Below are 118,912 nucleotides of genomic sequence, written 5' to 3' on the forward strand. Positions count from 1 at the left end.
ACTATGGTTGATGCACTTTAATTCTTGTCGATTTGATCGCTAAAACAAGCTGTGGCTTACGTGACACTCCATTGAAAGTTGAGTGAAGATCTAGAGTGTTTATTTTCCATTAGAAATGTTTTTTTTATTTTTATTTTATAAACAGTAAATAATCCTGATGTAATTTATAAATAACGTTAGAATTACTTGTTGTTGATAAAATAAAAATGTTATGCATATCTAGCTATCATAATCTCATGAAATAAGCATTCATTCTGAAGAACATTCTAGGAACCATTTCAATGAACCATTTTTTACATGGGTTATTCAATATTAAATTTTTTTTTCAATATGAGAATAATAACCATTCTTCAGAGCACTCAGTTGCGATTATAGATCTATTCCAATAACTTCTCTTTAAGCTGAAAAGTTAAAAAAAAAAACTTTTGTTAATTTTCATGTTTCATTGCGATATTTTACTAAATTTTTCCTTTCAGGATAAATAAAATGTGCTAAGCCACGTATAGTGACTTGAATATCGTATTTATCCAAACATATTTACCATCTAAAGCATACTTGCATTGAATAAAGAAATTGAGGTTTACATTTAACAAGCTTAGCAAGAGCACATAGCACTATATTATTGTCCACACCGTGAAGTCTAGTTCCACAACTGTTGGGTCGAAAATCCTCATTGAACTTTCGTAGAAAAATATTTCGAAAGAAATTGAGTGAAAAATCGAATGCTTCACACCTCTTCTATATTTTTTTCGCTCTGATCCGATCAAATCCTTGGATAATCTTGGATATTTAGGATACTTTGATACATAAAGTTTATGATGAAAAAACATGTCCACTTTTTTGCTTCACATAATGTCTTTTATACTTCATTCAACTAATGAATAATTCAATTGAACATTTATTCACTCCCTAGTTGATACATTTAACGGGAATACGTTTAGGTAATTGATACATTTTAGTTATTTTCTGATTTTCCCACAGTCATTATCATTGTTTCTCATTGAAGAAATTAGTATTCTGTATTTGTCGTGAAAATATAATATTACCAATGATGGAATTTAGCTCTTAATCCACATGAATGAAATTCTAGTAGTTTACACCCTTTTTATTGAGTGTGGGTGCACGTCTACATACGGTTAGTATCAACAGGAACATCAGCTAATGGATAGCGCGCGTGCAAACCCCTATTGTCACGGTTGTAGGCTGCGAAGTAGAGATTCTAGGGTGAGGGTGGGAAAATTATTGAGTGCTGAGGTTCCTCAATCTCGTTGGTAGGGTGATTGTAGGCGTTATTATACCCACGTGCCTTTTGATACTGAATTAGCTTGTTGGCTTTGAGTTATTGATGCTATCTAACCAAAAATTCATAACATGATTCATTATGGTAGATTGATATACTGTCATTTTGTTCATTCATGATCCTTATTTAAACCTTGACTCAATCATTTTTACAGTTAGTCCAGGACATTATTTTGTATTTATTCAGTTCACTAATAAAACTGAATTATTGTTATTTTTTTCCCATAAGAAGAAAAAGTAGACATAGCTTTTAGTTTAGCTCTGATTATTTTTTAGCCAGTAATAATTCTTTCACTTATTTAAGTAAGTATTCATTATTTTTTTAATCATGCATTTTGAATGAAAAAAAACAACAAATGATCTAGTTTTCAATGAATATTGTTTTTTTTTTTAGAATATTATTTGAATAACAAATTATGATATTGGAATATTTATCAACGTCAGAGCTTTGGTTCCATCATTGGATTATTGCACATTTTTTTCATCAGATTGGAAAAAAGGACGAATACTGGAAAAAAAATAAAAATGTGCAAAAAAATATAAAAAAGATAAAATGAAAGGGGAAATGAAAAACGAATTAGTTTTCCGTTTGAGACTTTATCGATTAAGCAATCTTAATACATCGCTGAGCCGCAACGTACCATAAAGCAAACGGAACCGGAAACGATCTATTCTTACCGAGGAATATGGTCTCGACGGTAGTGGTTGCCCGTTGAATTTCACTTTGATTAATAACCAAGTTACTTTTTCTCCTTCTCCTAGTTCAGAATACCTCCCAAACCTCTGAAGTTTCCGTATCACATATGTATCCTCTTTTTATTCTTTCTTGTTCTTTTACCAAAACTATTATATTTGTTGGAATTCTACCAACAAGTTAATTTTTTCAATTACCTACTTCTATTTTCCACCAATATGAGTAGCAGTAAGAAGATACTTTCATACATACAGACGAGTGTATTTCAGTGAAAAAATAAAAAAGCCATTCTCGATCGATATCAATTAGGATGCTCTTTCCGGTCGCGTGACTGGATCACACCCTAGTGTAACGATGCCACGTGGCTCGCACTCTTGCCTTCAAAAACCTTTACTTCCGGTTGCTTCAATCGACGACTAAAACATAATAGAGTGAACTTTTACCATGTATCATCGTTACACATCACACTAGTCCATCAACCAACCAGGTGAGGTCCTTCTAATTAACTTGACTTGCTCATGGCATTTAATAACTGAGAAATCATATATTTCCTTGTTCTCAAGACCTCTCGGGTCAATTTTTTATCTTATCGATCATCTTAGCAACAATTATCTTTAAAAATAATCATTTATTCTCTCATTCTAATTTAGATTTCAATACAGTCATTGTTATTATTATTTTTATAGTGAAATGTTAATTACCATCATCAACTAACTATTTTTGTTCCAATTAAATATTACTCATTGATGTTATTATCTTGCTTCTTTTATTAAAATTTAAACGATTATTCCAAGAACTTGATCTAAAGTTTTTTGAGGAATTGTCGATATTAGCTAGAAATATTTAATCTTTTAATGTTCATCAGGATTAATAAGGATTAGAGACTTCTATAACGAACAAGCAATTTTGTAGTTTTAGCAAATAGATTTCCTTGAAAAGTTTTGAAGCAATACATAGATGGTCGACCAAGCAAACACCTCTTCATCCCCTTAGAACTTTCGTTACTACGAGGATTTCTACCCCATGCGGAAACCAGCCAATAAAACATCCCCGGACGTTACTGCATTGTCGAACTTTTTTTTCATTTTTTTCTTTTTTTATTTTATTCTTTCACTCCAGAGCTTTTTAAGTATAGATATACTTTCTCGTGTCCATTCGGTCCATCGTTGTAGGACACTACACCCCTTCGATTACATTCGGAAATATTAGGGGACGTCCCGTCGTTCGACAAACTATCAATTTGTTTTCTTTTTATATTGATTTAGGTTAAACTGCACAAGACACAAGTAATTTTTTTTATTTTTTAAGGATTTGTTTTACATTACACATTTAAAAGTTTCTCTAGATATTGAACTTTTCAAATGATAGTTTGAAAAATTTAATAAACGTCTAAATGAGAAGCGTAGCAACATCATGTGAATGATAAAATAAATGAAAGTAAACTAAAATAAGTTTATATTGATGAGAAAAAATATTAAGGCTGAAATCGTGATTAGAAAGGGTCACATATAAATCATATAATATCATCATATGTTGGTCGAGGCCTCGTGAATGTTATCAGTCGCTTCTGGTCCATTGCACAGACATTCCAAACTATTACTATATAACATGACCATCGAATATTCTCTGCTACTTCTTATACATACTGAAATGAATATCCATATAGATATTACAATAGACACTTTCTCATTTTCTCAACGTGGGCATATGTTAGCCGTTGTCCACTCCATTTACTTTGCTGCGTCATGTCCCTATCATTGAGATTATATAGATTGGCTGAATTAAGTTATGTATACAAGTTAAAGGATAAAAGGGGAGTCAGTTTGAAAAAAATATTACCCAGCAATTGATACTAGTTTTAGCTTTTTTTATGGTATTTTATTTGAATCGATTGTTGGAATAAACCAAATAAATTAATTTATTTTTTATTGAATGTTCCAAATAAAGTGCTAATCAATTCTAGATTTCAACATTGAATGTCTTAGTCCAAATATTCGGTAATAATAGTTGGTGGATTGGAATAAGATCAGCAAAAAAATTATGTTGTTATTATGAAACATCTTCAATACTTATTCAACTAATTGAATAATGAATAATTTGATTGCATTTGATAGAATAAAAATCAAACTTTTTATCTAAAAGAAGCCAAAGAAAAAGAAGATAGTGATGTTGTTGGTGGTATATTGGCTAAAAATAAGAACAACATGAATAAGAATTGTTTGTTATGTATTTTTGTAAGAAAAACAAAAGGCAGAAATAAAAAATGAACGATGACTGTTTGACTTTTGACATCATCGCAAAGGGATTGGAGACAACGGGAAATCTAAACGGGTAACAAGATGGAAACGGAAACCGGAAGCGTGTCACTCGAGCTACGGTTTGCTTCCGGCATGTCGTGCAAAAAGGAAACGTGGGTTATAGAATAGAATAAGTTGCAGAGAGGGATGAGATACACACTCTTCAGTGTAGTTAGAAATCAAAAAGTAAAAAAAGGGGTCAGATACAGTATTAAATGATTAATACTTTAGGTTTACTAGGAAAAAAATAAATAAATCTAATAGACAATATGAATTTACATTTATGTACGCTTTGATGCGATTATATATTATATTTTATACTATTATCATACACAATTTACATATATACAATCAGCTACAATAAATATTATTTTTATAGAATGATAAATTGAATGTCGTTTAAAGTGAAAATCTGATCGAGAATTTTTTTTCTATTTTTCAATGAAAAGTTTAACTTTTCCTTTGTTTCTTTTCCTTTTAGATCAGCTTCTCTACAACAATGACATCTTAAATTTATCTTAAATATTCACTTGATTTTAAAAATCACTTCATTTTATTTTTATACGCCTCTATTCGGTCTACTATATAAGACGTCTGCCCAAAGAAAAACCATCATCACTTAAGATTTAGTTTCCAAGATATTTGTTATTTTAAAATAAATAAAATAATTTTTTTCTGTCAAATTATTATTAGTATGGAATGTTCATTTGCACTGGTATACAAAGACAATTATAGATGTCTTCAGGTATGAAAAAAAGTGAATAACAATTTTTTATTCACCACCAATATTTCATGTAAGAAGTCATAGGTACTTGACCATTAGCTCCAGTAGGATACGTGGATTCGACTAATTTTGATTGACAAGGTTTTCCATCTCTCACTAGAACTGGTACAGCAACTCTTCTTGGAGAACATCCAGAAGCTCCAGCTTCAACTCGTTCATTTTGAGCTCTCTTTGTCTTATACCTATGATTTTGGAACCAGATTTTGACTTGGGTAGGAGTTAGGCAGATAATCGACGCCAAATGTTCACGTTCTGGTGCACTCAAGTATCTCTGTTGTCTAAATCGTCGTTCAAGTTCATAAGTTTGAGCTTTGGAGAATAAAACCCTTCGTTTTCTTTGTTTCTTTCCACAATGGCTGTTATCATTAATTTCCCGAGATCTGTCTTTGTCATCATTGCGTTCATCAGAGTGATGCTCTTCAGTTTCTTCAAAGTCTTGCTCTTCATCTTTGGAGGATTCATTGCCAGTGTCCTGATGCGATGGAAAAGAGAGATCCGAAATGGTTGGACTTGTAGAGTCTGGTTGTTGTTGTTGTTGATGTACTGAAAGAAGATGAATTTGGTTAGAGATGTGATATTTAAAAAAATAATGTTGATCTCCACGGGACATAAAGTCTGCATAAACTGCCTATGAACACGCTATCGGTTATAAAGGGTGGAGGAAAGTTTGGGTTGAGGTGATCTTATAAGTATACAATATGCTATTGTATTCGGGGTAAAAGAGAGAGGGTGCGAAAGCGATATAAAGCCTATTGAATTCTCGTATGTGTTCTCTCTTCGTGGCACCCCACGAGATCAACCATATCATTTTCATGGGAGATTAGCCCTTGATATTCGCCCTCTGTGATTTCAATTAAGACGACACCTAAAGACTTGTGATTCGATATCAAATCCTACTCTTATTATACATAATTATTTTCATTGTGATATATCATCTGATTTGCTAGATATCATACATTACTACATCTTCATTATATCAACAAAATTTTTATTTCTTTCATTTTTTAAAACAGAGAATTTTTATTCCAACTCCAATATCCTGAGTTTTTGATTTAAATTCAAAATTAGCATAAAAAAAAAAGAAATCATCTTTTAACATGAAAAATTATTTTTTTTTATTTATCAATAATGTTACGTTATTTAATAGTCATTTCAAGTCCTAAAAAAATCACTTGGGATGGGGGAATAAGCGAGTTTAATGGTTGACACTATCGAGAAGTTGAATAATATAAAATGGAGAAGAGGGTATCCATCTCTGATCTAAAGCACCAAGCCCCCTATTACTCTTGAAAAATAAGCAGTGGTAAAGTACAACTATACAACACGAGTCTTCAGTAACCGCGACAATGCGAATTTTGGGCGTGACGATTTTGATTCATCGAGCTGTTTCCGAGAGAGAGTGAGGTGGGGAATGACTAAAAATTCGTTTGTGTTGGACCTATGCTCATGATTGTAGCCGTTTGCATCTGTCTCCACGGTGACATCTGTCACCCTAACTTGGCCAATCACATCCAGGGGAACCAAAAGGACCTTTTATAGGACCATTAGATCCTGCTTAGCCGACGCGAACCAATTGTAGGGTGTTAAATAAATAAGGGTTGTCACGACTAGCTGTCTAAGAATAAAGGATGCTACATTTACAGCTTCTATGAAGAAGTAATTCATTGGAAATATAAAAAACATTTAAATTCTTGGAAAAGATGGGATCTTTCTATCATTGAGGATCTTCCTATAATCTATTTTTCGTCCTAATTGGTTCATAATGACAATTTTCAAGTGGTTTAGGTAAAATAGGATTATAATTACTATTTACAACTTACCAGTCATGTCAGCTAGGGATTGTGGCATTGAAACAGGTAAAATTGGAGCTGTTGGCCACCCTAAGAGACCAGGAGGAGGTAGAGCTGCTGATGGCGGTGGTGGTGGTGGAGGTAATGAACTTCTAGTCAAATTACCATGTAATCCAGGCTGTAACATGGCTGTAGTGTGTTCCAAAAGTTGTTGATACGCTGAAGGAACATCAGTAGTACCAGGAAGAATTGTTGTTCCTGTAAACCATATTTTTTGCACAGCTGTTAATAAATCTGTTTATTTAGGCAAGTATGCTTTATGCTAGTATCTTCTGGTGAAGTTTTATAAATGTTTGAGTCTATTATAATGAAAAGTAAAACGGATTTGCTTACCAGGACTATCTTCTTGAGCCGTCGGTTTGGCCTCATTCAGCTCTAGAATGTCACTTATGTGAAATCCTGAACTCGTTCTTGATGCTACGGGCATTTTGATGCTTTCCAATAGCCTGTAAAATAAACAAGGAATGGATGAAGATTAATTAAAGTGCTCCTGATGATTAGTAAATGTAAATAGTTCAGAGGACTCAATTGACCACTAGCTTTTACTTAAAACCGATTAAAACCAGTCGAGTTTTGTCGTCTTTTAGGATCAAACTACCATCAGCCGACCGACCTCCCGTAGATTTCCTACTACATAAGAATAAACCTGCGGAAATCGAGAAACATAAAGAACTTGAACGACTTTGAAGAATTTGTAATCCGGTGAATTGTTTAGACTTCGTACTACTGCTGGTCTTAAATTGTAAGCTAGTTCAACTATTATCACAGCACGTACCATATGACAGGTCGCATCGAAATCTCCATTTCCATAAACATTTTTTATTCCCACTTCAACTATTTCTATTGCTCAATATATTGTCCGATTATTATCCTACTTATTCAAATGATGCTTGAAAAAATTTTTTTCTGATTAAAAGTAAATTTCAAGAAACAACATTGATTTATTGATGACTTTATTTCGGCTTCTCTTTGATAGGATTTTATTCAATTCTTTAAGTACAACATCTTTATTTATTATTCTAATTCATGATTCATGTTAAATATGAATCTGAAAAAAAAAATTTTATTTAAACAGAATGGTTTTTTACCTTGTGTTTAGAGCTAGTTGACTGTACCAAACATGATTGAGTAAACTAGCTGGATAAGGAAACAAAGACCACGGTAGAATTTTGTTTTTATCACCCATTTTGGTTGATTTTTTTCACAAACTAGTAAAAGTCTGGACTACTTAAACTCTAACAAAAATTGGAGCTATTTTATTTCACTTTTTTAAATTTTATTAAACTTAATATCAAGAAAAATGTTCTGTCAGTTTAATATAAAATATGTATTGCATTTAATTGCAAAGTTGTTCACCAAATATTCAAAATTGATTCACTCAAAACATAAATTGTCAAACTAAACAATTTGTTATTTCACTTTATCACTGAATACTTCCATTGAAACAATTTCCAGGAGATATCTTCAATATTCGGCAACTCAAGATTATAAAACAGACTTTTAAAAAACTGGCGTTACAAACACTGAGATCAGAAAAAAAAATATTTTTATTTATGTTCTTGTACTGTCATCGAAAACCGGTCGTGTACTTTTTCGAGTGTCCTCGACGAACACTTGACGGCTAGTGTGTCTCTACTTTTATGCAGCTTTCAACCTCGAGTGTCCTCGAGTTTCCAGAAGGCGTGTCTTCTAACAGGGGCGGGTTTTTCATCCCCAATCAGAAGTAAATTCCACGGTAATTTAACACCACAACTACCCTTACTGCAGCATTGAGTCTCATTCGAGGGTAAATTTCCGTGGTAATTTACCAGAGGGTGGAGTTGAATGTAGAGCAAAGGGGCGCGGCTAATCTAGGGGTGGTGATTATGTTGAGCTTGGTAATATACTAGATTTTCCGCCAATCCAAAATCAACATCGATCAAAAACCATTTACCGGTTCTCCACGACACACTTAATGTCGAGTGTTGATGTGAAAAACCATTAACTTTTGTTATCTGTTTCTCCTTTGTTGTAAATTGCGATTATATTTATTTGCATGTTGATTATCATGTGAATGACTTGGTATAAAACAAAAGAAAGTTATTATATCATACTAGACCACTATATACAGCATAAATACTTTCTCTGAATCATATACCATTTTCCTATATGATTATTATATTTTTTCTGCTTGACTCAATATGCATAATTAAATATATTAATATATCGATAATATTAAAATCAATTGGTAATTCATTCAATAATATCACATTTGTATAACAACACTAATAAAATTAAAAAAATTCCAGATAAAATATTATTGGCACCTATCAATAATAGTTTTTTTCAAACATTTTCTTTTATGTCCTTGATATAGTATGTTATTGTAGGAACCTTTTTTTCCTAAAATGCGATTCTAATTTTTTCAATTGCATCCCGCCTATTTTCAACATCTTATGTATATGCGGTGAAAAGTTTTCTCGTATTTCCGGTTCTCTCGGTATTCCATTGTGTCTATATAGCTTCCTCTCTTCCCCATCCTCGTTCAGTAAAGTCAAAAAGTGCGGAAGGGGGCGGATAAGGGTCCTTTTGTAATATGCCATATTAAACATAGTCTATAGTCGTTTTTCTCATCCTTACAGTATATGTATATATCTTGACCTTTGAATGCCATCAAGCACACATATTTTATACATCGTAAATATTCTTCGATCAAAGGAGAACTTGCACACAATGCATTATTGAATTAGTCATCTTAAAGTTTTAAAGCAAACATGAGATTTTTTTTCTCGTTGCTCATCACTCATCGTCAGCCTTCAATAATAATAGACCAAATATCTCTAGTTCCGGTGTAAATGACAAATCTATAAATATATAATGAAATGGAATTCAACAAAATAAAGGTAAAAAATTTTTCTCTTCAAAACTAATATAACTTTAAAATCAGAATAAAATTTACTTACTCAGGAAGTGAAAACAACTCCCTGTTTTACTGTAAATTGAATAATGTAATAATAATACACTTACATGAAATAATATGCAATTTTATATGTTAAATAAATGATCATTATTATATTTATAGTATATTACACTACTAGTGCAGAAAGTTGAATTTCCTGCCCTGCACGACATAATGGCCGAAAGTGCGTTTATTCAGCACGCAGCCTGTTACATGATCATGTTTTATTTAACAAAACTCGCTTCTTTTCTGTTTTTTTCTTTTTCATTTACTTTTCTAGGTTATAAATGTTGTGATGTGATCGGGGTGGGGGAGGGGGGCAGGCATCAACAACATATGACAAGTCAAATATAACAACATTTGTTTATATTAAATAAACTCTTTATTATTTTACTTTCTTCCGAGCTTGACAGCAAATTGTTATGGTCCGTCTGCCATTTTTTGTAGGCCTCATAGACTAAGTTGTATCTGTTTACTGATTTCTTTGGCAACGTTTCTGTTTCGATTATCAATTTTGCCTCTGCGTCAAAATCTCTTAACACTTCTTCTTCATCCGTAGCTTCGCTAGAAATACTCACACGTCATCTACAACAACGGAACGAAAGAGTTTTCTCGTACACACTGATACGCAAAACTGCCGCCAGTCAATATGTCGGACTGAGAAGAAAGTTCCTCATGTGCCCTTGTACGCTTGCGCAGTAGCGAAAAACGTGGTAGAAGGGGTAAGAAATCAGTGGTGGGGAGCCCGAAATTGAAGCAACTGAGAAACTCTTTTCTCAGTTTAACAATAGTAGTTAACAAACTATGATTGTATATAACCTCAAAAGTTATCAGTCTTTTTTTTAATGAAGTTGTAGTTGTTATTTAATGATAACAAAAATGAATGACAAATTATCATCATCTGAGAAATCTATGAACGAAGATGAGATTTTAAGAGACTTTAATGCAGAGGCTCAATTAATTATTGAGTCAGACATGTTACCAATTGTGCTCATCATGAAAACTGTAAAAAAGAAAATATGCAATGAGAAAGAGGGCTTTGCCTCGGGCTTCATGGCGCGCAGTGCAAGAACTTCAACTTTCTGCCCTTGTAGTATAATATACTATTGCTCCCACTGTTGTAGAGGGCGCATAGATAGTTTCACCAATGCACAAAACGTACGCTTTCTGCTTTGAAATTGATGCTGGAAATACCACATTCCTAAGTGCCCATACTCATATAGAGGTTACGTCATATTGACTGAAAAACTGTATTATCATTCGATAGGTAAGTGCAGATTTACCAAAAACATCACGTGACCTCCATACGATTCCTTGTGAAGGAATAGATTTGAAGAAAGCTCATAAATATTTAGTAAATGTATAATTATTTTATACTTTTATAAATTAAATTTTAGGTTAAGATTTTGTTTGTGTGATATTAAAACAATAATTGATCAATGTACTTTAAAGTTAAGATTCAACCTGCAGTACTAGAAGCAAATAAGATACGATAGTGACAAGGAGTCAACGTCACGCAAGCAATGGATCGAGTATCCGAGCTCGCGCTTGGAACAAGAGAATGAGAGTCAGAACACGACATCTAATCGGGTTAGAATCGAGTTTACGGTCTTAACGGTATATCTTAAGATTTTTTCTTTATTTTGTTTTGTTTTCTCTAGTGAGAGACATAGTTGAGCTGTTTAACGATAAAGAATAGTCAAGTAAATGAGTGCGAGTAAGCTAAAGAAGATGGTTGGAAGGGGTGAAAGCTCCAAGGGTGGTACCAAGTAGGGAGAGAAGCAATCGAGCAACATTTGTCCAAGTCCCACGACTGTTTGGCGATAGCTGTGCCAACTCATTTCGAACACGCAACCCAATTTGTCTATGTCTCATTGTTTTAATCCCGCAGGCGACATCTGATCAAGTCTTTTCACTTTTTTTCGTCGTAAAATTCCTACTTAGACTCTTGTATGTTATTCAGCAATGTTTTGCCTTAATTGCAAACTTACTTTATCAAGTAAATTTTCTTTTTACTTTGTTAGAAAAACTATGCATGAGACATTTTATATTAAAATCAAATAATAATTAGTTTACGCTAATTTGTCAGAATGGATTAATTTTTATTCTAAAAATATACTGAATATTGTTACAGAAGTGGACAACTTTTGTTCATTTTGTTCATCAGGTAGAAAAGCATGCTTACTAGTAGTTGGTACTGAAACAAGTAGTTTTAAAAAAACCAAAGGTTGCCCATTTCTAAATTACTGAATTTTTTGTTCAATAGATAATAAATCTGAAGAACTAACCGAAGCAGGCAAGGGTAAAATTAGTTTTATCTCTTAAAACCACCAGAATCTATAAAACCATGCTAAAAGAAGTAAAGGGTTTTACACCTCTGTGATGCTTAGGTAAGGTTTCATGCATTTAAAAAATCTTCAAATAAAAGTTACCGTCATTTTGTAGATAAACTAGAGACAAATCAGAAGTGTAATAAAACATGATTTTATTTGAGATAAAAATCTTTCAAAATTATCCAACTGGGAATGTTTTGTATCTGAGGTAAAACAATAACACATTTCTAGCTTGTTAAAGCGAATCGACTTGAGAGAATTAATTTTTATTTTACAAATTTATACTTCAAGTTAAAAAATGTTTGCCACACTTCTAAATAGTCTCAAGTATATTTATAAACTTGTAATAATTTTTACATATTATTAGTATTAATTTCTTCAACATGTGTTAAATATAAAATAGAAGGTAAAGTCACCCCTATTAATGAAGCTATTGTTGCAGTGCTGGTAAGTCGTAAACGATGACTGCTGGAGATGCAGGCCATGTGTATTATATTAGTTGAAAAATCGACGTTGTCCAAGTGACTGCACTTGAAAATTTTCCCAAGAGTCTTTGACGACTTTGTATATGGTTACTTAGTTCTTCAGGTGCAGTGAAGCTCGTAAGAAAACGTGCTTAACATCAATGGATGTTCATCCATTTATAAGAGGAGTTATTTCGTCGACTGTTTGGTTATTATCATAATAATACAAGTACCTGTTGGTAGGAGAATACTTGGGACTAGTTGAGTGAAGTGTAAGGAAATATTGAACAGAATAAAGACTAAACGGCCACCACCTGAGACCTTTAGCTTAACCATAGCAATAGCAGGTCTTCCTATTTATTACCAAAACGTGTCCCTGCAAGATTTTATTTTAGCTTCTTAGAATTTACGAGTCCTCAAGTGGATTTCCATTCAAGTATAACTTGTACTTCCGGAATAAGTCAAATGCTAGTACCAGAGTATCTTTTTTAGAATGTGTTCGGAACCTTTATTGTCACTCTCACAAGTACTCAGGTTAGTTTTGTCACCAGCATCAAATTATTACTTTATATAATTTATAATACTCTTAAGTATTCTTACTGGTGTGGCTAATTTTATCTACGTGAAACATTTGAATAGAGTAACATTTGATTGATAAAAATATTTATTAATTGATTTATTTAAAAAAAATTTTTTTTTATTATTTTATAAAATCAGTTAGGTTTTTATAAAAGGTTCTATATATAACTGTAAAGAATTTATATAGTGACACGTGTCTAATCGCTCACTTTTTTATCATCTTATATAGATACGATATCGTAAACTGGACAATCGATCGACCGCGAAAAATAAAAAAAACTGATGGACATTAGGAGCAGAAGATAGTTGAAAAAGAAAAATGATTAATACAAGTGGATATGAAGTATTTTAAAAAAATCATCTTGAAGAGAAAAAAATCAGTAATGTATACAATATTTTTATTTTGATGTTCTCTAAGTGAAAAAACCAATAACATGAGAAAGAAAAAAAATACAGGTATATAAAAGGAAAATTTGAAAGGTCAAAAGCGGAGAAGAAAAAAAAGAATGAATGAGAAAAAGTAAAAGTGGACACATAAGAGCATGTGAAAAACCAGATAGTATATGTGAGAATAAGAAAACTCGTGGGTTCATTCATAAAGTCTGGACAATAGATAAAACCGGGTGGGCCCTTAGATATCTCCGTCAATGAACGTAAAATTCGTAGTACTACGAGAGCACAAGAAAACCCCACGGGACGTCTTCAAGAGTCTTTTTAGCCGACTACTATGCTACGTACCCCTCCTGTTTCCTTATACTTTTCAAATTCAAACGTGACCTAAACTAACTTTGCCAAATTTAACTTGACTGTGAATGTCAATGCCGATGGATTTTCCAGTCTTTTTAAGAAGCATTTAAGATGAATCAAATAGTCCGATGCTCTTTAGTTCGTCACCGGAAGGTTAAATTTCCTTTATTTAATAACAATGCTTTTAAAAAAATGTCTCCGATGTTTACCTTGCTTTTGTCACCTACATCAATGAGAATACGAGACACCATGTGCACTCAATGTACTTGTACGAGGTTGGTGAAACTGCCGATTCCAATTGCCAACGATAAAACGAAAATTTAAACGTGGAAACCGACAGGTGTGAATGGAATATATACAAGAGTATGAGTTCTTGTTCAATATGCCAATGAATCGGCTAAATGTATCACCACGTACCACCTTCTGAATGTCCTGGACGAATTACGTTTTATTTCATCCTTTAAATTGATCTTCATCATGTCATGATAAAAATAAATTTCAATATTTATTTTATATTAAACTATGCAGAAAAAAATTATATTATACCTACTTAAGTTATGTTTATTTATAAAGTTAGTGTCGACCATTTTCACCCAGGATTGATTTTAAATCTTGGAAGAAGCTTATTAAGCTGTATATATATTTGGAAACAACACCATTTAAATTTTAAATACACAGATTTTGAAGTAACTGTAAAAGCGATGGAAGAAAATTTCAAACTTTTAAATCGCATTATTTTGGAAGCTTTGAAACGAGGCTACAAGCTACAATAGTTTGGCTTAGCTATGGAACCTGCTATTCTACACGTAAGTAACTTCATCATTTGAAAAATTAAAAAACATTTAGAAAGTGACTTTGCTGAATTATTTTCGTAAAATAAATCTCCAACTTCTATTAAATATTAATATACTGTTATTTCAACTAAATTTATAGACTTGTGAGTGTATTTATAAATTTTTCAAGAAAGTCATCTGAAGATCAATCTTTGATGAATGTAATCTTTTTTTAGACTAAATTAAATTATTGTTAAAACATTGAAGGATAATCAATTAAATTTTTTTATAAACTTACCTATAATCATCCTCATTACAAACATAATCAGGTGGAATGAGATGCCAAGAAGCATCATAGCCATCATCAAACCCGGCAGTCTGCATACTTTGAACTTTCGATTGATTTTCACCGAAAAATTCAAAGTGGAAGCCGCCAATCATTAATAATAGCTAGAATTTTAACTTAATTCTAGAATGAGGTAATTAAAGATTGATTTTTTTTTAACTTGAACTGTTTATAATTCACAAGATGATAAATTTAATTTAAAAATAGAACTATCATAACAATTTTTTATGAAAAAGTTGAAGATTTCAATCGAATTTACACACAATTTACGTATATAATACTAACAGCCTTTACATATTGATGGATTATATATAATATTCTATACAGAATTTATAGATAGGAGCTCTGGCAACGTTATCTCCCTTTGATAAAACCCTATAATAGATTAGTTTCGACTACTGATCATTGATTTCTAAGTCTTTAGTGTAAATAATAATTTATAATTTTAATACAATTCTTATAAAAATTTTTTTTTTTCTCTTATACATTTTTTTTATCGAAAGTATCTTTTTGTTATTAAGTAAATAATTTATTCATTTAAAATGAATATTTTATTAATTCATATTTCTGATCATAGAATAAAATTAACTCTGATAAAAATACACTAGACATTTATGTACATTAATTCATATTCAATTCGGTCTTAGAATATTTGTACAAATAGATAGTTTATAATTATATTTACGTACTACAGATAATTTCAACTACACTTGATAGTTGTCATCATAATGTTCAAGACCCTTGAAGTCAAGTATAGGAGCTTAAGATCCAAGAGTATTTTAATATTTGGTGAAGAAAGTTTTCACTGCTTTCTTTTTTTTACTTCTAAAGAATAAAATAAAATTTTTCTAAATTTATTACTTTTGATATTAAAATTTTTTTTTTTAACTAAAGGAAAACTCAGCTATAATTACTCTAGAGTTTTTGGAAGAAGATCTAATGACTGGACATCACTGCTACCTAATATTAGACAGGTGAGACTACTCATTCGATAGATTGCTCATTTTCTATTTCAAGAGATGAGAGAAAATATTAACTAAGATTGAATTAAAAATATTCAATGTAAATTTAGAATTAATTAATTAGATAAAACGATTACTAGATGAGTGACAGTTAAGATTAAATAATTGAATCATTATTTTATCAACATTAAAATAAGATGCTCACAGTTGAACATACAAGGTGAAAGAGTTGTAGATGTACTAAAAGATATATAAAAATCAATTTCCAGACATATCACGATGGCCCAGTTTTACAAAGCTCTAATATATTAACGATTTTTGCGATATATCATCATTGAATTTCAATGTATAAAGAATAATGATAATACTAGTGTTTTTTGAATCAATAATCAAGCGTGACTTGTCAGTTTATCAGGAAATAATTGTTATAAAGAAATATAAACAATTATTGTATATGAAAAAAATATCTATTCAAGTTGAAAAATACGCATTTGTTTACTAGTATGACGTATACTTGTGTAACAATAATCGAAGAATTTCATATGTAGTTATATATAAATATATAAATTAACGTTTTAGATGACTGTTAATCTTTAGTTATCAAAGATTATCAGAAATCAGAATTATTGATAACGACTTCATATAACTCGACATTTTGATTTTTTTCATCTAAAATTATTTTTGGAATTTATTGAAATCAGTTCTCAGTATTTTTAATATTTTTCTTTTTTATTATTAAGATAAGAATTTAAAAGAATACATTGATAATCTCAATTTATGTATTTTTTTTATATTAAAAAAGACAAAATTACCGACGAAAAAAATCATACAAGTATTGTCATCTAGCGTTCGAATTATTTTTTTCTATTGTCGATACAATAGATTTCCATTTAATTATCATTCGTTTGAATTTTGAGACATAAGAAATTGATATTACCAACTTATGGTGAGAGAAATAAATAGTAAAAACAAATCCAATGTGACATTTAGGTTTTAAAAATTAATTGTTTAAAAATCAGTGTTGATACTTAAATAATGATTAAATTTCTCTTAAATTATTAATGAAAGTATTTAATTTGTAATACGTATAATTGTAAGTATTAAATTATGTTTAATTTACCAATTTATATTCTACAAAAATTCTGTAATAATTTTCTAGGTTAGTTTCTAACAACGTGACACCATGGATGAGTTCGATGAATTTTATACAAAGTTACAAGCATTTTTAATGAGTAAAAACTCAGAATGCGGGGAATTGAAGTTAATATCATCAAAAATAACCGAAGAAAATGCTCGGCATGTCGAAGGAATTTGTAATGGAATCAAAAAAATTTTTGAATCTTTTGGAATTTTTTTCAACAAAGATGCATCAACAATAAACGAAAAATGTGTAAGAGCATATGAATATTTAATTTTTAATACATGTTTTACATGTCAAGAACAATTAGCTGAAGATATTGTTAAAGGTCATCTAGTAGATATGTGTCCACCACTATCTCCTTTTCTTTTATTAACGATTCTGTATGATCTTCATTTCGATGATATTTTAGCTGAATCTATTCTTCATTTTCCACTAGAATTATGTACTGAAATCAATTCAACTGTCTATAGATATCTAAATTTGATGAGTCTTCATCGTGCTAAAAAATTAACTACTAATTTAATTTTAAATTCCTGTCAAAAATTAATGCTTATGAAAAACAATAATGTACAATGTTTAGAAATGGGTCTTGGTTTACATTATTTTTGTACAAGTATTGAAGAACTTATAACTATTTTTAAAGAGAAAAAAATAATGCAGTTACATGTAGATGATGAAACGCCAAAACTAAAGAAAACAGAAGAATTGGGATGGTTTATTAAAGATTTAATCAAGCTTTGTGAATGTTGCCATGAATATGGAGAAAAAAGCATAACTGTTAACGAAGAGAATGAAAAATTGTATAAGTTAACATTTGGTAGAAATTCTGAAGAAAAATGTGATTCAGAAATTTTAAAAAACCAAATAACATTAATTAATACACAATTATTAAATTTGTTAGCACTTAATCTCGAAGAGATTGATGTCAATTCTTATCTAGATTGGGCTTCCTATGAGACATCTTCATCATTATCTCTTCAACAATCAATTGGAATTGATTGTTACAATCTTTTGAATATATTAAATAAAAATGACAACGCAAACTGCAGTGAAATGCTTATAAATTGTCTGAGACAGTTATCGAGTAAACCGAAAGACGTAGTAGACTCAACTCTAACGGACTTGTGTCAAGGAATCGAAGCTGGTAAACGTGAGTGTATGAAGCAATTAATGACACATAAAGACGAATGGAATAGTACAATTTTTGAATGCATTAAACAACATTATTCAATGTTAGATAAAAATGATCTCTGTACTATTTTAGACTATCTTGTCACAATAATTGCTGATCCAAATCTAGAAGCATACATTCAAGAAGTTTACACTACAGTTACTAGAGTTTTTATGAGTTTGAATATTGCAGATGTTTATGATGTAACTTTAGGATTTATTTTAAAATACGACGCTAAAAATATTCTTGAGTCGGTTCATACTGAAGAAATGTTCAATAATTTTATCATACGTAATGCAAATTTGAAAAATATGACTAATTTGAAAATGGTATTACTTTTCTTGATGAAAAATCCAAATAAATTTCTTAGTTTACTCGTCAAGATGTGTATTGGTCATCCTGACTATAAAAACGTTATGATACCTCCGGAAGATATATTTTTATTATCTTCAATTATGAAAATCCAATGTGATGAAAACGGTGTTAAATTTATTTTAAGAGTATTAAAAGAAATAGGACTAGAAGTAACGTCGTGGGAGTTTAAAAAGTTTCATAAACTTATTATGACGATGATTGAAGAAAATTTGTTCACTGCTGATGAAATTTTAAATATCGTTTTTATTCCTATGTTAAACGAAACATATATTCCACTATCATCTGTTAAATCAGCACTGTATGCTATTATTAAATTATTTCCACAACTTTCTGATGAACTTGAAGAAGATGCTTTTATGATGGCTTTAGCTAAAAGAATAACTAATCAAAGAAAAAATTGTCAATTTCCTAAACATTTAAATGATGAGCTATTGATGATGGCTACTAAAATTGTGAAATCATATTTACATCATCACACAGAGTGGATAGAAAAACGAGAAAGTGAAACAACTATTTTAGAAATTTTAAAAATAATTTATCCTATTGATCAAATTTATTTTTCACAGTTGCTTAATTTCAATCGACCTCCTAACATCATAGACATAATGAGTGATTACCTCAGGCGAACTACAGGAGCCTTATTGCTAATTAATGATGTGAAAGAGCCTCTAATTGATCCAAACATTCTTTCTGATGATTTTAAACTTCATTTAATCCTAAATTGTAGTAGTAAAGAGTATATACGAATTGCTAAAGAAATGACTGTCGTTCATTGGGATCATTTTATGGAAAATCCTTCAGAAACTGATGAAAATGATGCATTTATTAAATTTATAAAACTTACAACAGTAGCTTTTCAATATTGTCTAGAATCATCCGAACTAATTGCTCCACAGTCATTTTCTTGTTTAATAAAATCATTTGTTGATTTTATGAAGGATGTATTACAATTGAAAAATAAATGGAATTATGAAAAAATAATGAAATGTTGTAAGGAAAGTTTTCAGAGCCTAAGTTCTAGTATCAAAGAGACTGATTATGAGAATTACTACAAAGAGTTAATAGACTTTATGAACACCATTACCAGTGAACAAACAGATTTAGAATCTTTACTCAATGTTATCGCGGCTGTAGATAATTTTGGAAACCTGTGCTTACAAATATCAACAGAATTAAAATCAAGAAAAATCAATGACGAAATAACAAAGCATTTAATGCATCAAGAAATAATTAGTATCTCTCTAAATTATTCCATAGAACAAGCGCATACTATTGTAACGATAATCAATAAATTACAGTCAAAAAATTAAAATTATTGTATTTTTTAATGATTAAAGTTCATATTAATGAATCATATTTGTTAATGAATGTGATAAGTATATGAAAAATAGCTATCACATTATTTGTTAGTTCAGCCTTATCTTTTTTAGCTCATTCATTAACTCTTCTTTTGTCATGAGTCACAGCCATTAAAATGTACTTAAGTTAGTTTGATAATTTAAATATTTTTTTTATCCATTTTCATCTGTCATTGATATTATTTTTGATAAAAAGAAAAAATAATGGAAGAAAATTAAAAAAAAAAATATATATATATATATATGGTTAAATATTTATATTTATGTAATATTGCCAAAATACCATTACATGATATTAATTATAAAAAAATAGTTAATAATAAAAATCATAATAACATTGATATAGTAAAAAAAAAAAAATACACATGAGCCAGTCTAATTGAACTTATTAGTATAATCAATGAATTGACCTTTTTAAGGTAATTATATTTTTAATAAATGGATTATCATTGTTTAATAGTACATTAACTGAGAGAAGCCAAATCATTTCGATAATTGATTTAGATAAATTGTAATTACGATTTTTACCTTTTTTGTTGACTAGATTATCTTAACATGCTAACATGAATCGAAGAATCAATATTTTTAATTGCTACTAAAACCACAAGAATTTAGTTTAATTATGATAAATCAGAATGTACACAAAAAAATATAATAAAATAATAAAAAAGCTGTTCTGTGTCAAAATTAATGATTATAGTTAATGATTATTATCAATGATTTTATTATATATAACTTGATACTGTGATATTTACAATTATTTTTCACATTGTAAAAAATATAACATATTTCATACTCAATACCATACGCAGGTAGCACTGAAAGGCCGATATACATTCTAATCATGGTGTTGTTACACACTTTCTTTTAATCATTTTTGTTTTTAAATTCATTTTTTTTTTTATTTTCTCTATTTATCAAACGCATTGTTATTTTATTTTTTTATATTTTTTCGCTATTTTTTTGATACTAATATGTGGGTTTTATGTTGTTAATTGGAAATTTTTCATTCGCACACGTTCAATCGATAAATATCGATATTTTTCTAATAAAAAATTGGCAGGTAGGAAAATCGTAATCACTAGGGACAAATCATCGTCCTTTGCCGCGTGATATGCTAAAGTAAAATTTTATGTTTCGTTTTCTTTTTTTTTCTTCTTCATCTTAAATTAATTTTACAATCAGACACAGTTTTTTTTGCAATAATTTACGATGTATGTATCTAGAAAAATATTATGCAATTTTATGAAATCGGATAATAAAATGTGAATGATAATTGAATGAATTACTTTACAATCTAAGAGTTTCATGTAGAAATATATAAACCATTCCTATTTCCCTTGATTTGAGTATTCTATAAGTCTGTTTATGTGTTTCATTAATATTTGTGTTTAATTTGAATGCATTCTTTTGAGTGACACATTCAGATAAAGAAATGTGATTCAAATAACCGGATATCAAGTATTTCCTGCTATTTATACATGTACCATGTATTTAACATTTTGAATTTTTTCCTTATGCGTGAGAGTAAGTAATGACAAACGAAATTAAATGAATTAATAAAAACTGATTTATTTAATAGTTTTTCGTTATCTTATTGTTATTAAAAAAATTTTTTTTTCTTCATTTTAGAAACGTAGATTATGCGGACTTTATAACGATGACTCATTGGCTTTACAAGTATATAGTTTTATACAACATGCAAGAGGCACGTAGATAATTTTATATCTGACCCCTGTTGTTATAAGTATAGTTAATGACAAAGTAAAAAATAAAAAAAAAATTAATACACAATATTTACTTGTATTAAATGATCTTAAAACAATCTTATAAAGAAGATGAGTTATTAATTGTCGACAATCGTTATAAAACTACAGACTTGATATTTTTTTTCTTTTTCAGTAATAAAATTTATTAAATCTTATCTTCTAAGTGACATTTTATAGACAAAAAAATTCTATTGACTGTAGTTACGATAAGTGGAAATTTTGTAAATGATTATAAAATGAATTTTCTTCTAAAAAATTGATCTTAAGACAATGGACAATTGATTAATGGAGCACTTATTTACATTTTTTATTTTTTTTTTTTCTTCCAAACTACGCTTTATTACTTTATCTAATCAGCACCTTATTCGTATATTCTATTAAAAATTCATGTTAATTTGTGAAAAGTAATGAATGTGCATTATTCATTTGGACATTGAACACGAGCCTCCTAGCACAATTTATTTTAATATTGGATTTTCTCATTTTTCACTCTAATAAGTGTAATGAATTTAAATTGTATAATAACTGTAATAATCTCCCACTCTACTCCTATATATAATTATTAATTACACTTCTATTTTATTTCGGTTGATTTAATTTTTGTATTTCTTTTCTCCTCTATTGTAAATAACTGTGCATTGGTCCTTGTTGTCCCTTGATTAATTTTCTTTGTCTTTCTTTTGTTTTTTTTTTGTTTTAATTGTTTCATTTTTTAGTACTGTTATGTTATCGTCTTATATTTAAATTCGCACTTATAATAATATTTTACACTTTTACAGCAATAATTACATATATAATATATAATACTATGATTTTTTTTTGTTTTTATATTAAAATATTTGGCCGTGGCTCACAATTATCATCATCCTCATCATTACTATTATTATTAACAACCACGTTTTTTTTTTTAATAGAAAATTGCATGGAATTTTGTTTATCCTTAAATTTTAATTTTTTTTAGTTTTTTTTTTTCATTTATTTATTTGTTTACGCGAATCCATTTCGTCGTCATAACGATAAACATTAGTAAGTCATTTATATAAATATTCTAATATCATTGTTAATTAATTAATTATTTAATTAATTAATATATTTATATATAATCGGTATTAAATTTAAAAATTTTTTAGTTGTTTTGCTTTTTGTTTTGTTCACAGCACACTTCCTAGTGGAGCATATATGTTTTATTTATTAGTGTTTTGTTGTATATTCCGATTGATTGATTGTTTTTTGAATTTTGTATTAAACAACTCCACATTTGCCTCGGAAAATTTCATCAGTCTCACCACTAGAGCTTTTGATTAAGTATTAAACGACACTGCAACAACAATAACTTTTCTTTTCTTTCTCGGGACTAAAGTTCATTTCTCGTACAATTTCGGCAAATACTTCATTGACATTAGTACGATTTTTAGCTGATGCCTCAATGAAAGGACAGCCCCAGAGTTCTGCAAGAGCATTCCCCTCAGCTGTGTCGACCTCCCGCTGATGCTCGAGATCAAGTTTATTTGCAACCAAAAGTACAGGAACTCGTTCCGTTCCCTTAACTCTTGTAATAAGTTCTTTCATTGTTTTAATATCCTGAAAGGTTTGATGATTTGTAAGGCTGTAAACGACAACAAATCCTTGACCATTTTTAATATATAAATCTCTCATGCTGGCAAATTGTTCAGTACCAGCAGTGTCAAGTATCTCCAGCACACACGGAGAATTATCAACTTCTATTTCTTTCCTATAAAAATCTTCAATAGTCGGATCATACTTCTCCATGAAGCAGCCGGATACAAATTGAACGGTAAGGGCACTCTTGCCTACCCCACCCGAGCCAAGTACAACAACTTTGAACTCACGCATTATTTATTATTATTATTATTATTTACTAATCAACTTTATTTAGTATCAACTCCACAACAGAATAAGCACACAAGTATGCTTTGTTATGTTTTATCAAATTTCTTTGGTAAAATTTATTGTAAAGATACTTTTAAAGTATTTTTCAAGTATCTTTTAAAATTATTATAACAATTATAACAATGTAAAAATAGATAATGTCTTATAATGATGTTAATTATCACGAATAGTCTTTTATTTCCTATTTTCAGGTGTTAAAAAAAACAAAGAATCCACACTGGTTTACAACTTGATAAAGACATGACACTTGAAAATGAGTTTTATGCTCATAAGCATTTGTCTTTTTACGACAGCCACTATCAACACTTGTTCTTAAACTTTCAATTGAATATCATATGATACAATTGATGAAATATATTTTATCTTGACACTTTTCCCCTTTCATTTGTTCCACGACGTCCACGACGTGTTGCATGATGTTGACGCCATTTTATCGCACTTCCTTTCGATTTTTCACGCATGTATTTTCAGCATCTTTTTCCACATATACTCCAAGATAAATATTTTACTTTATTACAGTTACACTGTACACACACCTTTTTATCAAGTTCACTATTTTATAACAAAAATTATTTTATTAAAAATTTAATGAAAAATAACAGCCAAGTGAGAGAAAGAATACGATGATTAATATATCAAGATTACCAAAATGTAATATGATGTATAGTTGAAAAGCCACGGGACCACGGGATAACTAGAGAATGTGAACTGATACAGACTTGCTTGCAATGACTGCCATAGAATAGTCTGAGTACTTGTGGCAGTACAATAACCAGCGACTAACCTAAAGGCCGTATGTCCATTAATGAATTGTTGCCAGAGAGAGGAATGTATATACACGTTGAAGAGAGAGCTAACGGTCAATGAATCATCATGATTCCACTTTCCATCACGTTTATCAGTCCCTCTTTTCTAAAAAAATTATCTTGAACTACGCAGCTACTTGTTTTGTTGATAAAATGGCTCATATAAAGATAAATATTCTTTACACTTTATAAAAAATCAAATTAGAATATTCTTTAACAATCAATAAACATCATTGTTTCAATTGATTTTTGGAGTTTGGAGTCACTTTTGTAAACTTCTTAATAAGGTAAATGGATATTTATATTGAACTTGGTTTTAAATGGCCGAAATTACTTTAAATGGTTAACTTTTAACTTAAATTTTAGAATTGATGAATAAATTTTGGAGTAATCAGATAAGGATGGATAAAATTTGAGATTTCCGATAAGTGAATTGACATGAAATGAAAAAGATTAGATGGCAGCACTGTAGTTTTCATTCATCAATTAATCATCACATTACACAGTACATTGACCAATGCCGTGAATTTCATCCAATTTCAGGCTATGTCTTCCTTGATAAACTAACAAGAATTTGAATCTTAATTTTGACAAGTCCGTCCCAAATTATGTCTCAAGAAATAAAAAAACGAAAAAAAGATGTTAAAAAGGACAAAATCGAAACAGTGAAATCTGAAAGAAAAACTGAAAATAAAGAAGAAAATGAAGAAGTCAAACCGTAAGTTTAAAATAAAATTGTTAATAACTTTATGAAGTATTTTTTCTGAATTTCATGTAATACATTCCAGAAAATTCGGTCCAAGAGTGTCATTTCCTTATCAAAAAGTCTGGTCCAGATCTATTTTAATATTCGGAGTTCTTATAATAGTTTGGTACAATAGTAAACGTGGTAAAGAAACAGTATTTGCCGGGCAAAAAGAAATTCTAACTCGAACACAAAGTTTAGAATGCGCACTTGATTATAAGACAGAATTGGAAAAGTATCCTGAATGTGTGCCTGAGAAATGTGGAAGGGTAGTTACTGATAAGTTAGTTTCAGCTACTGAGACAGATGTATTATTAAAGATAGCTGTGAATGGCATAAATTTAGGAGGCTCTGATGGTGGTGCAAGTATTCTAGATCTTCATAGTGGTGCTTTGAGTAAAGGAAAAGGATTTATAAATATTTATGCACTTGAAGAAGCTGCTAAAATTTTCAATCCTCCTGACTTTGCTATTTACAAGTATTGACTCAACTATTACACTACTTACAAATTCTTCTAAAAACATTTTGTACAATAAAATTTCTTACAGAGTGGTTAAAACTAAAATTCAGCATGCTATAGCTCATCATTTTGGCGTTGATGCTGACAAAATTTATCTCACAAAACCAACTTTCTTTTCAAGAATGACCAATGCATCAGCACAAACTATCCATGATGAGTATTGGCATCCTCACATTGATAAGGTGAATTTTTATAACATAAAAACAATTATATTCCAATCCCTAAATATCATTTTTTCTATTATAGGAAACGTATGAACATTTTCATTATACATCACTTCTTTACTTAAGTGATTACGGAAGAGATTTTCAAGGCGGAAGATTTATTTTCATTGATAAAAATAATGTGAATTCTACTATTGAACCTAGAAAAGGTTTATTAATTTTATTATTATTATTATTCACTTTATCTAACGATTGAAAGTTTCAGTGAATAAATGTATTTTTTTTTTTCGTCAATAGGAAGAGTATCAATGTTCACATCAGGAGGTGAGAATATACATGCTGTAGAGCAAATAACTTCCGGCACAAGGTATGCTCTCACAGTCTCTTTCACTTGTAATGTTAAAGCTGCAATATCAGATCCTAGTTTTGTAAAAGGATCAAAGCGTGTATGAGTGATTTTTCAACAAATGTATTTATTACAAACAGTATTTCAGTAAGATAAGAGTACTAGCGAGCACAATATTATAAACAAAATATATAATTATTTATAGGGTTGAAAGTAAAACTTGTATATGCGAATTTTAAATTAGTCAATTTTTATGAATTAATTTATAATTATTAATTAATTGTTGGTCTTTTTGATAAAAATGAATAGTATTATTGTAAAATATAATGTATGAAGGAAATAACTAAAGAGTGAAATAAAAGTGAGAAAATAAAAGAAAAAAAATGAGATTAGAACATTTATTAAATTTGTTCTTGTACTTAAATTACAACCCTAAAGTAACATCAATTGATCCACTTTATTTCGGATTCATTGTTATGCTAATGCCACAATTATACTTTTTTATACTTATAAAATACACTTGTATTGAATTGTTATTAATAATTAAATTATTTTACAACTAACATAATATGGAATGCATAATAGAAAGCCAAAAAGTTTTAAAAAAATATAAAGTAGTATGAGATGCATAAATATTTTACAAGTCCTTATGACAAATAAACTTAGTTTATTTAATGTCTTCTTCAAGTATTTCACGTTTGGAGCATCATCGAAGAAGTATTATATTAAATAAATACATTACATTACTATCTGTACTGATTCGAAATGATTCACTTTGTCCACTAAGTGTTTCATTCAGAAATAGTACAGATGTATACTCCGTTCTAATAGATTTTATTAAATTAAAGTTTATTCTTATGATGATAACTCTTAAATGGAAAATAATATTCTACTTAAATTAATTAATGATAGTATATGTTTTGATGGAGAGAGATTCTCTGTGAGATACTTTTTTTTATACATTTGTATAATGTAAAAAAAATGTTTATTATTTTAGCCTAATGTTTAGAGAGATTGAAATAATTCTTTGCTTACATTCCTAGAAATTTTTGACTTTCTTTACGCACTTAGAATGTCTGCAATCTTTTTCAGACTATCACCTAACATTATTGACCTGTGATTTCCTTCAACTTCTTCTAATCTCACGGTTTGTTTGCAAAACTGTAAATTTAAAAATTATTATTATTATTATTATTATTATTATTATTATTATTATTGTTTATTATAAATGTTAATAAATATATTTGCAAGAAATTACCTCAGAAAGTCCATAATCTGTATTAAGGGACATAAAGCTATCAGTAGCTTTGATAAGAGTAACAGGTCCAGAAAATTTCGAAGCTGGAACGTAGTCATGGGCAATACGTAATTTTTTGTAAAGTGATATTCCAGCAGCTTTGATATCTTCAGCATCATATGGTAACGTTCCAACCAGTTCTACCATTTTGTTCATCATTTCTTCATGATTTTCTATTTCTTTCAGTGTTAAGTAAGTCTAAACAAATAAAAATGATATAATTAATTCCATTTCCATCAGAGAAGATGATTGAATTTAAAAAAAAAATTAAATATGATTACAAACCTTTATGAAATGGGCCTCAGTATTAATTTGCTTAACAAAGAAAGCCAATGCTTTTCGTTCTCCGTCAGATGTTAAGTCAGAGCCTGAGTCTGTAGCATGTGAACCAATTTTTTGAGTGTGATTTGTGACGTATTCTGGTGATCCATCAATTAAATTAAGAATTACTTTTTCGCCAATGGCTTCTAATTGTAAAGCTATTTCGAAAGCTACACAAGCACCGTAGGAGTAACCAATAACTGTGTATGGTCCTTTCTTTTGAATACTTCTTATTTGTTGTACATAGAATTTTCCAAGATCACTCATTGATTCCATAGGTGCGTCTTCAATACATTGCAAACCATATACAGGCGTTGTCAATATTGAAGCTAAACTCTTCATACTTGATACAAATCCTTCAATAGCATGCACAAAGAATGTTGGTTTTCCAGTTCTTCCTTCGTCTAATCGAACAACAGCTTTTTTAGGGACGATTTCTGATTCCGAAAGTTGGAATAAAAGTGAATCAAGTTGGTCGAATTGTTTGCCTGGAGAAGGTGTATTTTTAGGTGAAACTGCTCCAGCAGTATCAAACTCTCCATCATGAGATAATTCTGCAAGCTTGCCGAAGGTTAAAGTTCTAATTTCTTGAGCTGATAACACTAAATCAAAATCTCTTTCAAGAGTCTGTTTAATTTCAGTACCCATCAATGAGTCCATTCCCAAATCTGCCAGCGAATTGGATGGATTTACTTTCTTTAGATCTTTGATACCAAGAATATTACCAACAGCCTCTAGAAGACTAACACGAGAATCACCATCTTTGTTCTTGTGTCTATCAACTAGCACTGTGGAAGCAAGAACTGGGTGAGGTTGTTGAAGAAAGACGTCCATTGTAGCAAGACAGCTTGACATTCGTTGAGGTAAAGTACCACCAACTTCTGTGTCATTATTTCCCATTGTTTCTAAAACAAGACCAACGTCTCCAACAGCTCCCCATTGAATAGCAAGTCCTGGAAGACCATTGGCTTGTCTTTGTTCTACGATTCTTTCCATTGCAGAATTAGCTAGGCCATAATTTGATTGACCGATGTTACCACGACCACAAGAAACTGATGAAAATACTACAAAGTAATCGAGAGATGGACACATTTTTCGTGAAGCAATGTCTAGATTCTTTGTACCATCAATTTTAGGTAAAGCAACAGTTTTGAAGGCACCTTCTGTCTGATCATCTATTAAAGCATCACGGAGTACTGCAGCAAGATTAAAAATACCTCCAACAGGCGCCATTTTACTTGATTCTGATACTAATTTTTCAGCACCTTCAATTGTCGTGACATCAATAGTAGAAATGGTAATGTTAATACCCATCTCGCGCCAACGACGAATGCAGAGAGATTGATAACCAGTTCGAACACCAGATCGAGAAGTTAAAATAATATGTTTGGCACCACGAGTGATCAACCAGTGACACAATTCCAGTCCAAAACCACCAAGACCTCCTACTAAAATGTAGCTTTTGTCTGGATTCATATATGTTCTGGGTATAGCAGCAACTGTTTTTGGTGCAGGTTGAACAATTCCTCGACTTTCTTCTTCTCTAATTTTCAACAAAACTTTACCAATATGTTTACCCGTAGCCATATATCTGAAACCTTGTTCGATCTGTTGTTCTGAAAAAACTGTTGACGGTAATGGCCTGACAGCACCATTTGCAATACCTTCAGACATTAATCTTACTACTTCTTTCTTTTCCCATGTATTGGAGCCGAAAAGAGCGTCTAAAAGAATACCATGGAAACTTGTGTTCTTCAAAAAGAATGCCATTCCCAAAGAAGTGTTGTTGCTTAAGTCATATTTTCCAATTTCCAAAAATCTTCCGTCTTTAGCTAAACATCTTACTGAAGCTTGTAATTTTTCTTCAGCGAGAGAATTCAATACTAAATCAACTCCTCTTCCTTCTGTTTCCGTCAATATTAATTGTTCAAAACTAGTATCTCGTGAATATCCAATGTTTTTGTCTGCTAATTGAGGGAAAGTTTTTTTCAAAAACTCTCTCTTTTCTTGAGTTCCAACTGTCGTGAATACTTTACATCCAGCATGGAAACAAAGAGAAATACTAGCAAGTCCAACTCCACCAGTTCCTGCATGAATTAAAACAGTTTCTCCTGGACGAAGTCTTCCACGAACAAACAACGCATAGTAACTGGTGGAATAACAAACTGGAATTGTTGCTGCTTCTTCAAAACTCCATTTATCCGGTATTTCCCACATAAATCCTGGATCTGCAAGAACTGTTGTAGCAAGACCTCTTGCAGCAATCATTCCCATCACTCTCTTTCCTTTGCTATCTCTTCCAGCAAACTCCAGACCTAAAATACAATCTTGACCAGCAAGATCACCAGGCAAAGCATCAGGAGGAAGTTTTCCTGTGGCCAGCATAATATCTCGGAAGTTAAGAGGTGCATAATAGACACTGCAAAGTTCATTATCTGGATATTTTTCTGGTTGATAAAAGCTTAAAGGACCTTCAATCCATCTCAAGCTACTTAAATCACCTCTTATCAAAGTATTTATGTAAGCATGCTCCACTTGAAGAGAAGAAGCATCTGTCTGAGAATCCATACGCAAATGTCGATAACATCCCCATTGATTTCCTTTCAATACATTTGCCATCAATTGTTTATTTAATTGAGAAGCATAAAATGAATCAGATAATGAAAATTTAGGTGCTTTTTTGTCTTGGATAAATACATATCGAGCATTTTTACCACCTTGTTCTCTTCTAATACATGTCATTAAACCTACCATACCCAGAACTTCTTCTCCCTGAGATACTAATAATATTTGTTGGTTTTCGCTTGATGCTTTTTTCAGAGCTGCTTTTACACCTTCTAACCATGAGAAGTTTTTCTCAGTTATTTGAATAATAATTGGCTCTGTTTGCTCTTCTAATTTTTTTAATAAAAGATATGTTTTACCAGGTGCTGTTTGTTGTCCTACAATGGCAAGACCTGAATTTTTAAGATAAGATTTTTGAATTTTTCCGGTTTCCTCCAAAATAATGAAACCACCTGCTTTTATAGAAGCTACAAGATTAGCTAAACACGTAGCATTTCCATTGCTAAGAATATCAGCACCAATGACGAAATGAAGATCATTTCCAATCGGTCCTTTAGATATATCTTTTGACAAAGTTTTAATTTCCCATTGCTCTAGATGAGCTGCATAACCTTCAGAAGATGTTGTGGCTACTTGTAAATCAATGGTAAGCGATGGTTCTCCAAGCAAAATTTCTGCTGTCATTGGTGCTAACAGAGCTTCAGCATTTCTATTACCAGCTGCTTCAACTCCTTTAATTTTTAAAACTCCAAGATTTTCATTGATAATTTGACAGATGACAGTGAGCGCATGATGTTTTGCTTTATTTGGATCTTCAACAAGTACTTGAGAGTTGTCATATGGAACAAAAGTGTATCTTTCGTGTTTTGGAGCAGCTTGAACTTGTTGTCTTCGTGGAGCAAGAGAAGCTTTCATTCCTCTCAGTTCAACACCACCAGATTTAATAACACCAATATTCGGGTAAGAATAAACAGGGAATCCTTGGTTTCTTTCTAACATTCCGGCTGTAGCTAAATGAGCCATTGGATTAATAGTCGCATACTGAAGTCGCGTTGGTAAATATAGATCTTTTGTGTTTTTACTAATGATGCTAAATTGTAACATAGTATCAATGAAGGAAATCCAGTTGTTTACCCATGAAAGTTCTCCAACTGTAGCTCGGTTATCAGCTGATTTAATTCCTTGGAAGATACCGGAGTAATCGTATCCTCGTAATCGAAGATCTTTGTAAATATCTGCAGTATTCAGATTCAATAATTCTGGTTCTTGTTTCGTCACAGGTAAAGGTAAATTAAGCTGGTCTTTTTCAATATCTTCTGAAGCATGAATTTTTCCAGTTACTGCAGGAGATCCACTTTCACAAATTTCAAAATTTCCCGTGCCATCGAAAATATTTATTAAAAATCGTACAGATCCATCTTTAGGCATTATGGTGGCTCGACGAAATTGAACATCTTCAAAAACAACTGGCAATTTTTCAAAATCGACTCCTCGTAATTTTGCAAAAGTTTGCCAAACTATTGTTAAATATCCTGTAGCTGGGAATAAAACTCGGCCATCAATGGTATGTCCAGCAATGTGTGCATACTCTTCTTTGGATAAATCTACTTCTACAACAGTTTCTCCAGCTCCAGATTTTCCGGAGAAATCGGCCACAGTCCATTGAGATGAGTGATCCCATCCAATGATTGAATTCATCATTGGAGTACCTTTGCCAACTGGGTAACTGACTGGTGGATAGAGCTTGCTGAGATCTGGCTGAGCTCCAGCATTATAAAGTTTTCCAAGACTTGTCAATAAAAATTCTAAACTATTTTCATCATCTTTTTTGTGCAATCCAATGTTGGTAACAGTGGATGGTAGAGATCGCCGTAAGACTGCTTGAAGAAGACAGTGAGGAGCAATTTCAATAGTAATAGCATTTTCAGGAATATGTTTTAATGCTTCTTGGAAAAATACGGGAGAAAGAAGATTATTGACGTGATAAGCTGGTGAGCTAAGTTGAGCCAAAGGAGTTCCCCATGCTGATTCAGGTATAGATGAAGAAATCCATCTTGAAGATCGTTGTTTAGGATTGGTAATAATTTTTTCCAACATGGATCTTAATGCTGGACCAGCTGAAGCAATATATTTCGAATGGAAAGCTACACCAGAGCTTTGAACCATTTTTGCAAAAATATCTTCTTTCTTGAGTTGTTCTGTGAATTTTTTAACAGATTCTAGAGGTCCAGAGATTGTTACTGAATCAGCAGAATTATGACAAGCTGGAGAGATATCCTCAGGACATCTTTTAATAGCTTCTGCCCAACTTAATCCAACAGCTGCCATAGCTCCGGGTGGTAACTTTTGCTCTTGAATAGCTTTACCTCTCCAATAAGCAGCTAAAACTGTTTGTTCAGGTGTGAAAGTACCATCAGCGTAAGCACAGCCAAGTTCTCCAACAGAATGACCAACAATTCCGTCAGGTTGAATGCCAATCATACTGAGAACATCTACTAAAGCTACTTGAATTGCTGCAATAGACACAAAACAGTTTAAAACTTTTTCAAAAGTATCATCAGTTCCATTTAAAATTAAATTCATCAGATCAATTCCTTCAGGTTTTAATGCTTCAGCACAACGTCTTAAACTTCTTTGGAATGTTTCAATGCCCATTAATTGTTTTCCCATTCCAGCCCATTGTGTTCCCATACCAGAGAAAACATACCAAATGGGTTTCTTTGGCTGTGTGGACTGATACTCATCAATTTGTCTTATTTCCTTACGGCCATAAATTTCAAATCCACGAAAATCATGGCCAACAATGTTAGTTTTATGAATATTGTGTACAAGAGCCAAAAATTCATCATCTTTTTGATGTTCTTTTACCTTATCCAAAAAAAGATCACAAGCTTCCTGTGTTCTACCAGATACAGTAACCAATTTAGGAACATCAACATTAAGAGCAGGAGGTATTTTAGGTTTAGGATTACTTTTTAAAACTATGTGGGCATTAGCACCACCAAAACCAAATGAATTGACAGCCATTAATCCACCATTCCAAATAGTTGCTTTGTCAATAACTTTTATTCGTCCATCACATAAAGCTGGAATTTCAGTATTTGGTGATTTAAAGTGAAGATTAGGTGGAATAATGCCAGTTTCCATGGCGATTAATATTTTGGCAATAGAACAAAGGCCACTGGCTGGTTCAGAGTGACCCATATTTGACTTAACAGACCCAATGAGTAATGGAGTTCGACGATCTTTACAAAAAAGATTGGCAATAGAATTCACTTCTTGTGGATCTCCAACTTTAGTTCCAGTTCCGTGGGCTTCTATGTAAGATACTTCACGTGGATCGAGATCTATTTCATTATAAATCTCTCTCATCAGTTGACATTGCATTTCTCCGGATGGAAAAGTAATTCCTTGAGGTTTATTACCATCGACATTTATTTTTGAATTAACAACCGTTGCATAAACTCTCTTAGCATCACGAGCTTTTTGAAGAAAAATTACAACAGCAGCTTCCGCTCGTACATAGCCGTTACCAGATGCATCGAAGGCTTTACACATTCCTTCTGGTGAAAGCATATTTAACCGATGGAATTGAAGAGAAGATGTAGGTTTAAGCAGCAAATTAGATCCAGCAACAATAGCTGCATCACAAAGACCAGTTTTTATTGACATAATTGCTTGATGCATGGCATAAAGAGATGATGAACAGGCAGTATCAACAGCAAAAGAAGGCCCAGTAAAATCAAAAGTATATGAGATTCTATTAGGAAACATTGCACGACAACAACCAGTAAGACCATATCCATTAACTCGGTCTGGTTCACGAGTCCAGTAATCATCAGATTCTGAAGATGAAACTCCTATAAATACTCCTGTTCTTGATCCCCTGAGGTCAACAGGATTAATTCCAGCATCAATGATGGCTTCTTGTGTTGCTTCCAAAAGTATTCTTAATTGAGGATCCATAACATTGGCTTGTTTTGAATGAACTCCAAAAAAAGTAGCATCAAATGTGGATAAATCTTTTAATTTTCCTGAACGAGCTGGCAGTCCATGAAGGCCAGATGGCCATCGTCTTTCATCGTCAGTCACCATGTCAATACCATCAAAAAGATGGCGTTTGAATTCTTCAATGTTTTCACACTCTGGAAGACGTCCAGAGAAACCGCTGATAACAATATCATTGTCAGCTGAGTGATTAACTCCATTTGAAATTGATTGGTCTCTCATCATTGGATTATTAACACTCTCGAATCTAGCTGGCATGTTGATGAATTTTGTGAACTCTGTAGATTATTAGATGTATAGTGGCTCTTCAGGTGTAGAATATATTGAACGTGTTAGCCTTGTGGACAGTAGGCTGTAAACAGAAGAAAAAAAATGTATCAATAATATGACAAGTTCTGTTTTTTGTTATGAGATTAGAATTCAGGAAGTGTATTTCACTAGTGTGAAGCAATCATTTCACGAAATTGATTTATCCTCGGCAAAATCCAATTACGATTACTCAATAAAGCTAAACCGTAATATATAAGACCATGGCCTTCATAGTAGTTATTCAAGCGCCGATGACACTTTAAGCTTGAGTTCAACATAATCATTTCAGTAATTTAATAAAAAAAAATATTAACACTTTGATTCTCATGAATATTCTTTAAAATAAATAATGAAAAATAAATATTTACTATTAATATTAAAAAATTGATCAGATGGTAATAAGTTAATGCGAAATATTCATTTAATACTCATTAAATGATAGTGATGTCATAACTGTATGATATCCATAAAGTATTGAAAAAAAGTAAGTTAAGTGTCGTAAAATAAAATTAAGGAAATAAACAGATCATACGATCATGATTGCTAATATTTAGAATAAAGCGTGATCAAAGAATGATACCGCGGTCAAGGTTATCAAGAATAAAGTACAGCACTGATGGAAAGTAATGATAATGCAACAAAATATTTGTCAATTAATGATAACCAGTGATGTTTTTATATTATCATTGGAACAGATTAGACTAAGACAACAGAAAGAAAAATAAAATGATGAAATAAATTATTATTACAATATTGGGACATATATTGGGCAAGTTTTAATTGTTTCATCATTATATTAATGATGGAAAATGAAAATTTAATGATCTCTTTGACAACCAATTATTGATTTAATTACTCATATTATTATCTATTTTATACTATTTAATGACTAATCACATGAAATCTATCTACTTGAAAGAACTAAGTAAATATATGGACTATTTTAAAATTTAAAATGTACACTATCAAATTCAACAGATGGTGATTCAATAGCTTACGTAGCAATTATTTTGTCAACACTGAAAGAAGTAAAAAATTCATAAGAATCCAATGGATATTTTATTACATGAAATTCTCATTATTCAATTGAATTTGAGTTAATTTATATGAAAATTAACCTAAAAAACTAGATTTTTCTATCATCGATATTTATCTTTTTTTTTTATTTCCGTATGTACATTTTTCTACCTGATATAATCTTTTTTTATCAGATTAAACAAATTTAAAAAATTATATCAGCATTGTCATGACACTTTTACTTGTTATAATTGCTGATATAGTGCTTATCATAGAAATGATGGTAAGAGTGGGGTTCTCCAGCTAATACTGACTAACGGAAGAGTGTCGAGAATGCCAAATTGTTTCAAATAATTACATTTTTTCTATAAATGTTATGAAAATTTATTCATAAAAATTAATGTATTCTAATCAGTAGTTAATTTTCACAGTAATAAGACTAATTACAACTGAAATAGAGCTTGAATTATAATAATGTATTAATTAATGTGATTAAAAAAAAATTAGTCGATACTTAATTAATTAACATTGATTGTGATCTTATGAAAAAAGGAAGTAAAAGAGAATAAATTTAGCTCACGTGCAAATCGATTCACTGTCGTATGTGTAATAATTATTGATGTGAAAGACATCGTTGCGAGGTCAAGTTCAATATACAACCAAGTGTGGTTCGATAACGCATGTGGATTTACTTCCTTTTCATTAACATCAACTATTATTTAGCACTAGGTCATATGCGTTAACATAAATGTGTGGTTAGATGTAAGTCTCAAAGTGTCTAAATGCATTAATTCAACAATAAAAACTAGTGTATTGTTGTCATTTTAAGATCACGTGATATTTTAAGTAAAGTCAAAACCACTTCATCTTTTTTTTTTTGTTATCAAATTATGCATTCAAAATTTATCTTTATTACACAGTTTTGATCATTAAATGAATTTTAAAATGATAATAATACATAGTTAATGATGTGTTTGTTGTATGTAAATAAAATTTGTTTGTTATAAGAAGATAAAACATTTAAGGAAAAATTGTAATTTTTAATTTTGCAACAATTTGACTTTCAAAAGTTGAATAATACATAACATATAGGGTCGATGAAAAGGTGATAACTTATTTGCGTAATTTCTCATAAATATTAGTGGACTTAAATCGTTACAAGAATCTTTCAAGTCTTATGAATAATAAAACTACTTCATTCATGTACTCAACAAACATAGACTTAAAAAAGAAATAAATGCCACTTTTCTAACAGTTTATGTTCTATACTATATTTAAAGGAAATGCGAAATAGACTTAGATATGAATTTTTTATTAAAGTGACTAATTTTGAATCATAAATTATTTATAATTTAATTATTTTTCATTATCATAATCAAATTAATAGCATTAATATATTTTTTTAAATCATTTTATGCAATTTGTGACCAAATAATAAATTTTTATGTATTTTAAACTAAATAACAAATGGAATAATTTTTAATTTGTTATTCATCACGTTATAAATTAATATGTTATTAAGACAGTAGTATTGACAGTGTATAGTCAGACTTTAAAAACACGTGATATTTGCATGTTTTTTCATTAACTTCCACAATACTTTTTTTAGTGCGTCACACGTATCAAAATTATTCAAAATTTTTTCAACAACACTCTTTTTTTCTCACTCCAATTCATTATGCTATTTTATGTTAATAAAAAAAATATGTTTTTAGAATTTAAACAAATATATATGAGAATGTAAAAAAATATTCAATAAAAGCAAAATATGTGTGTGTTTAACACAAATTTACATAGAAAAACACAATCAAAAGATGACGGAATAGGTAAGAACTTTCTATACGTTAGCAGTATCCATCAGGTTTGTAACTCAAAACGATGCGTCACACCGTTTTATTACCGTTGAGTTGTAACGCTTGAAGAAATTCAATGTACAATTAGGTACTTTATTTAACAGAAGTATTATTTGTAAATTCACGAGTTTATCTACAGACAAAAAAATAATATTTAAATATGAAATAATTAGATGAATATTGTCATTAAACAAATATTTTGTTACTTTAAGTAAAGAATAAATGAGAATGGTATAGTCAACGTTGGTAATAACATTGATTTATATCAATCATATTGTAGTAATTATAATAATTAACCGAAAGACAATGGAAAAATAATAACCAACTCACCCAACGCGTGAATATAATCCTGAGAGGAAAAATGGTTTAAGGATTAATAGTCACCAACAAACAAATGACAAAATAAATATTATTTTTAACAGCTGACAGCAACTGAAAAACTATTCACTATAATATGATTAATTATCGAAAAGTAGTTATAATAACCCGTGTTTTTGACTTAGTTATTATCAATAATACGTGTTCGATGATTGAAGATAATCTAACGAACGTCACGGGCGCGTCGCAAAGGACTAGCTGGCGTTTTGTCGTGCGGGCATCTCGTTATTATTGAATTGGACCGGCCCCGTGGTCTGACATCAGACCATCTACACTAGCCAATAGGAAAAGAGTCTAGAAGACGCGCGTGCGCCTCTCTTCCGGCTTCTGGACTCATACGCGCGCGCAGAAAGACCACGAGAGAGCCGGCTGAGCATTTGCGTCCCTTTGTTGAAGCATTATATTGCAAGTATAAGGGTATGGGGAAATATGTTCAAGAACCCTCAACAGCCCACGTGGTTCACATAATACTTGGTCGAAATTTCACATTTTACATCAAAACTATCTTTTTTTTTATCTATACGACAATGTAGAGTGTATCTGTCGATTTAAAAATCTGACACTAAGTCTATTGGAGTGATTTTGAAAATGTTTTATTGATCTAATTATTTATTTATATTCGAAAGAAAAATATTGAAATAATAATAAATAGTAATGTTTTTATAAATATCACAAAATTTAATTAAAAATATTGTCTTTTGTATTATTATTATGATTATTATTATTTTTTTATCAACAATTTTGGAGTAAATTAGACGACAATAGTGAAGGAAAAAAATCATGGAAATTACTGTAAATAAATATTTTACAGTAAATGTATATACTTGAATATATTTTTAAAGTGTTAATTTACATGTTATAGCCCTTTGTTCGATTTGACATTCATTTTATAGGTCATCAATCGATTTGTATGTTGAATATTTAACTGTGACATGACAATAGAGGTTAGGTAAAAAGTTTGAAATTATTTTTATTATTTAATTTTATAGCTAGTGATAAAAAGCTGAGCATTTATATCACTGGCTTTTCTTCATCTCTTAAAGGGTCTTTTATTCATAGTGTCGCATAAGCAATACAAGTCTAATCTCATATCATTTAGAGTTTTCAATGATGTGTAGGTGAAGGCAAGCTTGGCGATAAATTAGTAGAGATGCTCAAGTATTTAATTCTTACTTATCAATCTATTTTAAAATTTTTTTCTTCCTCTGTTACTTCATAGCCTGACATTAAATTAAAACTATTCAATGAATAATCATATTTTAAATTTATGATATCAGTTAAGGTCAAAGGTATATTAAAAAATAAAAAAATTTAACTCACGTGTTCTATTTTATCTAGATTATTCTTTGATTTCAATAATTAAAGAAAATTAGGATTTTTTCCCCTTCGTTTTCTTTTGCTTCTCATTAGCTTCTTCTAGTTTTTGTAACTCCAACTCCACAGCACGTTGTTTTTTTTTACATGTTGGTGTTTTTAGAAACCATGCTAAGTGATATAAATTAATACAAAATCAATCAATTACAAAATTATTATAATTTATTGATAAATATCATAAACAACTATTCAATATCATTTATTTATTATAATAAATTGATGTTTATAATACCTGTAAATGCCTCCTCCTCTTCTTTATAAACTGGATCACGAGCACTTAGAGCATTTATCAATTCAACATGTGTCAGAGGTTGAACTCTTAACTGTACCATTCTTTTTGTGGTCATGACCTGTAAAAATTCCTTACTAAGTAACTTTTCCATTAAATTATTGAATTATCAACAAATCAGTCAATTAAGAATATTACTTCGTTAATTGCTCCAATAACAGTTCCTATGGTAAATCCATCACAAATTTTACTCATCGCAGAAGTGTCAAATTGACGACTGATACCAGAATACTGTAAGATTAATTATTTACAACGTTGTATGTCAACTATTTTATTATCATAATGAATATTTGACTACTATTTACAACGATTTTTTATTTGAATTAATGTGCTTACTTTGTAAAGTAAATCTTTCCACAACATAGACATCGTTCCATAGTCTGGTCTGGGGACATAAATTACTTTATCATAAGTTTGGTATAATAATTTTTGATCTCCATCCCAAGGAGCACTTGATATTCCCACTAAAATTACTTGATCTTCGTTCGTAAAGCTCTTCACAAGTTTTGGCAAATCTTTTTTTAATCTTTTAGGGTCAGTTTTATCAGTTTTGGGAACTTTTTTCACAAAAGGCTTTTCTGCTCCATCTATAAAAATAATTGAAGGTTGTAGAAGACGTGATACCTGATAAACAAGATAATATTTTTTTTTAAATCATGATGAAGCAAGTGTAATGAGTAAAAATATTAAACATATTTAAATATTTTACCTTTGATATTAAATGTAACAGCATAATAAGTCCTGATTTACCAGGATACTTTCCTGCAATATTAGCAGGAGTAATATCAAACAACGTAGCTCCTAGTTCAGTACATATAGCTTGAACTAACATTTTTTTTCCACTACCATGAGGTCCGGCAATTAAAACAGATCGTACCAAAGGTGATAATAAACGTATGTTTTCATTCCCCAAAGGAAGAATACAATACTCAGCCACTAACTGCCTAATGTCACCTTGAAAATGTTTCGAATTATTAGAAATTAAACCTTAATCATTACATTTTTTTCTTTTTTTTTTTTTTTAGAATATCAATAAATAATTTAAAAAATTTTCCACCTATTGTAGGCAGCATATCTTGTCCTTTATCCCAAAGATCAAAATTAGCATAAGATTTTTCTCCTTTAAAGCTACTTAAATAAACTTTCGGCACGAGCTTGATGATTCCTTCAGTTAGAAGTTCTTCAAAAAGAGATTCAGTGGTTCTATCAGGAGTTAAATCCTTTTCCTTTTTTCTTTTGCTTTTTTTTCCACTTCGTCGTACTCGTTTTTGCGGTTTCTTAGCTCGTTTCCCTTTATGACCTCTATCTCTGTCTAAAGCAGCTTGAAGAGCCTCAATGTCATCTGAAATTATCAAAGTTTTTTTATCTAAATACATTTTCAATGTATTTATCAAGAATAGAATGAGAAATTTGTCACCTCTCAATGTTTGATCAACTGAAATTCTTATCTCATCCTCAATTTCTTTAGTCTTTTCTGCTAATATCATATCTTTGTAAGGCAATTGCCAAGGATTTTCTGATTCATCTTTGTCTCTCCATACATCCTGATACTGGGTATGAGCTTGAGTCAATTCTGAAAGAAAATTTGATGGTGTAATTTTGATTCCAGGATCTGATTCATCTTCTGATTTTTCTGTATCACTTTCTTTCTTAGATTTAGATTTTTTAGATCTTTTGGACTCTTTGGAAGACGATGATTCTTTAGATTTGCTCAAAGAACTCTCAGTGCCCTAGAAAAAAATTCAACGAGACTATTATTGCATGTCTCAGTATTGTAAATGATAATAATTAGTCTTAAGTAACCTACTTGTCTACTCAAGATCATTCTTGAGCCACCACTTTCAGCTGAAGGTAACTCTGGAATTTTTCCAGTTTGTTGAAAATAATCATTTATCCAATTCCTTATTTCACTTCTCATATTTTCTTCTATAATTTCACTCTTTTCAAGCCTTACATACTCTTTAATTTCATCCATCATCTTTTCATAAAGTTGCTGAAATTCGATTTGTTTACCGTGTCGATACTGCTTAATCTTCTCAGCATTTCGATAATTGTCTGTAATTACTTGACTCGGTTGAACCATTCCAATCAACAACATTTCCTCAATTCTTCGCTTTTTCATTCGTTGACGAGTTATGTATCCTCGCCAAACCTTCTGTATTTTCATGGTAGCTGTTATTTCCTTCACCATATCTGTTTGTTCTTGTTCTGGTTTCATCATTGATCTTTCCTTCATTTCTCGAATCTCTTTCATAAATTGAAATCTAAATTTAGATGAATATTTTTATTTTATTAATTTAAATCTTTATTCATTGTATTGATGTTATTTATATTTCAATAATATTTAATTGATAAATAAGATATATAAATTACCTCATTCGACCCTGACGAGCTCTTTCATGTATTTGAATTAGTCTTATCGCTTCGAGCTCAGTCATTTTCCTAGGTTGAATGACTTCATCAAGTACTCCAGCATTTCTAAGAACATTGCTGATAAATTCTCGACGATTTGCTATTTCATTCTCTCGTTCACGTCTAAAATAACTTGGAATTTTTAATTCCACTTCTTGAGGTAAAATTCCAAACTTTAATAAAATATCATCATAATAATGATGCTCTGATAGATCAACTTCAACTAGCTCATGTTTTAGCTCTAATATTCTTCCAAGTGTTGAATCTAATAGTTTGCGAAGTATCAAACGTTTTTGTGGTTGAATCATCTGATCATAACATTGTTCTAGTTTATTACAAATTATTATATATCTTACATAAAGCTCTGAAACATTTTTGTGAAGTTTTTTTCTATCTTTTTCAGGCTTTGAATTTTGGAGATTAGAATCAATTTGAATGACCTCTTCTAAAGCACACTCAGCATCACTCCAAAGTTTATCATAAGTTGAATTTGACATGATTATATTTTAGAAATTTATTGTTAATTAAAACAAGTGTTGATTGTTACTTAATGTGAATTAATAGACATTTGACTATCAACAATGTAACTATGGAAATAAATAAATTTTTTTTTGGCGGGAAGTTCATTTGAATAATTGCAATTTTTTATACATCACCGTGTGGAGGCGCCTCTTGGTTATTTTGTAACGATAAATTCATGATGTTATCAATTTGAAGTTAGCAGTTTCATTGCAAAACGTCATTTCTGGCTCTGGCAAATTTTAGCACGGATTCCAGTAGTATTTTTTGTAAATAAAACCATTTATAAAACGATAGGTCGTGGTGATGAGAAAAAAGCATCATTGATAATGGCCTCGGCACTGGAGCAGTTTGTAAATAACGTCCAGACACTTTCTTCTCAAGGTAAAAAATAAATTCCATTCCTTTATTGGTTTACTTACAGTTAACCTCAAACATTATTCATATTTTTTAAAAAATTCCCAAATTATTTCAATTATGTAACAATTATTCTCAATCATAAACTATTAATTTCATATAAAAAATAGTTTGAAGTTTATTAATATTAATCAATGAACGATTGATAGGTAAATTTTCAGAATTAAAAGAAGTCATTACCAAATCTTCAGATGTGTTAGTAAAGAATGCTCAGCATTTGGATAACGTCCTTGAAACATTGGATCTTCAGGACCATTCCCTTGGAATTCTTGCTGTGCTATGTGCAAAGTTAAATCTATGTAGTTTCACTGGAGCTGGAAATATAGATGCCCAAAAATTGCTTTTTAGCCAGGTTCAAGAATTCATCGTTGGATGTAATGGAGAACAAGTCAGATTTGCACCAGATACTTGTAAGTATGAAGAATGAACTATGAATTAAAATTTCGAATGTGTTATTTTATAATAATCAATGTTAATATTGATTAGATGCTGAACTATGCCATTCAATCACACAAGCTTTGGTGGAGCTTCAAGCTCCCATGCGAGGAATTGAGCTTCTTCGACGAGCGATACGTAAAATTCAGCTATTTGACAGTCAGTTGACATCTATACACGCCGATCTTTGTCAACTGTGTCTTTTAGCGAAGTGCTTCAAACCAGCATTAGAATTTTTAGATACAGACATTACGGGAATAAGTCAAGAAGGTGGACAATTTGATTCCAAGTATTTTCTACTGTATTATTACTATGGTGGAATGATTTATACAGCCTTAAAAAATTATGATAGAGCATTATATTTCTTTGAAGTATGTGTGACAATACCTGCGATGGCAGTGAGTCATATAATGCTTGAAGCTTATAAAAAGTTCATCCTCGTTTCACTGATACTTCATGGAAAAATTGTCAACATACCAAAGTATGCCAGCCAGGTATTGATAAGATTCATTAGGCCATTAAGTCAAGCTTATCAAGAGCTTGCAACTGCTTATTCTACCAATAGTTGTGATGAAGTACGAAGCATTATTAATAAATATCAAGAATCTTTCACTAGAGATCATAATCTTGGTCTTGTTGAACAAGTTCTCAGTTACTTATACAAGAAAAACATTCAGAGACTGACCAAAACATTTCTTACGCTGAGTTTAAGTGATGTTGCAAGCCGAGTGCAGCTTTCTGGATCTTCAGAAGCTGAAAAATATATTCTAAATATGGTAAGTGAGAATAAAGGAGAACTTTGTTTCAAAAAAATAACTGATTGGTTATTTTTAGATTGAAGATGGAGAAATTTATGCGACGATCAATCAAAAAGATGGAATGGTAGTATTTCATGATGATCCAGAGAAATATAATTCACCTCGAATGTTAGCGAAGCTTGAAAAAGAAATGGCAGCATGTGCTGAACTTGATAGACGTGTTTCAGAAATGGAAGAGGAAGTGATTGTTACTCCACAATATGTTCGTAAAGCTTGTGGGCAAAATGATCAAGATGATGCTGCAAGCGGTCCACCTCCTAGTAATGTTACGAATGCCCAAGTTCAACCGAAACTCAACACTTACTCTATGTAACATACATGCATCATTATGTGTTATCTTTAATTATTATATTCATAAAAAAAAAAATAATAATAATAATAACAAATGTGAAGTGTGAGAAGCAGAGACGAAAAAAAGCATCACGTCATTAGTTAGCATTCTCATATTTATTTACAATTGAACAGAATTCTTTTCTGCGCTACAAGAATACATATTTTGTGCTCTTATAAATTTATTACAAAACTTAAGACTTTTATTTTTCAATTATTACTGAATTATAATTAAACAATTCAATCAGTTAATAAGAAATGCTCAATAAAAAAAGCTTTTTCCAGGTAAGTATGAATTTTGAAAAAAGATGTAATGATAGCTTATAAGTTTGTATCAGAATTTAATACACGAGATTGAATTATCGTCATATGACAAAAAATTTAACAATTGAAGAAAAAAAAAAAAAAGAATAAATGACTGAGAATTAAAAAAATTTTATGTTTCTAAGTAATACAAATTTTTATAATCTTTTAGAAATATCATTAAAGACCCTCTGAAATATTTCTTCTTTATTTTCGCCTCCGTCAATGAACACTATCTCTTCTTGCAGTTTCTTATTCTGTTTTATTTCTCGCAAATATTTTTCATACTCTGGCCAAACAATTGAGTCAAAATATCCAGGAACATCAGGCGGATCATAGACGCGATTTCTCCGTCTTTCCCAACACTGTTGTTTATTTAGAGTCAATAAATATTTTAAATTACATAAATCAGAAATTTTTTTATCTTCAAAAAGAATAAAACCTTCCAAAATTAGCACACGAGTCTCAGGCCATTTATTTTTTTCATTTGATTGCTTGATTGTATAGTCATTAGACATATTAAGTATTTTAAAAACATCAGTATGCATTTTATTCATATCCAGACTTGATAACAGTTCCCAATTACAAGCATTTAATTCTGGAATGTTTACATGTCTTGGATCATTTTCTGGAAGGAAATAAGAATCTTGACTTATCAATTTGCTATTCTGGAAATTTTCGTGCAATCTTTTGGCTAATGTAGTCTTGCCACTACATGTCGTACCACTAATTCCAATCACTAACCAACGAGTTATACTCATTGCGAGTTCTTTCATTTACTTATTAACTTGATTGTATGATGACTTAAAGCTCAACTAAAACTGCAAAATTGATAGAACAAATTGAGTAACTAATATCAGAACGTTATATTGCGTAATCTTGAAAGTTGCAGTATATATGATTTTTTAATAAAAACAATGATTACGTCATGTAAATTACGTTTTATATCAGATATAATTTAATTTATTTGTCACCCTACAATGTTTCTTTCCGTTTCCATGTAAAAATAAAAGGTCTCAAATGATAAACAGTAAAAATAACAAGACTGCCAATAAAAAAAAATCCAAATAACGCTGGGACTATCAGTGCTATGTTGTGAGAATAAAAAAGTGATTGAAGTCGACTATCGTCAATAAATGGTAGACCAATGATCCAAATGGTATAATAAATAAATAAGATTGAAGTCACTATTAAAATGACTTTACCCTTTTCTCTATCACTATCTAACATTATTTGGAGGCTCCAAAATATTCTTTTTCAAAGTTCTGGAAATCTTCTTCAGTAAATACTGTCTTTTCTTCCTCTTCTAATTTATCCTCTTCAATAACTGCTCTCTTTTTTATTCCACGTTCAAAAAACTGTGAAATGTAATTCAAAAATTATTGAAGGACATATTATATAAATGAAAAAACAAGTTATTGGTTTATTCAATAAGCTAGAATAATTTAAGTAATTTGATAAAAATACCTTTTTTGCTGCGTTTGAATCAATTTTATTGCCACCAAGAAGAAGTAGTTTATGCACATTATCATTCGTAGGATCTGTTTTTTTCGCTAGTTGTTTTTTAGCTTCATAAACAGTAATTTTACGTGAATGTTGAAAACCGATAGATGAATCTAAAAAGAATTAATATTAATATTATCTTTTCTTTCTTTCTTTCTTTCTTTCATTAGTTAAAAAATGTAGTTATCAGTAATAATTCCAACCTTAACATGAATTAAACAAGAATTTTACAAAAAACTCTCACCTGCTTTTTTATTTTTTTTTATATTTCTGTGATTAGAAGGAATTAAATGTAAAATATCTTTGGATCGATTCTTCTTTTTTTTCTTCTCTAAAAAAAAAATAATAAATAAATACATTAACAATAACATAACCTTAAACACATAATAAGATGCAATTTGATTGTTATACCTTCCTTTACATCATTTTCGAGGCTTATTAAATCAAGGCTTGCTCGAACAAGTGAATTAGACATTTTAATAATCACTTAAAAAAATTATCAAAACAATAAATAAATATTAAATACCATATTTTAATGCCAAATGTCAACAACATGTGATGTTGGCGTAATATCTCTATGGATGTTTGCATCCACAACAGTGATGGTTGTTAGAGGTTAGAATTAATTTTAATGAACGTAACCGCGAAAAATGAATTAGTTTGTTAATTTATTATTTTATGAATAAAAACCAAGTAATAATAATAGTTAATATTTATTTATAGTATAATCTATTTTTTTTACATAAATAATATATACATTAATTATGCTGAGAATTCTACGAAAATCTACAAAAAGGTTTAATAATGGACGAAAAAATGTCAGTACATGGTCTCCCTTGGCGATGGCCTTTAATTCAGGATTTTCAGAGTTTTATGAAACTAATTTATCGCGAAAAACAGTTGTAAGTCATCACTTACAAATATCATATCTGTTATCAATAAAGTATATTTCTTATGAATGACTTTTTTCATGATAACATTTCAGGGACTTTTTGGAATTCCTGAGCTGCAAACAGCTGATGGATTTCATAAGCTCAAAGATCAGGCTATTCTTGATACAGATAATTTAATTGCTGAAGCAACAAGTTCTTCAAGAAAAAGAAAAATGGTCCAAATTTTTGATGATTTATCAGATGCACTTTGTAAAGTAGCTGACTTGGCAGAATTCGTTAGGATGGCTCATCCTGACAAAAAGTTTGCTGAGGCAGCTGAAGATTCTTGTATAGCAGTAAGTGGACTTGTTGAAAAATTAAATACTCACCGATTATTGTATAATACGTTGTCAGATGTTGTAAAGAACGGAGATTGCGTAAAAACAACAGACATTGACAATCACGTGTCTGAATTATTTTTATTTGATTTCGAACAATGTGGCATTCATTTACCCGAAAATTTACGTCAAAGAGTTGTAATTATGAATGATACTATATTACAAGTGGGCCAAAAATTTATGGCAGGAACGGTGACACCAAGAATCGTGAAAAGTGACTTATTGCCTGAACACATAAGACAATTTTTTATTCATGAAGGCGATCATATTGTAGTCCATGGTCTTTATTCAGAATCAACCAATGCATTAGCTCGAGAAGCAGCTTATAAGATATTTTTATACCCAGATGAACATCAAGAAAGTTTATTAAAAGAGTTACTTGATACACGACATTCTTTAGCAGAAATTTGTGGCTTTCAATCTTACGCTCACAGAGCTATAAAAGGAAGTACTGTTGAAACACCTGAGGCAGTATGTAATTTCTTAAATATTTTGAATAGTGAATTGAAAAAACGAGCACAAAAAGATTTCGATGTCATGCAAGAAATGAAGAAAGCAGAGTCTTCAGTCCAGCAAGATTTGATGCCTTGGGATACATCATATTTCACTTCCCAAGTAAAAAAAGTTTGGCTTGGAACATCTAATACTGAACTTACTCCTTATTTTTCTCTTGGAACATGTATGGATGGTTTAAATATTCTTACCCAATCATTATATGGAGTTAAATTAGAAGCTGAACCAGTCCTTCCTGGAGAAGTTTGGGCTCCGAATATTCAAAAGCTTGCAGTAGTTTGTGAGACTGAAGGAACTCTAGGATATATTTACTGTGATTTTTTCGAGAGAGAAGGGAAGCCTAATCAAGACTGTCATTTTACAATTAGAGGAGGAAGACTGTTATCTGATGGATCTTATCAAAATCCAGTAGTAGTTTTAATGCTCTCTTTACCAGTACCACGATGGTCTAGTCCATGTCTTTTAAATCCCATGTGTGTCGATAATTTATTCCATGAAATGGGACATGCTTTACATTCAATGCTAGGTAGAACTCAATACCAACATGTTACAGGTACAAGATGTAGTGCAGATTTTGCTGAGGTACCTAGTATTTTTATGGAATACTTTGCCAGTGATCCTAGAGTTGTCAAACTTTTTGCTAAACATTATCAGACTCAAGAACCTCTATCAGAAAAGTTACTAGACAAACTTTGTGCTTCAAAAAGTGTTTTCCCAGCATCTGAGTTACAAACTCAAGTATTTTATAGTATGTTGGATCAAGTTTATCATTCGAAAAAATTGGAAACATCAACTACCCAAGTTTTAGCTGATATTCAAAAAAATTATTACAATCTTCCATACGTCAATAACACAGCTTGGCAACTCAGATTTTCTCATTTAGTAGGATATGGTGCGAAGTATTACTCTTATTTAATTTCACGAGCTATTGCTTCGTGGATATGGCAAACATATTTTCAAAAAGATCCCTTCAGTCGATCATCTGGAGAAAAATATAGGAGAGAATGTCTAGCTCATGGAGGTGGAAAGCCATCATCCAAAGTCGTATCTGATTTTTTAAATCAAGAAGCTAATGGCGAAAATTTTGCGAAATCTCTACTCACAGAAATTGATGCAAAAGATGAACATGTTCAGAGTATTATTCAGGCTAAAAAATGAATTTTTCTGTACAATATTCTTGAAATTGTAATATTTAACAAACAGTAAATTGCATAAATAATTTCGTAAAATGAGTATTAATCATTTTCGTTGTATTTTTATTACAAGTACGAATATTTTGTTGTTTTTATCTTATCCTATTTACACTTTTTTTTGACAAATCCTACGAAATATTACACAAAAATAAAGTTCCGCAGTGTAAGCCTAAGGAATTGTAGACGCAAACGCAGTATTGTGTATCAATTTAAAAAACAAATAATATAATATTTCCTATTTAAAAAAAATAGAAAATACAGTAATTTTTAATAATGGAAAATTAAAAAGTTTAGTGTTTACTACGTTTGCATCAGAAATTTAATTTTATTCACAGTAAAAATCATTGCTATAATTAACAATATTTGCTCCGCGTGAGAAAGTGCATTATAAAATTACTAAGTTTGTATCTGCATGATTCTTTAATAATCTAATTTGATAAATAATGCGAATAAATGATATAAATAAGTCAAATGACTTGGTAATATTTCATTTATAATTCTTTGTTATTCAATTATCAATGATATTAAATGTAAATAGTTATTTTTATACAACCATCATAATCTACAATACACAGTTCATTCATTTTTTTAATAAACTCAGTTAGTATGAAAGTGTTCAATTTGAATTTTCTTTGGAGTCTTTTTATATTTTTTCATATTATTTGTTTCAACATATCATTAATATCTGCACGAAAACACTAAACACTTTTCTCACACTCAAACAGTCTTTGCTAATTTTTCTTCCGCAAAGTTTTACTATTGACAGCTCAAAACAACAATTTTTAATTGAACTTGAGCCGTATATATTATAGATTTTTTGTTTAATAATAAAGAAAAATCAACGTGAAAATATGAAATATTTCCTTAGTTACTATTAATTAATATCGTTTCAAACAAAAAGAATGCATTAAAACGTTAAAAAAGGCATTTTTTTTTTCTTTACGTACTAACACAATTCTTCCTCTCTTTTTATTGTATAAAACAATTTTAATTAGCTATTCAGCTGAAACATGCGAATTCTCTTCTTCCACAGATTCACTTCTCAACAAAGCAATAATTTTTTGCTTATTTTTATCTCCAAAATGTATCAAACGACACTTCAAATATTGCTTATCGCATAATGTTCGCATAAAGCGCGAACTGAGGCGGCAGTTTTCACTAAGTTGATTGATCCGTTTATTTTTTAATATTTTTGTTTTAGAGGCGTAATAACTCCTCTTATTATATGTAGCTTTGGCAATTGGTTATGCAACATAATTGTACTGATTTGCATTATCTTTATCTCTTTCCATGTAATCACGATCAATAAGAGACTCAATTCTTTTCTTTAGATCAGCAGGCTGTAAAATTGAAACAAATAAATTTTTTTATTCATAATGTTGTCCAAAGTTTAATATAATACTCAATGAAATAATTTAATTATTGCATCTTACCTTTACAGGGAACTTGAGTTGATTATAAAGCTCACTAATGAGAAGATTATGTGTAAGAGTTTTTCTCATTTTCATAATTCTTACGATTGCAGCATCTATCTGATATTGTCTATCTTGATAAACTCGTTCTTCTGTTGCTTTTTGTTCTTCATTCTGTAAATAAAAAAAAATATTTAATAAAATTCATGTCAATATTTTTTTTATTCACTATCAATGTGCTCTTTACCGTTTCTTTCATTTGAATTTGATTTATTTTTATTCTGAATAATTTATTTGTAAAGTCTGCTTGGAAGACAAATCTATCATTATCAGCAACATCACGTCCTCGAGGATTTTTTTGTAACACTCTTGCTTTTCCACAGGCTAAAGATTGTAAAGTTCGTCTCAATTCACCATCTTCAATATTCGTAGCCGCCTTGATCTCTTCGAATGAAAGATCGTCTGCATGGTTGAATAATATCAAAACAAGAGCTTGAAACAAGGACACTTGTAGCTCTTTATTTCCGGCATGAAACCAGGCTTTAAGAACACAATGACCTAAAGTTGGCTGCCATTGAAGTTTACGTCCACTATGTTTTCCTAAATAAAATTTATTGAAAACCTCTTGATATTGAACCATTTCCGGTGGTAAAGTAACTTCCATAACTGGATACGTCGGCCAATAGCCCATCGTAAGAATAGAGACAGTCAAGTCTAAATTGCTCGCTAATAGTTCATGCTGTAGATTACTCGAATATTGTTTAAAAGCAATATTAATATCTTTACTAAGTTCCATATCTTTGAACATTCCTTCGAGTTTGCTAGTAAAACCACCACCACATTCTTGTTTGAGTTTGGATAACATTGATTTTTCAGCATCAACTGAAGCTGATTTTCCTACTAGCAATCTTTTTGCAAGATCTTTCTTGTAAAATGCCTCGAATACATCTTTACCATGAATAAAACGGAACAAAACCATTATCTTATCTAATAATCGCTCCAATTCTTCTTCTGTTGCTTCTTTATTGCCGGCCCTCAGCTTCATATCTACAAACTTAGCTATTAATTCAGCTGGTTTATTCGCACGTTGATTAATGAATGCTTCAAAAGCTTCTTTTAAACTATTTGCGAATTTTTCATTCTTATAAAAACACGTATTAACAATGTTGTCCATTTTATCTTTAAAGTCCAACAACTCCTGAACCATAGTTTTATCTTTTTCCGGATCAATAACTATTGTTTTACCTTTTTTCTTGATGTAAAAATTAAAATTCAAACATAACTCGACAAGACCGTTCTTTACGCGGCTATATAAATTGTAAAGTAATGTTAAGTCACTGATACGATTTTCATCTAATAGTCCACTCAAGCCTTTTTGAAGTATGCTAGAAACATGCTCAGAGAGTAATTGTTTTTCTACTGTATGAATCAATGACCATTTCGTTGACATATCAAGATAGTGTAGTAATCTTTCATTTTCTTCTTGAAGTCGTTTATCAACATGAGCCAAATATTCAGGCACGTCATGTTCATTCATCAGTCGTTGACCTTCTGCGGCATACAATCGTTCGGTAGCTACTAAAAATTTACTTTCAAATGCTTCTTGATAAATTTGAAGATCTGATAACATTCTTAGAAGAGACTTGAGAAGAGTACGATCAACTGTATCACCTTGACGTTCTTTTTCAATCAGCATCAAGAGACCTTCGACTGTTCTGGTTTGTACCAAATTATTGAGTACAATATGCATTCTGAACAAGTGTAAACCCATATCCCTGAAAAAATTATAATTTTATTTGTAAATTTTTTTCAATATTATTTTGTTTAAAAAAAAAGACTTCTTACCAAATAGAAGAAATACTAGGATTTTGGAGTACATAAGTTCTATCCAGGTACAAAAAAATACTTCTAATCATGATCATTTGACGACAATGGCTTTGCCAACACTCGTTCATTTTTTTCAGAAATATATGACGATCCATTGATTCCGCTAAAAATTGCTCAATGTTGGCTTTGACATGTGATTCAGTTAGAACTGTCAAATTAGCATACAAAGTAGATGCCATTTTATGATTACACATGTTTTCAACTGCTTGATAAAGTTCTTCTAACGAATAACGAATGCTTTTGCTTGTTTGGATTGCCACAACTGCCTCTCGAAGTTTCTCCCATGTTTGTTCTTGATAATTTTCTGGTAATTTTGGTTTGTCTAAAAGTAGAAACAAAAACAAACTCTTATGACCATACTTTAATAATCATTAACCTATTTATACTTAAATAACAAATAAAAAAAATACTTAAAATTAAGATATTGAAGGTTATGTCAACGATATTAAAGAAAAAATTTCGCAAGTAACGGAAAATTGCCAATACAAGTATATAGTTAAGTGATGATAGGTTATGTCATCACAATAAAAATGAAAAGTAAGACACATACTTACTTTTAAAATTTTTTATAACAAGTTTTTTCGCAGAACCTGGTTTAGCATTGGCAATATTTGACGAAATTTTGTTAACTCCATTAGGATTAGCAACAGTTAGAGCAGAAAAATTGGCCCTCTTTTGGGTGGTTGCAGTTGCTGTATCCGTCATGCTGTTTTCTATCTCTTCGTCGTCGTCGGCGTTATTGTGCCTCGAGCGCTTCGACGTAGCACCGAAGCCCAGCAACACCTGTCCTAATGCCAGAGGCTGGGTCCTCCCGAGCCTAGACATATGCGTGCATCACCCGGCCGTTGGCCCTTGTATGAAATATAGAATACGTTCTTTCTTTTTATCACTACTTGCCAATGCTTTTTTTGTTCAATTCTGATTACTATAAACTTTGGGAAACTTCGAAGAAAACTTAAAACACTTTTTTACAGTGTTTGAGATTTCCAAAACTTTAATATTCTTCTAAAGATGACCCTCGAAATCTCAGGATCACTTAGAACAGCGTAATGATCACACGCACGCGCAATTTCTTTGCTAAAAAACTTTAACTGTGGTCACAAGGTTGCGCTGTAAGTTACTGTCATTTTTTGTCCGTGTTAACCTCACTTTTTGATATTTTTGTATTCTTACCAGATTACAGAGAGAAAAAAAATACTTGTCCAAGTTAGTAAATAAAAAATGCCACCAAAGAAAGGTGGAAGTGGTGCGAAATCAGGAAAATCCAGTAAAAATGACGATGGAGATTCAGGAAAGAGCGAAAAGAAAGGAGGAACTGCTGTTAAAGTATAACTTTCTACTCTAATTTAATTTTAAAAACATATCAAAATCTTTCAGAAAAATTTAATTCCCGCCGAATGTTATTCTAATTTTAGGTCAGGCATATTTTATGTGAAAAGCAATCGAAGATTCTCGAAGCATTAGAGAAACTCAAGGCCGGACAAAAATTTAATGAAGTTGCAGCCACTTATAGCGAAGACAAAGCTCGTTCTGGAGTAAGTGAATGCAACATATAAACACATATATTGATTTTTTTCGATGAAACGATTAAATAATAATTTGATTCTTATCCACAATAAGGGTGATTTAGGATGGATGACAAGAGGATCAATGGTTGGACCTTTCCAAGATGCTGCTTTTGCCTTACCGGTTTCTAGTTTAGGAAATCCGGTTTACACAGATCCTCCAGTAAAAACAAAATTCGGCTATCATATAATAATGGTAGAAGGAAAAAAATAATTGTAAATTCTGATAAGTATCATAATTTGTACTTTTGTAAATATATGTCATCTATAATTATGAAGATGAGCAATACTTTTTTCATTATTTAATAAAGCTCAAGACTGAGGGTTAATATTATTTTTAATATTAAATCAAATGAATTTTATAATAATATTATTATTCAAGTTACCATATCTATATATAATGTATAAATAATCCAATGTAAATGATGGCTGCTTCTTGAAATTTTATAGCAAATAAAAAAAAAGAAGCCCGATGAGAGTGTGTTCTTCAATAAATAGACTGTTTCTAAAAGCTACTCAGTCACTTGATATAAATATTAAATCTCTCGAGCATCAATTCATAATATTTCTATGATAGAAAAAATTTAAACTCGAATGTTGGGGTTGGTGTATCGAACGTATTTGAGAAGAGAATCATTCTCTTCACACACCCATGGTTTTTTATGATGACAAGCAACATCATGCCAGTTAACTCCATCATTGTAGAATTGATTAAGAATAGCCAAGCAGTTCTCAGGAGCTCCTCCTTGTTGTGCTTCACGGTTATCAGGTTGGGGCTTACCAATACTGTAATTCAATTTATTTTTATGAAAACTCGTTCATAATTATCATCTATTAGATTTATAAATATATCAGTCATCTAATCTTACCCTCCACTTTCAGACCAATCGTTTTGTCTGCGATCAATGGTAGGAGCAAGTTTTTGCAAAACAGCAGTCCAGAACCATCCATTAATGTTTAAGGGTTGAAGATCGGGTCTATCACAACCTTTGAAGTCACAAAGACGACCAGAAGTCCAAATATATTTAACTTTATCTGAAGAAAAAAAGAAATATTAGAAAAAAATTTATTTATATAAAATAATAGTGGTAAAGAAAGTACTTACTTTGCACAATGCGACTTTTAATAAATTCATTTTCATTATAAGTCTCTAATGACACAAGATCCATGCATCGTTGCCTGCAGAAGTTCCTAGCTGATAGCCAGTCAAGTTCTTGACCTGCAGTTGCTGGATCCGCCCAGGAATAATAGTACCCCTTACCATCTGCGAATCTTTCATGAATTGTTCCTATAACAAAACAATGAAAGTGTTATTGCCAACAGCAATGATAATCATGTGTAATTAATCTATAAATTTTTATGTCTACATTAATGGCTTGTATTGTTTTCTATTCAGATTTATTGCTCTTTAACATTATTTATAAGATGTAACGAGAACAGTAGTGATGGAGATACATGACAATATCTTCAAGGACTTTCACTAAGAATATTAGGAGGTAAGTTGTTGATACTTTTGACCTAAGTTAAAGTATCTTTTCTATCAGTTACAACTGTTATCTTCTTCTTGGCATACTTAGTCTAATGAAGATCGTATTTTGTTGTCAGGAATTTCACTTCCTCAATGCGGGTGGCCAGATAAGCATTAAACTGCGGTCAAATACTAGAAATTCTACAATTAAGGTAAATCGTTAATTTAAAAATATTTACTTTATTTTGTTCTCCACTTTCTTGACTAATTATTAAAATACGGTAAGTAGGGTCTCGACGGAGGAATTAGTGACACTAATACAAATAAAATTTAAAGATATTACAAAGTGAAATTCAGGTGAATTGCCCCCAGGAATCCGCCTTCAATAACTCGTGACCCACTACGACATCACAGGTGGTATGACCTAGACATTGACACAGTCTTAAAGGAAAGAAAGAACCCGCCCATTCATGCTAATGAGCACTTTCCCAAATACTGAAGACATGCATAATCAAATACAAACACACAAGTTTGAGAACGTGACAGGGATATTGGAGAATAACAGCAGGGGATCCGGGTTACTTTAAATTCTTAAAGAAACTCCAGGTGAATCATGACAATCATCAATATCACCACTAAGTAATTAATTGTTCAAAAATTATTTCCATAACTAACGGTTAACGATTGATTATTTATAAATAATTTATTCTTACTATTGTCTGACCAAATAGATTATATGATAATTTTTTTTTAAAAAAAAAAGAATAATATTTCTGGTTCGTTAATAACCAAGAATAATACTTTCTAAAAAAGGTCAAATTATTATTAGCCTTTGTAAACACATGAAACGTTTCTCTTCGATAGAGTAATGTTCACCAGCAAATTTAATTATTTATAGACAGTTTATTTCTGAATTAGAGAAAGACTTTAAAGATAATTTATAACTATATTTTAAGAGAAAGTGAATACCTGCAATAGTTGAAGATTAAATAATTGTTACAAATTAGGAAGTACTTACTCTGTGCACAGAGAGGTGGTATTGGAGGCTCAAGAATCCTTCCAGAAGGTTGTGGCTGGAATTGTGCCACTGCTACTGTCGCTAGAGCGCTAAGAACGATAAATTTCAACATTTTTACCTGAAACAATTAAAATTTTTTATTTAATAATATTATTATGATTGATTTTTGAAAGAAATAAAATATTTCAATCAATCAATTTAATGAGATAACAGTAAAAAGATTAAAAAATATTTTTGATAGATAACTTTTTTAAACTTCTTTCTAATGATTGAAATTTTCTTAAGCCTCTTGATGAAGTATAAGATAACACTAAAAATATTTCGTGGGTTATAACTCAAACTACTTCTTCACAAAAACCGGTTCTTCTTTTTAAGCCGAAGGAAAACTTGAGAATTCTGGTAAATTTAATTTTTATTATCCATTGAATATTTGATTTTGTATCATATTTATTTGTTAACTTTAAAAATAAAAAATATTCGTTATAAATTGAATGTTATTGTTTAGGAAAAAAAATCAATAAATAAGAAGATAAAATATCCTAGGATGCTCACCTACGAACGTTCAACGTTGAACTGTGCTTTACGGAGCAGAGGTACCCCTATATATACACGAGCCTCATCCAGCTAACTACCTACCTTCTTCTGATAGACGACTCAACCCAATGGTCCATACAGTTTGGGACAGAAAAAATACCAAACGGAATATAATATGATATTAAGTACTGAAAAAATAAAATTTGAATCTTAATAAGAAAAATAGTTGAAAGAACTGAAATGGAGAAATCTTTTTCAAAAGTGTCAACTTTCAGTTTCTTCTTTCATATTTTTACGATTATTATACTAATTATTAATTGACAAGTGGCCACAACTACAACAGTATAAATGAGATCCCATGAATGGAAATTGTAGGGATTATCTTCATGTTTATTTAGTATTCTTCAATTATTTATGTTTGACAAACGGAGAACGCGAGAAAACGTAAAAACTTTCGCCAAAGCATTGAGGGAATTTAAAATGAGTGTTGTTGACTTTACAGGTTTTTTTAATACTTGTACGTTACTTAAAACACGTATAACAGTTTAGTGAATTGAAAAGGAACGTGTGAATTCATTGAGAATTTTTTATTGATAATTAATTATACTGCTTAGATAAAGTTGACATTTATTTTGTAATTGGGCCTTCACCAAGTCACCCCAGTACCGTTAGGATTGATTATGTGTTCAGCGAATAATAATCGATGTGGGTCACTACTCAACAGCTTCGAGATTTTTTTTTCATTTTTCTAAATAACTGGACATTTGTTAAATTTGAATCTCAAACATTTTAAGGTATCAAATTTTCTCAGTTTGAATTTCTGTTATCATAAGGTAAAATTTATTATTCCTATTGATGAAATATGAACTTTTATATTTATTTATTTAACATATGATAGTTTTTGATTGCTAATTAATAGATTAGAATAATTAAAAATGAGATAGTTTTGTTATAGTTGTACTTGATCTGATTACTGGATATTATTTCTTAACATAATGATAGCTATGATGACATGTGGGGACCTGTTCGTGACCAGATGACAATGAAGACTGGTTACAAAAATTTAACATTATTGAATGACACAAGTTTTTTTAATGACTGCATAAAAATAGCTTAATTTCGCCACTATTACGTGGTTGATAAATTATTAATGTGAATTTATTTTTAAATCAAAATATGATAATAGAGTTAATAAAAATACAATCGTTAAAATGATAGTGATCTATTTTTCTTTTGTATTAATATAAAAAGTAAATTATTTTTAGGATGTACTCTGAATCATCAGTGACAATTTCATGTAAATTAAAATATTGATGAGTCCAGAAAGTTCTACTGCACAGTAAAAAAATATTTCAGAATTTTTTCATATACAAATCACTATAATTTTTTTCCTTTATTTATTGAAAAATATTGAACTATAAAAAAAAGATATCGAAGAATATTATATTAAAAGTTTATAAAATTAAAAATTTCATATTAGAAAGTGTGTAACTGTAATTTGGTATTCCAACGATTCAAAAAATTCCAAGATGAATGGCTGATAAAAAAAACATCAACAAAATAAGTAATCTATATTTGATATAAAAAAAAAATATTTATACTTGATGAAAATTTGTAAAAATGTTATAAACAAAATACACGTCCACATGCAAAAATTTAAATTAGTTCCAAAAACCACCGCGAGGGCGTTAGCAAAGAGAGCCACGCATGCGCATAGAAAATTATCATGACATGCCATCTGTTGTAAAAGATTTAAAATTAAAAATTATTTATGCTTCAATAGATTGATTACCAACGGTAGAAATGGGCTCCCGAAAATGATTGAAGAATGCGGTTCGGTTTTTCGTGACTTTTTATATGTGTGTGTTTTTGTAGTGCGGGAGAAATTAAACTTACAAAACATTACAAAAGATATAGATATAACTCTCCTCCCTGTAACGGTCAGTTTCCCCAACGCCTTCAAGTATGATTGGTTGTGAAGCTGAACATTTCAAGTCATTATCAATTGTGTGGTTGAAATAATCTTTGTGATGTACTGTGCCATATAATAATTTAGTAGTAATATTCGTATTGTTTCGTAATTCAATACCAAGTAAGTGTTTTGATGAATTTTAAATTTGCGTTGTAGTGTTTTATTCTCACCAATAATTGCTTTTAAAAATGTAAATAAATGAAAGTGCGATAGTCAGATGAATATAAATAATTGTGAACAAGTTTAACAGACAATTTCGTTTTTTATTTTAAAGTTTTATGTTGTTTCGTTTACACAGTGATAATAACAACAACAGTAATAATAATAATAATAATAATAATAATAATAATAATAATAATAATAATAATAATAATAGTTGCACAATTTTTAAATCATTATTGTTATTGTTTACAAATATTGTTGTTATGTTTTAAAATATAACAACACATTGCTTAAAAATTTTAAATGAAATGCAAAAAGAAAGAGAAAATTATATAAAGTAGGTTCGATGATGCGCATTGACGATTGCAAAAAGTCACATTGGTTTTTATACATACACACTTTTACACTACTTCGAACTCATTGGTCAAGAGCAACGATTATTTACACCTTTTACAATTTAAATAAAGCAAAGAAAAAAAAATTTAGTGGCTCTTGTTTAAACAAACAATACAGTATGTTTATATTTTTTATGTATGTCAAATTTTAGATAATTATAAAAATTTGTAAAATCGTGCATTACATATTGCAGAATTTAAGTTTAATAAATATTTTAAAATTATATTATTATTAATTTAAAGTGCTCGTGTACTCGTGTATGTGATTATTTTAGACTAAAACTTTAATTTTATTCCAATCGTTTACACCAGGTCTATTATATACCTACATAACAGCTTGGTGGGTTAAATAACGGTCTTCTCACATTCAAAACTGTGATTCCAAGCGTACATTCAACTTTACTATCTAACACAGCTGCATTATATTTTATATCACATTTTTTTTAAATTATCTCATGTGTAGATATTTTATCATGCTTATAAGATATTAAAATCTTCTAAAATACAATTAATTTCTTTCTCTGTATCTTTTACATTTATATAATATTTTAATTCATTATCTATGTATATTTATTTCTTTTTTTCAGAAATTTTTTTAATTAGTATGATAAATCTACCATGGAGAAGACAAATCTTCAACTTATTATCACTTTTGTTATTAACAACTATTTTAAATGGAATTTCAGGTAAATTAAAATTTTTTATCCTTCTGGAATTTGTGTAGAGAATAATTATAACGTTTTGGGTTGAAGGAGCCGTTATAAATGACAGAGCAATAGAAATTGAAAACACGAATTGGACTCAGCTTGCGGATGAGATTCTTTCAGAAGAATTACTTACGGCAAAACAAAAGTTTCGAGATCGACTGTCTCCAATATTGGCATCGAGTGGTATGACGAGAGAATTACCACCAACTGCTGCACCTGAGAATGAAAAAGTCGTTATTGTTGACGTTAATGGAATGCCCGTTGATCAATTAGCAAAGGTACTATGAATAAATATTACACTAAGCATAAATGTTTACTATATTAGCAATATCTGATTCAAATCAGTGACGATGCCATTGATTATTTACTAGAAAATGCTATTTACCATTTTTTCTATTTAAAGTCATATTACATTGACTTCTTCAAAAGATTTTAATTGAAAAATATCATTTTTATAATCAAATGTTTATTTAACTTTTTTTTAAATTACAATCATTATAAATTATGAATGATCGTTAAGTAAATACACGTGAGAAAAATATTTTTTATAATTACGCTAGATAAGATTAACAGATTATTATATAAGAAATGAGATTTTGCGGAAAAATAATGTTGAGATTTATAAACCACTTATTCATTATGATGATTTAAAACTTTCCATTTAACAATTGAAGAATATTTTATTTATTATTATTAGGTAAATTATTCACGGATGCTATGGGATATGGAAAATGCACAGTCAAGTGGTCATTTGTCGCTATTTGTTGATAAAGCAATTAAATTATTAGACTTGCAACAAGTTATGATTGAAGTAGAAACTTCTGTAATGTCAAAAGTATCATGTACAGCTTGCAAAGCTGGAGCTGGACTTTTACAATACTATATTAAAAATGGAAAAAGTGATGAAGATATTATGAAAAATATATATCAATTTTGTGTATCATTACGCATACAAAGTTCAAGAGTGTGTCACGGAGTTACTTTGCTTTTTGGGGTGAGAAATCCTTGTCCAAAAATAATGTAAATAATAATAAATATACTGTTTATTTTCATTATTTTTATAAAAAATTATAAAAAATTTTTCAGGGAGAAGTAATCCACGTTTTGAAACAAGTGAATATGGAGCCAGCTCAAATATGTAGTTTTGTAATAGGTGATGCATGTGATGATGCATATAATCCTCAACATGAATGGGAAGTAGCTTTTCCACCTGTAAATAAACCACCAATTTCACCACCAAATCCACCAATTGATAATGCTCCTACGTTTAAAGTATTACATATTTCGGATACTCATTATGATCCTTATTATCATGAAGGTGCTAATGCACAGTGTAATGAGCCTTTGTGTTGTCGTTTAACAAATGGACTAGCACATGAACCAGGAGCAGCAGCTGGACGATGGGGTGATTATAGAAAGTGTGATACGCCAAAACGGACAGTGGACCACATGTTGAATCATATTAAACAGACCCATTCCGATATAGATTATATTTTATGGACAGGTGATTTACCACCTCATGATGTTTGGAATCAAACTCGAGAAGAAAATTTAAAAATTTTAAGAGATACTGCTATTCAAATGGCTGAAACATTCCCAGGAATACCAATATTTCCAGCACTCGGAAACCACGAGTCGGCTCCAGTTAATAGTTTTCCACCACCTTTGAGTACTCCTGACGATGACAGCAGTATTTCATGGCTTTACAATGAATTAGATAAACAATGGAGACGTTGGTTACCCGCGGGCGTGTCTCATACTGTTCGACGTGGTGCATTTTACTCAGTGCTAGTTCGTCCAGGATTTCGTATTATTTCAGTAAACATGAATTACTGTAATAACAAAAATTGGTGGCTCCTGATAAATAGCACCGATCCTGTTAGTGAATTACAATGGTTAGTGTACGAACTCCAAGGAGCTGAAATGAATGGAGAAAAGGTTCATATAATCGGTCATATACCACCTGGTCATTCTGATTGTTTAAAAATATGGTCAAGAAATTACTATCACATAATCAATCGATATGAATCAACTATAACGGCACAATTTTTCGGACATACGCATTACGATGAATTTCAATTGTTCTATGATATTTCGGACTTTAGTAGAGCACTGAGTATTGCCTACATCGGGCCTTCTGTTTCGCCTTATTACGATCTAAATCCAGGTTATAGAATATATTACGTTGATGGAGATCATTCAAAAACAACGAGATTAGTTGTCGATCATGAAAGTTGGGTGATGAATCTCAAGGAAGCTAATCTTTATGATTATCCTATTTGGCGGAAAATGTACAGTGCACGTCAGGCATATCAGATGTCATCATTATTACCGAAAGATTGGGATGCTTTCATTGATAAAATGACTAATGAGCCATCGAATTTTGATCTTTATTACAAGTATGTATTTGTAATTATATTGAAAAAAAATTTACAATTATTAAACACTGTGTTCTTATGAAAACTTTGTTACTCTAGGCATTATTATAAAAATTCACCTGTTAGACCAGCTTGCAATAATGATTGTCGGAAGAGACTACTTTGTGATCTTCGCAGTGGTCGTAGTCATGATCGAAAAATGCTGTGTCAAACTCTAGAATCTCGAATTGATGGAATAGCAACAAGTAGCTGGCGAGAATGGATATACAATGGTTTAAAATTATCGTACGTAAACAACTGGTGGATAAATAATTATTCTAAAAACAATGGTCATATTGTAAGAGATACAATTAATAAAAAAAATACTAGTAATTAATATTTTCTCTACTTGGGTTTTTTTCTATCTGTTTTTGAGCATACTCTTTCTTAACAATTAATTAATTTATTAATATTTTCATGTATAATTTAATAACACTGCTTTTCATTCAGTACACGCCTATGGTGACAGTCGCTTTCTGAATTTTTGTAATCAATTTAAAAAAGTAAGTATCTAAAGAATAATATTGTTTATTATTAACTAAAAGATTTGGTTATTTTTGCAGAATGTCAGTAGTAATGGCGATTCCTCGATTTGCATACAATTTGCCTAAATACGTACTTGGCATGGGCTGAAAGAGTTTTATGATTTATTTTTAAATTACTATGACCGCCATAATCAGTTTTAAAAATTTCTGAATTAATAATTTTGTATATAGTTATCAGATTAATAATAGCAATTATGGCGGCCATAGTAACTTTAAAATGAAAGAAATTCATTTCTATTGAGTTGAAATGATTCATCTACATACGGACACCTGAAATGATCATGCGACGGCTAGCGGAAAATTAGCTCAACATTTTCCAAATTTATTAATATACGTACATATGTATATTAAAATAATATATATGAATTGACTGATATCGAAGGAATTAAGAAAATTTATACTTGTTACATCAGTGGATTGAACATTTTCTTCGAATTGAAAATTAAAAATTTTATCATAATTTATTGTGATTCAATATTATATTGAAATGTTTGTATAATTTGATAATAATAAAAATATTATTTTAATAAACTTCACTTTTTTTTAATAATATTATTGTATGTCACTAATAAAAATTTTTCAATTTGAAAAAACGCGCGCCTTCTCTTAAATCGATTATTGAAGTATCGACACATATTGATGTCGATATATTTTCAATCGATTCGATATGAGATATCGATACTTTTCACCGTATCGTAAAACTCTAATTTTTCCGAAAAACACTCAACAATTGAGTATTATTTTTAGATTATTGATACATAATGTCAGTAAAAAATGTTAAAATAATTGATGTATTACTGATCAAATGTTACGATAAATAATCGTAGTTCTCATAATTATAATTCATTGCTCAACTTACCACTATTTCAAACGACAGGTCGTTTTTCTTTATCAAAATATTCAACATGTCTGCCTGTTAGCGTCTTTGGTGATCTATTGTTTATAAATGCATCAAGTTCCAGAAAAGCTTAAAAACTTAGCTTACTGTTATTTGCAATAATTAATAATGCAATTATTATAAATAGCATTTGAATAAATCTAGATTGGAGACATGACTGAGGCTCAACTTTGCCGTCTTTGTGCTGAATCTAAACCTGATGTAATTGGGATTTATGATTCTGAAGGCCAGAAACTTAATATTCAAGCGAAAGTTGCTAAATATCTCCATATTGAGGTAAATATATGCTTCATATTACGGTTAATTTATTATATAATCATGTCAAGAAAATTATATACTATTTTTTAGATTACTTCTACCGATGATCTTCCTCATTCAGTTTGCATTGGTTGTTGTGTACTTTTAAATCAATGTAGTGAATTTTACGAACAAACTAATGAAGCACAAAAATCACTTAGACAGTTAATTTTAGAGCCCAAATATAAAACTGAAAGTATCAAGCCAACAGAAACAAACACAAATCTTGAAATAACAACTGTCAACAATTTAAAGACAGAATCATTTGAACTGTCAGACCACAATTATGTTACAGGACCTGCGACAGAAGCAAATGATAGTTTTTGTTATGATGATAATAATGACAGTAATTGTTCCAAATCTAGTGAAGATGATATGACAAGAGCAAAAAAGAAATCTCTTAAAAAAACTTTAGGTAAACAATCTAAGAAAAAAGTAAAAAGAAAAAATACAAAAAAAGTATCCCAAGTTGATACTTCAGATGCTGAAGCTGATGTAATAATAAATTCGAAAAATAATACGAAAATTCCTGATAACTACATGACTGGTACAGATTCAGATAAAGAAATAATCGAAGCAAAAACTGAAGAATCCTCAAAAAATGTAAATAAAACTACAGAGAATATGAAAAGGTATCCCTGGTTATGTACCGATTGTAATGATAAATTGCCAAGTTTAGAGATGCTTGAAAAACATCATCAGACTGTTCATAATCAACAAGCCAAGTATATGTGTGTTCAATGTTGTAAGGTTTATGATAAATATTATGGCTTTCTTACTCATGTAAAGAGACATAAGAATAAATCGAAATTTACGTGCGATGATTGTGGTAAATCATTTGTACATAAAAAAGTTCTTGATTCTCATCGAATAATACACAGTGAAGAACGTCCTCATGTTTGTCAAACTTGTGGTAAAGCTTTTAGACAACAAAGTGCTTTATATATTCATAGCCGATGTCACCTACCAGAAACTATGAAAAATAGATTTCCGTGTGATCAGTGTGATAAAAGATTTTCTACAAAACCGAATCTCGTAACTCACAAACGAATTCATTCTGGTGTGAGAAATTTCACATGTGACCAATGTGGAAAAAGCTTTATTCAAAAAGGAAATCTTGAAGCTCACTTTTTAACTCATTCAGCAGATAAACCATACAATTGTTCACAGTGTCCAAAAGCTTTTAAAACTCCATTACAGTTGAAAAAACATGAAACTGTTCATACAGGAGCTAAACCTCATCAATGTGCGGTATGTGGAAGAACTTTCCGCGAAAAAGGAACGTTAAGAGAACATCATAGGATACATACAGGAGCAATGCCATTTACTTGTGAATTTTGTGGTAAATGTTTCCGATTTAAAGGCATTTTAACAACTCATCGACGTCAACATACTGGAGAACGACCTTACAGCTGTCTAGAGTGTCAGCATCATTTTACAAATTGGCCGAATTATAATAAACATATGAAAAGAAGACATGGAATTAATACATCACATACTAAGCATCTTCAACAACCTCAACAACAACAACAACAACAACAACAACAACAACAGCAACCACCACCACTACCACCACCTTCACAAAATCCAGAAACATTACAAATTCCACAAGCCGTTTCATCTAATGTACCAGAGGAATTAACTTTATCACAACATGTAACCCCTTCGATAGTTCAGGTAATTAATTACCACGATAGATTTGATATTGTAGATTTATTGATATTTTTATTTATTAAATTGTCATCTATTTTAGGTAATACAAACCATTCCTGTCACAACACAGCCAATTGTCGTACAAACAATTCCTACAACGACAATTCAAACCTTTCAAGCAGATATATCTCCTGCTGCATCTCAAGAAACAGTATTTAGAGAAAGAAATGCGCCTTATTTTAATGCTGTTCCTGGAACATTACAAAATTTTTTACCACCTCATTTACCATATAATTTTTATAACATCTCTAATGTGTCAGAGAATGAATTAATAGGACCGAGGTAAAATTGATTCATTTAAATTTAAGTCACAGCGTACTATAGGCCAGTTTGGAATATCATGTGTTTAGTCTATAATTTTTTTTTATTCTTTTCAAATAATAGAAATATAACAAATTATTTTTTATTACGTATTCAAAAATATCCTCTTGAAATTTCCTTTTGTATATAATGTTAAAAATTAACATTGATATTTGGTAGTTTTTTTTTTTCTTTCTTTTATAATCGTTAATATTTAAAATTGTTGAAAACTATGTAAATGCTGAAAAGCATTAATATTTGAAGTAAAAAATGGAATTATTGTAAATCGTACAAATTAAAAAATATCAAGATGTATAGTGAAAATTGTGTTATTTTTATTGAGAAAATAATTACAGATATTCTTTTAAAAATAATTCTCTCTCTATATATATATAATTAAAAAACTTTCTTTCTTGTTACTATTAATGATTAATAGTTAAATTCAGTTTGAACGCCAACTTATAAATATTTTAGTTATCTCCCTTTTTAATCTAAATTTTGTTTCTCTGTAGCTGTCCATATCACGATATGATTTTTATTAAAATTTTTTAATGACATATTTAATTTTGTTGACATTGAGTTTTCATCAATCTTCTCAACTGGTTTATATTTATGCTTTCTTACCTCATTTATTTTTATCGTCAAAAATAGACGTTCAAAATCAAGTAGAGCAAAACGATTTCTATTCAAAAAAGACTCAGCTAATGCTTTCAACATATTATAAGCTGATATTAAATCTGACGGATAAGCCTCTGATTTATCGGTCAATTGACTTGCATCAAAAATATGCCTATAAAAATCCATTTGATTCCAACACTGTGAGTCTGTGAAAGATTTCTTCAGGTAACCATGTCCACAGTGAAAACATGAGGGCAATTGACGCCATCCTGAAGTCATGATTTTTCTCTGTTTCTTCTGACATTTTAAATTAATACAAACATAATCTTGACAATAATACTTTTGAAGTAACGATCTAAGACACGAAAATAAAGTGTTATGAATGGGTTTTATATTTTTCCAAAGTGGATAATCACATTCAGAATTTTCACAAGCATACAGAGCTGGTTTTTTGCTTTCTTTGAACTGCTTAAAGAATTCTTTAATTTCATTAACACTGCCACATCTTGGACAATTAAATTTAAATGGTTCACAGTCTTTGAAATTATGAGTCTCTTTTTTTAATTCTTCAGATTTATTATTTAAAGCTGAATAATCAGTAAAGACGGCCACTTTTGGTTTATAAATACCTTGAAGACCCAAGTTATCAGTCAGAAAGATGTCCGTAATGGTTTCTATGGGTTCACAAATTCTGTAAAGCACTGGAAAGATCTGATTAAGTAAATAATAATTACAATCAATCACTAAGTCTTCACGTTTCTTAAACTCATCAATGTGATATGCTCGTTCTATTGGATGTTTATCAGTTCCATCTTTACAAATGATATAAGAAATGGTGTCACCAGCTTTCCACATTCTACCACCTGATTTATTGAGCCTCAAAGCTACAGTTACATGTGGCTGCTTCTTATCTGGATACTCATTAGGATTTTTCGATAACTGTTTAGTAATAATAAATGACTGAAGAGGAAGTAAATTCTGACGAACTTTTTTAGCAATACTTTGAAGTAAATCAGCTATTTTTACAAGTTTTTCTTCTTCAGTACAATCTAAAAAAATTTGATCCAAGATTACTCTTCCTTGTTCACAAGCAAGCTGACACCAATCTCTTCTAACAATATCTAGTCCTTTGTACTCTTTTATTAACTCAATTTCTCCGTTAGGTAGTTTGTTCATTATTACTGCTGCGTATTTCTTTTTTTGAAGAAGTAAAAGATATTTGAAGACACCATCTATATCTAATTCCAACATTTTATATTGTTTATTGACTTCTTGTTTGATAGATTTAGCTATTTCAAATGCTTGTTCATAATTTAAAGTATTACTATTGATCATCAATGAATCTGTATCTCCATAAATTACTTCAAAATTTAAATTTTCCACGAGAGATTTAGCTTGCATGAGTATTTCTCGTCCTTTAGAAGTAACCATTGCTGCAAGACCTTTAGCATAAAATCGACAATGAGAAGCTCCTAGACATCCGTACATTGAATTAGCAGTTAATTTTAAAGCCAACTGTCTAATATTATACTGCATCTTAGCTTCAGGACTCAAATTTGGTTGTTTCATGAGTATCTTTACGGCTCGACGACTTTCAACTAGCTTTCGAATTTCCGTAGGAATAATTCCTATATCTAGATCTGCCTTTGGAAGGTCTAACTCTTCTGCGTCTTTATAACAAACACCAGGAATAGTTGTGAAACAGAGATTAAATTCTTGAATAATACTAGGATATAAAGAGTTAAAATCCATTAGTAAAATTAATTTATTGTAAAATCCACGTTTAGGTTCAAGAACTAATCCTCCAGCATATGCAGCCTTTTTCCTGGCACCTTGTGAGTCTTTTTTATTTGATTGCTTATCTGGTGTAATAAAATCTTTCTCTGAAAAAGCATGAAGTAATAAATATTCATTTCTTTCAGCTCGGCCAGCAGAAAGTGTTCTTGACAGAATATTTCCTGCTATACAAGTTATTTGAAGAGCAAGTGGTATTATGTTTAATTCAAACATTAATGTAAGTATATAAAGAGCTTCAGACATCGTGACTTTAACTAAGGTTTTAATTTTATCTGAACTAGCGTAAAATTGTGAACATTCACCAGGCTTTATTTCTTTTATCGTATTTTCTTTCGTTTTTAAAACCGCTTGACAAATGCTATCAAGGTCATAACTTCGTACTTTTACATTCAACTCTTTCACTGATATTGACAAATCACAAATTGGACGACCAGCAAATACCCAAGGTAATGAAATTCTTGAACTTCCGTAGGTACCAGTTTGTTTAAGTCTTCCAGTTCTGCTCCAGTTTTTAATTTTCAAAGCCATCAATCGACGATAAACAATGTCAAATTGGAAACCACAATCATACCCTACTAATAAATCAGGATCAGTTTTTTGAATTAAATCAAGAAATTTTTCCAAAAGATCTGATTCTGTTTCACAGATAACTACATTGGTTTTATCTGTTTTCAACAATTGATCTCTAGCATATAAAGGCCAAGGTGTGTCTTTAGGATGAGTAACAAAACAAACATGTTGATGAAACATTGATTTTGGAGCAGGTTTATCAACATAATATTGATTATTAATTAAAACTCCGATCATAACAATTTCTGTGTCATTATTTCTTGAATTTAAAGTAGTTCTTACATCAACTGTCATGATAATCATGGGAGGAATAGATAGTTTTTCATTACTGTCATCACAAACAGTAATGTACTCCATTTTTAAACAATTTGCTTGTAATTTACACCAACTTAAAGTACTTTGAACAGGCATAGGAAGCTTAATGTCGAGCCAACTAGGGCCTTTGATCTTTCGCTCCATTAATAATAGCTCTATAGCATTAACACTAGTGCCGAAGATGTGTTCAATAGCTTTTCCTTTATAATTATTTTCCAATACTGGAAACGTTGGTGCATACCTAACTTCTAGATACTCTGATTGGAGTGGAGTCCCTTCTCGATCAAAAACATAGGATTTTGTAACAGGAATTGACCTGAATTCAGTTATTTTATTCTTATCAGCGAGTTCTTTGAATTCATAATAAACATCCTGCATGTTTGTAGGCCGTTCAATTCCATCTTTGTCAATGACATTTTCACTTGGGAGAACGTATAGTCGTCTTGGAATGTTTCTCACTGATAAGCAACAAGAAACATAGCTTTTAGAAGATTCTAAATATACTTTACCAAAGAAATTCACCACTCCTGGATTTTTGTAAGGATTTTCTATGGCATCCCACCAAAAGAATCGCAAAACAGTGTCTCCATTCTTATTTTTCACCATTGCAGATTGTAGATCTTTATCAGAAACTGATGTAACGTCAGCTGTATTTGATGATTTTGTATCATTATCCCATGCTCCCCATGAAGCTGTTTTATCCAAAGACGCAATTACTTGCTCGTAATTTTCATCTTCGATTTTAGGACGTTTACGAATATTTTCTTCATCTATTAATCCGATAAATTCATCTATGTCATCATCGCCCATTGAAATATTTTCGGTCTTACAGTCGTTTGTTGTTATTGGAGAATTTTTCGATACATTTGTTGAAAAATCGTCATCAAAGTCACCATAATATTTATTGTAATCTTCAGTATCTTGTTTAATATTTTTTGATGAGTTAGAAACGTCCATTGATTTATCTGGAGTTTCAATAATTTGACTTGACTTTTCTATCTCAGTTCTTACACTAGACGTTTGGTCTTTCTTTTTTTCAATTTTCGGTGAAACCTTCATTGGAGAATCGAAGATTAAAAAATCATCTTCAGTTGCTTCTTTTTTCGATTCTCCAGCCATTGAAAAGACATCTTTACTCTGAGATTGTGTTACTGGTTTTGAAGTGACTTTGAATTTATTGGTAACCGGTGTTTTAGGCTTTGATGTCTTGTTTTTTTCTAACTCTGCTAACATATCAGCAAGAAGAGTGTCATCTTGGAGAGATGTTGTTTCAGTCTTTTTCTTTGTTGATGCATTTTGAAACATAGACATAAGATTTGATGTTTTAGATTTTTGTTCACTGTCTCTTTTTCTCTTTCTTGGACCTGCAAAATTTTGTTTTGAAGCTTTTTCAATACTTTCTTCATCTAAATCATCATCAAAAATTTCACGACCATCCTCAACATATCCAGTCCCACCTAATAATAAATTCAATTTTTGTTACTTATTTTTTTATACCGATACGGCAATTAAATGAAGGAAAATTTTTTTTTAAATTACCATCATCAACAATCCAATCTGATTCTTGTCGCTGTACAACTGTTTTTAAATATTCTTTTTCGTCTACTTCATCGTAAACATTTTCCAGTTCACCAACATCATATTTATTTTTGCTTCCTTTTAATTCTTTCAGTTTTTTGAGTGCAGCAAATCTACCAGATTTATCGAGTCTTTGTCTTTTACTGCGAGATGTAGAAGCTAAAAATATAAATTAATAAAATAAATATTTAAAAATTAAGATTAATAAAAAATTTTAAGAATATATCACAAATTATATCAAATTATTTTTAGTTATCTTTTTATTGTTATACTTACGACCATCATCTTCCATTTTCTTGAGGTTATTTTACACTTATTTACTAATTTATAACTTATAATAATTGTTGATTTGATGATTACAAACTATATTACGGCTTAAAAAAATGTTTAATATCAATAAAAGAAGTAATAAAAAATAAAAAGGTGAAATTAATAAATATAACAAAAGAGTAAACACAAATAAATCAAGGTATTTGACGTGCGTACATTGTTGTGTATCTTAAGAAAATTTTTGGCGGGAAACAGATTCGATACAACTGTCTCTCGATACTCGAAATATCGACTATCGATATATATATATATATAGCTAACTTCAGGTTGCAAATTTGTCGTGCATAACGAACAAAAAAGTGTACGTTACTCATTTTTCGTAGTTTGTTGATTTTAATGAAGTAATTGTGAAATTATAAGATTTTTTTAAAAAATTTAAACCTAGAACCTAATTCTAAATGCCTGACATAATTCCTGATACTGATAAAGGTTTTAATTTACACTGAAATTAATGTTTTTGATATTTATCAATATACTAACCATTCATTTGAGTTTGTGGATATGTTTTTTTTAGTCAATTGAACTATTTTCGTTCTAATTTTCATTGTAACTTATTTGTTACTTTTTCAATCGTCATTTATCACTTTAACTATATTTTTATGCATTTTATATTTTAGTTGCCATGCCAAAACCTCAAAGTCCAGCGGTTTTCAACGGAGAAGTGGATAACTTTTACGACCAAAATTATGAAATAAAAAATAAGATGAAACTCCCAAAGACTATAAGGGTTGGTGATGAATATAAAGACGACGATTCCGGTACAAATAGAGCTACTTGGAATCAAGCAATACCAAATGAAGTGCTAGACATGCACATGCCTGACAGAATTTTAGTTGTTGGTAAGTATTTCATTTTTAAGATTTGAACTTGAGGTTTAATTTTTTATTTATAAATAATATGCGTTTCAGGGCACGATCAACATATTGGTCTAAAAGCTCCACCAATTGAAATGACGCTCGAAAATTCTGTAATTCCTCCTGAACCAGAATTCACAAGAGTTCAGGTATTGTAATTATTTTAAGATAATCTATTTTAAAGTAAATAATGCTTTACATGAATAAAAAATTTTTTAAACATCATTTTTAGACGCCTCCACGAGTTCTTACATTAGGAGATCATTTTTTCCCCACTGTTGACGATGATAATATTGATGACTACATGAATACATCTGATTTGAACCAAAGTATTCCAATTACAAATGGATCATACATGAATGAAACTCAAATAGTTAGGCGTGCAGCTAGGTATTTCAAAGTGATCTAAGTAATTTATTATTAACTTTTTTTTTTTTTTTGAGAAAAAATTAATTTAATATTTTATCTTATCAGAGAACAAACTCCAGTATGGAACAATACTCTAGATGTTTCTCTAGCACCAAGTGAAGAGATTCAACACCTTCGTCGACAAGTTGGAAAGTTGAACCGCAGAGTAATGGCAGTAGAATTGGAAATGTTACAACGGCAACAACGTGATAAAATTTTTTATGCTATCACTATAGCTTACTTTTTCATCAAAGCCTTCAGTTGGTTAACTAGAAATTAAAATAATCACAAGTAACACAGTTTAATTAATTCGCCACTCTTCCGTTTTGAATAGAACAAAAAAATTAATCAAAGATTGCACAATCTATATGAAAGTAATCTTTTTTCATAGTTAATATATATTGATATCATCAAGTTTAGTAGTATCCTGATTTTTATTGAATGTGGATAGTTATAAAAATGTTCTAAAGTCGGTTATACTTTTTTTAAAATTCTAAATTAAATTTTTTATTTTAAACTGAATACTTAAGAGTTGGCGATTTAAAAGTAAAATGTTTCTTGATATTCATTTTGTAAATTTAAAATATATAATTGACTACGTATCGTTGATCGAATAGACTGTATTTGTAATTTTGATTTTTTGGCAAATAAGATAGACTTCTAGAGAAATCTAGAACTAATATCTTATGGATTGAATGTTAATGTTTGATGTGGCATGTAAATATTTTTTCGATTAATTTTAACTGTTGTAATTTGTTAGTAATATTTACATTTTATGTGTTGAAAGGAAAAAATAATTTTTAAAGAGAAATGAATTTTTTTTCTTTAAAAATTAATATTTTTCGATTAATAATTAACTCATATAAAATGTTACAATTTTCATATACACATTATTAATTTTGATCATTATATAATAAGTGAACAATAACGAAAAACTGTAATTTTGTGACACAAATAATTATGTGAAGACATGTATTTCATTTGTTTATCTAGTTGACATTGTATACAACAATATTTCAAATGAAGAATTATTAAAATATTAACAGAGAATAAGTCTCTGTGCCAATTGAATTATGCCCATGGCAACACTGTATGATATTGTATATTTATATGACATGCCATATGATTCTAGTGAATAATAAAAAATAATTAACTATTAATTAATCTATAATTTTAATTTGACATGCAAACATTATATATATATCCTTGATATATTTTAAAAATCTAAAACTACAGTAAAACTTGAGAATTCTATAAGATGAAAATTGTGAATTATAAAATTTATATATCACAGTGTCATTTCAGTCTTATAATTTTTTTCATTGGTAACTTAAAAATAATTTTAATAATATTTTAACTGAATATTTTCCACAAATTATTACAAATTAATAAAATACTCTTTATTTCAAGAAAAAAAAAATTGAAATAGGAAATTTAAATATTTTTAACCTCCCGCTTCTTAAAGATGCTTTTATAATGAAAACAAAATAGAATCCTTATAAACACAAAAAACTTTTCTTAATTAATTAAAAGAAATACTTAAACTGCAAATTAAGAATATTTTTCCATATAAACTCTTTAGATTTTACATTACGAGTAAATTCTACTTCATAACTTCTATCATTAATAGTAACTTTGATGCTTGACAATATAATTAACATTAATATTCATATTAATAATTAACTAGAGTATATCAGTCTTCATTTTTAGGTTTTTAGGAACCTTTGCAAAATAATTTGAGATTTAATGACTGAGTTATTTCTTACAGAATTGGCAAACTGATTTTTAATATAACCAACACTTAATTTTAAAATATAACCTTATTAAATATTCAAATAGAATAGATGATAAAATCATTTGCCAATTCAATATAATTACATACGAATCATTGCAAATATTTGATTAATAATTAATAACAGAATTATTATCAAGGACATAGAACATTATATCTCCATTTTCTCCAAAGATGTAAGCATTGTTTAATACAGATTCAGCGAGTTGAGAATCTGAATCACTTATACTGAGCTGAGGAACTTCAGTCAAAGATATTTCAGAGGCTTCAACCGCACCATGATTAATTTCTGTTGATTGGAGTAATATTTCTGAATCATCAATCAATGTTTCATTACGATTGTCTACTTGGGTTACCTCTGGTATATTTGAAAACGTTTCAGTAACTTCAGGAACTGATAATAAAATTTTTGAATTATCAATATTATCAACATTATCTATCTTCTCTTCATTTAAAGCCGACTTTTCAATTAGTTGATTAACAAACCCTGGTTGATCCCATTCATTACTCAAGCTTTTATGCTGCCTTTCAAAGTGTCTTCTCATACTATGTTTGTGTCTTGCTGTCATCTTACAAAAAGGACAGCGATAAATTATACCACTGTGGGTAGATTGAATGTGTCTTTTCAACTGATACTGACCATGAAAAGACTTATGACAAGATGAGCACGTGAATTTAGATGGTTTTGTATGACCTGTTACGTGTTTATTGAAACTGATTTCGTTGGCAAATTGAGTTGGACAGTGAGGACATTTATGCATTATTTTTTCTGTGTGAATTTGTTTGTAGTGTTTTAAATAATTACATCGTTGGAAAAAGCTCTTGTCACATTTTTCACATTGAAATTTTTTATTTCCATGAAGCAAAACGTGAACATCTAGAGCCTTTTTACTTTTTAATTTTTTTCCACAAACGTCACAAGGTATTTGAGCACTTTGGTGAATTTGTTTGTGTTCTTTTAATACACCAATTCTATGAAAACGTCTCTGACAAATTTCACACTCATACGTTCTTTCTCCATGAGATTTCAAGTGTTGTTTTAAACTGTAAGGAGTTTTAAAAATATCACCACATTTTTCACAAATAGCTGGTTCATCTTCGGTTGACTTTTTTTTAATTTTCTGAATAATTGGTTTAGGTTCTGAATGAAGTTTCATGTGACGATTAAGATGAGCTCGATGAACAAATATCTTATTGCATTGATTACAAATATGCTTTGGAGCATTACATTCATGAGATTTTAATTCTAATGGAGAAGTAAAAGTATTTCTGCACCACTTACATCTATTATGCTCAAAATGTCGAGCCATATGTCTTTTCAAATATTTTTTTACCGCAAATGTTTTTGAACAATATGGACACTCTAAATTAACATTTGTTTTTTGAAAAGAGCACACGTGAGTTAATAAATTTTCTTTTCTCGCAAAAACACCAAGGCATCCAGAACAAATAAATTCTCCAGTATGTTTTCTCAAGTGTCGATAAAGGTAATCAGGTCTTTGGAATTTTTTACCACAAATATCACAATCGAAATTGTTTATTTTTTTATTTGCACTTTCATCATCTGCTGTGATGTCTAGAGAGAGTTCCGATGCAAGTTCATCAACATTAAATCTGACACCATCAGCAGTAGAAATATTATCTGAAAGAATAGAATCTGCCATAGAACTAATATTGATATTAAGGCATTGATTTTCCAAAATAGACTTTAAAGAGGAGTTCAACGAAGAGGATTCCATCAGATTTCCACTATTTTGAAGGAAATCATTCATACTTATAGCATGAGAATCAAGAAGAGAAATATCAGACTGATTTTCTTTATCAGTCATAATTAAAGCACTTTCAGTTATTGTTTTTCCTGATTTAAACTTTTCAAAAATATCTTTCATAGCATCTGAAGTTTGTCCATCCATATCACTCATATTCAAAACAGTTTGAGTATTCTGTTGTTGTTGGTTTGAAGACGTTGGTATACCCATGGTTTCATTACCCATGGCAATATCTGAATGTTTCATAATTTTATGTTTTTCCAAAATGGAGTTATTATAAAATTTTCTATTGCAAATATTACAAAATGCTCCAAGAAGAGGTTTATAATGTTCCATCAAATGTTTGGCATAATTAACGACAGAATTAATTGTTGAAGAACATAAAAGACACGTCCAGTTTTCTTGTTCACATTTAGCACCTAACTGCTGTGCTGGAAGTCGTTCAGCTAATTGTTGGGCTATATCTCTATTTAAAATTTCAACGGAGTCATTTGCAGTCTCCAAACTTCTTATTTCAATATCACGATTCAACACATCACTCTCAACATTAGCAAAATCCATATTATACAGAGGCATTTTCATTTTTAACGCATAATATGGCGCATACCATACTCTAAACTCTTCTCCAGGTGGAATTATCCTCATAACGGTGTAAAAAATATCTTGTTTCACTTGATAACAAATAAGGTTTTGTTCTTTAGCATTAGATGCTGGTAAAATAAAAGACATCCAGTTGCTTAAATCCTCATCTGAATAATCTAAATAACAAGTAGGGACCGATGAATTTCCGAATACTTTAATTGGAAAAAGATTTGCAGGATTCATAGCCCAGTTTCTCTTAGCTTGAAAAGGTCCAAATGTCATTCCTCGTTGGAATTCACGTTTGGCAATTACACTTAATGATCCATCAGCCATTTTTGTAATTTCTAGGTCTTTTGGCAATGTTTGGCGTGCTCGAGAAAGGACAGGAGAATCTTTAATCTGTAAACAATTTTTTAATTTAGTATAAACATTCTTTTGAATTTAATTAATATCATGAATTAAGATTTACTACTTACATATTGTAAATTAGAAAGAAAAGGACACTCATGTGTATCGTGAGATTGACCACAAATGTTACAAACTAAAAGAATATTAAATTATTTTTTTTTTTTTATGTATTAACATCAAGTTATTTAATAAAATATAGTTTTCATAATTTCATTGCATAAGACTTGATATAAATAATTTTGATTGCAATCTTTATTGAGCAATCAATATAAAATCACTTAATAACAAAATAAAAACAGTAAATTACCTAACGATACTGATTGTGTTTTCTTTTCTTCAGGATTATTAATTTTTTCATCATTATCATTTTTTATTATCATCAACTTCTTCAATGGCGGCATCATTTTATCTACAATAATTATTAATATGTTTTTTTTTTTTTCAAAATTAATGCAAAAATTTATAAAAAAATTCATGAACCTACCTTTCGTTTAGAACAACAACTGCATTAAAGTTGTTTGAGGTTATGTAAGGTTAAGTGTTTACAACTTTGGAGTGTAGTATGCTCATTTTTTGACAAAAACAATAACGTTCTTTCATTTGTTTTTCCATCAACTCTACATGTAATACGTTGTATTTTCAAAATACAAACAAATAAACAGGCATTATGACAAGCGTTATTGTAAAAATTATAAATAATTTTTTTTTTTATTACTATAGACATAATCTGTTCAAATTTTTGGTAAGTACTGTTTACAAAAGAGAAGGGATACAAACGATAAAATAATTAAGAAACGATCTGGTTGTTGCAGGAAAATAAATTAATTCATCATGTATAAAAAGCGGATGTTCTACCAAATAGCTCTGAAAATTTGTCCATTTATTGCTTTGCTATTTAGTATTCTTGTAACTGTTATCACATTTTATATAAATCAGGGGCTCTCTTCACTGTTCATTTTCATATCTATTCAGGTTTATTTGAACTGGTATTCAATTTACTCCATCAGCTGTAATGCCACGACTCTAAAACGTATGAATAGAGAACCTAAAAATGACAGTGTAATTTTAACAATAAACTCTGAGTCTCAATCTCCACATAAATTCAAATATTGGTACTGTGAAAAGTGTCTCAACTACACGTATAGACCAACGCAACATTGTATAGGCTGCAACAAATGTTTTCACTTCAGAGATCATCACTGCTTCTTCATTGGTGCTTGCATTATTCAGCAAAATATGGGAAATTTTATTGTAATATGTTTTCATGCATCTTTAGCTTGTTTCTACTCGTTGTCAATTTTGGGTCCTTATTTATATGCAAATTTAGAAGAAACATTTATAAAAGACCCAAGCGTTTTTAATATAATTATTAGTTTTTGTTTTCCAATTGCATTAGCTAGGTATATTTCGGGCAAAACTTCTTGTCTTTTATTAGTAACATTATTTGATGCTCTTTGGTCAGTTGGTTTACTTTGTTTCGCTTACTCAATATGGAAATTATACAGCTGTTTAACTGGAAAACAAAAATATTATGGTGAAATATCTAGAAAACAAGAGTTGAAAGAAGTATTTGGAAGTTATAGACTTTGTAATTTTTTATTTCCGTATAATGGACTTGCCGGTACAAGAGATGTAAATGGAAAATATCAATTGAAGGAAGTTTAGTTTTTTATTTTCAATCTTAAGATGTATATTTATGCTTACTGAAATTAAAATACAGTTAAATTTGTAGAATATTTTTCTATCAATTATCAAATTTTTTACGAAACATCTATTCACTTTTTGGACTTTAAAACAATCATTTACAATTATCAATCCGTTGTGAAATAAATATATGTACATCTCACAAATTTGAGCGTTTATGATAATCAAAACGGAGTAAATTTGATTTATAGATTAAATATAAAATTAAATGCATTGTAGCATTTAAGTTCATTCAGTCATGTGCTATGGTTTTCAGGTTAACATTTGATTATAGTACTATTGAGTAAACTTTACAATTCAGTATGGTGTATATGATGATTTTTGAAGTCAGATGGATTTATAAACAAGCCTTCCATAGCTTGCCACTGAGTATGGCCACTTGATGAGTGTTCTCCTACTACTTCAGCTTGCCCTGCGATAGGCGACCCATAAGTTCTACCACTGACTGATAAATATCTGAAAATATCAATAGATAATATAGTACATTGAGAAACTGGGATAATAACTAAAGTTAAGAAATAATGGTGATTATTTTGTAATGTCATGCTAGTTTAATTGGGTTAACTTAATAAAGCATACGTTTGAGTATCTATATGTTGAAGCATCACAGGCTCTTGTCTTTCCCAAAAATCTGATTGACAAACAACCTTCCAATGATCTCCAGTATCTCCTTCACCTTTAGTATCACCATAAGCTGATACTTCTTGCTTTCCACTCAGAGGGGAACGAACCAAGTGTGAATGAAGATTTTTTTTTGTATTTACGTGTTCTAACCTAATAGTTCCACCACATTTGATTGGTTTACTAATAAGGATTAAATAACCAAATTATTTTTAATTTAAAAAAATATTACAAGATAAATTGTTTATGTTTTAAGAGATTTCAAATAAAAATTACCCTCTAGCACAAAATTTTCCTGTAGGAGCTTTTATTAGCCAGTAAGAATTAGCATCTTCTTTAGCTTCTGTAGCAGTAACTGATTGTTGACCACTGCCACTACCATATTTTACATCATGAGAGTGTAGTCTGACATTGTAATCAACATTTAATAATTTTAATACTGAACTACAAGTTACATATCGGTTTCCATTCACTGAAAATAATATTTAAATTTATGTTAATTAATGTAAAAATATAATGATTTATAGTTCATTTGAAAGTTTTTGAAAAGACAAAATCATTGTTAAAATAGTTACCTGTCAATATATTTGATAATGATGAAAAAATAATTAAAAAATACAGAAAGAGCTGATTTATCGTCCACCGCGTGGCCATTTTTAAAGAACTGTCAGCAAAATGCGTGGGCTTTTCTTATTGGTACAAATAAATTTACCTCCTATTAAAACTACACTATCGATCGAGGCACTTGGAATATTCATGTAACGATATTATTTTTTAATTGTAAATTATATATCTAATATAATAAGTATCTATGTATATTCACATATTAAAACATGAAAAAGTAATGTGATAACATATGATTTTTGAATACAAAAAAAAAAATATTCACTATTGATAAGCTAACTTTGTTCTCTACTGATTAAAATACGGATTCCTATTTTACCGACAGTAGACCAACCATTATAGTGACTTTTATTTTTCCCTAGAAAAGAGTATTTAGTTATTTTATTTTTCAACTATTGGCATAACTGGTTGAAAAGTCAGTTGTTCACTTTAAAAGAATTGAGTAAAGATGGACTCTCGTATAAAATTTATCTGATGAATCGTTTGGCAGTTTCTGAAGTATTAATTAATAATCTTATTGTGTTAAATAAAAATCTTAAACATTATCTAAAAAGTTATTCAATTGGATTTATTAATGTGTATGCTTAATAATTAAAAATGATTGTTCAGGAACCAGTTCAAGTAAGTAAAGTGCATAGGCGGATCGATGAAAGAGAGAGATAAAAATTGAGAGAGTAAGAGCAAAAGAGAGAGAATACAGTGCAGTCTCTAATTGTATGTGCAATTCTCTAGTCTCTGCGCATCTACACTTACTAATATTGACAACTCAACATATCAATACTCCAATTTTTATCCTTTGAGACATTTATGTATTTGTTCCATTTACGTCAATGCCAGCACTATATTTTCTCAGTCTTTCTAGTCTCAATCTGTCGTCCAAAACTACCGAATCATTATTCTCAGCAGTTCTCATTTGCTAATCACCTTATTATTCGTTTTTTGATAAAATCATGCTATTATATCGAACAATTTCACTTACTTGTATTATCGAATCAAATAGTCTTTGTTGATTTTAGTACAAATTGGATGAACTGCCTTATCGAATCTAGACTGTCATTAAAAATTCGAGTTCTTCTATCGATAAAAAATAAACATCAGTTTATAAGAATAATTTTTCATATAAAAGTAACATAATTTCACTGATACTTTGGAGTACATTGATACATTATCATCTTTTTCATCTATTTACGTGAAGAACAGTTATTATGAGTTGTATAAACGTCACAAAAACGTAAAAGAACTAATATATTCTAATTTGACATTTTATTTTATGAAAAAAAAATATTTATTCAAAGTTATTTACATAAAAAAAACTTAGTTTTTTGAAAAATCAAAATCCTAGTAATTAAATAAATTTGATAATTTTTCTATTATTACTTATGTGATGAGTTTCAGTATAATTGAATATAATAAAATTGCACAAAAAAATAGAAACTATTAAACAGTGAAAATACTTCTCTAACAGTACCTTGCCAATAATTAATTCATATAAGTTTATTCTGTAATCAATTATATGATAAGAAATTTAAAAATTGGTTATTAAATGTCATCATATTTTTCAGGCTGCCATATGGCACTGTCTTAACCATTATGCCTATGCTGACGCTATTTTTCTAGCAGAACGACTCTTCGCAGAAGGTAATTAACACATTCATCTAAAAAATTATAAATAATTCATTAAATCACTAAATAAACTTTGCATCATTCAACTAATTCTAACTGTTGTTGATGGTATTTTTTCATATAAAAGCAGTAAAATACGCGAGAAAAAAGTACAATTGTATGATTTCTTTGTTTCAGATATAAAGTAAAAGCAATTTATGAAAAACTTTCTTTTCTGTTCATATGAAAATAACTGTATAAAATAAAACTCTAGAATATATAATCGAGCTTGAAAATTAATTAAATTACTAATTGAATATTGATTTATTAATAGAAATTTTGCCTTCATTTCAGTTGACACAGAAGATACGCTTTTCCTATTAGCTACATGTTATTATCGTGCTGGAAGAGTACGACAGGCCCATGGATTGTTAAGTAAAAAGGCTCCAAGTTCATCTCAATGTCGTTTTCTTCTAGCAAAATGTTGTTATGATCTCGAAAAATATGCAGAAGCCGAAGCAGCCATTGTTGATGGCTATTATAAACAGTTGAAAAATTTAGAAGAAATAATTCATCAATTTGGTGATCAAGCATGTTTTTCCTTACAAATAATTGCTAAAATTTATTATAAAATGACAAGAACTGCTAAAGCTAACGAGGCTCATAAACTAGCTCTCAAATTAAATCCATTTCTTTGGCATTCATTCGAAGAACTTTGTAATGTTGGAGAAAAAGTTGATCCTAATAAAGTTTTTCAATTAGATAAACTAGAAAATTTTGCAATGTGTCATGGAACTAATCAATTAAATTATATTTCGGAACCAGAAATAATTATTCCTAATAATAATAATTCACCAACGCCAAATAATAATCTGTAAGTAATTTTTCATAAATCTTTGTTAAATCAATCCTTAAACCGCAAAACAACATTTATGATTATTGATAAGAATTTTTCAATAATATTTAATTAATTTTTTTAGAACTCCAACACAAGCTGTTATTGTAAACGGTATAACACCAACTATTCGATTGTACTCAATAGAAGAAACACCACAGCCACAATCAATTTTGTACACAAATCCACCAACGATATCTCCCCGTGGAAAACCTCCCAGATATAGAAGTATGTTCAGTAATTCTCTAAGTCCTTTAACACCAAGTTTCGGAATTCTTCCATTGGATAATAACACTCCAGAACCTGCTGTTATCCCTTCACATGTCACTCTCACAGAGGCGAATGATCAAAAAAGCTTAGCCAAGAGAGTAAGCAGTTTTCGTGCTCATGTAGGCGTAAGTTTTTTTTTTCTATTTTATTTTTTTCATTTTTTGAATTCAAAAATCTTTGAAAAGTTGTGTTGACAAGAAAAAAATAAAATGAAAAATTACTCAGAAAAGTAATTAGTTTGTGTTTCTTTCTAGCAATTAATGTCTAGAAAAGATACTCCATTGCAACAAGGAAAACCAGTTTTTTCTCAGTCCGGAAATACTAGTAATACTGCCAATATTGTAACCGTTACTCCAACGACACCAACTCCAACACCACCAGCGCTTCAAAATACAAATGTTCGACGATCTTCTCGGCTTTTTAGCCACAGTTATTCAGTTAAGGTAACACATTTCCAAAAAAATATTATTTGAAAATATATACCACATCATGATTTATTAATAATGATATTTTTTAGGAAAACAATAAATCTCCGAATAGAAATAAATTTGTGACGCCAAAGTCGCCGTCACGCAAGACCAAAGCCCGTTTATCAAAGACTAATTTAAACAAGACCTCATTTAATGAATTGAATGAACGAAATAGAAATGAGAAAGAAAAAAGTGAGACAATAACTTCAGAAAAAATGGTAGCAACAACTAATGCATTAAATCAGACCAATGCTACACACTGCGCTGTAATGGTTCAAAAACAATGTACTGAAGGATTGATGTCTCTTTTGAGAGACCTTGGCATGGCTTATCAACATTTGAGTCAATTTAACTGTTCACAAGCAGTAGAAATTCTTTCAGTTTTACCAGAGCATCATTACACCACTGGTTGGGTATTATCGATGCTGGCAAAAGCTCATTTTGAGATGAATGATTATAAGACAGCTGCAAGCTTCTTTGCGGAAGTTAGACAACTGGAACCACAACGAATGGATCTGATGGAAATTTACAGCACGGTTCTATGGCATTTACACGCTGAGGTTCAGCTTTCAACATTGGCTCAAGAACTTGTTTCTGAAGATAGAAACTCACCAGCCGCTTGGTGTGCTACCGGAAATCTTTTCTCAGCACAAACTGAACACGAGACAGCGATAAAATTCTTCCAGCGTGCTATCCAAGTAGATCCAAGTTTTCCTTATGCTTATACTCTACTTGGACACGAGTACGTGATGACAGAGGAGCTTGATAAAGCGATAACAGCGTTTAGAAATGCTATAAGACTTGATCCAAGGCATTACAATGCTTGGTTTGGTCTAGGGACCATTTTTTCTAAACAAGAACAATATAGCCTAGCTGAAGTACACTTTAAACGTGCTCTTCAAATCAATCCTTATCATTCTGCTATTATGTGCCACATTGGTGTTGTTCAACATGCTCTTAAGAAAACTGATCAAGCGCTACGAACTCTTAGTGCTGCTATTGCTAATGCTCCGAATGATACTCTCTGTAAGTTTCATAGAGCTAGTATTAACTTCTCTATTGGACGATACGCCGATGCGCTAAAAGAATTTGAAGAGCTGAAGAACATTGCTCCCAAAGAGTCTCTAGTCTATTATTCAATAGGAAAGGTATCTATTATTTTTTATTATTATTTTTTTTAAATTCTTAATTGAACTTCTTTTAATGGAACACACCAATGAATGACTATTACAATATTACTATTTTATTAAACAATAATTTCTGTTATTTAGAGATGATCAGATTCATAAAAAATTAGGTAATACTCATTTAGCTTTGATGTACTTTAGTTGGGCAACAGACTTAGATCCCAAAGGTGTCAATAGTCAAATAAAAGAAGCTATATTAAGTCCTGGCCAAGGAGACGAAGAAACACCAGTAACGCAATCAGGTAAAAAATCTTCATCAATTAATGTCATAAATTTTGAAATAAATTAAAAGCAAAGTCAAAAATATTAATAATTTTATTTTTAGGAAATGAACCATTAAATAACAGTATGACAGAACAAGAAAGCGACACAACGCGAGAATTAACAGGTGAAGGGAGTGGACTCTCGAGAACTGTTAGTATGGAAGCTCATGCAGATGATAGCGATGACAGTTTATGAAGACTTCGAATAAGTCGAATAAATAATACCTTTACAACTCAGTTTAATTCGACAACACGTCACTACACCCGACGACAGCTTCAGCGGCGACACCGTCATCGACGAATCCACTAATTAAAAAAAAAAAAAAAATTTATAAACAGCTATAAATTCATAACGGCAAAAAAATTAAAACCCGTATTAATGTAATCTTCTGTCATCTAAATAATCGTAAAAAAGATTTATTATTGAACTAATTTTTAAATTAAATAGTCGCAGGTTGGACTTTAAATTAAACTTAATAACTAATTGGAACTTTGAGTAATAATTTAATTATAGGATAAATTTTTTTATGATTCAAAATCGTTTATGTTTGATATGAGTTCATGTTTGATTGAAAAAACAGGAACAAAAGAGTGAAATGAGTTAAACTTTTATGCAAGAGTATTGTTTAAATGATTGCGGATTATTCAAGACTGTTTCGCGATTTATTTCCTTTGATAATTGTACGCTGTGTGTTCTGTATATTTTATACGTTAAAAAAATTTTTTCCTTTTTTTGCAATTCCATCAACAAAATACATGAATATTATTAATATTAATTATATTATTTGAACTAATAATAATAGTAATTGAGTGATGGATTTTTAAATTAAAATGTGGCTTGAAAAAAAAGGAAAAGATATGAGTCCTGTGTAAATGTAAATTATTATTAGTAATATTTTATTGTTACGGTTATTATAATGATAATAATTAATAATTAGTTATTTAAGATATTGCTGAATATGTCTGGGCTGTTAAAGAAGCCGTATAAAAGTAAAATATATGAGAGTGCAATTGGATTCGCGTTGTCGATCGTTTATGTTAACCAGCAAAAAGCAAATAAATATTCAAAAATAATTAATATTATTATTATTACAATTATAATTATAAATTTTATTATTATTATTAATTGAAAAGAAATTAATATACGACTGAATTATTCAAATCAAGTAAAACGAATCGACAGTAAACCAAGCATAGTATTTAAAAATAAAAGTATACACACGTCATTAAATTATTCAATAAAATACCGGACTTTCATATGACCGTGAAATTTCGGTGAAAATATACATAATAAATAAACGAATAAAAAATGCATTTCACTTGCATTTTTTTCCCTTTCATTAGTTTTTATATACTGCGTGTTCTTTAGTGAAGTTACCAACGATTTAAATAATTTTATGCAAGAAATATATAGTCGTAGGTTAAATCATTTGCGCAATTGGAACGTCAACCAGTACATTCTCTCTACTTAATTATACATATATTGATCAATAAATAATTTATCAAGGCAGTTAAGTTTGTCTTATCTAACCAAATAAAGAAAATAAATTTTTATCAAAGATACTGCCAGAATCTGCTGTCGTTACCAATTGATAACGAGGTTTCAAGTCATATTCTACTCTTCTACTTTCGAATTCATTGGAACGAATTAGCAAACAATCAAAATGGATACCACAAGCGTGGAAACAGGTGGGTGGAATAATTCAACTCATTAAAAGATGATTAATTATTAATTCGTTTCAGTTCTTGGGCCAACAAGAGTTTCTCAACTAGGGAAAACTCTAACTCATGAACACCTGACTTTAGACTTCAACAAATTTTACGTTCCTCCACCGAAATTATTGGAAAACTATTTCCAAAGCAAAAAAATTGATCTAACTAATGTAGGACTTGTTAAACAGTATCCTTACAGTAGTTCATATAATGTTAATTTTAATGATGATGATACTTTAGTAGCTGTTTTGGAAGACGTGAAAATGTTTAAAAAGTTTGGGGGAGGAACAATCGTTGAAAATACTAGTTATGGAATCAGAAGAGATATTCCATTTGCGAAGAAAGTTAGTCAAGAGACTGGAGTAAATATTATCATCGGAACAGGCAAGTTCATCAGTGTATAAATATTATAAAGTTTTTTGATTGAGGAATTATTCAGTGTTTATAAATGATTAGACATATTCAAGATTAAATATTTTTCATATGTGTAAATAAATTTTTAATAACATCGTCTTTTAAAAGATAATAAACTCCATTCTGAAATAGAAAATTTTTTAATATCTCAATAGAGTAAAGTAAACTATCTTTCCTGTAATTTTTCACTTGAATTCAACAGAAATAAATCTGTTTAAGCATTTAACCGGAAAATTAACAACGAAATTAGTAAATTGAAATTGAAAAGAAGAAATTGTATAGTAACATTTTTTTTATTAACTTGCTCTATTTTTAAGTTGAAATAAAATTTGTTCAAAATAAATAGTAGAAATTTTTCCACAGGACATTATGTTGAAGCTGTCCAAAACATGTCAGTTCTTATGATGAGTGAAGAGAAGATATATGATTTAGTGATGAAAGAGTTGACTCAAGGTTGTGAAGAATTTCCTGAAGTCAAGGCAGGATTTATTGGAGAAGTTGGAAGTTCTTGGCCGATTACTGGTAATTGGAAAAAAGATTGAAGTTGGCTATTTCCATTAGAACATTAATGTGTTAGGTAGTAAGAGAAGAAAACAAGTAGTATATACTTGTGTAATTAATATTTTATCATGTTTCATTACTTTGAGTTGTCTAGAGTTGCTTTGATAAAATATAAAAGGTCACTCGATTATTCATAGCGAGGAGTATCAAAATTTCACCATTTGAATTTTTCATAAAGAATATTATTTACTTTTCTCTGTAATTTCTCTCTCATTTTTATCAAAAATAGAGATGGGAAATTTTTCTGTTAGTTGGGATCAATTTTCAGCAAATGGAAATTTCACGCTGAAATTCCTTCTGTCCTCCAGTCCAATAAATGATCATCAACACTGTTTTGCTTTCCAATGACTTTCACCTTTGCCAAATATCACTTGAAGAAATAAAATACCATCAAAAATAATTCCTCCCAACGTATGTATACCTCTCTTCGCAAACATATCTGGGTTATTTTACACCCTAAGGGTGGCATTTAAACTCAACCTCTTTCACGCCTATCACTCACACCTTCTCAAACTTACTACTGTCACACTCTAAATTACATTCAATATCATCCCCCAATACACATTCCTATCAAGTAAATATATTTTCTGTTTTAGATTTCGAAAAGAGAGCTATCCGTTCTGCTGCTCAAGTCCAAGAACAGCTTGGATCACCTATTTCATTTCATCCTGGAAGGAACCCACAAGCACCTTTTGAAATCATGAGAATATTCCTTGAAGCCGGTGGAGACCCTCGGAAAACTATTATGTCACATCTAGACAGTAAAATACAGGATATAGCATATAGGATACTACTTTTATCAAAGTTGATTTTAATTGATAATCTTCCTGAGTAGGATCAATCCCGGAGAAAGCTGAATTATTGGAATTTGCTAAGCTCAGAAGTTACTGTCAGTTCGACTTATTCGGTACCGAATGCTCTTATTATCAACTCGATGAGAAGACAGACATGCCTTCTGATGCTCAGAGACTTCAAAGAATTGGTTGGATTAAGGAAGATAGAGGAATTGAACAAATTCTGATGAGTCATGATATCCACACTAAGCATCGTCTGGTTTGTAAAATAAAACAATAATGATAAAACTGAAAAATTTCATCTTTATCTGAAACGACAGAAGTTCCTAGTAAAAGAATTAGTCATGATTGCTTATCCCATACATGAATTTATAATAGAACTGAATAATTCTGTGGACAGTTTTATTTTAATAGTAATATAAAATATTGAAAACCTAACTGTTTTTTCAAGTTGGATTTGTTAAAACTAATGAAATGAACACACCAACTGGCGTGAAAAATTTCATAAAAACTTGATATTCAAAAAATTAAATTAATTTCTTATTATTGTTGATAGAATACTCATTTTTTACAGTTGGAATTATTCTAGTTTTTATCGATTTGAATAAAAAAAAATGACAATTGCAGATGAAAAGATATTTAAATCATATTTCTATGAAAAATAAGTTGAAACAAATAAATGGTTAAATAACTTTAGCTGCAGGAACTTTTACAAGATTAACAAGAGAATTAATAATTCTATCAAAACAACGTATTTTCTAATTCTGGAGTTTGTTTTTTTTTTCTTTAAAAAAGATCTTTTTACTAGATTTTTTTAATTATTAAACCTTTAGAAACTTCAAGTCTAACTATTGATTGATTTGCAAGGATAAAACAAACTTATCAAATTTTACTTCCGTATAAAAAATGTAGCTGTCATAAACATATGGATTTCTTTCTAGAAAATATTTTCATCCAAACAAAATGCTACTAACAAACCTCAAATAGTTGAATGATTAATTGAAAAATGTTAATGAAAAAGACCAACAAATAAATCGTTCATTATTAATAGATTAATCAACACTAATTGATTTTTTCTTAATAATAAATTGCATTATTTCAGGTTCGATACGGTGGTCATGGTTATTCTCACATCCTCATAAACATTGTCCCAAGAATGTTAGCAAAGGGCTTCAGCCCCGAAGAAATCGATGCTATTACAATCGTTAATCCAAAGACATGGTTATCTCGTAGAGAATAGACGATAATAATCTATCACTTAAAGCTTAAACCTTAAAGCTTAGAGATCGAAAAGCTTAAAAAAGCTTTTAAAAAAGTTTATCCTCAAAAATCCCAATATTCTGTAAAGAGAGAAAATGATAAAATCAATACTTGATTACAATCATTTAATTTACTTATCAAATACATACAATACAATTAATAAAAATTATGTAACTTTAATAAATATTGATAAAAACAACAATGTTGTTATGTATTGATCAATGAATCTATAAATAAATCTTTTTCAAGTAAACGATAATATTTCCAATTGTGTATCATTTATTTTTCACTAGAGGGCATATTTTGTATAAAAAAAAGGGGAATTTAAAAAAATCTCAAAAAGTCGACAAAAAAATATAAAAAAATCATTTTATTACTTACCTATACACCTCTATGAACTTGTAATTGTGTTGGACTAGGTGGGGTTAGTCGTTTTTTATCGCGCATGCGCCATAATCATTTGGACAAAGCCGCGAGGCAAAGGTCCAAGTACACTCGCGCGCGATCGAGGTACTTACTCGTGCCCCAGCTTTCGTCAACGTCTGTTTAACACCACCATTTATGGCTTTATCGTTATCAAGTGTTGACAAACTAACAATGCATTTATTAAAATAAATATCAAAATGACAATCAAGTGATGTGATATATCAAATAAATACTTGAAGGAAGTGGAAAAATCAATCCAGTTAGCTACTTACAACTGTTAATTCTTGACAACATTTAAAAGGACACGCCTGACGATGGATTACGTTGATGAAGATTCAATAAGTTATAAAAACGAGTGGAGAATAACCGGAAGTGCTGATTAAGAAGCGAAAAATAAAGAAGAAGTGATTGAAAGAAGAGGTAAATAAAGTTAAAAGTGAAATAAAAATTTATTCTGTTAAGAGACAAAATGACTCAAATCTGTTAGTTAATGATTCCGTTGAAAATGAAGATGCTAAAGTAAGAGCTCGTGCTTTAAGTATAGAAAAGACGTTTCGAGGTCGCGAGGTCACACTAGGCTACTAGGGAATGGGGGTATAGTATAAAGGAAGTGTTTGAGAGTGGACGTGAAACGTCATCTTTGCCCCAAGCACGATGCAATAATGTCATTGCAGGAAAGCGTTACAGTTTTTGGGTAATACCAGTTAGGGGGGTGAATTGTGAGTGCATATAAGAGAAAGAGAGAGATAGAAAGAGTGAAAACTACCCACGTACAACGTATTAGCAGGCGGGGCGAACTTTCGATCGGGCGTTTGGCCTTCCGTCACTTTTTTGTGTCGCTAAACTTCTATCTAACTTAAATTATACTCACTAAATAATCTGATTATTGGGGGATAAATTTATATCAATTTAGAAAGAGGAAATTCGTTATTGTCTCGTCTAGGATTTATTATATTTTTAAAGTCATAATAATTTATTTACTTGATGGGAATGTGTATTGGGGGATGATATTGAATGTAATTTAGAGTGTGACAGTAGTAAGTTTGAGAAGGTGTGAGTGATAGGCGTGAAAGAGGTTGAGTTTAAATGCCACCCTTAGGGTGTAAAATAACCCAGATATGTTTGCGAAGAGAGGTATACATACGTTGGGAGGAATTATTTTTGATGGTATTTTATTTCTTCAAGTGATATTTGGCAAAGGTGAAAGTCATTGGAAAGCAAAACAGTGTTGATGATCATTTATTGGACTGGAGGACAGAAGGAATTTCAGCGTGAAATTTCCATTTGCTGAAAATTGATCCCAGCTAACAGAAAAATTTCCCATCTCTATTTTTGATAAAAATGAGAGAGAAATTACAGAGAAAAGTAAATAATATTCTTTATGAAAAATTCAAATGGTGAAATTTTGATACTCCTCGCTATGAATAATCGAGTGACCTTTTATATTTTATCAAAGCAACTCTAGACAACTCAAAGTAATGAAACATGATAAAATATTAATTACACAAGTATATACTACTTGTTTTCTTCTCTTACTACCTAACACATTAATGTTCTAATGGAAATAGCCAACTTCAATTTTCCTTTGCTAACAAATATACATTATTTTAATGAAATTCTTTGATTAAGGTGACTTACAAATATTTCTATCCAATCAATATTATGTGATTTATAATTAATCACTCTTCATTAGTTATGAAAATGGAATGATCCCATCATTCTACTCATAGTCATCATTAATTTGTTTATAACACATTCTTTGACCTTACTATCAAAATAATCGGCTTTTCTATCAAACGCTTGTCATTCTCCGGTCTATTAAATGAATAATCGAATTTCTTTATTACCCTATAACAAAAATCATAACCAATCCTACTTTTTTTGGCTGTGAAGTAGATCTATTTGCAGATCAATTAAACAAGTGTCATGGAAAAATTTAAACCTAAGAGCTTTTAATCATAGAGTAGATAGAATAGATAATGACAACACAGTTGGACGGATTGACATTATCTCGTAATCTAATCTCCTGTGAATAAAAAAAAGAAAAAAAAAAGAAGACAAGAAAATGAGGAAGAAAAACGAACGAAAAAAATATTCATAAACTCATCAGTGACCTATTTTCCCATTGAAGCAAGACTTATCAACATTGATTTTTAAATCATCTAGGGGAAAAGAAAAATGATGATGATGAAAGATAAATGAAATATCTTTGATCATTCATTAGGTATATCTGAGCCTGATTAATATTTAATCAAACAGCCCTTTTTTTCTATCATCATCTTCCAGCTTGGTCAGGTCATCCTGATCGTGTTCGTATCAAACCCACGAGACCGGAACTCGCAATTTGCGAGGTTGGATAATCTCTTGGTCGATCGATGCATTTATCTATAGAGATGAGTTCCAGAGAGAAGAGTAAAGAGGGGTAAGTTGCACTGGAGTAAATGCAACACACGGTGCTATCCATTCTGCCGGAAACTATCGTCGCCAGGAAAGTACGACAGCTTTTCCTGCGACCCAAGCAAAACTCTGACAGGATTTCTCGGTGATTATATCTTGCTTTAGGGCTAAAAAGCGAGGGTGAAAAATATGACAGCGTCGATGGTTATGAGTCATATGCCATTTAGAATGTCTTCGACACCCTTTTCTAGTTTGTTTTATTCTTCTACTCTATTATCATTCCTTTTGCTCTCAAGTGAACGTTAATCTTATTGTAAAAAAAAAATAAGTCAAGTGATTTTACTGCAGGCTAATTCTCTGTCGTCATTTTTTATCGTCTTATTACATTCAATTTATTAGATTGCTTATTTGTTGGAAACATTGTTGGAGAATTCATGGAATATATTTCCTAAGAATGAATTAGTGAACGATTGTTGATTATTGACTGGTCATAACAATCTAAGAGGAAGCAATAAAAATCAGTTAAGCTTAGATATTGGAACCAGATTAATTATTTTATTCAATGAATAGTTTTGTTCTAGGATTTAGAGAAGTCTTCATCTGATGAAAATAATGGAATATAATATTTTTTAAAAACAATTCTATAAGCTCCTTTCAATTGATCTGAACCTATGAAATGATTAGATTTAGAATATGACTTAATGAAATTGGATTCAACCATATTCAATGAGATTCAGGATAATCTACTATCAGATTCAATTGGATCCAATCATCTTCTGCTAAGTGTAACATTTGATTCAATCAAATTGGATTGGATCTAGCAGATTTGAATCTGATATCGTATCAAATCTAATGAACATGATCTTGGGTCTGTTTCGACTGGAATATTTTTATCAAGTCTGAATAAATTGAACTGGAAATTGGATCTGTTTTAAGGTGGCTAGAACTGATATGATTCAATCAAGTATCAACTTTTTTTATTTAAATAAATGTTTTTCAACATCATCAAGTTAGAAAAAATAACTTTTTCATGGAGTTTGATATCTCTAGTAATTTATTGTTATGAAAATAGTAATATTCACTTCTATCTTCGAAGAACATTTGAATGCTTGAGTTATTTTCAAGTATTAATATTAACAAAGTTTTAATATTATACACAGGAAAACCTAAATTGCAAAATAATTTATCATGTGAATAAATTGGATACTTTATCTGAAGAAAAAGTCTTTTAATTAAAATCTAAAAAGTGTGTTCAAATAATTCAACTGTGTTTGATACCACATCCAGGACCTTCAGTTAAAAGATAAATATGTATATTAAAAAATGGATGGCCACATATTTTATTGATTATAAATAATAATTGCTCGAGCTAAAATCTGTGCTACGAACACACTATTATCACGGTTTCAAGACAAACGAGTTCTGTTATTTACTGATAAATGTCAGTTCTTGATTGTTTGTATACAGCAACAATATATATATATATATATATATATATATAATAATAACGTAATCATTTAACGTTGTTGGTAGTAATAAGTTTCCAGAATTAATTTTTTCTTTTTTTTTTTTGTTTTATAAATTTCCTGGAGCTGATGTAATTTATTTTCTTATCAACATCAAATCGTCGCAGTTCATTGGTGTAGGATAGCATGTAAATAATTTTTGTTATTTTTATGATCAAATTGATTTGAACTTGTTTAATGGAGATCAGGCATGATATTTTTATTATTAATTTTATTCATTCTAAACCACTTTTTATTCTATCAAACTAACATGAAGCATCCATTTTAAATTATTTTCTTTCTTCAACACATTTATCGAGGAATGATTCTTTAATCTTTTGGAGTATCTTATCAGGAATGTTATTAACTTTCATTGAGTATGAATATTCATAAAAATAATCATTTCTTTGTGAATATGTAATTGAATAAAATTTATGAATTTCCAATGAGAATTATAATATTATTTTAAATTAATCATCAACTCAATTTGCTTAGGGATCACACGTAATCGTAGATAAGGCCAATGAGTTAATTGGGTCGACCTGGCGACGCGCAAACATTTTAGCTTAAGTTGCTTGAAATATTCGTTAGGCTAGCGAGATGGGGCGTGACCTTTTACTTCAGCCTATACAATGTCTACATTTTACAGTTACATCACCCTTAGTCTACCCTATTTTCCTTCTTTTTCATTCATTTTTTTACGTATACAGATTACATTAGTGTAGCCAAGTGACGTTATTCCGTTTCCAACAAACTTTCAGTATTTTCATGAAAGGTCATTGTACTGTTTTTTTATTCTTACTTTTGCATTATGAATTTCATTGTTTTCTCTTTTACTTTATTGAATATTCTTTCATTTTTAGAGTGAATAAATAAGGGTAGAAAATTGTTATGATAAACTTTAGTATTAAAAGATGAACCTCCGTGGAATTCTTACATCTGAATAGATTTATATATCTTTTTAAAATAATTTACAGATACAAATATAAAACATTAGAAAAGAACAAAACTTTTTTTTTTTAAGATTTAATGATGAAAAAAAAAATTTCTTGAAGGGTCTTTTTTTATCAAGACTAAATCAAAGCATTAACAATAAATTTTTTATTTCAAATAAAATATAAATTCTTTCTTAAAAATTAACAAATAATTATAAATAAATAAGTTTTACCATTAATTCTTTAATAATCTTGTAAATTGATTTTTTAGAAGATTGGATATTTTAAATGACTTGTGTTCTAAAACTAAAAATAGACAATACTTGAAAATAAAAAAATATAATTAAATGATGGGGGATTAATTTCAACGTACTTCTGGGGAGTTAAATGAAGACTCTGTAATATCATTCAGGTATTGATTTAATGATAGAATATATTTTTTTGTATACTGAGATATTTATTATAAAATTAAATGTTATAATATTTTTATTGATATTGAAGAAAATAATATCTTGTTAAAAAAAAATTAAGTTATATAAATGAAGATTTGATTTCTGAAGATTAAATAACTCTGACTCAGTATCTCATATATTGACATAAACTACTTAATAACTGATACCTGATTTATTAGACCATTTAAATTCAAATATATTCGTATACTGTACTGACAATCCGAATTAATTTTGAAAGTTTAATGTGAATTATTACTAAATATCTAAAGACACAGACAATATAATTAAACCATTCGTTTATCAGAGTTTAATCGATATTATTTAAATCTAATTACTGAGAAACCTATATTTCAATGATATTATTTTCTATTCTTTCTCCTTAATAATTTATAATATATTCAATTATCCATCAGAGTAATATTATTAAAATAATTCTGATGGAATTAATTTTTTTTAGCAAACAATTGAAAAAATGTTATATTTTTCTGATTATCTGGATATCATCTAAAGGATTATTTTTCGTAGAGTTTTTGGAGTAAATAAAATGTTAAATGTTTCTAACAAAAAATTTTTTGATCTATCTTAATCCTCATTTTATTACATTTCTTTCTGCACATGCTTACTCTATTTTTCTCAAATAAAGAATAATATCTTTATTTAATATAAAGTATTTTATTGAATAATCAACATTAATTTATTCCATTTTTAGTTGGTCATTATTTTGATTCATTGATTTCTATTTATAAAACATCTTCGCAAATTAATTATTTAGTATTGTTATACATATTTTTATTATTTTATCAATAAAATCTAATTAGCTCTTTACAGTTTACGTTAGGGTCTAAAGAACCCTAGCTACTCTTTTAAAAAAAAACTCATCATGTTGGAATTTTTTAATTAACCAAGAAATGGTTGTGATAATAATTAATGTTTCATTGAAAAATCAAAGAATCATAAAAATTATGCAAATTTATCAAAGAAAAAAATAGTTTTTCTAAAATCCTAGCATTTTATCAATGCTTTAGTACCTGGATCATTGATGGAGTCTTCTTAAAACGATAGGATAGCTATCATGTAGAAAAACGATATTGCTACAACTGAATCTTAATTATTAAAAGTAAAAAAAGAGAAAGATGATGAAGATTTAAAAAGTCATTGTTAGATTTTAGAAATCAATAAGAGATATGATAAATGTTGGTATCAAAATGAAGAAAACAACAAGCTTCTTTGGTTGGTGTATAGGAAGCACAACAGAGTATCCAGAAAAGAAAAAAAAATATAAAATATATATTCATCGTACTATTTTACTTACCATTTTTCTCTTCTATCGCTCTTATTCTTCTATCGGATCATATAACAATTTCTAGTATCATGATATCTTCACTAGCTAACCGAGACGACCATTCTAACGTAGTCTAGACTTCAGGCTCGCAACTCCTTCAAGAGTAGAGAGTAAGCAAAAGGAAAAGAAAAATTATCGATTCCTTTAGATATCTCTCTTAGACTTTGTCGATATTGATCGATATATCTACCTTATCTTTGTGTCCTAAAGAGCCTTAGAGTCCTCTTCTTATATTTTCTCTCCACTTTTCTCTCTCGTTCCATCTTCAATGAATAAATAGAAATGGTTTCATGACCTATTCAACACAAGGGTGTCCTAGATCCCTTCATTTTTATTTCATTCTCGGATGTTCCTGCAATATAACAGAAAAAACATTGAATTTTTACTAGATACGTTTTATGATTAAAAATATAGCAACAATAAATGTCCATGGGTTTATATTAAATTTTATCTTTGATATTATAGACATAATATTGTGTAATAATTGTAATTGTTTTTTATTCATGGCAAGCTTTTGAGTTATTTTTCACTAACATGATGGAGTTATGAAAGAATATACGAGTGACATTTATGAGAATTTTATTCTAATGTTTGTATTATTTTTCATGTTTGTAATAATTTTATTTATTGTTATTTAGAACGGGAATGAATGAAAAAATATCTTAGGTTATATTTAAATGTACTCAGCTGGTTTTAAATTCATAATCCAACATTATTTTATTTGTTGTTAATTTTAGCTGGATATTTTTCCAAATACTCATTCATTTCAAACAGAGTTTTTTTTTATTAAATATGCAAAAAAAAATGTCAAATTTACTCAAGTTGTTTTTTTTCTCTTCAAGTAAAATTTAAAAAATATTGCTGACTGAAATTTTAAAAAAGCTTTGAACGATTTTAACTAAAAAAACTTCTTTTTATATTAAAAATAATTAATCCTTTTGAAATTTATGAGAAGAACTGTAAAACTTTAATTCACTAATTGATTAACTTTCTAAATAATCAACATCACGAGTATAACTTTAAAGTAAATTTTAAAAATAGCTAAAAATAACTTTGGGCATAGTTCAAATTATAACATTGTCAAGTTTGCCAAAATTTAAATTTAAATAGCTAAGCAAATACATCAATTAAATGAATATATAAAAGATGAAGTGAAGAAAAATAAGATTAAATTTTAATAACTTTTAAATTATTTGATGAAATAAAATAAAAGTTTCAATGCGAATGTCATGGCGAAGTTTTTCTTCATTTCATCAAGTTATTTTCGTGACAAAGGTCTTTACTCAAGTTCTAAGTGGAGAAAAAAAAAAATCTGGCACGCACTCCCTAGCAGTTTATTGAGCAATGAAAGTGTTTTATCGTTGAAAACAAAGAAGGCTATAAACTTACGTGTTCTCTTATCATTAGATGATTACAGATAAGAGATTGTAATAAGTCTTTGACCGCATAACGATGCGTGACACAGAGTTGCAAAAAATAATTTATTCAAGGTAATAAATCACTTTGAAGAGGCGTAAAATCGTAAGAATTTATACAGCCTCATATGTTTTTGATGTTAGCACGAATGTCTAGAGATTGAAATTGAAAATACGTTGGATATATATTGGACTTTGAATTGTAAGGGTGAGCTGGTTCTATCAGAGAAAGCATTCATATTAATCCTCCCTTCAAATACTCGCGTTTCCTACCGGATATGAATGTCTAGACGTCTGACCAAATACATATTGTCACTACTTTTCTCGTCGATTTCAAACTTTACATTGATTTTTTTCTCTCGAGTTTATAGATGAAGTGCTTTAACACTTTCTGTTAATTTCCATTAGCACCTATTCAATAGCTCTGAAATTGATAGGCTCTCTGGATAATATTTTCATTTAATTCTTTTACAAGACTAGAAATCTATAATAAAGTTGAATTTTTGTGATGGAAATGAATTCACTTGTTTCATTTATTTTCTTTTAAAATGAATCAATTAATGTTTGACAATTTTATCTTCAAAGAATGATAGTTGAAAATAATTTTATAATTTTCAATGAGGATATTTATTAGAAAATGAACAAATTTATTAAATATTACTTAAAGTATATTATTGTAAATATATAAATTTTTTACTATTCTCTACATGTCTATCTGCAAGCTCTACTGAATTTGACACATTTCAGATTTTTTTTTCAAACTTCACTAATTGATATAAGTTAAAATATTATTTTTGAAATATCAATTGTTTTTGACAATTTTTTTACAAAATATTTCGATCGAATAAATAACAATAAGTATTTAAACATGTCACAGAATATTATTAATCTATTTTTAATAGGCTTTGTTTATTGTTTAAATTCATTGGAAAAGATTTATTCACTGAATGTATCGATTAATTTCTATTAATTTAAATAACAATAAATTATGCATAATAGATTCAAGCTTTTATCATCAGATTTCATGAAAGCCTGTGTCATGTACACTCGTAGATATTATCCATAATAATTGAGATATTAATTAATAATAATGATATAAAAATTAGTCTTTTTTCAACAAATAATTTTATTATTCATCTTCATTATGTATTTATCAATATCATATTCCCTCATTTGGTTTGACCATTTATTATTTATGAAGTCTATTATCTATTAAACTATTTTAAATAATAAATAAAAATTATTTTTAATCATCAAAAATAAATTGCTAATAAATCTTGTTGTTGAAAGTCTTCCCAAGTGACTAGAGTTGTTGAAAATGATCAAAATATTTGATTGCTTGTTTAAGATAGATGCACGGCAGTACAAAATTCAATTAGATAAGAAGTAAAATTTCACATTCCAAGGTTACAACATCTGTAATTCTCTTAGATACAAGTTTACGAGGCAAGCTCATCTTAAAATAAATTCGCCAGAGGCCAATCACTCCCTACTGGTCCGCTTACTCTGTCGTGAAGAATGAAATAAACTCCTGAGAGTATAAGAGAAACTCTCGAATGTCTATTTCTGTGTATCTCTATCTCTTGCCTTTTTTTATTTCGTTTTCTATGCGAATACTCACATGAAAAAGTATACTGTATGATTGCATGTGGATAAAATACAGGAAAAGAAGTAAAGGAAGAAACAAGAGAAAAGATGAGAGCTTGAAAAAAGGATGAAAAGGAAAATAAACCGAAGAAACAAACAAGGGCGAAACGCACTAGGGATTCCGAAAGGAAAAAAAAAACATCAGCTTTGTATTCTTAAGATGTCAAAGAATAAAACTTACAGACAAACTTGAAAATTTTAGAAGATTTCTTTTAGAAATTATTTGAATTCCAAAAATTAATTTAATCATCATCGAAATTTTATTATTAATTAAAATAAAAATTTTTTTTATTGAAAATAAGTATAAAGAGATTATAAAAAAAAACAACAATGATCAATAATAATTGTTAAGTAATTTGTGAGGAGTAATTAAATTTTTGACATCAAAGGTAGTGAGTTTCTTGAGCTTTGATTATTATTAACTGAGTCAACGAAAGACAGAAAAATTTTCAAAAACGTATTTCGAAGAGAACATGTACAAAAATTTAAATGCTGAACTTATTTTTTATTTATTTTTTTTTCTTATAATTTCATTTCACAGACACTTTTGAAGTTTACTAAAAATTAAGAAATCCCTTTTCCATTTTTTTTTTCTGGTAAAAAAGATTGCAAATCTCCAGTTGAATGCGTAAGCTTTGACAAAATTCTTTACAACGTGAAATTTTCACAATGAAATATTTTTCATTCAAAGTGATAATTTAATGAGAGAATTTTATTACATTTGAGGATGTATTTATTATACAACAGTATCAAAGAATTTGTCTCTTCGCAATTTTAATAAAAAACGGATTAACAAATCTAGATTACCATGACAACATATATATATATATATATATATATATATATATATACTTGAAAGAACTTGATAATCTATCATCTGAGCTGTAAACATTCTAGAAATATTTCTTAAAATCTCTTTGACTCTGTCAGTTCAATAACACTAGGTAAAAATGAAAGAGGAATTGAAGACTAATTAGGAAATACTTTAATATGATATGAAAAAGTGTGATCAGGTCCATACTTGGATAACTATTTAAATTGGGCCCAAGGGGTCTTGATAGTCTACTTAGTTTTTTAGACTTTTTGCTTGATATGGGACTAATCAAATACCAAGTTCAAGATAGGAAGAAACAATGAGAACAATAAGACCAGAACCATTTAGTTATTATTTATATAACAGCAATGAGGTAGCAATTGATACATTACAATTCTTTCTTGTGAAAAAATGAATCAAAACTTAGAAGAATGAATTACAAAGTATCCTAATTAAATAATTATTTACCCTGAAAACAATTTCTAGTCCTAGGAACAATACTGTGTCCCTTAAATCAACTATCTAAGCTTTAATATCCAAGGTATTGCTGCTATAGCAATATTTTATTTGCTTTACGGTTAATATAAGAAAGTTGTGGCAGCTATCTAGATAGTTTTAATAGCTATCCAAATAATTAATATAAATCTAAGGATTGCTGTGACAGCAATCTATTACAGTTATACTTTGGATCAGCTCCTATACCAATATTTTTTTCAGTGTAGAAGTTATAGGATAATTGGATATATTATCATATTGAAATGCTACCTGGGAAGTAGAAAATATTTAAAACAGGCTTTTACAGTGGGTCCATCATTGGCTACTATAGTCATCATTGGCCCAGTTGTGGAAAATGACTGAGCCATGCCTAGATGATAACACCACTTCAGCACTCTTTACTTGGACTCTTGACAACTCTAGTTTAGAGTCAAATAGAGGTTATTCTGTTGTTGAGGGTGTGAATGTTGGGAGAAATGTTGGTTTTTATTTACAAAATAAAACTTCCAAAAGAATGTGATGGTTGTGAGAGTAAATAAACAAAAACTAGCTTGAAGTGAATTATAATTTCTTGGCTAGTGTTTTGAATACCACTGTATTTTCGTACTGGAGTGTACAACATATTTATCTCTAGATCTCTATGCAATATTCTTGTCTCCTTATTCTCATCTAGTACACTAACAGTAAGATAGGTATGTGGATGAAAAGTGTGTAGAGTGCAAGAGAGTGCAAACCAGCAATAGCAAACTTGAGCCTACACGAAAATGCTTTCCCTACATTCCGTCGACCCTCATTTTGTCATTAGCGTCAGTTTACTGTCTCTCTCTCTCCTCTACTCTCTCTCTCTCTCTCTCTCTCTCTCTCCTCTCTCTCTCTCTCTCTCTCTCTCTCTCTCTTTCTTTTTGGGTAATACATAAATTACACGTTGTAGCCTACTTATTTTTATTTTCTTCATTTTCTTCTTTTTCGTCTTTCCTAGGCTTCTAGTGTGTACTTCACTTCACCTCCTTGCCCTTCTTTTTTCTTTTCATATTTTAAGCTTTTTGGGTCGACGATTAGTAAAGACTCTTTACAAAACTTTCAAGTGTCGCTTCATAGCTTTTTAAGGTCTCAACAATTACGAAATTTACTTCATAATAAAAGTTCATTTGTTGAATTATTTTATTATTTTAACGAATCATTTTTGTAAGTGTCATTTAGTTTATTTTTTTTTTATGTTTGTCTCGTACTAACATATTCTTTAATTTAAATAAATATTCAATAAATTTATTATTAAAAATTTTTTTCTCGACAATAAACCAATAAAACAATTAATCGTTGTTACATTAAGTATTAAGAGTTTTTTTCAAAAATGTTCAATTGACTGGCCATGACCTCGAAATTTTTTTTTACCAAGTAGAATAAGTACACTAATAGGCAGACAAGGTGCATTTATTGATGAACAAAAAAAATAATTTAACACATGAGACATTAATTAATTGATTATTTTAAAAAATTTCTTTACAATTTAAGAATTATAAGTATTTAAATATTTTATTAAATCCACATTTAAATATTTTTTTTGTTTCTTAAAATTTAGTAACAAAATAAAAGTAAATTATATTATATTCTATATGATAAGTATTGATTAACTAAACAATTCACTCTTTAATACAAACTACATTCCAATCGTTAATAAATGATGATGATTATCTTATTCTTCCCCTTACTAAATTTTTTCCTCGATTTTTCAAAAGAGTCATTTTTCTTACAGACTGATTAGACTCAATGAAAGCAAATAAACATAATGAAAAAATCATCAGGGATGTCAAAAGTACGTCCAAAGACGGAAGTATCAAGCTGCGTAAGTCGTCGTCGGCGTCGTCGTATTAGTAGAAGTAATGATGCACAGACTGGCGCCTCCATGATCGCCTGTCAGTGATTGCTCGAGGGGAAAAGACGAAAGTAAATAACAGGGGACGTTAGAGAAAAGGACGAAGACCACGACGGAGACGAGAGGGTGGAAGTGGGCCAGAAGAAGGGTGAAAGGCTCACGCAGAAAATCGTCAAGCGATGAGCGATTTACAGGCCACCCTCGAGTTCTCCCTCGAGCTTTGCAAGTTCTACAATGTTGATCTCTTTCAACGCGGGTAAATATTTTATCGGAAACTTAATATATTTTTTTATTCTTTCTACTTTTTTTTTTTATCTTATACATTTTTTATTCACAATAAGAGAGAGAAAATTTTAACTAATAAAATGCAGATAGAGTAAAGCTATTTACAAACGAACGTTCATTTAAAATCAATATGAAAAGTAGTTTCATTTAATATTATTTGTAAATTTTATTATGGTCCAACTTATTATAACAGGAAGTTACTAAAATATTTAATTATTTACATTTTTAATAATCCTTTGTTTGTAAAAGAGCTCTACTTTAAGAGGTATTCATTAATGTTGTTATATTTTTCAAGGTTCTATCAAATTCGTACAGCCCTTAGGGTATCTCCGAAACTGCCTATTAAAGTGGAAGTAGACCAACTTCGTAATCGTGAGTTAACTTTTTTTTTTATTCAATTTTATTTATTTATTTTTACATTGAAAAAAAAAACAATTATTAATAATCATTTCTTTTTTTTAAAGAGGATTTTTTTTAAAATGTGATTTGAAGATAAAATGTCTAGAAATCTTTTAAAAATCTTCAAAATGATGTAATAATTATTTTTAAAAAAAAGTTTAGATCAACGAATAATTTATAAGAGTGGAAGAAAATTTTCTTGCATGAAAAAATTTATTTCCTAGCATCAAATATTTTATAACGTGGAGGAATATATTTGACTTTTTTACTCTAAAAAATATCCAAATAAAAATATTTGTATGTAAATGAATATTGATGTATATCAAATTTTTGTCAACGATACTGGAAAAAAATAACTAAGCAGTAAGATTTCAATTGAAAATTTACCTTCTTCCTTATATTACAAAATAGCTTACGGGCGATTGGATCCCAAAGTATACGAAACGACGTGGTTTCAGAATAAATTGAAAAGCCAATTTTCTATGTGGAAAAAATGTTTTTTTTATTTATTTAGAAGCAGTTTTCTGAATCAAAATCCTAATTCAATAAGTAATAATTCAATACAAGTCTATCAAAAAGGATATTTCAAATAAAACTAATAACATCTTTGGATTTGATTCAATTGAATCCAACTATTAAGCAGTGAACCTACGAAACAGGTCATATATTGAGAGCTCCATTCTACCTAAACTGATTAAAAGTCATCAACAGTACAATAATTATTTCTTAATAAGCTTTAGTAAACTAAAAACATCTATACCAAATTATTTTAACAAATAAATATTTATTTATTATTTTAAAATCAGTTTCATCCAATTCAACAATAAATAAAGTTAAATCTCTCTAAAATAACTATTTTATTAAATTAAAATAACTGGTAAATTTTCATGTAACAATAGACCCAGCTCGACATCTCGTTTATTGATGCTAAGCTTTGTTTTATTTGAAAATAAATAAATTTGAATGTTAAACAGAATAATTTTATGACTATGCAAGTATTGTGCAAATAGTACCAACAATTTAGTGTATATACATATAAGTAAAGGGGTAAATGAGGATATTTATTAATAAGAAAAATATGAATTGTTATTTCAAGCAGACAAGCGTTCATTAGACAACATGGAAGCACCAGGAACAAGCAAACGCTTTCAAATCCTCTACAGAAATGAAGAGGTAACTTTAGGAACTTCGGTCCTCTTTCGTGCTCACGTACTTGTACATAGTCACAAGATCGAAGAAGCGCTTTCCCGAACTCACTTCAATCTTGGAGTCGAGCTCTGGTTCAGCGAACCCACCCAACCAGGAAATATGGCTTGTGTATCATCTAGGTAAGTTTTCTTAGAGAACAATATTTTTTTCTCTAAATTTGTAACCCACATTTCAACTTTAAGTAAAGAGATACATTGTACAGACTTAGATTATAGTATCTTATTTCTTTTATATATATTTCTTTTTTTTTTTTTTGCAATGTTTTTGAAATCTTTATTTATAAGTAAAGTACGTCTTTGTTGTGATGGTAGCAAACGATGATATATGTCGTCCACAGTATAACAATAATAGCATCAACTTTATTTTTTATATCATGATGATATAATAGTAGAATTTAATCAATAAAAACTACTTGATTGTTTTGAACTGATTTTTTTAAAAGTAATCCCATCATCAATTGTTAAGCTTCAATTTTTATTATGAATTATTTTAGTATTTTTAAACCAACATATTTTTTCATTTATTTTATATCAATCATCACAAATAAAAAAATTCTTTCAATTCATCTTTACACATATCCTGAATTGTTTTCAATTTTTGAGCAATGAATGAAAAATTTATTGAATAAAATAAAAACCCATGCAACACCAAACTGTATGAATTTGTCTTTTCATCATTTTATCTTTGTAGTTCCAGTTGTTATAAATATACTTAAGCGCTTTACTTTTATTGCAAAAAACTTTGTATGATTGATTGCTGGTGTTGTTTATCATCGCTCTATTTCTTTTGTAGCTTAAAAAGTCTGTATGATGGGAACTGTGTCGTCTAATTCTCCAAGTGTAAATGAACTTTTTTTAGAACACAATACAAACATCTTGAAAGTTGAAATTGCAAGAGCTTTTAATTGGACCAGTTTTACCTCTTGTTTTATTTTTTTTATCTTTTTTAGATTATTCTTTTTATGTAGAACTCTTGAAAAAATTCAAAACTTTGTACAAATAACGAGTGTCTAATGAAAGAATTATTTGTAGAGCATTGCAGTTAAATTTTGTACCAACTAAGGGGCTTCACTATCACTTACCAGTACTTTTTGACTACTTCCACCTCGCAGCAGTGTCCATAACGATCCATGCCTGTCTTGTAGCTCTTCATCAACCATTCGTAAAGTTAGTATTTTGTATAGATCATTATCTCTATATATAATTCATCGTCTCAAAAATAAGTCAATTGAGTTTCTTTCTATTTTCTGAATAAGTAAAAAGATTGAATAAATAATCCAAATTGAATAGAAATATTATATGTTATTCTTCATACTACTTAATATCTTACTGATGATCTAAAACATCAAGTAGCTTAACTTATTACTTTTAATGAATTAATTTTTTCTGAATAATTAAATTGTTCTCAACATTTAATTAAAAATATTTTAATGTTATTCAGAAAAAGTATTCTTCACTACGTCCAAAGCTGTGCTCCAAGAAGTGGAAAACCATGGCTTCAGTTCAAACAACCACCTTCTAATGGAGACAATAACGCATTTTTAAACATCGTAAGTTTTATTCAAATTTCAGATCACAAGTTTAGTAATTGATTTTAATCAATATGAAAATGATAAATGTAGTTGAACATAAAATAAACAGTCCATTACTAAAGTTCCCAAGTAATCGAGCAACCATAAAATATTGTTTGCTGTGTGTATAATGTTTTGTAAACAAACTTTTAAAGAAATATTAAAAAAGAAACACTAGAAAAAGTCAAACAAATAACAAAGTAATTACAAAATAAATGGAAAAGTAAAAAAAGGTAATAAGAAAAATATGATTGTATTTGAAAGGAAACGACAACACGATGTGTTGGTTCAACAACAAGAATACAACATGCAAGAGTCATCCAAAAAGAAGTTACAAGACTTTTATTAACCGCTCGAGAGAATCTCCTCAACGACCTGGCAGATCTTGCTCAACTATTGCCGTCATGGGAACAACGAGATCTTGAGATCGCTGAGAGAAAACATAAGGAAGCCACAAAACTGATAGATTCTGAAGAAGTAGATATTGCTCAACTTTGTGCACAAAATATTGTGCTTTGGAATATTTTCTTAGAAGCATTTACGAGACAAGAGGCTGTTCATCAACATTTAGCCAGAATCCATCATCAATTAAGGGCAAGTATCTTCTTCTCTTAATACATTTAACCTACTAATTGAGGGTAATTAATAATTTTTTTTGAATATTCATGTTTTTAAAAAATAGGTAAAACGTTTTGCCGAAGGATTTTTTGTATTGGAAAATCCCAGAACATCCGCAGCTGGTTGCTATGATGCCAATTATCAATCTTATCAGGCAGTAAGTGAAGCCGCACGACGATCACGTTACCTAGCATCACTTCCTCCTCTTCCAGTTCATTGTCCCGAACTAGATGGAGATCTTAACACGTTGCCACTCATTTTTGAGGACCAGTATGCCGATATGCAACTGAGACATCGAAATAGTGGTAAATAAATCAATTTTTAAAATTTAAAAACAAAAAATGCCACGAATAAAAATATTTATTTTCTCGAAAAATATTTAATTCATTGATAACTTGAAGAATTATTAGTAACTATTCATAAATTAATCCATTGACTCTTACTATAAATTAAAGATTGCAGTTTTAATGATTAAAAAATAATTTTAAAAAATATTATTCAATTAACGAGCATCATTAAAATAAAATTACTAGAATGATTTACATCTTGTTCATAGTTCCTAGCATGGAAGACTGCAGCTGTGGTATGTCAGCAGTTTTAGAATCACGAACATCAAACGTATGGTCACCTAGAAGTGAAGGAGCTGCTCAAGACATCGCTTCGATCCAAGCTCGACTATCTCTAGCACCTTCATCGCTTCCTGCACGGCACAGTAAATCCTTAGACCAACTGGGACCAGAAATAGCACCCTTACAGCCACGAACATCCCCCAAAACATTACCAAGGTCCGCTTCAACGCAATTGTTTCCCCGACAAAGAATTGGAGGTAGAAATCCAACACCACCAACGCTTGTGCCATCTAAAGGACGATCTAGATCACAAGCACCACTTCTTACTGCCAGGAGCACAACACTGTTTCCTTCGGGTCAGCAGCAGGCTTTCTCCGCACCGAATCCGTCTCTAGGTTTCCTTTTTGCTGCTACTTTTAAGTTTATGCTTTCTGTGTGGCTTTTGTACTATTCTCATATTTTTTTCCAACTTTTTATCACCTCAGTAATAGCTTTAGAAATAGTTTTATCCATTTCTTTGTATCTAAGAATACCTTTTTTTAAATTTATTTCGAAATAAATTACTTTATAAATTTATAAATTTTTTAATATTAAATTATTTCATAAAAACTAAAAATAGATCATATCCTCTGAGGTGATAAAATGTCATAATAAAACGTGTCTTTATTTTCCAATCTTCTTACACAACACCTAAATAACATCATTTTTCATAACTATTATAGGATCAACTCCAGTAGCAACACTTCCACGAGCAAAGTCGACCCAAATGTTAGTTCCAGACTCTTGTCGGCAACATCACGATTTCGATGGACGATCATCAACATCAATAACATCACTTCTAGCAGCTATGTTCCCAGAATTACCACCAAATGGACACTTTCCTGGCTACAGACCAGCTAAATCTTGTGATCAATCTCTAAGTATTCCACCTTGCATTGGAACATTCGATTTAAACCAACTGTCTTCCACCTTTAGTACTAAAGAGAACCATTCATTAGACTCTAGAAGAATACGGCTAGAGCCTCGGAGCCATCGATTATTTTCTCGAGAAAGTGGTGAAAAATCATTTCATATGAAAAATGGTGACACTGATCCTCAAAACTTACGAACCGCAACTCTAGACCGAGTAACTTATCGTGGCAACCATCGCAAACATGGTCACATATCCGCAGGAAAGTGTCAAAATAATAGTACTGACTGTCGACGTTATCATACTTTAGGGAAAGCTACAGGAAGTCATCAAAATCGAGTGAAATCGGCAGATTTTTTAGACTCGGCAAATGGAATCGCTGAAATGGCTCAAAGTCACTCAATTTTAGTTGATCCTTTAAATAAAAGATTTTCCGGAGCTTATAATGGACTGACAGTTGATTCTTTCTTTTATCGGACGAATGGATCTAGTGGAAAAACTGCTGATTTTCGACCGAAAAGGCCAAAAAGTACTGAACGACTTTTCGATGTTGACCATTCAATGGATTGTTGTAAAGAATCTCAAGATATATATGAGAAAAAAATAACACGATGGCGTAATGAAGAAAAATCGAAAAAACATGAGAAAAAATCAGCAGAATCAACTCAAGAGCATCTGTATGAGGTCATAGCATTAACAATCGATTGTAAACCTGAAGAGCCAAAAAGAAGAGGACGTAGACCTCATTCAGCACCAGCGATGGATGGAGAAAAAAAAGAAGAACCAATTGGACAAGGTTCTAATGGAAAAAGATGCCAACATCGAACAAGAAAACCACCTCCTGCTCCTCCTCCGTATCAGGATATAGATAAGAAAGAAAAAGCAGGAATTTCAAAGCAAAAAAATTCCCAAAAACAAGGTCCAAATCAACGAATGAGTGTCCTTGAGAGGGAAAATAATCATAAAATAGCTCTTAAAGTTGAGGGAGTGGAGACTAATGGAGTATCTACGACATCTGACGAGTCTTCTCCAGGTGTTCCACTTCCTAATGCCAAAAGACTGAGATGTGCGAGTGTCCCTGTAGCTGATAACAAAATGGTAGTGCCTAGAAGTGCTGTTTCGTTGCCTTGTATGCCGATTAAAGATAGTAAAGAGACTCTTGGTGTTGATCTTGTTGCTACTGTTAGACCACCTAGTCCTCCTTCTACCAGACCTAGCAGTCCGGTTTCAAGTATAGACTCTGATAACCTTACTTCTGAGTGTTCGGGATGGGTTAGCAGTGGAGATACTTCTAGTTCTGAAAATAAACGGGCAGGTAAGTTACTTCAAATTAATTTTTTCATTGCAGTTTAAAACTATCGAGTCAATTTTTACTATTTAAATTAAATCGAATTTTTTTTTATATTCGTCTAAATTGATATTGAATTTCTCAATAGTTCAATTTTTATTCTAATAAAGTTTACTTGATAGTTCAATAATTTTGAAAAATTGACACTTTTATCGTAATAAATGATTGATAAATTTCATTCACTTACCTTATCTTATCAATTTATAAAATGCTTGGAAAAATATTTTAAATCTGATATTACTCACTTTCTAAATAATCAACAACGTTGAATGTAATGTAAATTTACTCTACATAATTTATAAGAGAAAATATTTAATATGAAAATACTAATAAAATGATAACTTTCAAAGCAATTTCACCTTATTTTCTATTGATCTTTAGATAATTAACAAATATTTAAAAAAAATAATTTATTATAACAATGTAATTATAGTTTAATTAGAACATTGTAGAAAAATACTTTATTTATTCTAACAAAACTTCAACCATCTTTCAATGAGTACACATAACGATTCTTAATGGTTGAACAAGTTTTTCTCGTCTAAGAAAAAAGTACATTTTTTGAAAACTCGAAAGCTTTTAATATAATTAAATACATTACTAAAATTGCTTACAATGAAAGGAAATAGATATTAGAAATAATTACTTTTATTATTATCTAGTGCTAATTGTTGATGTTTTAGTGATGATTTTCTTTTATGTGATTTAGGTGAGAAAATCAAGTCAAATAAAGTCCCATTGAGAAAAGATAAAAAGGATCAAACAAAAAACGAACTAACTGAAAATTCTTACGAAGAAGTAAGACTACCACCACCAAAGATGTTTCAAGATGAACCACCACCTCCTGAGGCATTCAGAGATCCAGCGCCAGTTCCAATGGTAGACAATCCGCTGTATCACGTTTATGAGACAGTGAAAAGAGCCAAGAGTCCAAAACAAAATAAAACTGCACCTTGTAGTCCCCAGAGAAGTCGTGAAAGAATTGAAAGAGAGCGAGAAAATGTCTATGGCACTCGAGACTTTTGTCTTGACTGTTATCAAGAAGGTAAGGAACTGCTCCAATCTACCCAAGATGATGCGATAAATTTCAAGAAATGTAAAGAAGAATTCAAAAGACAAATGAATTTTCCTGGAAAAATTTACAGGTGTGTTTTTGTTTATGTTATCATTATTTTAAAAATTTCTTCTGGATCAATACTCAATTTTAATTTCAAGTATTTGCTATCTTTTTTAATGAATCAAATTTAAATATGATATTTTTTTTCATTTCTATCACTTTTTCTTAAAAAAAGAACTCCATTTATTAATGAACCAATTGACTAATTAATTAAGATTGACATAATGACTCTCAATCAAACTACAGTGACTATCCAAACGTTGCGAGCAGTCTACCTTACTTCTACATCAGCGACGAATACAGATTATTCTCTCCTGAAGGCCCACACCTCATTATTTGCGTTCACGGACTGGATGGTAATGCAGCTGATCTGAGACTCGTTAAAACGTATTTGGAACTAGGTTTACCAGGCGCACATTTAGACTTTTTAATGTCAGAAAGGAACCAGGTAAATACTTTTCAAAGAAATTATTTTATATTTGATTGTAATTTTAAATAATCATTAACTAAAAAATAATTACTTGAAAATTTTTCAACTTTACTGCCATCAGTCGAGGTCAAAAGTCTAATTAATTGATTTCAATTAATCTTCTAGATATTTTGATACAAAAAAATTAATGTCACATCAGAAGTTGATCTTTTTATACTTTTATCTATTAACGTAAAATATTTAGCTAGTCAACTTGTCATTTTTTAATTTCAAATTAAACGTTTTTCTCCAACATCATCATTTATCTCTTCATTATATTTATTTTGACCTCGTTCATCTTATCTCCGAAAACTATTTTCAGGGCGATACTTTTTCTGACTTTGACACTATGACTGATCGACTAGTAGAGGAAATTCTTCACCACATTGACACATCAGGACTCAACCCAACAAAAGTCAGTTTCATCGGCCACTCACTGGGGACCATAATAATTCGCAGTGCTCTGACAAGACCACAACTGAGGCCATTGTTATCAAGACTTCACACTTTCCTCAGTCTAAGTGGACCACATCTAGGAACTTTGTATAATACAAGTGGCCTCGTCAATGCTGGTAACTATAACATAGTCTGTATTTTATCAGTTTCAATTGTTCTCAAAGAAGTTCAGGCATTTACTGTTGAAGCACAAATACCACAAAATTCTCAGAAATTTCATGACATCTCTGGATGAAATTAGATAAAACTTATTCCACTAATTTAATAATTAAATATTGAATGTTTGAATAAAGTAGACATTTTAAGGCTTATTGAAAAATTTTGTTTTTTAATAAAAGAAGATTATTCAGTTGTTGAAAATTTCATTTGAATAGCAAATGGTTTTTAGTGTTATTACATTACTGCAATAAATAGAGTACTCGTGAAAATGGCAATATAATTTATTCAATCATTTGAATTCAGTTTCATTGAATTAAACTCATAACCAATCCAATTTCGATTCATAATGTAATGATTTATTTTTAAAAATTGCAACGTTCGACAGAAAAAAAAGTCTTAAAAAATATTTCATCATAATTTGATTGTTAAAAGAAATGAGTAAATTGTAAAATATTAACGTTAAAACAAATTCATTATTCAAAAACTTGAAATATTCCTTTCTTTTCTAATATTCATTGTATTCTCAATCCTAGGTATGTGGTTTATGCAAAAATGGAAAAAGTCTGGATCTCTGCTCCAGCTAGCAATGAAAGATTCATCAGACGTCAGGAGATCTTTCATGTTTCGATTAAGCCAGAAGAGCAATCTCCAGAGGTTTAAGCATGTTCTACTTTGTGGAAGTGCTCAGGACAGATACGTTCCACTTCATTCAGCCAGAATCGAACTTTGCAAAGCTGCGGTTCGAGACCCCACTGACCAAGGTATGCTTTTTAATCTAAAAACCACTGTTTTACATCTCTATATATTTAATTTACTCTAGTGCAGTGTCATTAATAAATAAATCTTTAACAGGTACTGCATACAGAGAGATGGTACACAATGTACTTTATCCTATAATGTCTACTCAAGGTGTTACTCTAGTCCGGTATGACGTACATCATGCTCTACCACCAACAGCGAACGCTTTAATCGGTCGCGCCGCTCACATTGCCGTCCTCGACTCAGAACTTTTTATTGAGAAGTTTCTTCTCGTCGCAGGACTCAAGTACTTTAGATAAAAAATAAAAAAAAATTTAAATAAAGCAACAAAAAGATTGACACAATACAAGAAAATATACCAAGAGATAAAATATAATTAAATTTATTAATTTATTAAATGAGATTAATAAATTAATGATGATTATTCTAATAATAATTAATTATTATAGTATCTAAAACCAAAACCTATCAGACAAATATGATGTCATTTTTTATAATTTTTTTTCTATTACTCTATGTGTAGATCTCGTGTTATTGACTTGAAGAATTTTTTCATCGAAAATCTAATATCGAATTTTATGAAAAGAATTACAAAATAAATTTAGATGTAAATTTTATCATTCTTTCTATTAAAATATTGAAAAAACAAAACTGAACAATACGTAAGATTGTTGACTATTTATTTTATATTTAAGAAAAAAAACATGTAAAAAAATTTGTTTGGATTATTTATTTATTAAAAAGTATTTAAATGAGCTTATGATGATTTGGCAATGATTGTAATTATATATAATTATTTAATCAAAATTGTAAAAAAAAAAAAAATGTTAGTTTTATTTATTATACATAATTAATGAAATTGAATATTTCATGAGAGTGCCCTTGGCCTAATCAAAACAATTCATTCATCGAATAAAAAATCATTTCGAAGATATTTATTAATAAATCAAATTTCAAAAATTCAACGTTTAATATCATCTCTCGTTAGATTGATTGTTAATATTTAAACTAACTGACTGATTTATAAATGAAAACGATTTAATAAAATAAATCTAAGTTTTATGAATGATTTAAAAAAATTACCATAATTAGGAAAATTATATAATATAAATAATGCTTAATTTTAAAAGTTAAGCATGAAAAAATTATATTATTTCCAAAGTAAAAAAAATGAAAAATTTTTCGAAAAAATTAGTAGACGCAATAAAATTTAACATACGCCGTCGTGTAATTAGGAAAGTCATGAAACGTATGTCAATTGTATCCCTCAGAAAAATACGTATGTGTGTGTGTTGTAATGAGAGATGAATTGTGAGTTGAAACATAATAAAAATTTTAACAAAATTAAATGAAATAAAATTTATTAATAAAGCAAAAAGGGAAATTAAATTTAAATTAATTGACAAATTCGTTCCAGATTTTACGGTGAGTCCCTCCAAATAGATCTCAATTGCTCAGAACAATTTAGTATATTTATTAGTAAAGTCGAGAAAGAGAAATAAGAACGGTTCTACTAATTCACTCGACAATTTCATTACCAATTTGAAAACTTGTAATAAATATATACGACAGGCAGTTTTCTTACTAACTAATTATTGAGAATGTTATTAATTTCGAAAAAAAAGCTGCAATCGAAATAATTTTTAAAATCATTCTAAGGGCTTTTAGACCGCTCAAAATGTTCATTATCAACCGAATTACCAAAGAAACAAAAGCTTAATTAACTAAAGACTTAGATATTTGACTAAATGAAAGATTATGTGACGTTAATTAAAACAAAAATCGGTATCTTTCTTATCGTCGTCCTATTGTTTGCTCAAATATAAATCATCAAACTTATGAGATTAAAGAAACTGAATAAAAGAATAAATATAAATGTTTTAAAAATAGAAAAAAAAGTGTCATAATTATTAGCTTGTGAATTATCATTAAACTTTAATTGAAAAATAAATCTTTGTAATACTTATATTAATTATATGAAGATAATTCGAAGGGACTTTTATCGAAATCCAAAGGAACGATAAATATGAAAAATTTAAAAAATTACATATACATATATGAATATAATGAATGTTACATAGATATGAAGAATTTAGAAGACGGATTAAATAAATAGAAGGGGCGCGAGTCATAAAAAAAATTAACACCAATAAAAAATTATGAACTATTATACAAAATAAAAAATGAAAAATTGCTGAATTATTAAAGAAGAATGTAAAAATATATGATGCATAAACGTACATGTGAAATAGTTGAATAAAAATTATAATTATTATTACTATAATTTAGTGTTATTATTTATTTCCATTAAAATAAATCTATCTATTTATTTGTCTATAAATTGAATATATTCATCAAGAATACATTTCACTTCCAAGTTTATTTTTTCTAAACCGATAAATTCATTCAAAAAAGCTATCGTTCTCCAATTCCTTTAAAGACGTCAATACAGAGTATATTTTTTGATAACTCAAATAAATTTTTCCTCTCAAAAAATATTTCCAATGTCATTCGATTCTTTCAATAAATATTTCTTTCATTTCACTTCTTTTTATATCAATTTTTTTTATCAGTTTTACTGCCTTCAGGGATGAATTGAAGTATCAGTGAACGTATGACGAGGGCAACGTGCATCCTTCCATCCTGCAATAGTTATGCCTGAAATTGCTCTGTGTTTGGTATTACCCCACTTCCACCTAAAGATGAATAGCAGCTTAATGAAAGCTGTGGGTATTACGATGCAACCGAGTAAATTATTTAATGAGGCATTGGGCATATGGGCCACTTTCATGCCTCGTTTAGTCTTTAAATAAATTCGACAAATTGTTTAAATGACCGTTTAAATCCCCCTCATGCCCAGGTTAAGCAGACTGTTTTAACCACCCCTTACTTTCAGGACAAGGTGAGTTGTATTTATGATATTGGGGTTGTTTTTAGATACATTCCTAACATCAACATCCATATTAATATTCTGCTTACATTTGACATTTAGAATTTCACTGGTAACAGATTGAAAAACCATCTGGGGTTTGACAAATAGATTAAATAAGTTTGAAAGTTGAACTTGCATCATATTTTGATGCTTTAATATTAAACTTTTGATCTGAATTATTTTCATATTGTATTTAGAAATGTATAAGTAAAGAAAATTGATAAGTTTATTTTTCCAGGTATACCATATAATATTCATGAAGTTTATGATATTATTTTTTGGCTTACGATAGCTAATCCTGAATAGATGGACGCCACATAGATATTCAAATTCGTGGAGGTAGATTTAGTGGAAATTTTAAGCCAAGAAAATTATCTCTATCTCAACTTTGCATGCAGATATTGGTTGGAGGCTAGATGAAGTTGGGTATCGAGCTTTTATGAACATGATAAATGAAAATTTGCTTGGTAAAAAGAATATTGAGATAAAATATATGAAATAATTTATGGATTGTTAGATTTTAAAATGTGTGTTTATTTGTATTTCGACTGTTATTTATTGTACCTATTCCACTATTTATTCTTCTTGAAAGAAACTCTTTTTATTTTAACGTTAATTTTACAATATAAATGGAGCTTGAAGCCATTCATATCATTTTTACATTTTTTTTTTTTATCTCAATTTATTTCTTATTCGAAAATGTACTTCTTTATGCATAACTTTTTAACATAAATTTTTATTTGGCTTTATAAAATAAAATATCAAGATTAAAAAAAAGTCTTTGATCGTTTTATACTCAACAATAATTAGGAATAATTATCATAATTATTAAATAAAATCAATGCTTTCAACTTGTTTTAAAACAAGATTTTAAATAATTTTAAAAATTAAATGATGCAATTTAATCATTATGAATTATTTATAAATCCAAGTCATTCTCATACCCTTTTATCACCCTTGTCTCTCCCTTTTCTATTAATACATTTTTTACCCTATTACAAATTATTTTATGTTACCAGTGAACATTACAAGTAATAAATAAGTATTTTATCAGACTATCTCATATCTTTTACCCTCTACTTTTCCTATACTTTCACTGATCTATTTTTATTCCTTTTCTTTCAAGAGATTTGAAAGATTCTCAAGATTCTTTCAAAGTCTCACGGAAGTAACTAGAGCAAAGAAAAAAAAAAGAACAAGAAGGGGAGAGAATTAAGAATGAAACTACCGCATACTTGAAGGAATCAGTGAGAGATCTTTTTAGCTTCCTGTTTCTCCAATGACGTGCAGATGCGTTTGTCCCGCACGTGCCTATCTGAAAGCCACCATGACGACATTCTCCCTTACTCTTCGATATCCCAATGGGGAGGGATGCCATAGACGTGGAACATTGACGACATACACAACAAATGCATAATACCAGACGCCTGGAATTTCATAACAATGCTATATCCCACGTAAATGTGTGTAGACCACGAACTTGATCGTGCATCAAAGAATAGATGCATCAGAAACATTCCCCTCTCCCTTCACACCCTCCTCATTTTTCATCACCACTAAAGAAAGAAATATTGGAGAAAGACATATATACTCTTTTTGGAATGAAAAGATTTAAAGACGAAAATGGAAGATGTTACGCATTTAAAAATTAAAAGAGAAAAAAATCATTGACAAATATTTAGGGCGAATGAACTATTTTTGGAAATTACGTTGGAATTGAGAGAAAATTATTTTGTTGACTGCAAGGAATATTTAGTGGGCTATAAATTAAATGTTCCATCAGATGGAGATTATAAAAAGTTGATTCCAAACGACATAAATAAATAATGATGGTAATTAAAAAGTAATTAATATACTTTTTAAATCGTTGAAATAAAAAAGTATTTAGATGAATTTATGAGAAGAATTATTCGTTAAAGCTTAATAACTATCAAACATTTGTATCTTCTTCCATATATTAATAATATATTTTTATATTCTGTATACTTTTATTGCTGCTTTAAATTTGTGTAGAAAAAAAAATTTTTTCGTCATGAGAAAATGTAAAGTTGAATTTTTTAGTTTTATAAAAAAAAAGTTTAGTTTTATTTCTATTACCACTTAAACTTAAAATCTCATGTTTTTCTTTGTTTAAAAAATTCTTTTTTAAATTCTCTTTTTTCCCAGAGAATAATTCTACTTAAAAAGTACATCTTCTTTTCACCATTATGACTTTGTTAGTATAAACCAATTTTCGATAAATTGTCTCTTTGTTATTTCATCTCCCCTCTATTCGATCTCTTATTTATTATCTAAAGAAAATTTATCTGAATAATAAGACGTAATTTTCTTCCATCACAAAAAAAAAAACATTTCCATCTTTATGTTTTCATTTTTTTTTTTTTTTTAATATCATAAATATTCATATAAATATTGATGCAATATTAAAATTTTCTTCATCTAAAGAAAACATTTTAAATAATTTATCATGGTCCTCACTAAATTATACACAAGAAAAATAAATTTATAATAATATTTAGAAATATTGAAATTTTAATAAATAATATAACGAATAGAATAAATTAATTAGAGCTAGAAATGTAGCTGTGCAGCTTTAATCTACCCTTCCAAATGCTTCCTATCTTCA

At 29.7% G+C, this 118,912-nt stretch overlaps 23 protein-coding genes and 1 long non-coding RNA gene across 35 annotated transcripts; 12 read left to right on the plus strand and 12 right to left on the minus strand.

Moving 5' to 3' along the window:
- Window positions 1-4,584: 4,584 nt before the first annotated feature.
- On the minus strand, window positions 4,585-15,368 carry LOC118065955 (homeobox protein Nkx-2.5-like). Its single transcript, XM_035081596.1, has 4 exons — window positions 15,057-15,368; window positions 7,258-7,370; window positions 6,895-7,122; window positions 4,585-5,617 (listed from the first exon to the last, which is right to left on the minus strand). The coding sequence occupies exons 1-4, from the start codon at window positions 15,197-15,199 to the stop codon at window positions 5,067-5,069; spliced, it is 1,035 nt and encodes a 344-aa protein (XP_034937487.1). The 5' UTR covers window positions 15,200-15,368; the 3' UTR covers window positions 4,585-5,066.
- A 1,660-nt stretch (window positions 15,369-17,028) lies between these two features.
- On the plus strand, window positions 17,029-20,214 carry LOC118065948 (uncharacterized). The gene is made up of 2 exons (XM_035081582.1): window positions 17,029-17,159; window positions 17,226-20,214. The coding sequence occupies exon 2, from the start codon at window positions 17,250-17,252 to the stop codon at window positions 20,061-20,063; it is 2,814 nt and encodes a 937-aa protein (XP_034937473.1). The 5' UTR covers window positions 17,029-17,159; window positions 17,226-17,249; the 3' UTR covers window positions 20,064-20,214.
- A 601-nt stretch (window positions 20,215-20,815) lies between these two features.
- On the minus strand, window positions 20,816-24,582 carry Rap2l (Ras-associated protein 2-like). The gene is made up of 2 exons (XM_035081545.1): window positions 24,437-24,582; window positions 20,816-24,343 (listed from the first exon to the last, which is right to left on the minus strand). The coding sequence occupies exon 2, from the start codon at window positions 23,732-23,734 to the stop codon at window positions 23,189-23,191; it is 546 nt and encodes a 181-aa protein (XP_034937436.1). The 5' UTR covers window positions 23,735-24,343; window positions 24,437-24,582; the 3' UTR covers window positions 20,816-23,188.
- Window positions 24,583-24,765: 183 nt separating this feature from the next.
- LOC118065922 (2-oxoglutarate and iron-dependent oxygenase domain-containing protein 3-like) lies at window positions 24,766-26,745 on the plus strand. Its single transcript, XM_035081544.1, has 6 exons — window positions 24,766-24,884; window positions 24,964-25,315; window positions 25,386-25,820; window positions 25,891-26,044; window positions 26,109-26,235; window positions 26,324-26,745. Exons 2-6 carry the CDS (start codon window positions 25,206-25,208, stop codon window positions 26,476-26,478), a joined length of 981 nt encoding a protein of 326 aa, XP_034937435.1. The 5' UTR covers window positions 24,766-24,884; window positions 24,964-25,205; the 3' UTR covers window positions 26,479-26,745.
- An 11-nt stretch (window positions 26,746-26,756) lies between these two features.
- Window positions 26,757-38,335, minus strand: FASN1 (Fatty acid synthase 1). The gene is made up of 4 exons (XM_035081543.1): window positions 38,073-38,335; window positions 27,955-34,915; window positions 27,631-27,867; window positions 26,757-27,533 (listed from the first exon to the last, which is right to left on the minus strand). Exons 2-4 carry the CDS (start codon window positions 34,819-34,821, stop codon window positions 27,432-27,434), a joined length of 7,206 nt encoding a protein of 2,401 aa, XP_034937434.1. The 5' UTR covers window positions 34,822-34,915; window positions 38,073-38,335; the 3' UTR covers window positions 26,757-27,431.
- Window positions 38,336-38,935: 600 nt separating this feature from the next.
- LOC118065924 (dynein regulatory complex protein 11) lies at window positions 38,936-42,692 on the minus strand. Its single transcript, XM_035081546.1, has 10 exons — window positions 42,157-42,692; window positions 41,591-42,047; window positions 41,201-41,513; window positions 40,841-41,125; window positions 40,493-40,737; window positions 40,120-40,407; window positions 39,922-40,014; window positions 39,727-39,844; window positions 39,441-39,605; window positions 38,936-39,340 (listed from the first exon to the last, which is right to left on the minus strand). Exons 1-9 carry the CDS (start codon window positions 42,690-42,692, stop codon window positions 39,490-39,492), a joined length of 2,451 nt encoding a protein of 816 aa, XP_034937437.1. The 3' UTR covers window positions 38,936-39,340; window positions 39,441-39,489.
- Window positions 42,693-42,916: 224 nt separating this feature from the next.
- CSN3 (COP9 signalosome subunit 3) lies at window positions 42,917-44,912 on the plus strand. Its single transcript, XM_035081610.1, has 4 exons — window positions 42,917-43,098; window positions 43,281-43,541; window positions 43,618-44,342; window positions 44,401-44,912. The coding sequence occupies exons 1-4, from the start codon at window positions 43,044-43,046 to the stop codon at window positions 44,695-44,697; spliced, it is 1,338 nt and encodes a 445-aa protein (XP_034937501.1). The 5' UTR covers window positions 42,917-43,043; the 3' UTR covers window positions 44,698-44,912.
- Window positions 44,913-45,088: 176 nt separating this feature from the next.
- Window positions 45,089-45,823, minus strand: LOC118065968 (nicotinamide riboside kinase 1). The gene has a single exon (XM_035081613.1). The coding sequence runs from the start codon at window positions 45,791-45,793 to the stop codon at window positions 45,176-45,178; it is 618 nt and encodes a 205-aa protein (XP_034937504.1). The 5' UTR covers window positions 45,794-45,823; the 3' UTR covers window positions 45,089-45,175.
- A 391-nt stretch (window positions 45,824-46,214) lies between these two features.
- LOC118065969 (active regulator of SIRT1-like) lies at window positions 46,215-47,129 on the minus strand. Its single transcript, XM_035081614.1, has 4 exons — window positions 46,932-47,129; window positions 46,765-46,851; window positions 46,485-46,633; window positions 46,215-46,375 (listed from the first exon to the last, which is right to left on the minus strand). Exons 1-4 carry the CDS (start codon window positions 46,993-46,995, stop codon window positions 46,247-46,249), a joined length of 429 nt encoding a protein of 142 aa, XP_034937505.1. The 5' UTR covers window positions 46,996-47,129; the 3' UTR covers window positions 46,215-46,246.
- On the plus strand, window positions 46,930-49,566 carry LOC118065965 (mitochondrial intermediate peptidase). The gene is made up of 3 exons (XM_035081609.1): window positions 46,930-47,135; window positions 47,244-47,422; window positions 47,506-49,566. Exons 2-3 carry the CDS (start codon window positions 47,285-47,287, stop codon window positions 49,459-49,461), a joined length of 2,094 nt encoding a protein of 697 aa, XP_034937500.1. The 5' UTR covers window positions 46,930-47,135; window positions 47,244-47,284; the 3' UTR covers window positions 49,462-49,566.
- Window positions 49,543-53,651, minus strand: Cul4 (cullin 4). Its single transcript, XM_035081608.1, has 5 exons — window positions 53,350-53,651; window positions 52,754-53,117; window positions 51,156-52,683; window positions 50,930-51,082; window positions 49,543-50,836 (listed from the first exon to the last, which is right to left on the minus strand). Exons 1-5 carry the CDS (start codon window positions 53,618-53,620, stop codon window positions 50,741-50,743), a joined length of 2,412 nt encoding a protein of 803 aa, XP_034937499.1. The 5' UTR covers window positions 53,621-53,651; the 3' UTR covers window positions 49,543-50,740.
- Window positions 53,652-53,801: 150 nt separating this feature from the next.
- On the plus strand, window positions 53,802-54,638 carry LOC118065970 (peptidyl-prolyl cis-trans isomerase NIMA-interacting 4). The gene is made up of 4 exons (XM_035081615.1): window positions 53,802-53,907; window positions 53,972-54,121; window positions 54,211-54,330; window positions 54,416-54,638. Exons 2-4 carry the CDS (start codon window positions 54,017-54,019, stop codon window positions 54,572-54,574), a joined length of 384 nt encoding a protein of 127 aa, XP_034937506.1. The 5' UTR covers window positions 53,802-53,907; window positions 53,972-54,016; the 3' UTR covers window positions 54,575-54,638.
- A 102-nt stretch (window positions 54,639-54,740) lies between these two features.
- Window positions 54,741-57,515, minus strand: LOC118065967 (uncharacterized). Its single transcript, XM_035081612.1, has 5 exons — window positions 57,399-57,515; window positions 56,847-56,964; window positions 55,466-55,648; window positions 55,230-55,395; window positions 54,741-55,146 (listed from the first exon to the last, which is right to left on the minus strand). Exons 2-5 carry the CDS (start codon window positions 56,956-56,958, stop codon window positions 54,945-54,947), a joined length of 663 nt encoding a protein of 220 aa, XP_034937503.1. The 5' UTR covers window positions 56,959-56,964; window positions 57,399-57,515; the 3' UTR covers window positions 54,741-54,944.
- A 1,668-nt stretch (window positions 57,516-59,183) lies between these two features.
- LOC118065893 (sphingomyelin phosphodiesterase-like) lies at window positions 59,184-63,992 on the plus strand. Of its 7 annotated transcripts, XM_035081460.1 has the most exons (8): window positions 59,844-60,026; window positions 60,497-60,595; window positions 60,662-60,894; window positions 61,314-61,610; window positions 61,703-63,015; window positions 63,094-63,279; window positions 63,484-63,536; window positions 63,597-63,992. In XM_035081460.1, the coding sequence occupies exons 1-7, from the start codon at window positions 59,861-59,863 to the stop codon at window positions 63,497-63,499; spliced, it is 2,310 nt and encodes a 769-aa protein (XP_034937351.1). In that variant the 5' UTR covers window positions 59,844-59,860; the 3' UTR covers window positions 63,500-63,536; window positions 63,597-63,992. The 7 variants fall into 7 exon arrangements, with proteins under 7 accessions (XP_034937352.1, XP_034937355.1, XP_034937354.1 ...); XM_035081459.1 differs by lacking the exon at window positions 63,484-63,536 and having other exon boundaries at window positions 59,846-60,026; XM_035081461.1 differs by lacking the exons at window positions 59,844-60,026; window positions 63,484-63,536; window positions 63,597-63,992 and adding an exon at window positions 59,184-59,213 and having other exon boundaries at window positions 63,094-63,442.
- LOC118065895 (uncharacterized) lies at window positions 60,649-64,633 on the minus strand. Its single transcript, XR_004690201.1, has 2 exons — window positions 64,438-64,633; window positions 60,649-60,832 (listed from the first exon to the last, which is right to left on the minus strand). It is a non-coding gene; the product is annotated as an uncharacterized lncRNA (long non-coding RNA).
- LOC118065894 (zinc finger protein 479-like) lies at window positions 64,281-66,907 on the plus strand. The gene is made up of 3 exons (XM_035081466.1): window positions 64,281-64,752; window positions 64,825-66,450; window positions 66,527-66,907. The coding sequence occupies exons 1-3, from the start codon at window positions 64,630-64,632 to the stop codon at window positions 66,770-66,772; spliced, it is 1,995 nt and encodes a 664-aa protein (XP_034937357.1). The 5' UTR covers window positions 64,281-64,629; the 3' UTR covers window positions 66,773-66,907.
- Window positions 66,908-67,130: 223 nt separating this feature from the next.
- DNApol-alpha180 (DNA polymerase alpha catalytic subunit) lies at window positions 67,131-72,151 on the minus strand. The gene is made up of 3 exons (XM_035081452.1): window positions 71,941-72,151; window positions 71,626-71,823; window positions 67,131-71,543 (listed from the first exon to the last, which is right to left on the minus strand). Exons 1-3 carry the CDS (start codon window positions 71,954-71,956, stop codon window positions 67,273-67,275), a joined length of 4,485 nt encoding a protein of 1,494 aa, XP_034937343.1. The 5' UTR covers window positions 71,957-72,151; the 3' UTR covers window positions 67,131-67,272.
- An 18-nt stretch (window positions 72,152-72,169) lies between these two features.
- On the plus strand, window positions 72,170-74,416 carry Tango11 (transport and golgi organization 11). 3 transcript variants are annotated; one of them, XM_035081455.1, is made up of 5 exons: window positions 72,170-72,295; window positions 72,612-72,833; window positions 72,903-72,997; window positions 73,081-73,238; window positions 73,323-74,416. In XM_035081455.1, exons 2-5 carry the CDS (start codon window positions 72,617-72,619, stop codon window positions 73,534-73,536), a joined length of 684 nt encoding a protein of 227 aa, XP_034937346.1. In that variant the 5' UTR covers window positions 72,170-72,295; window positions 72,612-72,616; the 3' UTR covers window positions 73,537-74,416. The 3 variants fall into 3 exon arrangements, with proteins under 3 accessions (XP_034937346.1, XP_034937347.1, XP_034937345.1); XM_035081456.1 differs by having other exon boundaries at window positions 72,267-72,335; XM_035081454.1 differs by having other exon boundaries at window positions 72,271-72,423.
- Window positions 74,417-74,715: 299 nt separating this feature from the next.
- Window positions 74,716-78,426, minus strand: LOC118065928 (PR domain zinc finger protein 15-like). Its single transcript, XM_035081551.1, has 4 exons — window positions 78,292-78,426; window positions 78,115-78,216; window positions 77,876-77,940; window positions 74,716-77,798 (listed from the first exon to the last, which is right to left on the minus strand). The coding sequence occupies exons 2-4, from the start codon at window positions 78,209-78,211 to the stop codon at window positions 75,159-75,161; spliced, it is 2,802 nt and encodes a 933-aa protein (XP_034937442.1). The 5' UTR covers window positions 78,212-78,216; window positions 78,292-78,426; the 3' UTR covers window positions 74,716-75,158.
- LOC118065929 (palmitoyltransferase ZDHHC22-like) lies at window positions 78,410-80,105 on the plus strand. The gene is made up of 2 exons (XM_035081552.1): window positions 78,410-78,549; window positions 78,620-80,105. The coding sequence occupies exon 2, from the start codon at window positions 78,639-78,641 to the stop codon at window positions 79,470-79,472; it is 834 nt and encodes a 277-aa protein (XP_034937443.1). The 5' UTR covers window positions 78,410-78,549; window positions 78,620-78,638; the 3' UTR covers window positions 79,473-80,105.
- LOC118065930 (stromal cell-derived factor 2) lies at window positions 79,768-80,840 on the minus strand. Its single transcript, XM_035081553.1, has 4 exons — window positions 80,708-80,840; window positions 80,409-80,604; window positions 80,091-80,315; window positions 79,768-79,967 (listed from the first exon to the last, which is right to left on the minus strand). Exons 1-4 carry the CDS (start codon window positions 80,784-80,786, stop codon window positions 79,802-79,804), a joined length of 666 nt encoding a protein of 221 aa, XP_034937444.1. The 5' UTR covers window positions 80,787-80,840; the 3' UTR covers window positions 79,768-79,801.
- A 339-nt stretch (window positions 80,841-81,179) lies between these two features.
- Cdc27 (cell division cycle protein 27) lies at window positions 81,180-86,517 on the plus strand. Its single transcript, XM_035081441.1, has 8 exons — window positions 81,180-81,377; window positions 82,319-82,394; window positions 82,713-83,232; window positions 83,339-83,648; window positions 83,778-83,966; window positions 84,041-85,141; window positions 85,275-85,422; window positions 85,506-86,517. The coding sequence occupies exons 1-8, from the start codon at window positions 81,354-81,356 to the stop codon at window positions 85,637-85,639; spliced, it is 2,502 nt and encodes an 833-aa protein (XP_034937332.1). The 5' UTR covers window positions 81,180-81,353; the 3' UTR covers window positions 85,640-86,517.
- A 454-nt stretch (window positions 86,518-86,971) lies between these two features.
- Window positions 86,972-90,390, plus strand: LOC118065884 (phosphotriesterase-related protein). Its single transcript, XM_035081442.1, has 6 exons — window positions 86,972-87,132; window positions 87,187-87,540; window positions 87,934-88,092; window positions 88,728-88,892; window positions 88,967-89,184; window positions 90,028-90,390. Exons 1-6 carry the CDS (start codon window positions 87,108-87,110, stop codon window positions 90,163-90,165), a joined length of 1,059 nt encoding a protein of 352 aa, XP_034937333.1. The 5' UTR covers window positions 86,972-87,107; the 3' UTR covers window positions 90,166-90,390.
- A 307-nt stretch (window positions 90,391-90,697) lies between these two features.
- LOC118065972 (uncharacterized) lies at window positions 90,698-113,879 on the plus strand. 4 transcript variants are annotated; one of them, XM_035081617.1, is made up of 15 exons: window positions 90,698-91,031; window positions 103,367-103,742; window positions 104,067-104,143; window positions 105,267-105,498; window positions 106,411-106,545; window positions 106,820-106,928; window positions 107,214-107,543; window positions 107,632-107,872; window positions 108,124-108,531; window positions 108,859-110,361; window positions 111,104-111,539; window positions 111,758-111,959; window positions 112,303-112,552; window positions 113,129-113,356; window positions 113,448-113,879. In XM_035081617.1, exons 2-15 carry the CDS (start codon window positions 103,666-103,668, stop codon window positions 113,651-113,653), a joined length of 4,434 nt encoding a protein of 1,477 aa, XP_034937508.1. In that variant the 5' UTR covers window positions 90,698-91,031; window positions 103,367-103,665; the 3' UTR covers window positions 113,654-113,879. The 4 variants fall into 4 exon arrangements, with proteins under 4 accessions (XP_034937508.1, XP_034937511.1, XP_034937509.1 ...); XM_035081620.1 differs by having other exon boundaries at window positions 108,124-108,492; XM_035081618.1 differs by having other exon boundaries at window positions 105,270-105,498.
- The last annotated feature ends 5,033 nt before the right edge of the window (window positions 113,880-118,912 follow it).

Source organism: Chelonus insularis, unplaced genomic scaffold (genome assembly GCF_013357705.1).
Source record: "Chelonus insularis isolate UGA/USDA-ARS -01 unplaced genomic scaffold, ASM1335770v1 contig_324_pilon, whole genome shotgun sequence".
Classification (NCBI taxonomy): Eukaryota; Metazoa; Arthropoda; class Insecta; order Hymenoptera; family Braconidae; genus Chelonus; species Chelonus insularis.

What these genes read in the sequence shown, in the direction of transcription:
- LOC118065955 (XM_035081596.1), bottom strand. Translation starts at nt 15,199, where the DNA reads ATGATTGGCGGCTTCCACTTTGAATTTTTCGGTGAAAATCAATCGAAA. An exon ending in TGTAATGAGGATGATTATAG is followed by an intron (nt 7,371 to 15,056) that starts GTAAGTTTATAA and finishes TTTATTTTACAG; the next exon opens with GCTATTGGAAAGCATCAAAA. An exon ending in ATCCCTAGCTGACATGACTG is followed by an intron (nt 5,618 to 6,894) that starts GTAAGTTGTAAA and finishes ATCTTCTTTCAG; the next exon opens with TACATCAACAACAACAACAA.
- LOC118065948 (XM_035081582.1), top strand. Translation starts at nt 17,250, where the DNA reads ATGGATGAGTTCGATGAATTTTATACAAAGTTACAAGCATTTTTAATG.
- Rap2l (XM_035081545.1), bottom strand. Translation starts at nt 23,734, where the DNA reads ATGCGTGAGTTCAAAGTTGTTGTACTTGGCTCGGGTGGGGTAGGCAAG.
- LOC118065922 (XM_035081544.1), top strand. Translation starts at nt 25,206, where the DNA reads ATGTCTCAAGAAATAAAAAAACGAAAAAAAGATGTTAAAAAGGACAAA. An exon ending in GGCATCCTCACATTGATAAG is followed by an intron (nt 26,045 to 26,108) that starts GTGAATTTTTAT and finishes TTTCTATTATAG; the next exon opens with GAAACGTATGAACATTTTCA. An exon ending in TACTATTGAACCTAGAAAAG is followed by an intron (nt 26,236 to 26,323) that starts GTTTATTAATTT and finishes TTTCGTCAATAG; the next exon opens with GAAGAGTATCAATGTTCACA.
- FASN1 (XM_035081543.1), bottom strand. Translation starts at nt 34,821, where the DNA reads ATGCCAGCTAGATTCGAGAGTGTTAATAATCCAATGATGAGAGACCAA. An exon ending in CTGAGGCCCATTTCATAAAG is followed by an intron (nt 27,868 to 27,954) that starts GTTTGTAATCAT and finishes TTATTTGTTTAG; the next exon opens with ACTTACTTAACACTGAAAGA. An exon ending in CAGATTATGGACTTTCTGAG is followed by an intron (nt 27,534 to 27,630) that starts GTAATTTCTTGC and finishes TTAAATTTACAG; the next exon opens with TTTTGCAAACAAACCGTGAG.
- LOC118065924 (XM_035081546.1), bottom strand. Translation starts at nt 42,692, where the DNA reads ATGTCAAATTCAACTTATGATAAACTTTGGAGTGATGCTGAGTGTGCT. An exon ending in GCTCGTCAGGGTCGAATGAG is followed by an intron (nt 42,048 to 42,156) that starts GTAATTTATATA and finishes ATCTAAATTTAG; the next exon opens with ATTTCAATTTATGAAAGAGA. An exon ending in AGTTGATCAAACATTGAGAG is followed by an intron (nt 41,126 to 41,200) that starts GTGACAAATTTC and finishes TGATAATTTCAG; the next exon opens with ATGACATTGAGGCTCTTCAA.
- CSN3 (XM_035081610.1), top strand. Translation starts at nt 43,044, where the DNA reads ATGGCCTCGGCACTGGAGCAGTTTGTAAATAACGTCCAGACACTTTCT. An exon ending in CAGATTTGCACCAGATACTT is followed by an intron (nt 43,542 to 43,617) that starts GTAAGTATGAAG and finishes AATATTGATTAG; the next exon opens with ATGCTGAACTATGCCATTCA. An exon ending in AAAAATATATTCTAAATATG is followed by an intron (nt 44,343 to 44,400) that starts GTAAGTGAGAAT and finishes GGTTATTTTTAG; the next exon opens with ATTGAAGATGGAGAAATTTA.
- LOC118065968 (XM_035081613.1), bottom strand. Translation starts at nt 45,793, where the DNA reads ATGAAAGAACTCGCAATGAGTATAACTCGTTGGTTAGTGATTGGAATT.
- LOC118065969 (XM_035081614.1), bottom strand. Translation starts at nt 46,995, where the DNA reads ATGTCTAATTCACTTGTTCGAGCAAGCCTTGATTTAATAAGCCTCGAA. An exon ending in CGAAAATGATGTAAAGGAAG is followed by an intron (nt 46,852 to 46,931) that starts GTATAACAATCA and finishes TTTTTTTTTTAG; the next exon opens with AGAAGAAAAAAAAGAAGAAT. An exon ending in AAAAAAAAATAAAAAAGCAG is followed by an intron (nt 46,634 to 46,764) that starts GTGAGAGTTTTT and finishes AATTCTTTTTAG; the next exon opens with ATTCATCTATCGGTTTTCAA.
- LOC118065965 (XM_035081609.1), top strand. Translation starts at nt 47,285, where the DNA reads ATGCTGAGAATTCTACGAAAATCTACAAAAAGGTTTAATAATGGACGA. An exon ending in ATTTATCGCGAAAAACAGTT is followed by an intron (nt 47,423 to 47,505) that starts GTAAGTCATCAC and finishes ATAACATTTCAG; the next exon opens with GGACTTTTTGGAATTCCTGA.
- Cul4 (XM_035081608.1), bottom strand. Translation starts at nt 53,620, where the DNA reads ATGTCTAGGCTCGGGAGGACCCAGCCTCTGGCATTAGGACAGGTGTTG. An exon ending in TGTTATAAAAAATTTTAAAA is followed by an intron (nt 53,118 to 53,349) that starts GTAAGTATGTGT and finishes TTCTACTTTTAG; the next exon opens with ACAAACCAAAATTACCAGAA. An exon ending in AACTCAAGTTCCCTGTAAAG is followed by an intron (nt 50,837 to 50,929) that starts GTAAGATGCAAT and finishes TCAATTTTACAG; the next exon opens with CCTGCTGATCTAAAGAAAAG.
- LOC118065970 (XM_035081615.1), top strand. Translation starts at nt 54,017, where the DNA reads ATGCCACCAAAGAAAGGTGGAAGTGGTGCGAAATCAGGAAAATCCAGT. An exon ending in AAGGAGGAACTGCTGTTAAA is followed by an intron (nt 54,122 to 54,210) that starts GTATAACTTTCT and finishes TTCTAATTTTAG; the next exon opens with GTCAGGCATATTTTATGTGA. An exon ending in AAGACAAAGCTCGTTCTGGA is followed by an intron (nt 54,331 to 54,415) that starts GTAAGTGAATGC and finishes ATCCACAATAAG; the next exon opens with GGTGATTTAGGATGGATGAC.
- LOC118065967 (XM_035081612.1), bottom strand. Translation starts at nt 56,958, where the DNA reads ATGTTGAAATTTATCGTTCTTAGCGCTCTAGCGACAGTAGCAGTGGCA. An exon ending in ACCACCTCTCTGTGCACAGA is followed by an intron (nt 55,649 to 56,846) that starts GTAAGTACTTCC and finishes GTTTTGTTATAG; the next exon opens with GAACAATTCATGAAAGATTC. An exon ending in GATTGGTCTGAAAGTGGAGG is followed by an intron (nt 55,147 to 55,229) that starts GTAAGATTAGAT and finishes ATTGAATTACAG; the next exon opens with TATTGGTAAGCCCCAACCTG.
- LOC118065893 (XM_035081458.1), top strand. Translation starts at nt 59,861, where the DNA reads ATGATGCGCATTGACGATTGCAAAAAGTCACATTGGTTTTTATACATA. An exon ending in CCGTTGATCAATTAGCAAAG is followed by an intron (nt 60,895 to 61,313) that starts GTACTATGAATA and finishes TATTATTATTAG; the next exon opens with GTAAATTATTCACGGATGCT. An exon ending in AATTTTGATCTTTATTACAA is followed by an intron (nt 63,016 to 63,093) that starts GTATGTATTTGT and finishes TTGTTACTCTAG; the next exon opens with GCATTATTATAAAAATTCAC.
- LOC118065894 (XM_035081466.1), top strand. Translation starts at nt 64,630, where the DNA reads ATGACTGAGGCTCAACTTTGCCGTCTTTGTGCTGAATCTAAACCTGAT. An exon ending in CTAAATATCTCCATATTGAG is followed by an intron (nt 64,753 to 64,824) that starts GTAAATATATGC and finishes ACTATTTTTTAG; the next exon opens with ATTACTTCTACCGATGATCT. An exon ending in TAACCCCTTCGATAGTTCAG is followed by an intron (nt 66,451 to 66,526) that starts GTAATTAATTAC and finishes CATCTATTTTAG; the next exon opens with GTAATACAAACCATTCCTGT.
- DNApol-alpha180 (XM_035081452.1), bottom strand. An exon ending in AGATTGGATTGTTGATGATG is followed by an intron (nt 71,544 to 71,625) that starts GTAATTTAAAAA and finishes ATTTATTATTAG; the next exon opens with GTGGGACTGGATATGTTGAG.
- Tango11 (XM_035081454.1), top strand. Translation starts at nt 72,393, where the DNA reads ATGCCTGACATAATTCCTGATACTGATAAAG. An exon ending in TGACAGAATTTTAGTTGTTG is followed by an intron (nt 72,834 to 72,902) that starts GTAAGTATTTCA and finishes TATGCGTTTCAG; the next exon opens with GGCACGATCAACATATTGGT. An exon ending in CAGAATTCACAAGAGTTCAG is followed by an intron (nt 72,998 to 73,080) that starts GTATTGTAATTA and finishes CATCATTTTTAG; the next exon opens with ACGCCTCCACGAGTTCTTAC.
- LOC118065928 (XM_035081551.1), bottom strand. Translation starts at nt 78,211, where the DNA reads ATGATGCCGCCATTGAAGAAGTTGATGATAATAAAAAATGATAATGAT. An exon ending in AACACAATCAGTATCGTTAG is followed by an intron (nt 77,941 to 78,114) that starts GTAATTTACTGT and finishes ATATTCTTTTAG; the next exon opens with TTTGTAACATTTGTGGTCAA. An exon ending in TTCTTTCTAATTTACAATAT is followed by an intron (nt 77,799 to 77,875) that starts GTAAGTAGTAAA and finishes AATTGTTTACAG; the next exon opens with ATTAAAGATTCTCCTGTCCT.
- LOC118065929 (XM_035081552.1), top strand. Translation starts at nt 78,639, where the DNA reads ATGTATAAAAAGCGGATGTTCTACCAAATAGCTCTGAAAATTTGTCCA.
- LOC118065930 (XM_035081553.1), bottom strand. Translation starts at nt 80,786, where the DNA reads ATGGCCACGCGGTGGACGATAAATCAGCTCTTTCTGTATTTTTTAATT. An exon ending in GGAAAATTTTGTGCTAGAGG is followed by an intron (nt 80,316 to 80,408) that starts GTAATTTTTATT and finishes AATCCTTATTAG; the next exon opens with TAAACCAATCAAATGTGGTG. An exon ending in CAACATATAGATACTCAAAC is followed by an intron (nt 79,968 to 80,090) that starts GTATGCTTTATT and finishes TGATATTTTCAG; the next exon opens with ATATTTATCAGTCAGTGGTA.
- Cdc27 (XM_035081441.1), top strand. Translation starts at nt 81,354, where the DNA reads ATGATTGTTCAGGAACCAGTTCAA. An exon ending in TTGTTCAGGAACCAGTTCAA is followed by an intron (nt 81,378 to 82,318) that starts GTAAGTAAAGTG and finishes CATATTTTTCAG; the next exon opens with GCTGCCATATGGCACTGTCT. An exon ending in AACACCAGTAACGCAATCAG is followed by an intron (nt 85,423 to 85,505) that starts GTAAAAAATCTT and finishes TTTTATTTTTAG; the next exon opens with GAAATGAACCATTAAATAAC.
- LOC118065884 (XM_035081442.1), top strand. Translation starts at nt 87,108, where the DNA reads ATGGATACCACAAGCGTGGAAACAG. An exon ending in TACCACAAGCGTGGAAACAG is followed by an intron (nt 87,133 to 87,186) that starts GTGGGTGGAATA and finishes AATTCGTTTCAG; the next exon opens with TTCTTGGGCCAACAAGAGTT. An exon ending in TATTATGTCACATCTAGACA is followed by an intron (nt 88,893 to 88,966) that starts GTAAAATACAGG and finishes CTTCCTGAGTAG; the next exon opens with GATCAATCCCGGAGAAAGCT.
- LOC118065972 (XM_035081617.1), top strand. Translation starts at nt 103,666, where the DNA reads ATGAGCGATTTACAGGCCACCCTCGAGTTCTCCCTCGAGCTTTGCAAG. An exon ending in ACTGAGACATCGAAATAGTG is followed by an intron (nt 107,873 to 108,123) that starts GTAAATAAATCA and finishes TCTTGTTCATAG; the next exon opens with TTCCTAGCATGGAAGACTGC. An exon ending in TTCTGAAAATAAACGGGCAG is followed by an intron (nt 110,362 to 111,103) that starts GTAAGTTACTTC and finishes TATGTGATTTAG; the next exon opens with GTGAGAAAATCAAGTCAAAT.